General features: G+C 44.5%; 3 protein-coding genes across 4 annotated transcripts; 2 read left to right on the plus strand and 1 right to left on the minus strand.

Moving 5' to 3' along the window:
• Positions 1-11,614: 11,614 nt before the first annotated feature.
• Positions 11,615-49,067, plus strand: LOC127570394 (NEDD8 ultimate buster 1-like). The gene is made up of 15 exons (XM_052015938.1): positions 11,615-11,786; positions 20,063-20,195; positions 21,212-21,370; positions 24,256-24,323; positions 24,799-24,869; positions 26,205-26,387; positions 26,886-26,965; positions 27,766-27,872; positions 29,187-29,373; positions 29,541-29,648; positions 31,901-32,053; positions 33,659-33,808; positions 39,963-40,052; positions 44,256-44,427; positions 47,125-49,067. Exons 2-15 carry the CDS (start codon positions 20,067-20,069, stop codon positions 47,286-47,288), a joined length of 1,821 nt encoding a protein of 606 aa, XP_051871898.1. The 5' UTR covers positions 11,615-11,786; positions 20,063-20,066; the 3' UTR covers positions 47,289-49,067.
• A 1,813-nt stretch (positions 49,068-50,880) lies between these two features.
• On the plus strand, positions 50,881-77,161 carry LOC127570777 (NEDD8 ultimate buster 1-like). Of its 2 annotated transcripts, XM_052016596.1 has the most exons (13): positions 50,881-51,120; positions 52,011-52,109; positions 55,567-55,631; positions 55,822-55,895; positions 57,142-57,273; positions 60,361-60,434; positions 62,975-63,081; positions 68,132-68,318; positions 69,889-69,996; positions 70,857-71,009; positions 72,958-73,068; positions 75,352-75,508; positions 76,768-77,161. In XM_052016596.1, the coding sequence occupies exons 1-13, from the start codon at positions 51,100-51,102 to the stop codon at positions 76,932-76,934; spliced, it is 1,455 nt and encodes a 484-aa protein (XP_051872556.1). In that variant the 5' UTR covers positions 50,881-51,099; the 3' UTR covers positions 76,935-77,161. The 2 variants fall into 2 exon arrangements, with proteins under 2 accessions (XP_051872556.1, XP_051872557.1); XM_052016597.1 differs by lacking the exons at positions 50,881-51,120; positions 55,567-55,631 and having other exon boundaries at positions 52,009-52,109.
• A 12,916-nt stretch (positions 77,162-90,077) lies between these two features.
• Positions 90,078-112,402, minus strand: crygn2 (crystallin, gamma N2). Its single transcript, XM_052016154.1, has 5 exons — positions 112,293-112,402; positions 108,833-109,259; positions 98,701-98,949; positions 96,745-96,890; positions 90,078-90,243 (listed from the first exon to the last, which is right to left on the minus strand). Exons 1-5 carry the CDS (start codon positions 112,400-112,402, stop codon positions 90,108-90,110), a joined length of 1,068 nt encoding a protein of 355 aa, XP_051872114.1. The 3' UTR covers positions 90,078-90,107.
• Between the last annotated feature and the right edge of the window lie 11,286 nt (positions 112,403-123,688).

A 123,688-nucleotide genomic window follows, 5' to 3' on the forward strand; every position in this document is an offset into this window, starting at 1 on the left:
AAGAGTAATTCTATATCAAAGAATGCATGCATTGGATCCTGAGTTAGATCCAAATCAGATGGTATCAAGAGAAATTATCTATAAAGTGGTGGGGATAAGACCAATATTGCTTACATTGGATTTAACATTAGTGAGATTTGTACATATAACCTAAGGCAATGGGAATACACAGAGCAGGGAGCAGTATTTATAATACAGAATATTACTTTTTTAAAAGAGTGATATTGACATTTGTAAGGATCAGATTAATATTTATAACATAAATTTAGACAGAACAGACAATCCAAAGGAAGATCAAGCTACTACAGATGCTGGAAATGAAATAACAGCAGGAAAGAGATTACTCTGTATGTCAGGCAGCATCTATGGAGAGAGAAACGGAATTAATAGGTAGAAATTTGTCTATGGTCACATGTACTAAACACACAAAATAGTACTCCACATAAAATTCGCTTTCACTTGGTGTCATTTGGATGTTCTGGAAAGAAAGCTGGATTTATAATCCACAATAGGCTAAGATGGCCACTGATTTGTAACTTGAAATATTCTGGGATAGAACTAATGCTTGTAATCCAGGATCAACTGGTTCGTGGCCCAGAAAATACTGGGGTGAAACTAATTGTTCACAACTTATAATAAGAATTTCCAAATGGAAACACTCCTCTAAAATTTGAAGAGAAGGGAAGCTGGAAAATAAAAGACTTGCAAATAGACATATATTTAACAAAGTAATTTAAATATGTATGTGGAGGTAGTGCACTTTGGTTAGAAGATTATAGACGTCCCTATGGATAGAGCAGGGAAATGGAATTGAGATGTACAGACACAGTGACTGGGTGGGTAGTGCTGCTGCCTCACAGCTCCAGTGACTCTGGTGCTTCTATGTGGAGTCTGCACATTCTCCCTGAGACTGCGCGGGTTTCCCCCGAGTGTTCCAGTTTCCCCCAGTTCCCAAAGATGTACTGATTGGTAGTGGTTATTGGCTACCGTAACTCATACTAGTGTAGATGGTGGTAGGAGAATCCAAGGGAATTGATGGGCATGTGGGAGAGAACAGGTTACAGGGAGGTAAGTGGGGGAATGGGATTGATGGGATTGCTCTGAGAGCTGGCATAGACTTGATAGGCCGAATGACCTCCTTCTATGTCATAGGGAAATGATGGAAAAAAAACACACAAATCAGTGATAGTACTGCCATAGACTGGAATTGGAATTGGTTTATTATTGTCACATGTACTGAGATACAGTGAAAAACTTAGTTTTGCGAGCCATCCATACAGGCCATTTCAAAATATATTGAGATAGTAAGAGGGAAAAACAATAACAGAATGCAGAATATAGTGTTACGGTTACAGAGAAAGTGCAATGCAGGCAGACAAAAGGTGAAAGAGCCATGACGAAGTAGATTGTGAGGTCAAGAGTTATCTTTAATGTACAAGATTAACAAGGTCATAAGAAACCTTAGGCACTGGGATTCATTTTTGAGGGATGGAATTAAAAACAGTGAAATTATGTTAAACCTCTCTGACTGTGAAGGAAATCTGCCTTCGAGTGGAGAGTATAAAACTAAAAGTCAAAAATATAAATATTCAGACAAAATACTTCAGTTGCTTGAGATCTAAAAACAGAATCTGCTGAAAAGGTTAAATGAGCAGTCAAGAGTCTAGCAGATATAATGTGGAAAAAACAAGTTATCCAATTTAACATAAAGAATACAAAAAGAAAGAGAATGTATTTAAATGGAGACTGGCCTTTTTGCATCTAAAGCAAACCTTAGTTGCAGCACTGGCTTTGGGTTGGCCGGACACGAACAGACCCTTGCATCTTTTTTGTGACAACCAGTGGGAGTTTTATACTGCTGCTGTATGTCAAGAACATGGTGACAAGTTGTGGCCTGTAGCATATTTTTCTGTAGAACGGGACCCTGTAGCTGCAGGAATGTATCGGTGTATGCAAGCGGTAGACTGTGCGACTTGGGCTGTTGGAGCATCAGAACCTTTTACTCTGATAGGTCAGCTAGTCTTCCATACCACCAGGCTTGAGGACAGTTTCTATCCCATAGCGATAAGACTATTGAACGGTTCCCTTATATGATGAGATGGACTCTGACCTTACAATCTACCTTGCCCCTTATTGTCTACCTGCACTGCACTTTCTCTGTAGCTGTGACACTTTACTCTTTACTGTTATTGTTTTTACCTGTACTACCTCAATGCAGTCTGTACTGACTCAATGTATCTGCACTGTGTAATGAATTGACCTGTACGAACGGTATGAAAGACAAGTTTTTCACTGTACCTTGGTAGAAGTGACAATAATAAACCAATACCTCACTCTCCTGAGGACAGGGAAACTACAGGCAGCGTCCGACAGCAGGCGAGTGAAATGGGAAGAAGTATTGGTACCTGCTGACAAGGATGTACAGATAATAAAGGATAGTTTGGTTAACCCAGCCAGTTTGATAGGACAGGATGGATCCCCACATGGGCGCGTGCAGCCAATGCAAGGGCCTGAGGAATCGGTTACAAGAGAAATGCCCTTGGAGGGGAATGATGTGTTGACCTTGTTTGTAGACGGGTCTAGGAAGTACCATGACGGTTCTCCGTGAACGGGGTGGGCTGTTGTGGATAAACTCCCAGGCCACAGGTCAGCACAAGTGGCAGAACTGAAGACTTAAACAGAAGCCCTTAAATTAGGAAAGGGATGAAGGGTGAACATTTTCACAGACAGCAGGTACGCTTTTGGAGTACCTGACAGCCTGGGCAAGGAGAAGGTATGTGACCTCATCAGGAGGACATATACAACATGAAGAGACGGTGAAGGAAGCTGCTAAACTGCCCCAGGAAGCGGCAGTTATAAAGATTAAGGGCAGACACCCCCAACCAAAAGGGAAATGCATTTGCTGATCGGGCAGCTAAGGTGATTGTGGAGGAATCTGGTCCAATCCCAGTAGAGGTAGCGACAGTCAGGGAGGCAAAGGGGGAAGATTTAAAGGCGATACATGAGGGGACGTCATCAGAGGAAAAGAAGATTTGGGAACAGGCAGGAACAGTGCAAAAGGAAGATGGGATGTGGGAGAAGGTGAACGTATGGTAGCTCAGAGTGCATCAGACATACCTTTCTGAAAACCTACCATGGTTCAGCCACATAGGGCGGGATAAGGTGAGGACCCAGCTGGAAAGACGCTGGTGGTGGCCGGTGATGGGGAGAGATGTTGCTAACTTCTGCCAACAGTGTACAGAACAGAACTCTGCTTAGGCCGCATTTAGAGTATTGCGTGCAATTCTGGTCACCTCACTATAGGAAGAATGTCGAGGCTTTAGAGAGGGTGCAGAGGAGGTTTACTAGGATGCTGCCTGGATTAGAGGGCATGTGCTATCAGGAGAGGCTGGACAAACTTGGGCTCTCTTTTCTGGAGCAGCGGAGGCTGAGGGGTGATCTGTTGGAGGTGTATAAGATTATGAGGGGCATAGATAGGGTGGACAAGCAATATCTTTCTCCCATTATTGAGGAATCCAATACCAGAGGGCATGCATTTAAGGTGAGAGGGGGTATGTTCAGAACAGACGTGAGGGGCACGCTTTTTTACTGAGAAAGTGCTGGATGCCTGGAATGTGTTGCCTGATAGGGTGGTGGAGGCAAATTCATTGGGAGCTTTTAAGAGGGGCTTGGATGGGCACATGAATGAGAGGAAAATAGAGGGATATGGGCATTCTGTAGGCAGGGGAGAATAGCTATGTCAGCACAACATTGTGGGCTGAAGGGCCTGTTGTGTGCTGTGCTGTTCTATGTTCTATGTATTCAGCGTGCCCCAGGAAAAGCAGTTAAAGTCCGACTAAGGCACCAGGCACGGCCTGAAGGCTGATGGGAGCAACTTCAGATGGACGTCACCGGGCCATTACTTGGAGACCATTGATTGCTTGACTAGGTAGGAGGAAGCATTCCCGTGTTGGGATTGCTGTGCCGAGATGGCACACCATGTGCTGGCTGAGGAGGTAATACCCAGGTGGGGGAGTACCAACCAGCCCTGGTTCAGATCAAGGGACACACTTTACTGGGAAGGTGATCAAGAGGGCCTGCATGTTGTTAGGGGTCACATCCCATACTGACCACAGAGTTCTGGCACAGTTGAGAGAATGAATCGCACCCTAAAAGGGAGCCTAACAAAGGCCCTAACCCTGGCTGGGGAAAGTTGGTATGGGGTCTTACCAGCAGCGCTGATGAAACTACGAGCCAGCCCTGCTCATGGGACAGGAGCCACTCCTTCTGAATGGGTGAGAGGACGGGCTATGCAACGACAGGAGGATGCGATTACAGGAGGACTGGAGATCAGCAACAGGAAGGTCCAGATTACCCAGTTTGTACGGGAGTTGGCCAGTCGTCTGCATGGTGTAAAAGGAGAAGTCATTGATAGGGACAGAGTGCGAGACTGGGGGCGCGAGAATGCCCAGGTGAAGGGGAACATGCCAGAAGCAGGAGGTAAGGTAATGGTTAAGGTTGTACCAGATGGACGGGAATGTTTACGGTAACCTTGACTGGAGAAATGAGTGCCCTGGTGGAAACTAAGGAGGGGCCAAAGTCGAAACACTGGCCCCACCTGAAAAGATACCTTGGGCAGGAAGGATTTAACCAGGCAAACCATATCTCCATAGGAACAGTAAGCGTGGAACCTGACAAGCTACGCCCAGAAGGATTTGGATAATTGGATGCGTCACCCTTTTGAGCTCTCTCTCGATAGCAAATAAAATTAGGGCTGTAAATCAAGGGAATAACGAAGAACGACCAGCTGTGGGATTTTACAGCTGTGCGCGGTTTTACACGGGGGACGTGACAGCAGGCGGTGCTGTGAAATGGACATTTGAAAACTGCACGGCACTCGGGGGACATCTGGTGGGGAGTGGGCGTGCACGAGAAGGGGACCCCCATGTTAATGTTTGTCACAGTACCAACAAACTATTCACACTTAAGTGCAGCAACAAAACTTGTATGGTAACACAACAGGGATGCATTGTTTGGGGACCGACCACTGCGGGGTCCCCTGTTACCACAAGAGCACCTCAGTGTAGCGAGGGCCAGAGGTACACTGCGGGGATAGGGTTAGCAATGGAAGATACAGGTGAAAGGGTTACTCTGGTACCAGGCTACAGACACATGCAGGTAGTTTTTAACCTGACTGCTTTACAACTCCCTAGTTTTTGCAGGGACAGTACTGATTGTCTTTTCCAACATTTACTCTGTAGGCAAGTCACTCACAGTGAGTTTAGGACAGAAAAGCGGAGAAGGACAAGGGGCTTGACAGAGTTGTTAGGAGCAGGATATGCAGCGGGTGTGTCCACAGTTAATACTTTACATATAGCAGAAATATATTCGCAAATTAGTTCCCTTCAGCAGAAGTTGAAAGAGATCATAAGATGATTCAAAAGGGACAGGGGCGGAGGTAAAAGAGGTGGGGGAGTGGCTTTGCTGATCAGGGACAGTGTCACAGCTATAAAAAGGAAGGACGTCCTGGAGGGATCATCCACTGAGTTAGTGTGGGTGGAAGTCAGAAACAGGAAGGGAGCGATCACTCTATTGGGAGTATTCTACAGACCCCACAACAGCAGCAGAGACACTGAGGAGCAGATCGGGAAGCAGATTTTGGAGAGGTGCAAAAATAACAAGGTTGTTGTCATGGGTGATTTCAACTTCCCTAATCTTGATTGGCACCTCCTTAGTGTAAAGGGGATAGATGGGGTGGAGTTTGTCAGGTATGTTCAGGAAGGATTCCTGACACAGTATGTGGACAGGCCAACTACAGGAGAGGCCATACTGGACCAGGTACTGGGCAATGAGCCCGATCAGGTTTCAGATCTCTCAGTGGGAGAGTATTTTGGAGATAGTGACCATAACTCCTTGACCTTTACCATAGTCTTGGAGAGGGATAGGAGCAGACGATATGGGAAAGTATTTCACCTGGGGAGGGGGAATTATGATGCTATTAGGCAGGAACTTGGGAGCGTAAATTGGGAACAGATGTTCTGGGGAAGTGCACAATGGAAAATGTGGAGGTTGGTTAGGGAGTACTTGCATGGGTTTCTGGATGGGTTTGTCCTATTGAGGCAGGGTAAGGATGGTAGAGTTGGAAACTATCCAGTTACTGCAGCCATTAAAGAACATAACTAACGAGGTTATTGATAGAGTGAACAATGACACCCAACACAGTGATAAAAACATTCTACATTTAGAAGGCACAGAGTCCCGGATTGGATATCAGACAACCAGCTGAAGGAATGGGTGGGTGAAGGCGCCTCTGTGTGCCATATTTGGGATCTAACTGACGAATCATGTCCTGGGAGACTGCAAAAATGAGAGGAGTCCGCTGTACGTTGCAGCAGTCCTCCACCTTCCCCGACATGGTGACCATCAGACGTACCCCCTTATGAGAGTGCATAATGTCGGGGAACAGGGCACAGTAGTGTAGCGGTTAGCGTAATGCTATTACAGTGTCAGCGACCCAGGTTCAATTCCGGCCACTGTCTGTAAGGAGTTTATATGTTCTGCCTGTGTCTGCGTGGGTTTCCTCCGGGTGCTCCGGTTTCCTCCCACATTCCAAAGTTGTACGGGTTAGGAAGTTGTGGGCATGCTACGTTGGCACCAGAAGCGTGGTGACACTTGCGGGCTATCCAAAACACTCTACGCAAAAGATGTATTTCACTGTGTGTTTCGATGTACATGTGTGTAATAAAGATATCTTATCTTCAAGCAACCCACCGGCTTATGCATTCGAGTTACACGAGTCCGAGAGGGGTGAACTTGATGCAATGTCACCAGAGGGGGAAATCACTGGGGATGTCCAGGGGAGATTGTACGAAGAGGCCTGACTGAATGTGGTTTTGCTACATATAACTGTTCCCTGTCCACTTTGCCTATTAGTAACGAAACTTTCCTGAAGTATACCTTGGTGAACAGTATCAACTATATTGCAACATCAGCAAGAGCATACTACAAGGGCCAGTTGCAATGTAATCTGACTATAATGTGGCAATCAGTGACATCTCAACTGATTGCAGGGCAGAGCTTGTCTGAGCCAGCTGTAGAAGGGATGCTGGAGCTGGAGCTTACTGTTTATGGTAGTGACATAGACAAAGGATTACACAAGCACGTAACCACAGAACTACCGCCCATTCCACACTTTACTGCTGATTGGGAAAAGATCATCCGGGAGGATAAGGAAGTCATTAGTTAGCAATGGGATGTACTGTCGAAAAGGATAACAGATCATGACAGTGGGGCCAAAGTGGCTCTGGAAAACCCCTCCTCTTGGGACAGTATTTGGAATTGGGATTTAAATGTACAAATTCGTCCCTGGATTCAACTTATCTCTCATACTATCGTTGCTGTGCAGCTGATTGTTTTAACGACTGTTATTATGTTAGTGTGTGTACTGCAATGGCAGCTAAAGTGTTGGCATTAGAGGGACAGTTGTTTGGAAGGCCAAACAAAGGTACTGTTAGAGATCTAATCTTTAGGCCCTATTGGCCACCTTAGGCCAAGGGCCTAGAGAGGGGACTGTTGTAGGGGAAATAATAGTGAGGGCTATTAACTAGTAAGTAGGGATGTGGGTTGTGCTGATGTGGTAACAGGGAACCACCGACAAGGCCTAAGAGTAGAAACATGGAATACAGCTGTGACGACGCCCAAGCTTCAGGAACTTCATTAATTATGTTATAGAGTGCACCCTTTGTTGTAATACAAAATTGAATCTACTGTTAACTAAGTTAAACTTGTGGGTGATCATTTTATTCTATAATCAAGGCTTAGTTTGTTACTTAATCAAGTCTTTCTGTAACCACCATTCTGTTATCCAAACCTGGGGTTACTATTAATCAAGTTTCTGTGTGATCTTCTCAGCTGAGAATGTAAAAGCTGTACCAAATTTGCGCTCAGGTAGATCAGCTTTGACTGGTCTCCTGGTGCACACCAGTTTTAATAACTCATCCACTATTTCAAACACCAACTCCGCGTGGCCTTTTCGTTTGCTCCTACAGATATGTTCAAAATAGAGGTTAATAGATTTTTGAATTCTTAATGATTAAAGGGATATGGGAAAAGTGTGGATGGGATGACACGGTGCGAGATGAAAGTTGGTCATGGTCTTGATGCATGTTCAAAGGGCCAATGGGCTATTACTCTTCTTGAATCTAACAGGAGCAGGTCAATCAACCCCTTGAGTCCGTTCCACCATTCAATAACATCACAGCTGATCCAGTCTTGGCCTCGGCACCACGTTCCCGCACTCTCCCAATACCCCTCAACTCACTTATACTTTAAATATCTAACAATCTTCACCTTGAACATATTCAATGTGCGTGCTCCACAGCTATCTGGTGTTGAAAATTCAAAAGATTCACAGCTGACAGAAGAAACCTCCTCCATATCTCAATCTACAAAGGAAGACACCTTATTCTGAAACTATACCCCATCATTCTAGGTAACCTCAGGGCAAACATATTCACAGTATCCCCCCTATGAATTCCCCCTCAGTATCTTAGATCCTTCAATAAGTCCACATCTCAATCTTCTAAACTCCACTGAGTATAGTTCAACTTGCTCAACCTGTCTTCATTTGTCAGCCCCTTCAATCCAGGAATCAATCCAGTGAATCTTCTCTACACTGGCTCCAATGCAAGCACATCCCTCTTTAAATATGGAGACCAAAACTGGACGTAGTACTTCAGGGCAGTCTCACCAGTGTCCTGGAAGTTTGCATCAAAACTTACCTACTTCTATACTCCATAGCCCTTACAATAAAGGCCAGCATACAATTAGCGTTCATAATCACTTACTGTACCTTACATGACCTTTTGTATTTCATGCACTATGTCTCCCAGATCCCTCTGAACTGCAATATTTCATATTCACTATATTTAAATAATAATTTGCTTTTTCATTCTTCCTTCCAAAATGGTTAACCTCCCGTGTGTGTGTGTGTGTGTGTGTGTGTGTGTGTGTGTGTGTGTGTGTGTGTGTGTGTGTGTGTGTGTGTGTGTGTGTATATGTATGTGCTCCACAGTTATCTGGTGTTGAGAATTCAAAACCACACACTACACTCCATCTGCCAGCTTTTTGCCCACAAAATTAACCTATTCATATCCCTTTTCAGGTGCTAAACATCTTTCTCACAACTTATTAAACCACTGATGAATGCACCATCAGCAAATTTGTCCATTGTACAATTGGATCCTTCACTGAAATCATTAGTATAAATTGTAAATAGTTGAGGCTTTAGCACTGGTTCCTAGGATACCCTGATAGTTATTATGGTGATTCGCCAACCCAAAAACAACCCGTTTATCCCAACACTCTGTTTTCTGTTCGTCAATCCCCTATCCAAGCCAACATAAATAAAAACAGAAAATGCTAGAAACACTCAGCAGGTCAGACAACATCCGTGGAAAGAGAAACTGAGCTTCAATTTTGAATTGAAGACCTCTTGTAAGGTGCTGACAGATCTGCTAAGCATTTCCAGCATCTTCGATTTTTACTTCAGATTTTCAGCATCTGCAGCTTTTTTGAGTTTCATGAGCCTACCAGCACATCTTTGGGATGTGGGAGGGAAATGGAGCACCTCGAGGAAACACAGTGGTCACAAGCAAACTCCACACAGCCAGCACCTGAGGTCAGTTTCAAATCCAGGTCACTGGAGTTGTGAGGTAAGCAACACTAACTTTGCTTTAACTAGTGCAACACTAGTGCAGATGGATACTGCTTGACCCGCTGAGTTCTTCCAGTGTTGTTTTTGTTCCTGTACATTTGTCCCTTGTTCCTTTCTCTGAATTACCTGCTATCCTTTATTATTGGAGCAAGCCTGTTCTCCTTGCATTCTTAAGAAATGCACAGCAGCTCAGACAGCAGCTGAGGGTCCAATCACCTTGACACTACTTCCTCAGAAGGCTGAGGAAACTCGGCATGTCCCCAATGACTCCTACCAACTTTTATAGATGCACCATAGAAAGCATCTATCTATAACCATATGGCAACTGCTTGGTACGGAAACTGCTCTGCCCAAGACCGCAAGAAACTGCAGAGAGTTGTGAATGTAGCCCAGTCCATCAAACAAACCAGCCTCCCCGCCATTGACTCTGTCTCTCCCGCTGCCTTGGGAAAGCAGCCAACATAATCAAGGACCCCTCCCACCCTGATCATTTTCTCTTCTCCCCCCCTCAGGAAAGGATACAAGAGCTTTAAAGAATGCACCACTGGACTCAAGGACAGCTTCCATCTCATTGTTACCAAACTCTTGAACAGACCTCTCATACTCCAAAGATGAACTCTTGATCTTCCATTCTACCTCATCACAGCCATTGCACCTTATTTGTTTACCTGCATTGCACTTTCTCTGTAGCTGCAACACTATACTCTGCATTCTGCTTTCCCTTAACTACCTTAATGTACCTATGTATAGCAGGATCTGCCTGGATGGCATGCAAACAAAGTTTTTCACTGTACATGTGACAATAATAAACCAGTTCCAAGGAGAAATACATTTCACGGATCACATTGATGGCTTTGCAGCAGAGTTGGAAGCATAAAACGTTTTTAAGCACAGAGGCTTTGTTAGGTGGATGGGAGGAACATTGACCACAGGCCAATTCGAATGTTCTGCTGCAGTTCACTGAAACACAGGTCACTGAAACTGAGAGGCAGCAGCACTAACCACTCTGCCACCACACTGCCCAAATGAGTATAGAAAAGGATGGGTAGGATCAGGACTGGCTGAACGCGTGGTGCCAGAGTCCCAAGAATGGGTGGGGCCAGGATCAACAAAGGGGGCAGGGGTGGACACCTGAGAGTGAGCAGACTCAGGATCGGCAGAGGGAGCAGGGCCAGAAACCTGAGAATGGGTGTGATTCATATTGGTAAAAGAGCAAGACCAGGAACTCAGGAACAGGCGCGACACTGTGGTGCAACTGGTAGACCTGTTGCCTCACAGCACCAGGGACCGGGTTCAATGTTGACCTCTAGTGCCGTCTATGTAGAGTTTGCACATTCTCCCTGTGACCACATAGGTGTCCTCCAGGTGCTCTAGTTTCCCCCCACATCCCAAAGCTGTGCATGTTGGTAGGTTAATTTCCAACTGTAAATTGCCCCTCAGAATGATGGAATCCAGGACCACGAGGCAAACGCATGGGGAGGATAAAAATAGGATTAATGTAGGATTACTTCAGATAGGTGGTTGGTAGATGGTGTAACGGAGTGGGCTGAAGGACCTGTTTCCATGCTGTATCTCTCTATAACCCTGGAATCAGCAGAGGAGGGCAGGGCCAAGTACCTAGGAATGGGCGGGGCCAGGATCCTTGGAGTGGGCGGAGCCTGGAACCAGGGAATGGGCGGGGCCAGGATTGCAGTGGGCGGAGCCTGGAACCAGGGAATGGGCGGAGCCTGGAACCAGGGAATGGGCGGAGCCAGGTTTCTTGCAGTGGGCGGAGCCTGGTACCTGTGAGTGGGCGGGGCAAGCATCCTTGCAGTGGGCGGAGCCTGGAACCAGGGAATGGGCGGGGCCAGGATCGGCGTGCGGCGTTCACCGTTCAATCGGGCCAATGACGTTATGACGACACCGACCGACGCCGGTTCACCGACTGAACGTTCTGGACGTCCGCTCCAGCCGCGCGATTTTACGCAGGCGGCGTCGTGACGTCACGACACGTCTGGTGGCCTTCCGTATTTGGGTCACGTGGGTAGTCAAACCAACGGCGGCGCTGAGCTGAGGTGCTGTCTTGTGGCCTCTCGACCGCGGCGGTGCCCAGGTAATGCGGGTCGACGTCCTCCCCCCTCGCATGGGGAGTAACGGGGTGGTACCGGCTGCCGGGCCCAGTCTGAGGCACGGGGGGCAGCGGCACCGACCGGATCCCCGAGCCGGCTGGGGGAGGTGAGGGAGGTGGGGGGGAGGTGAGGGAGGTGGGGGGGAGGTGAGGGAGGGGGGGGGGAGGTGAGGGAGGTGGGGGGGAGGTGAGGGGAGGGAGGGAGGGAGGGAGGTGGGGGTGTGAGGGGAGGGAGGAGGAGGGAGGGGGAGGGAGGAGGGAGGGGGAGGGAGGTGGGGGGTGTGAGGGGAGGGAGGGGGGTGTGAGGGGAGGGAGGGGGGAGGGAGGTGGGGGGTGTGAGGGGAGGGAGGGGGGAGGGAGGTGGGGGGTGTGAGGGGAGGGAGGAGGGAGGGGGGAGGGAGGAGGGAGGGAGGTGGGGGGTGTGAGGGGAGGGAGGGGGGAGGGAGGTGGGGGGTGTGAGGGGAGGGAGGTGGGGGTGTGAGGGGAGGGAGGGGGGAGGGAGGTGGGGGTGTGAGGGGAGGGAGGGGGGAGGGAGGTGGGGGTGTGAGGGGAGGGAGGTGAGGGAGGTGGGGGGTGTGGGGGGAGGGATGGGGGAGGGAGGTGGGGGTTGTGGGGGGGGGAGGGAGGGGGGGAGGGAGGTGGGGGGTGTGGGGGGAGGGAGGGAGGTGGGGGTTGGGGGGGAGGGAGGGGGGAGGGAGGTGGGGGTTGGGGGGGAGGGAGGGGGGGAGGGAGGTGGGGTTGGGGGGGAGGGAGGTGGGAGGGAGGTGGGGGGTGTGGGGGGGGAGGGAGGTGGGGGTTGGGGGGGAGGGAGGGGGGAGGGAGGTGGGGGGTGTGGGGGGGGGAGGGGAGGTGGGGGTTGGGGGGGAGGGAGGGGGAGGGGAGGTGGGGGGTGTGGGGGGAGGGAGGGAGGTGGGGGGTGTGGGGGGAGGGAGGGAGGTGGGGGGTGGGAGGGGGGAGGAGGTGGGGAGTGTGGAGGGAGGTGGGGGTGTGAGGGGAGTGAGGGGAGGGAGGTGGGAGTGTGAGGGGAGGGGGGGTGTGAGGGAGGGGGGTGGGGGAGAGGAGGGGGCGGGGGGAGGAGGTGGGTGAGGGGAGAAGGGGGAGGTGGGAGGTGGGAGGTGATGGGAGGGGTGAGAAGGGGGTATACATTTGGGATAACCCTTTATCATGATATACCTGTTGAAGTGTGCTTGCTGTTAGACCACAAGACACCGGACTAGAATCAGGCCATTCTGAATCAGTCTGCTCTGCCAGTCGATCATGGCTGATTTATTTTTCCCTCTCAACCCCATTCTCCTGCCTTCTCCCTGTAATCTTTGATACCCTTACCAATCAAGAACCTATCAACCTCCACTTTAAATATACCCAATGACCTGGCCTCCACAGCTGTTGGTGGTAATGAATTCCACAGATTCACTGTCCTCTGGCTAAAGAAATTCCTCCTGTAGTGGGTGGATACCGCACCATGATGTTGTAGATGGATGTCATACCGCAGTGTTGTATTTGAGGGACTGATCAAAGTTCCCTGTATAACAGTTAACCTCTGTGGACAAAACAGTGTCTTCTTTGATTTTGCTCTCTGTTTTTGGATGTGATCCAAGTTTATCACGTCTGAGCAACTAATTTAATTGTCATTGTAGGCTAGGAACAGCAGATTCTAGGGAGTTTCCCAATAGAGTAAAATATTGTAACTGGAGTTCTGGTTAACTTAAGATGACACAGCCTGCCACTGCAGAATGGTCACGTAACATTGGGCACTTTGACCACCCTAAACAGACTGGAACTCACAATGTCTTGCCCCCTTCAGATAGGTAGTCAGAAGGGAATGGGAATGGTGAGGAGTACAATTTGCTATAAATGCACTTGCTGAGTGTCATGTTGAATGGATTATGTCATAAGACGTTTAGAGCATTGGTCAGATGAACATAGAGCTGAAGTCCACTTGGCTACCTTGTTTAATGGTACTGTTTTGTTGCTTAAGTACTGAGTTTCACTTGGAGTTTGCCCATCTGTAGCATTTACCTTGCATACTGAAGTATGAAATGGATTTTTCAAACATTTTATTGTCAAAGTCAAGTTTATTGTCATGTGCACAAGTACGTGTATGCAACGAAAAAGTTACTTGCAGCAGCATCGCAGGCACGCAGCATCATATAAGCAGCTTACACGAGAAAAACAAATTATACACACTTTTTACAAGAAGAACACAATTAGAACAAAAAAAAGTCCATTTTAGTACAAAGTGGTCATAGTGTTGCTAAACTGTAGTGATTAGGGTGTGCTGGTTGATTCAAGAACCGAATGGTTGAAGGGAAGTAGCTGTTCTTGAACCTGGTGGTGTGGGACTTCAGGCTTCTGTACCTCCTGCCCGATGGTAGCTGCGAGAAGATGACATAGCCTGGATAGTGGGGGATCTTTGTTGATAGATGTTGCCTTCTTGAGGCAGCGCCTCATTCCGTTTAGACATTGAATCATACACCACAGAAAACCCTTCCATTTCTGTTTCTGTAGTGTGTGATTCAGTGTCCAAATATGTCTAAATGTCTCAACACTTACATATTCCCCCCCGCATCACATTCCCATCAACTTTCTCTGCAACTTCCCCTCTTTCCTCCCCACCCCCATTCTTCTCTCCCCTGCACACCACCCCCCCCCCCCCCCCGTTCCATTTACCTGCATTTGGTCCACATACATATAAACCTTTCCTATCCATTTAACTGACCAAGTGCCCTTTAAATGCCATAATTGTACCCGCCTCTACTAATTCCTCTGACAGTTCGTTCCATATACTCACCAGCCTCTGTGGAAAATGTTGTCGCTTGGGTCCCTCTTAAATCTTTCCCTTCTCACTTTAAACCTTTGCCCTCTAGTTTTGGACTCCCCTACCTTGGGGAAAAGACCTTGGCTGCTCACCTTATCTCTGCCCCTCATGGTTCATTAAACCACTATAACGTCACCCCTCAGTCTCCTGCACTCCAAGGAAATAAGTAAATCCAGCCTCTCCTTATAACCCAAGTCCTCCAGTCCCAGTAACATCCTCATAAATCTTTTTTTTTGCATCTTCTCCAGTTTAATGACATCCTTCCTATAGCAGGGGAACCAGAACTGTACACAGTACTCCAAATGTGGCCTTATCAAAGTCTTTACAACTGTAACCTGACATCCCAACTCCTATACTCACTATTCGGACCAATGAAGGCAAGTGTGCCAAACACCTTCTTCATCCCTAAGTCTCTCTGTTCTACATCACTCCCTAAGGCCTTACCATTTACTGTGCAATTCCTGCCCTGGTTTGTCTTGCTAAAATTCAACACCTTGCATTTATCTGAATTAAGCTCCGTCTGCCACTCTTCTGCCCACTGGCCCTCTTCATTATCGCAGATGACTTCAACCAGGCCAACCTCGAGTGTGTTACCAAAGTACTACCAGCACATCTCCTGCTCCACTGGGGGCCCTAGCACCCTTGACCACTGCTATACAACTATCAAAGATGCCTTCCGAGCCACTCCCTGCCCTCGCTTTGGGAAATCAGACCACCAGGCTGTGCTCCTTCTCCCTGCATACAAACAGAAACTGAAATGGGAGGATCTGATACAAAGAGTCGTGCTGTCTGAGGAAACAGATGAGCTCCTACGTGATTGCTTTGAGACAGTGGACTGGTCCATGTTCAAAGACTCAGCTGCCAGCCTAGATGAGTATGCCACCACCATCACAGACTTTATCAGCAAGTGTGTTGAGGACTGTGTACCAAAGAGGACAATATGGGTGTTCCCAAACAGGAAATCATGGATGAACCAGGACATCCACTCCCTACTGAAGTCGAGGACTGCTGCACACAAATCTGGTGATCCTGACCTGTACAAGAAATCGGAATATGACCTTCGGAAAGCTATCAGGAATGCCAAGAGACAATACTGACTCAAAATAGAGTCCCAGACCAGCCGTCAGTTATGGTATGGCACGGCTTAGATGCCATTACAGGCTACAAGACGAAGACGGGCTGCATAGCTAACAACAGCGCATCCCTTCCGGATGAGCTTAACGCATTCTATGCGCAATTTGAACAGCAGGGGAGTGGATTGTCACCACCCACCCTGATAGCCTCCAATGCAACTGAACCTGTGGTCACCGTCAAAGATGAGTCTTCTGGAGAGTGAACGTGAGGAAAGCATCTGGCCCAGATGGTGTCCCTCACCACGTGCTCAGATATTGTGCTGATCAGCTGGCGGAAGTATTTGCAGACATATTTAACCTCTCCCGGCTTCAATCTGAGGTTCCCACCTGTGTTGAGAAGACCACTATCATTCCCGGTACCGAAAAAAAGCAAGGTAACATACCTTAATGACTACCAAACGGTGGCTCTGACATCCACCATCATGAAGTGCTTCAAGAGGTTGGTCATGGCACGCATCAACTCCAGCCTCCCAGACAATCTCAAACCACTGCAATTCACCTATTGCTGAAACAGGTCTACAGCGGATGCCATCTCCCTGGCCCTATACTCAGCTCTGAAGCATCTGGACAGTAAAGACACCTACGTTAGACTATTGTTTATTGACTACAGCTCTGCCTTCAATACTATAATTCCAAGCAAACTCATCACCAGACTCCGAGACCTGGGACTCAACACCTCCTGGATCCTTGACTTTCTGACCAACAGACCACAATCAGTGAGAATAGGCAGCAATACCTCTGGCACGATTATTCTCAACACTGGTGCCCCACAAGGTTGTGTCCTCAGCCCTCTACTCCCTATATACTCATGACTGTGTGGGCAGATTCTGCTCTAACTCCATCTACAAGTTTTCAGATGATACCACCGTAGTAGGCTGTATCTCCAACAGCAATGAGTCGGAGTACAGGAAGGAGATAGAGAGCTTAGTAGAATGGTGTCATGACAACAACCTTTCCCTCAATGTCAACAAAACAAAAGAGCTGGTCATTGACTTCAGGAAAGGGGGTGGTGTACATGCACCTGTCTACATCAATGGTGCTGAGGTCGAGAGGTTGAGAGCTTAAAGTTCCCAGGAGTGAACATCACCAACAGCCTGTCCTGGTCAATTCATGTAGATGCCACGGCCAAGAAACTCACCAGTGCCTCTACTTCCTCAGGAGGCTAAAGAAATTTGGTTTGTCCCCTTTGACTCTCACCAACTTTTACCGATGCACCACAGAAAGCATCCTATCTGGATGCATCACAGCTTGGTACGGCAACTACTCTGCCCAGGACCGCAAGAAACTGCAGAGAGTTGTGGATACAGCCCAGTGCATCACAGACACCAGTCTCTCATCCTTCGATTCTTTTTACCTCTCGCTGTCTTAGTGAAGCAGCCAGCAGAATCGAAGACCCCACCCACCTGGGACATTCTCTCTTCTCTCCTCTTCCATCAGGTAGAAGATACAGGAGCCTGAGGGCACATACCACCGGACTTAAGGACAGCTTCTACCCCACTGTGATAAGACTATTGAACGGTTCCCTTATACGATGAGATGGACTATGACCTCATGATCTACCTTATTGTGACCTTGCACCTTATTGCACTGCACTTTCTCTGTAGCTGTGACTCTTTACTCTGTACTGTTACTGTTTTTACCTGTACTACATCAATGCACTCTGTACTAACTCAATGTAACTGCACTGTGTAATGAATTGACCTGTACGATCGGTATGCAAGACAAGTTTTTTTCACTGTACCTCGGTACAAGTGACAATAATAAACCAATACCAATTAAAACGTTGAGGAAGCCCACATGGTCACTGGGAGAACATGCAAACTCCATACAGACAGCACAGGTAGTCAGGTTTGAACCTGGATTGTTAGAGCTGTGGGCAGTTGTAACTGTAATTATATGGGGTCTCTGAGTTACCACATCTGAAATATTGTGTGCAATGATAGAGGGGTTACAGGTAAGATTTACCAGATTGGTTCCTGGGATGTGGTGTTTTGGGAGTGGGTTATATAAGGAGAAATAAGCAGAATGATTCTATGATTCCTTGAGTTTAGAAAAATGAGAGGTGATCTCATTCAAATGTACAAAATTTATACAGGGCTTGATGACATAGATACAAGCCTGATGTTTCCCATGCCTGGGTGTCTGGAGCCAGCAGTCATGCTTTCAAAATAAGGTTCCTGCCATTTAGGATGCATGTGTAAAACTCCTTCACCTGGAAAGTAGTGGTTCTTTGCCTGAGAGAGAGGCTCAGTTGTAAGTGTATTAAAAAAGATAGATTTTTGGATATTAATGGAACTGAGAAGTATGGTGTTAGTGCAAGGAAGTACTGAGGTAAAAGATCAGGCCTTGTTAAAATGCAGGACAGGCATGAAGTCATCAGCAGTTTCTTTTTGTTTTATGCTCTTAACTTTATGAGTAGAGGCTGCACTGGCTAGGTTGTTTTTTCTGGAATTGAGAAATTAACTGGTGATTCTATTGATATTTAAGCAATTTAACAAAGAAACATCTCCACTACTGTGGGGGCAGGGCACAAGCCATGTTTATAATGAGCATTTTGGATTTACAGATAAGCTTTAGTTTTACTTTCACTTTAACTCTTGAGTGATTGGAAGAAGTTTAAGATTGTTTTAAAACCATAAATGAAAGATAGCCATAAATCAGTTAGTCATAGGAAGTGTGTAGCATGATAGATAATCCCTTAATAAAAAAACATTAACTGGGCTTTTTTTATTGTTTTAATTTTTGTTGGACTTTGCCTATTAATCAATTTGGTTGTCTTTCTTTTCTGATTAACTTTACAATAAGTATTAACAATAATACCCAAGATGGTAACTACCTTAAGTGTGGAAGTGTTCTGGAACTCGTGACTAGGGGAATTAGATAATGCTTTAAGCATTTGGAAAACCCCAGCTTTCTGTATTAAATATACAGTACACTTTATAAACTTGATCTCATCCAAAATACTGCTCTGTCCCCTTTGCCGCTCTACTCACTGTTCTACACTGGTTTGTGGTTAAGCAATACCTCAGTTTATTTTAAATTCTCCTTTCAGTTTTCATATTTCTCTACAGTTTCACCCCTCCCTCTCTGTGTGATCTCTGCATTTCTCCAGTTCTGGCCTCCTGCTCATTCCAGAATTTAATCTCTCCACCATTGGCAGCTATATCGGGCAGCCAAGGCTCTAAGCTGAGGAATATTCTGCGAAACTCACTTTGCCTCTGTATCTCTCTTTCCTCACCTGAAACATTTCTTAAAGCTTGTGTCTTTGGTCCAAACATTTGGTTAGTTGCTCTGATGTCTCCATGTGTAGCTCAGAGATCATTAAAGGCATTATATAAACAGAAGTATTGTGGTTGTATTTGAGGTGTTTTATGTGTTTGTTGTTGGTCACTATATAGGCAATGCATGTTTCTCAGGGGTCACTTAGGAATACTAGACCTGCCTCCCTAGTACTGCATTCACATAATAATTGATAAACTGGAACCCAGGTTCTGTCAATCTATTTTTAATCTAATTTTAACCATTCATAAAGGGTTTTCAATACATTTGATTAGTAAATTGGAAGGGGAAAGAACGTGAATTACCCATGGCTACTCAGAATAGCCAATGATGTGCATAAAGTCATTACATCATAACTTTGAGTAAAGTGAAGAGAAACCATTATTTTGAAATCTTCACACATGGTAAGCCTAAGGACATGATCCCTTTTAGCATTTTGTATTGATCAAGCTTTGATGTCATTTTAGCCACCTAATCTGCAATAGTATGTTAGTTCTAATCTACATTGTTAGATTTTCAGAGTGGAAAGGACTCGTCCTTGTATAGAAGGCTTATGCAATGATAAAAGATCATTATGTAGATGAACATTCCAACTCATTGCACACCAGAATAAATTAATTCGCTTAACATTTTTCATATGTTTAGATGCTATCTACACAGAAATGTTAGACCATTCCCTTCCTAAAAACTGATAAATCATTGGACAGTGTTTGCATCTTAATGGTTTTCTGTGCAGCTTAGTTTCAATAAGGTCAGCAAAAATCTTAATGTATGGCTACTGCATATTATAAAATTATAGTTAAATGTTATTTAGGTGTTTAGCCAGTTTAATTGCCAACCTTGTAAATTTGTTGATGCCAATTGCACTTAATTTGGAACAACATAATCTAGGATTGATTTTGGTAGGATATTCCACCACTTGTCCTCTTTTCTTCAATATTTATTTTGGGGCTAGTAAATATTCATTATCAAATTGCATTAGATTTTTCTTTAAGTTTGGGTTTTTATTTTGAACCTTCCTCATCCTCCAGGAGCATGATGACTGACGGCCCACCGGAGAACGTGGTCCAGGACCAAGTTAGGTCACTGCTGGAGAACGAAAAGATCAGACTCTGGGAGCCCCCTTATACAACTGAAAATAAAGATGCCACACCAGAACTGAAAGTACGGTACAAGATAAATTAATAGCCTTTGAGGGGATTGTCTTTTTTTTTAACATGTATCCAGGTCTGGGCTTCACTGGCAGCATTTATTCAGCATCCCCAGTTGCACTTGAAGGTGGTGGTGATTCACCTTCTGAAACCGCTTCAATCCTTCTGGTAGAGGTACTCCCGAAGTGCAGTTGGGTAGGGAGATACCGAATTTAGACTGAGCAATGATGCTGGAAAAAGAATGTATTTCCATATCAGGGAGGCTTGTGCCTTCAAAGGGAACCTACAGGTGGTGGTGTTCCCTCTTTGACAGTGAAGGTCGCAGGCTTGGGAGGTACTGTTGGACTAGCCTAGGTGAGTAACTGCAGTACATTCTGTAGTCACTGCAGTACCTCTGCAGCCACGCCACTGGTGTTGGAGGGAGTGCTTAGGGTGGTGCATGGAGAGCCAATCAAGCGTTTAGTCCTGGATAGTGTTGGACTTGCACCGTGCTCCTTACAAGTCTGTTGAGTACATTCTTGAGTTAAGAAATCGACTTAATTACTTAAGAAATAGGAAAGGTGGCCTCTTTCAGTCTGGTTTGCTGTTTAATATATCATGTCTGTGCTTGAGGTCCACTTTCTGCTTAACTCTACCTATCATCTGATGGACTGTAGTTTGTAACACTTTTAAAAACGTTTTAATAATAGTGTGTTTAAAATAGATGCTAATCTTTTATTGCAGTGAGTAAATATGATCTGGATTACAATACCTGAAAGTATAGTGCAAGTATCTTCAAGAATAACCTTCAAATGAAAATTAGCTAAATACTTGGCTGGAGAATGAGAAAAGGCAAGGTCACAGGGTTACTTAACTATTTCATCAGAAAAAGGCTGGACACAGCTGGCAGAAAAATATCCTTGTGTGCTGTGATTGGTCCAAGTTGACTTGGTTGTATATTTATTGTTAGGTATTGATGTGAACAATTGTCTTGTTGCAGAAAATAAGTGCTTTAAAACTGATCTCTACATTTTTCTTTTCCCAAATAAGGTTTTGGCTGAGAAATATGCATTGCAGTTGTGCACTGACGTAAGGAATGTGGAAAGTGTTCTTGAAGGTTTGAGATGTAATTCACTGCAAGGCCTCAGTGCAAAAAAGACATTTGAAGACACAGGACTTGCAACAATACGTATCAATTACACTAGTGATGTAAGTGGCTCACAATTTTTCCCTAATTGAACACTTCATTAATGAAAGTTGACCTGAAAAACATTATCTAGTTTGACTGTTAATTGTTCAGACCATGCACTAAAGTCTAAGCCAAAGATATATGCCAAATTAGTGCCCCTTATAAAATAACATTTTAGTATTTTAAAAAATGGCTATTACACTCCTCTGCTGTTTAATGGAATCTCAGGCAGTAAGACTCCATTAATATGGACAAATCTCAAATAAAATGCATCAGGGGTACATTACGAATCTGTGGCAATAGATCAAAATCACAATTTTAATAGCTGCTATTAATTTGCAAAATACTAAGAAATGTTACAAAACAGTGGTTGTCTAAATTAGGGGTGTACTGTTTTTTTTCTTTTTAAAAGGAGTTGAAAGTATACAAATTTGATTAAGTTGAGTATCTCACTCTTGATTTACAAGACTTGTGCTGGGGTGGTTGCTCTCGGAAATGCTTGAATTTTATTTGAGATATAGCTGAGGCCAGTACTTATTGGCCATCCGTAATTGTCCTCGAAAAGTTGACAGTGAATTGGTCTTAAACTGTGGCCAACTTTCTGATGAAGCTACTCCCACAGTGCTTTTGGGTGGAGAGTTACAGGATTTAGTTCCAGTGATGGTGAAGGAAAGCTGTATATTTCCAAGGCAAGATAGTGGGTATTTAGAGTGGGACATAATGCTGGCAGTGTTCCCACACACCTGCTGCCCTCATCCTTAGAGTCATAGAGCAATACAGGCCCTTCAGCTCAACCAGTCCATGCTGACCACGGTGCCCAACCAGCTAGTCCCAACTTCCTGCATTCAGCCCATATCCCTCTAAGCCCTGCCCCTCCATGTACCCATCCAAGTGCTGCTTAAATGATACTATTGTACCTGCCTCAACCACTTCCTTTGGCAGCTCATTCCATATACTCACCACCCTCTGTGCGGAAAGGTTGCCCCTCAGTTCCCTCTTAACCCTTTCTCCTCTCACCTTGAATCTATGCCCCCTAGTTTTGGACTCCCCACTCTGGGGGCAAAGACTGTTCCCGTCCACCTTATCTATCCCTCTCATAATGTTAAACACTTCTATAAGGTTGCCCCTCATTCTCCTACACTCCAAGAAATAAAGACCTAGCCTGACAATCGTCTCCCTATAATTCGGGTCCTCTAGTCCTGGCAACATTCTTGCAAATCTTTTCTGCACTCTTTCCAGTTTAACCACATCTTTCCTATGACAGGGTGACCAAAACTGTACACAGTGCTCCAGGTGCAGCCTCACCAACTGCAACATGATGTCCCAACTCCTATACTTGATGCCCTGACTGATGAAGGCCAGTGTGCTAAAGGCTTTTTCACCATCCTGCCTACCTGTGAAGCTATTTTCAATGAACCATGCACTTATACTCCTAGGTCACTGGCCTCCATTCCGAGAAACAACCTTCAACCACCACCCTCTGCTACCTACCTCCAAGCCAATTTTGAATCTACCTGACTAGCTCTCCCTGGATTCCATGGGACCTAACCTTCCAGGCCAGCCTACCATGTAGGACCTTGTCGAAGGACTTGCTGAAGTCCAAATAGGCAACATCCACTGCCCTACCTTCATCTACTTTTTTGGTTACCTCCTCAAAAAAACTCTCGAAGGTTTGTCAACCTTGCTGACTCCTCCTAATCAGAGTCTGTCTATCCAAATGCTGGTAGATCCTGTCTCTGAGCATTCTGTCCAGTAACTTGCCCACCACTAATGTCAGGCTGACCAACCTGTAGTTCCCTGGTTTGTTCTTGCTATCTGTAAACAATGGAACAACGTTAGCCACCTTCCAGTCTTCGAGACTTTCACGAGTGGCTAACAATGAAGGAAATATCTCCGCAAGGACCTCTGCAATTTCTTCTCTAGCCTCCCACAAACTCCAAGGGTGCACTCGCTCAGGATCTGAGGAATATTTCTCCTCAGTAAACACTGAGGAGAAATATTTGTTAAAAATCCCACCCATCTCCTGCGGTTTGAGATTGGGCAGCCCTGCTGATCTCTAAGGGGTCCTGCTCTCTCCCTAGCCACCCTTTTAATATAGCTAGAACCTGTTGGGATTTTCCTTAACCTTATCCTTGATAGTGGAGGCCATGGGTTTGCTAGATGCTGATTAAGTACCCTAGGCATGTAACTGCAGTGAATTTTGTAGATGGTACCCAATGTTTGGGAATGTTGTTATACTGCACAGAAGCAGGCTTTTCAGCCAATCAAATACACACCAACTACATCACTTTATTCTCCTCGTGGTTCCATCAACTCTTCCCAGATTCCATCACTCACGTACACACTAGGCAATTTACAGTCACGAACTAACCTACTATTTCTCATATGTCTGGAGAGGGAGATTGCAGTATTGCAGTAGCATGGGAGGAAAAGAACTTGGAATTGTCACTATTGTGCAGTTTGTAATTCTATGCAAGGCATAGCAAATGCAGAGGGTTCCTAAGTATTTAGATTGATAACACAAGACCTTCAAATATAATTGATTAAGCCATTGGGAGCCTTGGAGCAAATCAGCTGACCCTGGGGAATATCAAATGATGCTTAATTGAAAATAGTTTTGTGCCAGTGCAGACTTCTATTTCTTCATTGGTTGTAAATGTATTTGGGTGACCTTGTTCTTGGTGGACATTATATGTAATCCTTTTGCAGAAATATTTCATTTGTAATCCAGAGCAGGTGGGGGTGGTGGTGAGGAGGAGAAGAGATCATCAGCCAGTCTTGTAAACCTCTTTCAAAAATGTTTTAAGGTGCTGGCAGTTTCCTTCCAATTGGTCTGTTTCTTAGAGAATAGTGAGTGGTTGCAATATGCCTTTAATTAAAAAGTGGGTTATTTTTAATATTACAGGGAAAGAGAAAAGAAAAAACAAAGCTGACAACTAAACTGAACACTTCAGCTGGTGACCTAAGAGCTGAGTAAGTTTGCATTTGTGTGGAATTACATTGAGAATGTTCATTTCAATCTTTATCCTAACAATGTAATAAGCAAAATCATTCTCGTGGCCATTGCTAACAAGGTTAACATTTATTAGCTATTACTCATGCTCATGTTACACTTCACAGTTCAATAAATCAACTTTGATTTTAAACTGACATTGGAGGAAGTAGCTTTTTACTTTGAGAGTGGGGGAGAAAAAAATGCTCACCAGAATAGCATGTGGTTGGAGCTTTTGAAATTCTGAGGTTGGTAGTGCAACCCATTATCCAAAGGATACCAAAGTGACTCGGATGCTTTCATGTGCCTAGTCCGCACACTTCTGGTACCAGCCTGTAATTCTTCACCCTGGGATTTATAGGGAAGAACTGTCTTACATTTGAAAGGAGAATTGTGGTACTTGTAGAATGTTCATAAACAAAGTCTTCATGATTGTATTTTCTTCCCTTTGCACAGAATTGCAAAATTGACAGGAATGAATGAAGGACATGTAAAACTTATCATGAACTCTAAAGTTCTTAAAATGGGTGAGTAGATTATCATCATAATATTATTGTTCTCCTCCAGTAGGAACTCTAGGGAATGCATTGAGTCCTCGCAGCCAACAGATGATGACATAATACAGAAGTAAGGACAGGGCCACACTGTCATTGACAGCACATTCATTCTTAGGGTATGGGAATTTCTTGCAAAATCGGCATTTAACGTCTTTCCCCAGTTGCTTTTGAAGAGGTGGTCATGAGTTGCTTCCCTGAAATGTTGCATTCCAATTGGTAAAGTTGCTTCCACATTCTCGCTGCATTGGGAGCTCCAGTATTTGGACCCAGTAGCAAGACAGAATGGTACTATATTTCCAAGTTGGGATGATGTGTTTCTTAGAAGGATCTCTTCAGCTGGTGGTATTTCCATTCACCTACTGCTCTTCTTCCTTCAGATAATAGAGGTTGTGGATTTGGGAGATACCGACAAAAGTGTTGAAGAATTGCTGCAGTGCATTTTGTAGATGGTACCTGCTGCAGCCACTGCGTTCCACTGCCATAGGGTGTGAATGCTTAAAGTGGTGGAAAGACTTCCATGTGCTGGATTATATTGAATGTTGTTGGATGCATGCACAAGTGGGCATAAGGACCATGTTCCGTTTCCACATTGACTTGAGCTTTGTAGATGGTTTAAGAGCTCTGGGGAGTTGGGAATTAAGTCATGCTGTAGGAAATATTTAAATTTGTTTTCCATTTTTGCAAATGTTTTAATTTGCTGGGCCCAATGTGAATGGTAGCAAAATTTTCCTCGATGCATTCGGAACTGTAGCATACAATTAGCAATGTTTTGATACCCTAAATCAGAGTTCAATCTCAGGATAGTTTTTATTTATATAGCCTTGAACCGTTGAATGTGGTTGCACATAATTTAATGAAATATACCATCTCTGGCCAGCAGTTAAACTGGGATCAGTTGTTTGTTCATGGCATAACTGACATTTCTTGGCTATTTAATTATCACCTAGGCTGATTTAAAGGACAATTAATATCCTACCAGTTTGTCAGTCTGGAGTCACATAAAGCAGTAAAGATGGCAGATGAATAAACAATGTTTATGACAGCTCAATAGTTTCACATATACACTTTTTTTTGTTTCTGTTTTAATTACTTGAAATGAAATTCTCCAGCTGCCATGGCAGGATTCAGGCTCTTGCGTCCAGACTAGTAGTCCAAGCCTCTGGATAACAACACTGCTTTCTTATCTGGAAGTGAGGCTAGTAAATCCTGTTTCCCTTCCAGTCCGTGACACGGTGTGTTGAAACATAAATCCTAAGAGCAAGTCGCTTGTATTCCTTCAGGAAAACATCTGACTATATTTTTCAGATCGATCTCTCGCTGAACAGAATGTGAAAAATAATTCACTAATTATGGTTATGCAAATAACTGTCACTGAGGAAGAAGCAAAAGAGCAGGAGATGATTTTCCAAGAGGAGATGAAAGAACAGGATGAGCGGAAAGCCAAAATATCCAGGACCAGGAAGGGTGCTGAAATTTTGGCACAACACGGTGAGTTTACCTGAAAGGTATTGGAATAGCATTTTCTACCCTTCACTCTTTTGCTTGTGGATCTCTGAGAATATTAACCAGAAAAAGGAGTACTTCTCAAAATGTTCTGCATTCATTTGCCTTTTAACCTTACAAAGTTCTACCTGAATGGATTAGTTAGATAAATGCCAAATTCTTGACAGACTGGTGTTGGTGAGGAAGACATTGAGCTCTGTGCATCAGTTCAAGCAGTATTTTGAACGTTACAAAGAATTATTTTGCCATTCTGACCTCTGCTAGGGAAGCAGATAACATCTCAGTTCTTTGTGATGTAAGCCATAGATTTGGTATGTGATCCTGGTATCTAACCAGTAACTTCAACTGATCCATTTGGATTGAATTAGGTATGGTCACCTAGTAGATTCCTCAGTACTTGTTCTCCCAACATCTTACTGACTTCTATACTGCTGTGATTATTTGGGAATAAATTTGGCGCTAACATAATTTTTTCTCCACCAGGCGAGAACAGTAATGTTCCATATCTAGAAATTGCAGATCAGAAAGGACGGCCCATCCCTATTCCAGCTGTGGAGAAAAAGGTATATTGCTTGTACTGATGGATAAGTTTCTAACAATCATGTTAGAGCTTTCTAATCCTATGCCTTGTTTGTTAACGTCTATATTTGAATCTGGAATAAGTGATTCATTGTAGGTGGGTAATCTATAAATTATCTAAATCAGCAAGCATAGATAAGAGATTGATCTTGATTTCCACGTCCCCTGAGACAGTTAATAAATCTTTTAATATGATTATGCTGATTGATGCTCCCAGGATGTTTGGTACTCTATCCACAGTGCCTCCATGAAATAGCCACTTACTTTCCCAAATTAATGTGTTGAATAATGTGGGAGAAGAAATTGTGAATTCCACCCTTGTTAATGTTCTATATAGCAAGTTATGATAGTTTTGACTATAATAAAATACTTTTCTATGGAAGGAAAGGATTAGAGCAAACTGTTCCTATCTGTAGCTTTGATTTTCCCCCAGGGTTAGACTTCTAAAGAGCAGCTCAGTACTACCGGATAAGCTTCCTTTCTCCTCTTGTGGCAAAGCAAGGACATGGCGGGTTAGTTGCCAGTTATCTAATTCTGCTATTGCTCCACATACACTTGGTAGGGTCATACAAGGTTCATCCATATTAGTCAGGGGAGTGACTGCCCGTAGCTTTAACTTTACTTACTAAAGAAAATGCTTGCATTTTAGAGTATTTTTCACATTCTTGGGATTTAACGCTGCTAATGTCCTTTTTGAAATCGAATCACTGGCGTGATGTGGGAAGCAAAGGAACCAATCTTGCATTTAAACATTTGAATAAAACCATGTTTCATTTCTTGCTAGGCACTTTTGTTAGCCATGACATTACATGAAAAAGGCAGAGCCTTTATGAAGAAGAGAGATTATGCATCAGCACTGTTATATCTGTTGGATGCTGATGAAGAATTTGGGTGAATATTGTGTTTTTTTTTAAGTTCCTTTATTGCGATTGACATTAAAGAATATTGTGGACTCAGTAACCACGTCATACAGAGTTTTTGCCTGTACAGATGATTAGATTTTTTTCTTGTTACAGCTTATAATCCAGGGTCTGCCAGAATTTTTGAAGGTGCTTTCTTCAACTGCAGAAAATTCTGCAGCAGCATTTTATATAATCTTTAGTCTATAAAACATAGAACAGCACAGGACAGGCCCTTCGGCCCATGACGTTGTTCCAAATTAATCAACCCAATGACTCCTTATTAATCTAATCCTTCCTCCCTGCACATTGACCACATACCTCCCTTCTCTGTGTATTCATGTGCCTATCTGAGAGTCGCTTAAACACTCCCATGCTATCTATCTCTACCGCCACCCCTGCTAGTGCATTGCAGGCCTCCAGCACTCTCTGTGTTTCTTAAAAAAACTTGCCTCACGCATCTCCTTTGAACTTTCTGCCTCTCACCTTTAAATACATGTCCTCTAGTACTGGACATTTCATTGTAGTTAGACCTTTTTACCTGTGAGAAATTTTAAACTGGACAGAGAAACTCATGACTAAAATCAGAGTCAGCAAGCTGACTCTTCAGAAAATTAGTGTTTTATTTCAGAGCCAAACAATATTGGATACGTGGGATTCTTTTTCCTTGATCTCATTGTACTTCCCCATCCACAGTTAACTCTGCCCAAAAATAAAGGTGTTATTTTTTTTCTTGTCCATCTTTGTTTTAGGAGAAAGAGGAGAAAAAAGTTCTCCTTTTCCTTCTCCTTTCCAATTCAACCCACCACTGTTAAAGGGAAACAATTTTTCACATTGGGTTGTTCACTTACACAATTATTACAAGTTTAATTACCAGTAATTTTCACTAAGTTGAGAGTCTTACCACAAAATTACCTGCATCTTTTTGGATTTTCCCTTTTTCGATTAACTAATTTGCAAAACACATCTCCGTATAAATAAAATATTTTGATATTGGGAAGAAAGTTTGTAATTTCATGAACAAAAGCGAAGTAGATCAAATGAGAATTCAGTTTTGCTCTGCATCTGACCTATATCTAAAATGGTACTGGGCACCTGATGTGGGATGTGTTTCGTTTTTTATAGAAAGAATTTGTTTAGTACCTTTTATAATTTCAGAACATCCTAAAATACTTTCCTCTTGAAATGTTAAATAGCCATCCCATTGTAAGCACATAATTTACAACACAACTTTTAAACATCAAACTGCTATCCATCTGCAATTTTTTTTGTAATTTGAAGTATTGATTTAGAATTTGCATCTTAGAAAGTGTAGGTCTGAGCTCCTGAACACCGTAGATAACCATGCAGTTCTACAACTGGAAATCGTGTGGTGTTTTCTTCAGCTGGAACAGCTTGATTGTCTTCGTGATGCAGAGGAGAGACTAAGACGGGCCCAAACCTGCTTGAATAACTGCTATGGAGAGAATCTGGAGCGACTCTATAACCTGAAGGTTTATTCTGTTCATTTATTTTAAAAACTTGTTGAATGATCTTGCTCTGCTTTGGCAGAAGTCATCTAGTTACATCAGTGCCTGTCCTAATTTACTCCTTAAGCAATAAACATTGCCTGCGGAGACCTCCTCCAAGCTTGCTTACTTGCCCATTCTGCTTTCCATAGGGCAGCACTGCCAATGAGCAGGTGCTGTACTTGCGGCTGAAGCTTCTTCAGGGCGTGGTGTTGTATCACAAAGGAAAACTGCATCAAGCAAGGAATCATCTGAATGAGGTGCGGATTTTATCTGTCTTCATTTGTTTGTAATCAGTAACTTTCTGCTTAATTCCACAATGACGTTTGCTTTATTCAGCAGCAATGTACATTGGGGTAGAAATTCTCCCTTTGTTACTTGGGAGAAATGTGCATGTGTAGTAGTGGTTCTGTGTTGTACTCTGCTTCTGAAATTGGGTTCCATTGCCTTCATAGAAAGCTCACCCAGTTTCTGCCTAAATCAGTGTTACTGATGGGGAAAATATCTCTGAAAGATTTTTTAGGCTGGCCAGAAATATTACAATCGTTGTGTATTTAGCACGGACCAGTAACTTCTAACTTCTACCCCATTGTCTTCTATGTTTTCTTACAAAACAAGGCCCGATGGTATGTAAACTGGGAAAGGTAGTGCTAGGATTTGATAAATTGCTGTCTTTCCAAATTGGTATGGGTTTTCCAATGCTTCTGAATGAAGCATTCAAAATCTACTAAAAACACTAAGTATGAAACACTAAGTTCAAACACAAAGTTTGAAGTGCCAAGTATGTTACAGCAAACTCCATTTTCTTTTTAAAATAAAATGTTGCAACGTATTCTTACCTTTCTTCCTCAATTGTAGAACCTCCATTGAAATGAATAGTCTAGTAGATCAGGTCCATGCTCTGAGGGCAGGTATCCTGGCATTAGTGCTGGGGAATTCCAGCAAGTTCCTATTCTGTGTTAGAACAACGAGAGTCACACAAGACAGAAACGTGCACTTCAGCCCAACTGGTCCATGCCAACCAAGATGCCCATCCAAGCTAGTCCCGTCTGCCCCCATTTAGCCCATAACTTTCTAAACCTTTCCTATAAATGTACCTGTCTTTTAAAAGTTGTTATTGTACCTGCCTCAACTACTTCCTCTGGCAGCTCATTCCATACACATACCACCCTTTTTGTTTTTTTTAAAAAAAAAGTTACCCCTCATGTTCCTACTAAATGTCTCCCCTTTCATCTTAAACCGCTGCCCTCTATTTCTTGATTCTCCAACCCTGGAGGAAAAGACTGAGTGCATTTACCCAAATCATGAGGGGCCTATATAGGGTCAGTACACACAGTCTTTTTCCTGGGGTTGGGGAATCAAGAACTAGAGGGCATAGGTTTAAGGTGAGAGGGGAGAGATTTAATAGGAACCTAAGGGGTAGCTTTTTCACCCAGAGAGTGCTCCATATTTGGAATGAGCTGTCAGAGGAAGTGGTTGAGGCAGGTACATTAACAACATTTAAAAGGTACTTGGACAGGTAAATGATAAGAAAGGTTTAGAGGGATGTGGGCCAAACGCAGGCAAATGGGACTAGCTTAGATGGGAATCTTGCTTGGCATGGACCAGTTGGGCCAAAGGGCCCATTTCTGTGCTGTATACCCCTCATGATTTTATACTCCTCTATAAGATCACCTCTGTCTCCTACTGTCTAGCAACAAAGAGCAGCCAGACAATTGCTAGTGGAGCTCATTCACTAAGTTCCAGACTTCCATGTTTCTGTAGAATCCCAAACATGCTCTGTACCATTTAGAACTGTCTGCAAGTTCTATCAAAATACAAGCTGTTATATTTTTCTTTTGATATACAGATAAACTTCAATAATCTGTCTCATGTTGGACTAGCACATTTTGCAGACTACTGAATGTTATTGCCATTAATGTCCCAACAAAATTTTTAATTTTTTCTTAGATGTTGCAGTATTATAATAAATTTCACAGCGAACATGGTAAATTTAAAGGGAGCACAGGAAATGGGACCCCGGTCAGCTTAAAGAGAGCGAGGGAAACGGGGACCTAGTGAGTTGAATGGGAGCACAAGAACCAGGGCCCCAGTAAGGGAACGCAGAATCCTGGGCATCGGTGAAATGAAAGACAGTGCACTAAGTATTACCTGAACCATCAGGATTTCCAAAGAGTTGGATAGCAGATTATTGCTGTACTTGACTATATGGAATTAACCCTTTTAATATGAGATCTTTGTGAAGAAGTAGATTGTCTGTTCTCCAAATCCTACCTAGTATGCAGTGGAACAAAAACAAGGACCAGTTTAAATGAAAAAAGGGACCATGTAGCTATTCCTGCTGTGTGGCTAGTTATTAAAGATTACAAACAAATGCCAATGTTTTCATGGTTGATGTGGTAACTCGTAACTGATGCCATTTGAACTGTTGGTAAAATTGCTACCTAGGTATTAATCTCATGCTGATTTTAAAAAGTCATTCATAATTCTGCTCTTCATTTTGTTTCTTCAGGCAGAAGTATTATTGGCAAAGCTTTCTGTGGATGATAGAAAGGTAGTACAACTCATGAGTCTTGGATTCACACCTCAGGAGGCACGGTTAGGTTTACGAGCATGTGACGATGACATTAACTTGGCTGCGTCGCATATCTACCAGAGGAGAGAGGTAATTATATTAAGAGTCTCCAATAGTCTTTCTCAGTAACATGTTTTTATTTTTAAAAAAAAATTGGTGTGTCTTGAGTCGTCACGAGTTCAGAAGTTTAGATTACACTTCCCACTACCTCGGAAAGCAGCCAACGTAGGCAAAGACCCCACCCACCCCAGTCATTCTCTCTTCTCTCCCCCTTTCCATTGGGCAGAAGATACAAAAGCTTGAAAACATGCACCACCAGGCTCAAGGACAGCTTATGTCCCACTGTTATTAGACTCTTGAATGGACCTCTTGTCCGATAAAGGTGAACTCTTGACCTCACAACCTACCTCATCATGGCCCTTGCACCTTACCGTCTACCTGCACTGCACTTTCTCTGTAACTGTAACGCTATATTCTGCATTCTGTTATTGCTTTTCCCTTGTACTACCTCAATGTACTTTTGAAATGATCTGTATGGATGGCATGCAAAACAAAGTTGTATCTCAGTACATATGGTAATAATAATCCAATTAGATAAAGGGATTTAAAATTAAGAAGGGTACAGAAAAGTGCATGGAACAAAACTTTTCTCAGTTGTGGAGGGGTTAAGAACAGGAGGGCATTGGCTGACTGGCTAAAGCACCAAGAGTGACATGAGAAAACGTGTTTTCAGACAGTGAATGGTGAGGGTATGGAGTGCACTGCTAGAGGTAGTCCGTGGAGCAGATGCATTGTGCTGTGTAAAAGAGTACTTGATCGGTACTTGGAAAGGAGGAGAAATTACAAGGCAATGGACGTGAACTTAACAGACTGAGCATCTTTCTTTTCATGCTGTAACCATTTTGTGATGCTGTTCGCTGCTTGCAAACAGTACACACAACTTGTGTGTACGTAACTTCTAATGTAGTAGACATCCCTGTATGTCGTATGTTCCTTTGGCTACTTCTCTGCTATTCTCCAAGCTAGCTGCTCTTTTCACAATAATAAATAAAAGCAGAAAACTCTAGAATACTAATCAGACGGCATGTTCATGGAGTTAATTATTTGTTAATTAGTTTCTATTTAATTATTTGTTATACAGCAACAATGGGATTAAGACGATGGTGGTATTGCAGCTCAGAGAAAATGGGTAGAATAGAAGAGACATAGTAATGTCTTTGAGTGTGATAAGACCAAATAAGAATCATTGATTTTTAGTTGAGGACAGCAAGTGAAAATAGAGAACAACAGATACAATCCAGATTTGTTCTCAGCTATTTATTTGGCAAACCTATCCATTGACATTAACAATTTCAGTTAGTAGCTTTAAGTGAATTGTATGGGCAGTGGGCAAACACACTGATAGATTAAAAGCACTACTGCAGGGCACTGGAGAACATTTACTCTACATCCAACTGCGTCATATTAGATCTGTATCATTATATTCATGCTGAATACACCCCAGGGCAGAGCCAATTTTCTAACCATTGTATATTCTCGCCCTCCATAGGCACCTCTTCCTCTAATTTTCCCCATGTTTTTTTCATATTCATGCTTTATTTTCTCAAGCAGAACCACAATTTGATTTCAAGAACCATCGTTTCAGTTTAAAAGTATGTGGATGTTTGATAGATGAACATGTCGTGTATCTTGTAGGAGAAAGCTGAAATAAGGAGAAAAGAGAGAGCAGAAAGAAAAAGAAGAAAACAAGAAGCTATAAATTCCTTGGTGGCTATGGGCTATTCAGAAAAAGCTGCTGCCAAAGCATTTCGATCAGCCAGCAATAACTTGGAACGTGCAATGGAGGTCAGTCAATTCCACTGCTTAATGACCTGATATTTCAGTCCATACAATGGGAGAAAAAGATACCTTGCTCTTATCCCTAACTTGGGCCTAAAGCTTGGAGAAGTTTTGGATCCAACTTGCCCTGGACCTTATCAAGGGCATTGCTGAAGTCCACGTAAACTGCATCAACTACACTTTGTTACCTTTTCAAAAATTCTATCCGACCAATTTGAATGAATCTCCCCCTAACAAAGCCATGCTGTGACAATCATTTATTAATTCCTGTCTTTTCCGAGCACACATTAATCCTGTGCCTCACATCTGTGCAAAAGCTTTTTTGAATTCTGCACACAAGGATGTGATCTGGCTGTCGGAATGGCAGAACAAGAGGTGCACAGAAGCTCTACTTGGTTGTATTCTGATTGGGTTTGTGGACTGAATGTTGAGTTCCAACAGTTCTGGTTTCAGATTCAGTGAAGAAATAAGCAGGGTGGCTGCAGAGAGAACACTGATCCTGCTGGGTGAAGCATTGGCGCCATCCTTCAGCTGCTTCATTGTGCAACGTTATGGGCCAGATCATCCTAACATCTGGCCCAATGCCTGCACTTGCCACCCCCAGCACCACTTCTTCTGACTGAACTTGCCTTTTTGCAGCCCCGAGGGATTCATTGGTGTAGGGCACTAGATTCCACAGTGGTCCCATGAAGTGCACTGGGCTACACATAGTGAATAAGGCTCAGTTGGGGGATCATAAGATCAAGGTCTGATCGCCTTTTATCAGCTCTCTGTTTATATTTAACTGATATTATTTAATTTAAAAATGCTTAAGCTACCCCTGTGACCATTCCCCTCAATAACAAGTATATCGTTTTGGATACTGTTGGGGCGGACAGATCTCTGGCACTGATTCTGACTCTGTGGCACAGAAGGGAAGGGGGGAGAAGAGGACTGTGGTAGTGATCGGGGATTCATCGGTAGGGGAACAGATAAGAGATTCTGTGGACGAGAACGAGACTCCCGGATGGTATGTTGCCTCCCAGGTACCAGGGTCAGAGACATCTCGGATCGAGTCCACAGCATTCTTAAGGGGGAGGGAGAGCAGCCAGAAGTCATGGTACACATTAGTATCAACAACATGGATAGGAAAAGAGATGAGGTCCTGAGGGAATATAGGGAGTTAGGAAGGAAGCTGAAAAGCAGGACCTCAAGGTGGTAATCTCTGGATTGCTGCCTGTGCCACAGACCATTGAGGGTAAGAATAGGAAGATTCTTACCTATTAGCTGAAGCTGAAGAGTTTGTGGATTGGGCAGGGTTCCAGATTTGTGGATCACTTCTGGGGACGGTATAACCTTTATATAAAAAAAAGGGGACAGGTTACACCTGAACTCGAGAGGGACCAATGTCATTGTGGGCAGGTTTGCTATAGCTGTCGGGGAGGGTTTGAACTAGGTTGGCAGGGGGATGGGAACCAGAGTGTTAGGTCAGATGATGGAGCAGTTGATGTAAATGTTAATGCATTATGCGGAGAGACTGTGAAGAAGGATAGACAGAGGACAGGGCATAAGTGCAGTCAGTTGGATGGACTGAAATGTCTTGACTTTAATGCGAGAAGTATTAACAATAAGGGTGATGAACTCAGAGCATGGATCAGTACGTGGAATTACAATGTTGTGGCCATTACAGAGACTTGGCTGTCGCAAGGGCAGGATTGGCTGCTTGAAGTTCTGGGGTTTAAATGTTTCAAAAGGGATAGTGAAGGAGGTAAAAGAGGTGGGGGGGCGGGAAGTGGCATTGCTAATCGGGGATAGTGTCACAGCTGCAGAAAGGAGGATGTCATGGAGAGATCGTCTACTGAGTCAGTGTGGGTGGAAGTCAGAAACAGGAAGGGAGCGATCACTCTATTGGGAATATTCTATAGGCCCCCCAATAGCCACCAGGAAATACTGAGGAGCAGATAAATGGGCAGATTTTGGAAAGATGCAAAAATAACAGGATGGTTGTCATGGGAGAGTTCAAACTTCCCTAATATTGATTGGCACCTCCTTGGTGCAAAAGGTTTAGATCAGGCAGAATTTGTTAGGTGTGTCCAGGAAGGATTCGTGACACAGCATGTGAATAGGCCGACTAGAGGAGAGGCCATACTGGATCTAGTACTAGGCAATGAACCTGGTGAGGTGACAGACCAGTCAGTGGGCAAGCATTTCGGAGATAGTGACCACTACTCCCTGACCTTTAGCATAGCCATGGACAGGGATAGGAGCAATCAATATGGGAAAGTTGGGGAGGGCTAATTACAACAGTATTAGGCAGGATCTTGGGAGCGGAAATTGGGAACAGATGTTCTAAGGGAAATGCACAGAGAAATGTGGAGGCTGTTTAGGGAACACTTGCATGGGGTTCTGGATAGGTTTGTCCCACTGAGACAGGGAAGGGATGGTAGGGTAAAGTAACCATGGTTGACAAGAGGGGTGAAACATTTAGTCAAGAGGAAGAAGAAAGCATAGTTAAGCTTTAGGAAGCAAAAATCAGACAGGGCCCTTGAGATTTTAAGGTAGCTAGGAAGGAGCTTAAGGGGCTTAGGATAGCTAGAAGGGGATATGAGAAGGCCTTGGCAAGTAGAATTAAGGAAAAAAGGCGTTCTACACATACGTACGGAACAGGAGGATGACTAGACTGGGGGTAGGACTGCTCAGGAATAAGGGGCCTGGAGGTAGGGGAGGTCCTTTAATAAATACTTTGCTCCAGTTTTCACTAGGGAGAGAGACTTTGACGAATGTGAGGTCAGCGTAGAACAGGCTAATGTGCTGGAGCATGTTGAGGTTAAGAAAGAGGTAGTGTTGGAGCTTCTGAAAAACATTAGGACAGATAAGTCCCCAGGACCGGACGGGATACACCCCAGGTTACTACGGAAGACGAGGGGAGAGATTGCTGGGGCATTGACAATGATATTTGCATCCTCACTGGCCACAGGAGTGGTATCAGAGGATTGGAGGATGGCAATGTTGTTGCCTTGTTCAAGAAAGGTAATAGGGATATTCCTGGGAATTATAGACCAGTGAGTCTAACGAAAGTGTCGGGCAAGCTATTGGAGAGGATTCTTAGGGATAGGATTTACAAGCATTTGGAGAAGCATGGCCTTATTAGGGATAGTCAGCGTGGCTTTGTGAGGGGCAGGTCGTACCTCATGAGCCTAATTGAGTTTTTTGAGGAGGTGACAAAACAAATTGATGAAGGTAGAACAGTGGATGTGGTGTATATGGACTTTAGTAAGGCATTTGACAAGGTTCCTCATGGTAGGCTCATCCAGAAAGTCATGAGGTATGGGATCCATGGAGACTTGGCTGTATGGATGCAGAATTGGCTCACCCACAGAAGATAGAGGGTGGTAGTAGATGAGAGTATTCTGCCTGGAAGTCGGTGACAAGTGGTATTCTTCAGGGATCTGTTCTGGGATCTTTGCTCTTTGTGATTTTTATAAATGACTTGGATGAGGAAGTGGAGGAATGGGTTAGTAAGGTTGCAGATGACACAAAGGTTGGAGGGGTTGTGGATAGTGTAGAAGTTATCATAGGTTACAACAGGATATGACAGGATGCAGAGTTGGTTGGAAAAGCGGCAGATGGAGTTCAGTCCGGAAAAGTGTGAAGTGATACACTTTGGAAGAACGAACATGAAGGCAGAGTACGAGATTAATGGCAGGATTTTGAGCAGTGCGGAGGAAAAGAGGGATCTTGGGGTCCAGGTCCATAGATCCCTCAAAGTTGCCACGCATTGATAGGGTGGTTCAGAGAGCATATGGTGTGCTGGCCTTCATTAGTCGGGGGATTGAGTTCAAGAGCTGCAAGGTAATGTTGCAGCTCTATAAAACTCTGGTTGAACCACGCTTGGAGTATTGTGTTCAGTTCTGGTCACCTCATTATAGGAAGGACGTGGAAGCTTTAGAGAGGGTGCAGATGATATTTGCCAGGATGCTGCCTGGATTAGAGAACATGTCTAATGAGGAGAGGTTGAGCGAGCTGGGACTTTTCTCTTTGGAGCGACGCAGGATGAGAGGCGACTTGACAGAGGTGTATAAGATTGAGGGGCATAGATAAGAGTGGACAGCCAGCACCTTTTCCCCAGGGCGGCAGTAGCCAATAACAGAGGACATCCGTTTGAGGAAGAATATTCAGGAGAGATGACAGAGGTAGGTTCTTTACACAGAGAGTGGCGGCTGCCTGGAATGCACTGCCGGGGGTGGTGGTAGAGGCTGATACAACAGGGACATTTAAAGGACTCTTAGACAGGCACATGGAAGTAAGAAAAATGGAGAGATATGGGCTGTGCAGGGGGGAGGGGTTAGATTGAGGAGGTGTTTATATAGTTCAACACAACATCATGGGCCAAAGGGCCGTACTGTGCTGTACTGTTCCATGTTCTAAATTAATTAAAACAAAATAAACCACTTAACCTGAATTCACCTTTTAACCAAAATAACTTGGCTCTCACTCCCACCCATTCAAAAGAATAGAATTGACCTACTTGCACCAGCCAGAGCTGACGCAGAGCCAAGAGCCAGATGTGAAGTGCTTGCTGTCCTTCAGCTCAGGATGCTGACATCAGTGACAAACCCATTTGCAGAGTGGGAGGCCAGATGCCCTTGTGCCTGAACTCTTAAGTTTCTTATTTCAATACCCTATTTCAATGCACAGCTGTGATGGTTGGCAGTGAGCTGACCCACAAACTGCAACGAGCCAGGAGCTCTCCACTGACTGACCGACTAGAAATAAGTATGTTCTGGCCCAATAAAATGCATCATGAGCAGGATTTAAAACTGCCTGGAACAAGTGATCAAATTTCAATATATCTTGCTCTCTGTGGAAGGAGTTTGGTACCATCATTAAGTGATACAAAAGTTGCTCATGAGGCAATCAGGTAGGTGTCAACTGGTCCTATTCCCTTGCTTTTCTCCCTGTGGATTTTTCCTTTTTGTATTTATCCAATTCCCTTTTGAAATTTGTGAGAGTGGAAATGGCCTCTTTGGCCCATGTCCATACTGACCATTAAACACCCATTTACCTATAATAATTTTATTTTATTCTCCTCACATTCCATCGGCTCTAAGTACTACCACTTGCCTACACACTTGGGGCAATTTACAGTGGCCAGTTAACCATCTCGGTAATTCAATTTTCATGGATCATTCAATTGGTTCAACTCACCACCGAGCAGTCCAGAAGGCGAATCTCAACCCGAAATCTCAACGATCCATTTCCCTCCATAGATGCTGCCTGAACCACTGAGTTCCTCCAGTGTTTTGTGCATTGCTTCAGATTTCGGCATCTGCAGTCTCTTGCGTCTCAGCTCACCACCTACATGGAAAGCATGAAATATGGCAGTGGTTAAGTGCAATGGATCATGCAGGCTCTCCAACACAGTGCTTGAGATGATGATAAAGATGCCCAGAGGAGGAATGTCCTGGACTTGCAACAAGGAAGTGGTCTTCCTTGCCCTGTTCCTGATTCCCATCTGTTAGTGGTGTTCTGCTTAGCCTTGGGTTCCCAAATGGGAAGAGGACTCATGGCAAGGTGAAGATTACCAAGCATGCCCTTTCTCCTAATGACTCTAAAAAGATAAAGCAGCACTCACACCTTTTAGGGAAAGTCTCCAAAATTTCTAGAATGAATGTTGACGATATTGAAGTTTTGGCAAAGAGTGTTAGAAATTTCAAACTTCAGACACCAAAAAAAATCATTATGGATGCTATACCCACTACCAGTTAGCTGGCTACTGTTAGACAAGATCAGTAAATCATGTGAGTGGCAGCAGCTAATTTAAGTGGTAGTCAACCCTTTAACAATCCTTCGGATAAATATTCCAGACATAAACTTCAGCTACTTAGCCAATATAGTGTCTTGATAAAAATGGGCTGATCCAACGTTGCAACTTAAGGTACTACTTTGGTCATTTCAAATTTTCTTTGTGCCTCCAGTTTGGGCAACAATCATGCAAATAATTTGGTTTCAGTTTGTTCCTAATAACCCTATTTCTCAATTGTGAATTTGGTGATTTGCTACTTAGATGTGCGGACAGATTTATAATTAGTTGCATGCATTTTAAAAACTTTGCTCACTGCTAAGGCGGGCTGTGTTGTAAATTTAGACAGGGCCCTTACAAATTTCCCTTGTATTTTAGATACTTAAGTATAGCCCAGAGCCTGTCTACGAAGAGAATGAAGCTGGACCAAGTAATCGTGTCCAAATCTCTGATGAAACTATTAATCAGGTGTGTGTCTCTGTTCCCCAATCTTGTATAATTTGCACAAACAAGTTGAATTTCTGTTTTGTGAATCTGCATTGTGCCCTCACTGTTTTAACCACACCATATATCTTTAGTTGCGCTTCCTCCTCCAGTTTATTCTTCCCGTTCTGGGGTTCAGTTGCACGGCTGTAGCCATCTTCTTGTGACCTTTCTCGTGGAAGGTCTAAATATATTGGGCATCACATTCTAGTTTAATCTCATCATGCATGTATGCTTTTAAGATATTGCTAGAATAAGAGGAGAGAAGCTGCCGTGTGGTATTAGATTGATCTGTTTTTGCAGCTTACTGCATCTCTGCAACTATCGGCTGTGGTTGTGATGGTGGTCTGTGGGCAGTCAAATTGGTCGGAAGGCAACAATTGCCACACCCCTAGCCTGAGTATTGTGCTGCAGGGAGGCAAATTCACCATCGCAGAAGTCTAAAGAGGTGCTTGGCGGACGTTTCTTTGTGGCAGACCATGTTGACTTTATAGCATAGCATTCTGGCTAGTGGTTGGGTGTTGTATAGCAGCTGATGACATTCTGGTTGGTGACTTCATCACTGTGACTGGATGGTCCAGCAGGGCTGACAGCACTGTTGGAAGTGGTAAAAGACTGCAAGCTGTGTAAAATCTTCAGCATCCATGCATATGGAACACCACAGCTACACACCTGGTTGAGACCAGATGGCTACATCTGGTCCAGGATAGACTTCGTAATTGCGTTCCGAGCACTCGTCAGATCCACCAACATCACTGCAAAGGCTCTATGAGGAAAGACTGCAGTCTGGGGTCCTGCTACCACTGGACTCTGAGGCTCTCGGCCCCATTTTGCAGCCTCTCAAACATTGCATCAGTGAAATGTTTGAGGATAAAATATTGTAAATGAATGTATCAAATTACTTAATACAGTGAATAAAGATGTCCTGTGTATTTTATGAATTATATTTTTAAGAAATTCCTGCCCCCTCCCCCCCATTGCTAAAAATGAGTTAAATCTTTAAGGGTAGAGTTAGGAAAGTGTACAGTGACAGAATATATTAATGAAGTGGTTGGGTAAGAATGTTGTAAAGTCAACATGGTCTTAATGGAATTTTGGTTTCCATTGTAGATTTTGTTAGCATTTGAGATGTCAGTGTTTGCAAGATAGCTTCTGAATCTATATCTTATAACCCACAAAGGGGGCCAGGTCACATAGGCTTTGATAGTGAGTAATAAGCTGCTTTTGGTTAACAATCTAATCATGCTTGAACATTCCCCTAATAACAATCTTGGTCTGTTCCATACCTGTTTGTAAGGCTGTTAGAATTCCAGATTTGGGCAAGGCTACTTTTCACAGAATGAGAGGTAGTCCACAGTAAATAGGGAAAATCAGATAATTGCTGATATCTCATCCCAGCTTTTTGTAAAAGTGGTTCTGATTCTGAGCACTGAATTATATCCTTTAAAACATTTGATAAACCTTTGGAAGCCTTAATTGAATCTGTTATCACCACATTTTCAGGCAGTTTATTCTATATCCTAACGACGTGTTATTTGTCAAAGCTTCTTTGATTCTTGTCCATCTCCTTAAATCGATGCCCTCTGATTCTCCACCCTTTTCCAAATGGATATCATTTTTTGTTTATTCCAAGCGCTTCTTGATTTTGAAAACTTCCATTCTGATTTTCTCTTGGCCTTCTCTGCCATCAGGGGAATAAGCCCAGATTCTCCATCTTACCCAAGGAGTTGAAATCCACCATCCCTTAGACCATTCTCATTGATGTTTTCCCCACCCCTTCTCAAGCTTTTACATCCTTCCTATTGTAGGATGACCAGTCTTTGCATTGTGGATGCTTTTTTTTTTAAAAAAGAAAGGTTCCACATGATTTTGTGGTATGTAAATAAAGTCCAGAATTCATTTGCTTTCAACTATTTTCAGCCTCTCCTACCACCTTGATAGTGCATATAAACACTTTCTGTAGCTGTCAGAATTCAACCATTTAATTATATATCTAGAAATGACAGAAAATCATGGAGATATCAAAAATAATAGTTCAGGATCCATATGGACTGCATAAGGAGTAAATGCTCAGTTACTGGGGCAGGGAGGGGGGCAGAGTCTAAAGAAACAAGGTGCAGAATAAACCTAAAGTTTTTAAGCAAAAAGGAAACTGTCACAATTGTCAGACCCTGCACTAAGAATGGTAAAAGATGACAAAGCACTGTCATAACCAAGGAGATGAAAGGGATCTGTGAAGCATATCAAAATCAACACAGTATTTACAACAACAGAAGACCATTGTTGAGAGCAGTGTTGGCCACTTGGAAATAACAAATGAAAATAAAAAAACTGCAGGTGCTGGAAATCTGCAATAAAAACAGAGGTTCTAGCAGGTCTTCAACCTGAAACAGTAACTCTGTTTCTCCTTCCACACGTGTAGCCTGACCTGCTATGTGTTTCCAGCATTTTATTAACAAAAAACAAGTGATAATGCAAATGGCAATATCCATATTAAATAATTTTACATCAATATTTAAAGCAGAGGGAGAAGATGAGATGAATATTCCAAGGAAACTAATATTAGAATTGGGGTTGGTGGGACTCGAAAGTTAACATAAGCAAATTAAAGGTGATGAAGAAAATATTAGGATAGAAGTGTGGCAGATAACAAAGACCCATATAATTTCCATTCCAGTGTCCTGATGGCTATTTGGGGGCCTATAGAATACTCCCAATAGAGTGATCGCTCCCTTCCTGTTTCTGGCTTCAGCCCACATTGACTCGATAGGCAATGCCAGCCCCCCACCCCTTGTACCCCCTTCCCTATCCCTTTTAAAACATCTAAACCCTGGAACCTCAAGCAGCCACTCCTGCCCTTGTGACAGCCAAGTCTCTGTGATGGCCACAACATCGTAATTCCATTAAGTTCATCACCCTTATTCTTAACACTTCTCGCATCAAAGTAAACACATTTCAACCCATCTAACTTATTGCATTTATGCCCCATCCTCCCTGCCTATCCTTCCTCACCTTCTCTGCACACATCGCATCTACTTCTACTCCATCCTCTAATCTAACACTCCGGTTCCCATCCCCCTGTCAAGCTAGTTTAAACCCTCACCAACAGCTCCAGCAAACCTACCCGCAAGGATATTGGTCCCTCTCCTGTTCAGATGTAACCCATCCCTTTTGTACAGGTCATACCTACCCCCGAAGAGATCCCAATGATCCACAAATCTGAACCCCTGCCCCCTGCACCAACTCTTTATCCACTCATTAGTCTGCCATATCTTCCTATTCTTTCCCTCCCTGGCAAGTGGCACAGGCAGCAATCCAGAGATTACTACCCTTGAGGTCCTGCATTTTAACTTCCTTCCTCACTCCCAATACTCGTTCATCAGGACCTCATCCCCCTTACCTTACCTATGTCATTGGTGCCAACGTGCACCACGACTTCTCGCTCCTCCCCCTTAAGAATGCTGTGCACTCGATCTGAGACGTCCCTGACTCTGGCACCTGGGAGGCAACATCCAGAGTTCATCCAGCTGCAGCTCCAGTTCCCTAACACGGTCTGTAAGGAGCTGCAGCTGGACGCACTTCCTGCAGGTGAAGTCCTCAGGGACAGTGGAGGTCTCCCTGACTTCCCACATCCTACAGGAGGAGCATACTTCTGCCCCGACTGCCTTTCCCACTGTTCTATACAAAGAAAATTACAAATAATAGCGAAAGAAAGAGAACCTACCAGAAGCCTCTGCTCACCTACTCTGCCTCTTTAACCAAAGCCTCAGCTCCCCACTCTAACACTGTCCCCTCACACAATGGCCGCTCCACTTGACCCTAACTTCTTATTGGCTAATTAGCTAATCAACAGGCCTATCGACTCACCACAGCAATGGGCCTATCTTTTCAACCTGCTTTCCGTTCTCACTCTAGTTCTCGCAGTACTTACTATGCAACCTCATACTACTCAACACAACAGCCTTGCAGATGTGGTGTGCCAAAGTGCCCCCTTCAATGCTGTACTGTTCTCATTCTAATACAGTTTCACTACGGTGGTAACCATATACAGAAACACAAATGGAGGGGCAAAAAAGAATTGGAAGTAATTTTCATTCCTGATGCTGCTGAAATTAATGACTGTGGATAATTACAACTAATCCATTTGTTAATGTCTTCTGTTTCTGTTTTTAAAAACAATATATATAGGTGGCGTTCTTGGGTTTCGATCACTCTGCTGCGGAGATTGCCCTGAGGAGATTTAATGGCGATATTGAACGTGCTGTTCAGGCATTGATAGATCACGGTGGTTACCTTCCTTCAAGTCTGCTTAATTCACCCCCCTCGTCGTCATCATCACCAGAGGATATGGGGGTTGAAGGTGATTATGATACATCAGCTGACAAAGCTGAACCACGCTTGGCAGAGGGTGAACGTGTAAAAGTATTGAAGGAAAGATCGATGGGCATAATGATTTTTATGATTTCCAAAACCCTTCACAGACATTGAACTGCTTTTTCATTGTATCAGTCTTGTATTAGAGGAAACAGACAAACTATTTGCAACCTAAATGTCTATAGGTGAGCTGCAGACAAGGCTTCCATGTCGTCACTATTCCCAGTTCTAATATCGTGCCACTCCGTCTCACCTCAGCCCACCTGCTGTTGAAACCTTCATCCATGCGTACCACTTGGGTCTGACTACTCCAATGTCTCCATAAACTCACCTCAAGCTCTGTAGTGCGTGTCCCAGTGCACACCAGTTCCCTCGCATCAGCCCTCTGGTTGCTAACCTACAGAGTTATACAAAGCTAAGTTTTGTTTTCCAGCCTCCCCTCCATGGACTCTGTCTACATTTTTCACTTGCTCAGTAAAGTAGCAACATAATAGTCAAAGACCCCACCCACCCCGGACATTCTCTCTTCTCCACACCACCACCCCCCCCCACTCCCCAATCAGGCAAAAGATAGGAAAGTCTGAAAGCATGTATCACCAGGCTCAAGGACAGCTCCCATCCCGCTGTTATAAGACTATTGAATGTTCCCTAGTACAACAAGATGGACTCTATTGACCTCACAGTCTACCTCATCGTGGCTTTGCACCTTATTGTCTGACTGCACTTTCTCTGTAACTATATTCTGCATTCTGTTATCGCTTTTCCCTTGTACTACCTCAATGCACTGATGTGATGAAATGATCTGTATGGATGGCATACAAAACAGTTTTTCTCTGTACCTCGGTACATGTGGCAATAATAAACCAATTTACCAATTTAGATCCTTATTTTTCACTCCACCATGACCTCTCCTACAGCCCCTCTCTATTATCTGAAATCCTCCAGTTCTGTCCTTGTAATCACCCCCAAATTTAATCTCTTTACCATTGGCATTGTGGTAAAATACTGAGAAAACTATGGATTTTGATGGAAGGTCATCAACCTGAAACAGTAATTGTTTCTCACCCCACAAGTTACACCTGATCCCTGAGGATTTTCAGCAATTTTCTGTTTAAATTAAGATTTCCAGCATCTGCAGTTTTTGATTTGTAATGCCATAGTGTCCTGGAAAGATACAGCACAGAAATGGATCCTTCAGCCCAAGAAGTCCGTACCGACCATCAACCACCCATTTACACTAATCGTACACTCATCCCAGTTTTTCTACGTACTAAGCTACCAGTAATATGAAGAGAACTTCTACTAAATGCATGCAGTACTTGCATGGACTTCGGATGTGGGTGACCTAGAACACTCAGCATGCCCTGGGATTGTTTTTGAGTACAGAATACTTCTCAAGATTTAGAGGTTTGAATTTCTGTATTATAGAAAAGCTAGTTTAAACCCTCCTGAGTAGCTCTAGCAAATCTCCTCGCCAGGATATTGGTCTCCCTCCAGTTCAGGTGCAACAGGTCACCTCTGCCCCAGAAGAGATCCCAACAGTACAAGAACCCAAATCACTCTCTCCTGCAGCAGCTCCTCAGCCACACCTTCATCTGCTCTATCTTCTTATTCCTACCCTCAGTAGCGCTTTTCTATAATTCTGTGATACAGAAATTCAAATCTCGAGTCTTGAGAATTATTCTGTATTTAAAAACAATCTCAGGGCACGCTGAGTGGTTCTAGGTCACCTACATCTTGAGTCCATGCAAGTATCGCATGCATTTAGTAGAAATTCTTTTCTTACCACTGGAAGCTAAGTATGCAGGTTTGTGTTTATACATCATTGTTCACAAACTTGACATTTCCCACAAGTGCTTTACAGCCAAAGAAATGTTCTTGAAGTGTATATGATACTGCTTCGGGTTGAAAGCAAGAATTCTTTTGGTATAAACTCAGCTGCTATAATAACGTCATAGAGCCCTACAGCACAGAAACAGGTCCTCCGGCCCATCTAGTCCATGCCAGCCTGGTTTTCTGCCTAGTCCCGTCTACCTGCACCTGGACCATAGCCCTCCATTCCTCTTTCATCCATGCACCTATCCAAACTTCTCTTCAGTGTTACAATTGAACCCACATCCACCACTTCCGCTGGCAGCTCGTTCTACACTTGCACCACCCTAAAGTGAAGTAGTTCCCCCCCCCCCGATTCTCCTTAAATATTTCACCTTTCACCCTAAACCCATGATCCCTAGATCTAGTCTCACCCAACCTGAGGGGAAAACACCTGCATGCATTCACCCTATCTACACCCCTCATAATTTTGTATACTTCTGTACGATCTCCCCTCGTTCTCATGAACCACTTTAAAAATACTCGTACCACTTTGAATTTGTCCTTCATGGAACCATAAGGTTGCTGCTTGTGTGAACTTGGTCTGTTGGCAGATGAATTGGCTGTGGTCCATTCACACCAAGGAGCAATCATTTTAACCCATTATACGTGGAAATGTATCTGTGGCTGCTGGATAGCAATGAGGCAAAAATCCTGCTGAGGTGTGTGCAGCTGTAATATAATGTGGATTTTTTGTTTAACCTTGTGATTAAATTGAGATGATTTTAAGTTTCAGCCAAGGAATATCAAGGCACAGTTTCGATGCTCTGTTCCAAAGTGGTTTTTGCTTTTCATTTGCATTTTTTTTTAGAACCGTCAGAGGAAAAACGAAAAGAACGTGAGATTGTGGAGGAGGTTTTGGCAGATATCCCGGAACATGAAGAAGACTACCTTGATGTGACCCTGGAGGAGGAAAGGGAGGTCATTATCAAGTACAATACTTGGCTGCAAGGTTCACAGCAATCTACCTCGTAATTGGCGAGCATCAAAGCAACCAGTGCTGGACCTTGGTCCCTGAATTGTGCCTCATGCCTTTTACAAAAATCTGCCTTTTTGGGGTGATTCATCAACTTCAGTTTTTAACTTTGCCAATGATTGACAGCCAAAATGATTTTTGTACAAAATACTGAAGCCCTTTGGTGTCCTTTAATCAAATATGCTTTTTTGAAGAATTATTAGTGAAAATGACAATTTGCTCTTGTACCTTTTGCAGTAAGTGCAGACATTTGCTTTGGCAGCAATGATCCTTTCCAGATTTGGTGCTGATGTGCAAAACAGATGTTGGTTTGGCTACCATTTGTACTTTGGCAAACAAATTGCCATTCATTTGGCTTCTCTTGGCTTTTGGTTTAACGTATACTTAAATGTAAACTCGTCAAGATTAATGACATGGAGCAACTAACTAATGCTTTGTCCATTTGGATTTTTCCAGTCAAATGGTGAAATACCACCATAAAAGATGCTAAATTGCAACCAGATTGAGTTTTTTGACAGCACAGCATTAATTGCAACACAAGCGTAGAAAATAGATACGGATCAGTATTAAAAGTCATTTTCCTGGCATGTAATGCTCTGGTTTCATGCACCAGTCAGTGTTAAGTTTGACTCTGTATAGCAGCCTACAAATGGAGAATGGTGTTTTTCAAATTAAGTATTTGCAATAAATGCTATCCAAATCAGACATCATGCAGAAAACAGACCACATGTATATGCAAGGGTTATCCATGCCTTGTACTGAAGCTTTACCTGAGTTTACCTGCAAGACAAAGTAATCACTCCCAGACTGAGTAGGAGCACCTGTACTTGTTCAAGTAGAATTTTCCCATACACAACGAGGCTTACATGTATCACTTGCTCTCCACAGTAGGCCGATCACGATTGCTGTCCCAAAGGCTGTCATTGAAATTTTCTGGTATAGTCCCTGTCATGGCCTTCAGGGCTAAACTCAGTAATTTGCTCTGGAAAAGATGGTTGTGTCCTTGCATATTATAAAGAAAACCATGCTGCGGGCACTGATTTCTGGGGTTGTTTTGTATTCAGGTGGCAGAACCATAACAGTTGATTAAATATAATTGGGGTACAGATCTTGAAAGGTGCTGCTGCAAATTGATGGATGTTTAAAAACTTAAAGTAGAAATTTTCTTCAAATTCAGCAGAAGTATTTAAATAGAAATTGTATGCAATCTTATTTTTGAACAAAATGTATTTTGTATTACTGGAATGCAATTTGTGTACAATGTCAAATTTTCAGCAATAACTCCAAGATGATTTTATAGAGAAATGCTTTGTAGCACTTAACTGTTCTGGATTGAACTGTAAAACCCAGTTGATTTAACCTCTTTCACTACCCACGTTCTCAAGTGCTGCTTGTGAAATAATGACACAGGCAGGCATTTTGGGAGTTCTTGGCTGTGGTATCCCATCCATTCATCTGTAAAAAATCCATTACTGTTTGTTTCAAACTCTCTTCAAATGACCAGGTTTTGAATTTACCTGCCTCACTATATTTGTCACTCTTTCTTCATTGTTTATTTCCCCAAGTCCATTTCTGGTTGTACTTTTAACTGTCAGGTTTGATCCATCTCCTTTCTACTTTTCTGTTTTATTAACTTTTTGTTAGTGACAACAATCTTGTTTTTCTTAAATTAAATATTAATCTTTTGCCTTTATTCTTAAAAATCCAATTTCTTGTTCATTAGCTTTTTGAGTTTAAAATAAATAAAATATGCTGAGAAGTGAATGTTTGGATTGTTTGTGCATAATTTAGAGTTAATGGCTGTCTGGGGAAGAAAATTGTAATTTGTTGATGCTTTGAGGATTCAAGTCCAAAGACATGGGTCCCTAAAATTTACAGACCCCCTCCCAAGTTTACCAGCTGCCCAGGGAATCCTACCAGATGTGTTTTATATTTTAACCTCATAGTGGCAATGTGCCCGTAACCATGCTGAATTCATTGTTGGGGTGGGGGGGAAGCCCTGGCTTTACAGATCCACCATTACATAATTTCTCTCACATACCCTTGCGCCTACTTCCCACAAGATATTTTGTCCATGGCAGTGCTATGTACAGGTGATTCCACTAGACAAGGGGTTTTGCATTCCCAGAAAATCATCTGTATCGCGATTTTCCATAACATGAAGCCACATAATTGTGCATGTCCAAAAATCTAAGTTGAAAAGAATAAAAATTGACACAAATTCCATGAGAGCGAATCTTTTGCTAGTGATTTGTGAATTCCACTGTTACACAAGTTGTCTGTATACCACAGCGTGGAAACCTCTAATCCTGCATTAATCCCCTTGTTTTATTATTTAGAGGTTTGCTGAGGTGGGATCACCATAACCAAATGGTGAAATAGTCCTGGGGTGAGTATTGAAGTTGGTGGGTCAAGTGGAGATGATAACAGAGGGAGCAGTATCGTGGAAGATGTTGAACTGTGTGGAGGACAGTAATGTGCCGAGTTAGCTTTGGATCGATGTAAGAGGCCACGATGAGGCTGGAGTGGGAGTTGGGCAGACATCCAAAGTGAGAGGCAACCAGCAACTTAGGGCTGCGCTTGCAGACTTCGGAGATGTGCAAGGTGGTTACCCAATCACTAACTGGAAAGTGTTTGGAGCCCTGCAAAGGAGGTGGTAAAATGACAGATGATCCATCTCTGGTTGCGTGGTAAGGCCACCGGAGGTTGAGGAGAGTCACAGACTAGATTTGTCCCATGCTGAAATGGGTGGAGGGGGAAAGGAATGGATGTTTGTTGTGGCTTCACCCAGGAGATGCCAGAAATGGAGACTTGAAGGTGAGGATGAGAGGAGTCTTGAAAGCTGGTGCAAAGAAAGATTGGTGAATCTCCCTGCCAGATGTTTAAGTTTGCCCCAGCAATAAACCACTTCCAAATTCCAATTGGAAGATGTCTGTGAGTGGGTAACTCATTGACAAATATTCATTCATTGGTTTATTATTGTCACATGTACTGAGGTACAGTGAAAAACTTTGTTTTGCATGCCATACATACAGATCATTTCATTACAACAGTGCATTGAGGTAGTACAAGGAAAAGCAATAACAGAATGCAGAATAAAGTGTTACAGTTACAGGGAAAGTGCAGTGCAGGTAGACAATAAGGTGCAAGGCCATACCAGGGTAGATTGTGAAGTCAAGAGTCCATCTTATCGTACTAGGGGACTGTTCAATAGTCTTATAACAGCGGGATAGAAGCTGTCCATGAGTCTGGTGGTATGTACTGTCAGGCTTTTGTATCTTCTGCCCAATGGGAGGGGGAGAGAAGAGAGAATGTCTGGGGTGGGAGGGGTCTTTGATTATGTTGACTGCTTTACCGAAGCAGTGAGAAGTGTAGACAGCATTCGTCGAGGGGAGGCTCGTTTCTGTGATTGTGCTGAGCTGTGTGCACAATTCTCTGTAGTTACTTGTCATCTCCGGCAGAGCAATTACCATACCAAGCCATGATGCACCCGGACAGGATGCTTTCTGTAGTGCATCCATAAAAATTGGTGAGGGTCAAAGGGGACATGCCAAATTTCTTCAGCCTCCTGAGGAAGTAGAGGCACTGGTGAGCTTTCTTGTTACCACACAGGTTTGTAAAGGGAAAAGAACAATTCATGAAACCTTGGATTCTTAAGCTGATCAGTTTGAAACCTGCTTTGCACATTATTTCAAATAGTTGTTCATTCCAAAACAGAAAGCAAGCGGGTTAAAAACGTTGCAAGTTACTTTCAGTTTCACTTACTTGTAAAGAAGTGCCTTTCGACGGAGCAAATCTAGCTGAGAAGCCATGGCAGAAGGGAGTCAGAAGGTATGCCATAATGTGATATAAATTGCTGGGGATCTCGACACTTAAGTAAGAAAGGGTCCATAAGGTGTAGGTGTTCTTATGTAATTAAGTATCAGGTCATTTCAAGATCAGAGAGTGGATCCTTAAGTAATGTTGAATTTTTTTAAAATCATTGGGTTCTTAAATAGCTTTTTTAAACAGCAAGTGGTTGTCAGGGTAGGGGTTTGATTCATCCAGAGGTGGAGAGAAACATGACTAAGGGGGAATTCCACCTCCCTTTAGAAAGAGGCAAATGTTCCCATCAATGTTCAAAGCTTCTTGATTAATCTACACTTTGTAGTCTTGAAGCTGTAAGTTGGGTAAACGAGGTCAGCTAAAACTTCTACAAAGAGAGAATCTGTATGTGGATCTTAATGTCTGAGTTTGTCGTGCTATGTATTTGTTTCTGTACATCTTCCCCTCCCTCCCTCCCCCCACACTTCCCCTCTCTCCTTCCTGTGTTATGTGACCTTGTTTGCTGGGGCTTTCTACTCATAATTCCCCTTGCAATGCTGGTGAAAGTGAAAGTTGGTGTCGATCTGAAGTTTCTGTGAACTATTGCACTTTGCTGTGGGTGGACAGTGATGCTGCAGATAGTGCAATCGCCTCCCAGTCCCAGTGACCTGGGTTCAATCCTGACCTCTGGCAGAGTTTGCACGTTCTCCCTGTGACTGCATGGGCTTCCCTTGGGTTCGCTGGATTAGTCTAGGATTAGTTTAAATGGATGCTGGGTGGTTGGTGCAGACTCAGTGGGCCTGACTCTATGCTCTATGTCTCTGTAATCCACAAGTAAAATCAATACTGAAGGAGTGAATATTCTCAAGAAAATTGATGCAATGATAGTAACGATCGTTTATGTTCTTCCATCACAGCAGGAGATGGAAGCTGATAATATGATAGATCGTGCAGAGACTGTGGACACCAGCTCCGGAGATCTACTGCTTAGCATTCAATTACCACGGCAACTTCAGGTAAGATTGGTCCTCAACATAAAGCTCTTAGCCTCTCCCCCAGGATTGCTCCATGCCAGAGGAACAGGAACAAGCCATTTGGTTCACAGCCACATAAACACATGCACAAGAAAATAGGAGCAGGAGTAGGTACCAAGAACCTACTCCCCTCAGAGTCTGAGGGGACACCTGATAGAATTATATAAAATGACAAGAGACATAGATAGGGTAGACAGTCAAAATCTTTGTCCCAGGGTAGAAATGTCAAATACTAGAGGGCATAGGTTTGTGAGTCGGGAGAGGCAAGATATATGAGGCAAGTTTTTTACACAGAGATGGGTAGGTGCCTGGAATATGCTGCCAGGGGAAATGGTGGAAGCCGATACAATAGTCAGGTTTGAGACATTTAGACAGACACATGAACAGGCAGAGAATAGAGGGATATGGATCATCATGGGCCGAGGGCCCTATTTCTTTCTGCAAAATTCTATGTTCTAACACATATCTAACTTTTTAAACCATTGATGATAGGACAACCCTCTCATCCCAAGGATAAGCTTAGTGAATCTCTTCTGGACCGTGCTGGTACACTCATTCTTAACATCAACTTGGCCAATCGCTCACAATACAGTATCAGATACATGTTGTACTCCATTTCCAAAATTTGGTTCCTTTCGTCAGTGGAGCTGCATTTCAGAAATGATTGGATGCTACAACATTGGACATAAAGTGTCCATGGGTGAACTTCCACCCTGAAAAGCACAAAGGCCAGCAAATTGGATTAAACCTTAATCAATCCAAATTTCTGGCTCAGCTGGGCATGGGGTTTCAGAGCAAGTACAGAAGAGCTTTACAAGAGTGGATCCTAGAATGTGGAATTGTGGAATGGCTGGAGAAGTTAACATTGTTCAAGTAAATGCCCCAAAAAATTAAATGATCGTAGTGTTAAAATGATCAGGGTTTTGAGTAAGTAAATAGAAGATGGAGACACAAGAGACTGCAGGTGCCAGAATCTCGAGCAACAAACAATCTGCTGGAGGAACAGCGGGTTGAGCAGCAGCTGTGGGACGGAAAGGAATTGACAACGTTTCAGGTCGAAACCCTGCATCAGAACAGGTCATGCTGACTGTGATGCCAAAACTGCACCTCTGCCTGCACACAGTCTAAATCCCTCCATTCCCTGACTGTTCACGTGTCTGTCTAAGTGCCTCTTAAATGTTACTATTGTTTCTGATTCCACCATTTCCCCAGCAGCTCATCCCAGACACCTATCACTCTCTGTGTAAAAAAAAACTTGCCTTGTAAAAGTCCTTTAAACATTCCCCCTCTCACCTTAAATCATGCCCTCTAGTGCTTGACATTTCTACCCTGGGAAAAAGATCCTAACTCTTTACCCTCTTTACCCATCACCCCTCAGCCTTTGACATTTCAGAGAAAACAATCCAAGTTTGTCCAGCCTCTCCTTATAGCTCGTACTCTCTATTCCAGGCAACGTCCTGGTGAACCTCTTCTGCACGCTCTCCAAAGCCTCCACATCCTTCCTGTAATACAGCAACCAGAACTGCACACGATACTCTGAATGTGGCCCAACCAAAGTTTTATACAGCTGCAACATGACCTCCCGACTTTTATACCCAACGCCCCAACCAATGAAGGAAAATATGTCATACGCCTTCTTTACTACCCTGACTACTTGTGTTGCCACTTTCAGGGAGCTATGGGCTTGCACTGCAAGATCAATGCCCCTAAGGGTCCTCCCATTTACTGTACACTTTCCTCTGACATTTGACCTCCCAAAGTGCAACACCTCACACTTGTTCAAATTAAGTTCCATCTGTCATTTCTTTGCTCATATTTCCATCTGATCCTGCTGACAACCTTCCTTACTCCCCACAACTTTGCCAATTTTTATGTCGTCTGCAAACTTACTAATCACCCCACCTACATTTTCATCCAGCTCGTTTACATATATGTCACAAACAATAGAGGCCCCAGCACTGATCCCTGCAGAACGCCACTGGTCACAGACCTCCAGTCAGAATAACACCCCTCCACCACTACACTTTCTATGGCCAAGCCAATTTTCAATCCAATCTACCAAGTCTCCGTGGATCCCACCTTCTGGATCAGCCTACCATGAGGGACCTTGTTGAAAGCTTTACTAACGTCCACGTGGACAACGTCCACTGCCTCCCCTCATCAATCATCTTCATCTCCTCCTCAAAAAAACTCAAATTCCCCCTCACAAAGCAATGTTGAATATCCATAATGTCCATGCTTGTCCAGATGTGAGTAGATCTGATCCCTAAGAACCTTCTCCAATAATTTCCCTACCACTGAGGTAAGGCTCACCAGCCTATCATTTCCTGGTGTGTCCCGATTGCCCTTCTCAAAGAGAACAACATTGGCTATTCTCCAGCCCTCTGGAACCTCGCATGTGACTAAAGAGGATATAAAGATCTCTGTTAAGAGTCATTGAGTTGTATAACATGGAAACAGACCCTTTAGCCCAACTCATCCATGCCGACTGTGTTGCCCAGCAAGCTAGTCCTATCTGCCTGCGTTTGGCCCCATAGCCCTTTAAACCTCTCTTATCCATGTACTTATTGAGACGGCTTTTAAATGTTGCTAATGTGCCCACCTCAACCACTATTTCTGGCAGCTCATTCCAAATACGCACCACCCTTTGCGTGAAGAAGCTACCCCTGATGTCCCTTTTAAATCTCTAATCTTAAACCTATGCCCTCTTGTTTTTAGCAGCCCCTCCCTGAGAAAAAGACTATGTGCTTTCACCCTGTCTATGCCCCTCATGATCTTATCTACCTCTCTCAGGTCACCCCATCAATCTCCTACATTCCAGGGAATAACATCCTAGTCTACGCAACCTCTCCTTGTAACTCAGGCCCCCAAGTCCAGGCAACATCCTGGTAAATTTTTTCTGCACTCTTTCTAGTTTAATAACATCTTTCCTATAACAGGATGACCAAAACTATACACAATACTCCAAGTTCCGGCCTCACCAACATCTTATATAACTGCAACATAGCTTCCCAACTCCCATACTCAACACCCTGATTGATGAAGGCCAACACCACCTATTTTAGTATTATCCACAGACTTACTAACCATGCTTTGTACATTCACATCCAAATCATTTATATAAGGCCTCAGCAATCTCCCCTCTTGCTTCTCTCAATAACCTGGGATAGATCCCACCAGGTCATGGCGACATCCACCTTAATGGTCTTCAAAAGGCCCAACACCTCCTCCTCCTTGGTATCAACATGCCCTAGAACATCAGCACACTCCTCCCTGATCTCACTTCCCTCCTTCTCCTTGGTGAACACCGATGCAAAATACCTCTCCTTCTCTGGTTCAGATTGGCATCACGGTCAGCGCAGACATGGTGGGCCAAAGGTCACGTTCCTGCGTTGCACTGTTCTGTGTTCTATGAGCTAAAATCAGATTTACCTTCCAGGGGAAAGAAAAGAAAATGAAGATCAGGATCTCTCAAGATGCCTTAGGTTCACGTCTGTGTGAGGAGTAAGTAATGAGTCATCTCCAGTAACTAAGTGGGCAAAGTGCTCGCATTCCTCTCTGCTAAGTGAAGGTGGATCTCTGTAACATAAAGACATAAAAGTAGTGGTCCCCCACAGTTGTTCTGTGTCGATTACTAATGCCCTGTGATTTATTATATTGATTCATCTGTAACTAGCTGAATTACATTTTACAGAATTGCAAACCGTTTACCGAATATCAAAGCGGAGAATATGCAATTGACATATAAAGGGAAGAAGTTGTGTTTGAGTAAGTACAAATTCTAGTTGCCTTATTATAAATCTTTGCCCATTATAGCATCACACTGCAGTCACTGTGCAAATCTTTGTAGAATCCCAATGATAGATATTTCCAAGCCATATAAGTTCACGATTGGAGTGATAATAGTGTTGGGATACAGTTGAAGAGTAAACCAACGTGTGGCATGCAGAAAGTGTAGTGTGCTTGGGCAGAACGGGTGACCTTGAACCCTTGGTTCCCAAGTCTGTCCCTTGACACATCACTTGTGCCACTTCTGGATCTGTTGAGGAAAAATAAGAACAAGAAATCAAAGCGGAAGCAGGCACCACATTGGCAAGACCAGATGCAGGCTGGGCGACTGCTTCACCAAGCACCTGCGTTCCATCGCCATGGCCACCTGGATCTCCCCATTGCCAGCCATTTTAATTCCTCTCCCCATCCCCACTCTGACGTGTCCACCCTCGGCCTCCTCCACTGCCAGGGTGAGGCTGAACACAAACTAGAGGAACAGGTACTCATATTCCACCAGGGTAGTTCTACAACCCAATGGCATGAACACTGAATTCTCCAACTTCTGGTAAGTGCTCCCTCTCTGTCCCTTTTCTCTCTCCTCCTACCCAGCCCCCAATCACCCCGTCTCTTTCCCCTCCTCCACCCTCTGCATTTGCCCAACACCCACATGCTCCTCCCCAAGAAGGCAACGTCCATCATCAACGATCCCCACCGTCCGGGCCGTGCCATCTTCTCGCAGCTACCATCGGGCAGGAGGTACAGAAGCCTGAAGTCCCACACCACCAGGTTCAGGAACAGCTACTTCCCTTCAGCCATTTGGTTCTTGAACAAACCGGCAAAACCTTAATCACTACAGTTTAGCAACACTATGACCACTTTGACCAGTTTGCACTACAATGGATATTGTTTTTTTTTGTTCTAATTGTGTTCCTTCTCATATAACTTTTGTATAATTTATGTTTAATTTATGTTTTTCTTGTGAGTGGTGCTTTTACGATGCTATGTGCCTGTGATGCTACTGCAAGTAAGTTTTTCATTACACCTGTGCATACATGTACTTGTGGAGATGACAATAAACTTGACTTCGACTTTAAGAATGGAGGTGCGTACGACCAGTGACATTGAGTGCGCAGGTATGGATACAACTGTTGACTGGCACCAGGTACACCTCACTGACGGTGACCAATGGCCTATTTCCTTCCCATTGTAGCCGTTTAACAATATCTCCATTGTTCCTCTCCAGAAAAGACCCTTGGTGAACAAGATGTGAAGAACAAGGGGGTTTTTCAGTTCACTCAGATTAATGAGGATGAAAGAAAGCACACGGCCTTTATCTCCAGAATTATGAAAGGTGCAGAACTGTTGGCGAAGCGAGGTCAGTATTACAGAATCAAGAATCCATTCACGTTATTGTCGTGCATAGTTCATGAATCATGTTAATAACCTTTCACTATTTGCAAGATAGAAGTACCTCAGTATCTCTCCACAAGGCTTGTAAAGGAAAAATACAGCATCTTCCTCAGACACAGTGTCTCAAAGCCCATTTTTTCCCTTTTCCAAAGATAAAATAAGACTTCTTTATTAGTCACATGTACATCGAAACACACAGTGAAATGCACCTTTTTGCGTAGAGTGTTCTGGGGGCAGCCCGCAAGTGTCGCCACGCTTCCAGCGCCAATATAGCACGCCCACAACTTCCTAACCTGTACGTCTTTGGAATGTGGGAGGAAACCGGAGCACCCGGAGGAAACCCAGACAGTCATGGGGAGAACATACAAACTTCTTACGGACAGCAGCGGGAATTGAACCCGGGTCACTGGTGCTGTAATAGCATCACGCTAACTGCTACACTACCGTGCCTGCCCAAAGGAGGTTTATTCAACATTCACAGCACGGCATCATTACAACACTACAGTATTCCACAATTCACACTATTTACAGTCAATAGTTTCATATTATAACACAGATATTTCTATCCAAAGCGCACTCGAACCCCTGTGACAGTCCTGGAAATCGCATCTCAAAGCCCTTTATAGCCAATTACTTACTTCTGAATGCAGGAAATGTGCCACTCATTTTGCGTATAGCAAGCTCCCACAAGCAGCAATGTGATAACATGCAGTTAATCTACTTTCCTGCCGTGTTGAATGAGGAATAAGAACATAGAACACTATAGCACAGTACAGGCCCTTCGGCCCACAATGTTGTGCCAACATTTTATCCTGCTCTAAGATCTATCTAACCCTTGCCTCCCACATAGCCCTCCATTTCTCTATCATTCATGTGTCTATCTAAGAGTCTCTTAAATGTCCCTAATGTATCTGCCCCCACAACCTCTGCCGGCAGTGCGTTCCACACACCCACCACTCTCTGTGTAAAAAATTTACCTCTGACATCCCCCCATACCTTCCTCCAGTCGCCTTAAAATTATGCCCCCTCATGTTAGCCATTGTCACCCTGGGAAGAAGTCTCTGACTGTCCACTCGACTTATGCCTCTTATCATCTTGTACACCTCTATAAAGTCACCTCTCCTCCTCCTCCTCTCCAAAGAGAAAATCTCCAGCTCGCTCAACCTTTCCTCATAAGACATGCTCTCCAATCCAGGCAACATCCTGGTAAATCTCCTCTGCACCGTCTCTAAAGCTTCCACATCCTTCCTATAATGAGGCGACCAGAACTGAACACAATACTCCAAGTGTGGTCTAACCAGAGTTCTATAGAGCTGCAACATTACCTCACAGCTCTTGAACTCAATCCCCCAAATAATGAAGGCCAGCACACCATACGCCTTCTTAACAACCCTATCAACCTGCATGGCAACCTAGAGGGATCTATGGATGTGGACCCCAAGATCCCTCTGTTCCTCCACACTGCTAAGAGTCCTGCCATTAACCTTGTATTCTGTCTTCAAATTCTGCCTTCAAATAGCCCAGACACTAGAGGATAATCCTTCGAAACAGAGCCACAGCGTCCTTTCTATCACCTGAGACTGGAGTCAGGGCCTCGGCTTAACGTACAGATGAAGGGTCTCAACCCAAAAAGTTGACTGTCCATTTCCCTCCACGGATGCTGCCTGACCCACTGAGTTCCTCCAGCAGCTCATGTTTTGCTCGTCAGCTCACCTTAAGGCAACACATCTCACCTTAAAGACAACACTGCTGACCACTGCTGGAGGGTCAGCCAGATATCCTTCCCATGTCTATGGATAGATGGTGGTTGGCAAGTTGACTTTAACTCTTAGACACCAGGCAGGGCATTGAGTACAGGAGTTGGGACATCATGTTACAGTTGTACAAGACATTGGTAAGGCCACATTTGAAGTACTGTGTACAGTTCCGATGGCCCTGCTATGGGAAGGATGTCAAAAAGCAGAAGAGGTACAAAAAAGATTTACAAGGATGTTACCGGGTGTGGAGGGCTTGGGTTATAAGAAGAGGGTGGATAGGCTAGGAGATTTTTCCCTGAAGTGTAGGAGGCTTACAGAGGTTTATAAAATCATGAGGGACATAGACAAAGGCAAATAGCCACAGTCTTTTCCCCAGGGTAGGGGAGTCCAAAACTAGAGGGAATAGGTTTAAAGTGAGAGTGGAAAGATTTAAAAGGGGCCTGAGGGGCAACTTTTTCGCCCGTATATGGGTATATGGAACAAGCTGCAAGAGGAAGTGGTAGAGGCGGGTACAAACATGAGATTTAGAAGGCATTTGGACAGGTACATGGATAGGAAAGGATTAGAGGGTTATGGGCCAAATGCAGGCAAATGGGACTAGCTCAGGTAGGCAACTTGGATGAGTTGGGCCGAAGGGCCTGGTTTCCTTGCTGTACAATGCTATGACCTCCAGCAGATGCACTCCTGGAGTCAAACAGGTTTTAAAGATTCGGTTATAAGTACGGAGAGAAACTTTCACATGAACATCATGCACTTAATCAAGCAGTCTGCACACTGGGGAAAGGTTTCACTGACACTTGGCAAACGAGATGGAAAACATTCAGAAGCAGAACATAAAACCTGGAGAGAGGAATGGTTAAAAAGAAGGAAATGCGAGGAAAAGAATGTTTGGGAGGGACACTGAGCAGATATTAAGCATAGATAATGGGAACGGGGATTAAGGAGCAGACTGGGGTCCTCATTGCTGAGAATGCAAGCCAGATACATTCATGACATAAGTTTCACATTTACATAGAACATAGAACAGTACAGCACAGAACAGGCCCTTCGGCCCACAATGTTGTGCCGACATAGCTAATCCCTCTATTTTCCTCTCCTTCATGTGCCCATCCTAGCCCCTCTTAAAAGCCCCCAATGAATTTGCCTCCACCACCCTATCAGGCAACACAGTCCAGGCATCCACCACTCTCTCAGTAAAAAATGTACCCCTCACATCTGTTCTGAACCTCTCTCCTTAAATGCATTTATGATGTGATTACTCAGAGACCCTTTTTTGATCTTTTTTTCGGATGAAGATTTTGAAGAGAAATACTTAAACGCAACAGACCACAGAGTAGAAGCTATTGATCTCCCTGAAGATGAAAAAGCAGTGAGTATCTCTGTAAACACATATTAAATCCTCTCAGAGCTCCTTATACAATAAGATGGACTCTGACCTCACGATCTACCTTGTTGTGACCTTGCACCTTATTGCACTGCACTTTCTCTGTAGCTCTGGCACTTTACTCTGTACTGTTACTGTTTTTAACTGTACTACATCAATGCACTCTGTACAAACTCAATGTAACTACACTGTGTAATAAATTGACCTGTACGATCGGTTTGTAAGACAAGCTTTTTATTGTACCTCGGTACAAGTGACAATAACAAACCAATACCAATACCAATACCAATACCAATTACTTGGAAATAAAGAACTACTTGGTTTAAGTGCAATTCATGAGTTTTCTTTGCAGTGTTCACAGGTATGCTGTGATGAAGATGTAGCTAAGCGGGAAGCAGTCTCCAGAGACTTGAACCCTTAACCCTTTTACCAGTCAAGAACCTATCAATTTCTGCCTTAAATACACCCAATGACTTGGCCTCCACCGCCCTCTGTGGCAATGAGTTCCACAGATTTACCATCATCCGGCTGAAGAAATTCTTCCTGATCTCAGTTTTAAAGGGATATCCCTTTGTTCTGAGGCTATGTCTTTGGATCCTAGACTCTCCTGCTAATGGAAACATCCTCTCCATGACCACTCTAGCCAGACCTTCCAGTATTCAGTAGATTTCAATGAGATTCCCCCCTCATCCTTCCGAACTCGATGGAGCACAGGCCCAGAGCCATGAAAGGCTCCTCATACGTGGTCTCTCACTCCCAGGATCATTCTTGTAAACCCCCTCTGGACCCTCCCTCTCTAGGACTAGCACATCCTTCCTTAGATACGGGGCCCAAAACTGCTCACAATATTCAAAATGAGGTCCGACCAACGCCTTATACAGCCTCAGCAGTACATTCTTGCTTTTATATTCCAGTCCAGGCAGATAATTCAATGCTCTACTGAGAGAGTGTGGTAATGAAGGAACCACCACCTCTCCTGGCAGTGCATTCCAGGCACCTACCACCCTCCATGTAAAACAACTAGCCTCCTAAAACTCCTTTAAACTTTCCCCCTCTCACCTTAAGGCTATGCCCTCTAATATTTGACATCTCAGAGCTCAGGACCTTATATGCATCTCACAGCTCTGTAACCTCCCATCATTTAGATTATATGCTTTTTTTCCCCTGTCAAATGGACAATCTCACATTTTCCCACTTTATAGAAGTGCACCTTCAGCCCAACTGGTCCATGCCGACCAAGATTCTCATCTAAGCTCGTCTCATTTGCTGATGTTTAGCCCATATCCCTCTAAACCTTTCCTATCTATGTACGTGTCCAAGCAATGTTGTTAATGTACCTGCCTCAACCACTTCCTCTGACAGCTTACACCATATACTGACCACCACCTGGGTGAAAAAGTTGCCTCTCAGGTTCCTATTAAATCTCTCCCCTCTCACCTTAAACCTATGCCCTCTAGTTCTTGATTCCCCGACCTTGGGGGGAAAAGACTGCGCATTCACCCTATCTATGCCCCCAATAATTTTACACACCTCTATAAGATCAGCCCTCATTCTCCTACGCTCCAATAAAAAGAGTCCCAGCCCGCTCAACCTCTCTCCATAACTCAGTTCCTTGAGTCCCAGCAACATGCTCATAAACCTCCTCTGCACTCTTTCCAGCTTAATGGCATCTTTCCTATCGCAGGGTGACCAAAACTGAACACAATATTCCAAATGCAGCCTCACCAACATCTTGCACAACTGCAACATAACATCCCAACCTCTATACTCAACGCCCTGACTTATGAAGGCCAGCATACCAAAAACCTTCTTCACCACCATGTCCACCTGTTACTCCATTTTCAGGAAACCATGTACTTGCACTCCTAGGTCCCTCTGGTTATAATCCAAATTGATGCTGCTGTAACATATAAAGTCCATTAGAATTCATCAGCAAGGGCTTGTATGAGCTGAGCTTGAGCAATCCCACGAGGACACTGCTATATCTGGCAAGGCTCTCTGAGGAAACAGTAATGGGAGACACTAGTTTTCAGCACCAAATGAGCTTCTGTTCAAATGTGAAACTAACTGGAGTCATGCAGTCAGCTCTTATCAATGCCATTGACAATTTAATGGAACCTTTCTTAAAGGCCAAAAGGAAAGGTAGCACCTTGTGTCTTTGGAACCATCAGAAGGGTCCAGACCCAAGACATTGACAGTCTGTTTTTCTCTATGGATGCTGCCTGTCCTGCTGAGTTCCGCTAGCATCTTGTTGTTTTTTCAACAGGATCTTGATACCTGTTCCGTCCACCTGAGGGATCTATTGAGGTCTTGGTTTAATTTCTCATCCAAAGAGTGGTATATTTGACTGTGCAGTACCCCCCTCCATACTTGAGTGGAACATCAGCTTAGATCTTCTGCTTTGATCTCTGGAGTGGGACTTTGACCCCACAACCCTCTGACTCTGACATGAGAGAATGGCTGATGCTTATGCAGATAGATTTTCCATTTTTGCTAACTTGACCTCTGCATTTATTTGGTGCTAGGTTTTTCTGGCGGCCTTGATTCTGCAAGAGCTTGGTCGATGGAATATGAAGAGAAAGGATTATGACAAAGCACTGTTATTTCTAGAAAATGCGGAAACTGAATTCAGGTGATCAAGTTTGTATCTTAATGTTTTTTATGACTCTTATGTACCAAAATGGTGAATTATAAAGGTGAAAGGTTCTAATTTAAGTTAACCATCTTTGGCCTTCACAGTATCTAACATGCCTACACTGGGACGAGGAGTAAGCTATACAGTTTTCAACCAAATCAAAGAAAAGTTGTTAAAATTAAAAGTTTTGTATTTGAATGCACAAAGCATCTGTAACAAGGTAGATCAACTAATTGTTCAAATAGCAATAAATTTGTTTGATCTCATTGAAATATATAAAATTCTTATAGGGCTTGACAGATGTGGAGTCAAGGTTGAGCTCAAGAATATGCCCAATGCAGGGGCGAGCGCTGATGTACTGAGGTTGTTCACAGTCTATATCAGTGATTTGGATTAGGGGTCAAGTGTAATCCAAGGACAAAGAAGGGGAGGACTTTCTGCAAATGTGTTCATGAGAAGATTCCTGATCAGTATGTAAAATGGTAACTTGGTGTGTTATTGTCACATGTACTGAGGTACAGTGAAAAACTTCATTTTGTATGCCATCCATACAGATCATTTTGTCACATCAGTACATTGAGGTAGTACAAGGGCGATGTACTAGACAAGGTTGCCCTTTAAGCCCTTTATTATTTGATATTGCTTTAGAACCCTTGGCTATTGCACTCGGGGACTCTTCAAATATATGTGGCATTACTCGCAGACAGAAGATTCATAAGATATCTCTTTACGCAGATGACCTGTTACTTTATATTTCTAATCCAGAGGAATCTATCCCTGCAGTACTATCACTACTAGATCAGTTTATTGTTTTTTCTGGCTATAGATTAAATTTTAATAAGAGCAAACTTTTTCCATTAAATATGCAAACCCCAATTTCCAGGCAATTACCTTTTAGATTGGTAACTGACTATTTTATGTATTTAGGTGTTAAAATTACCAAGAAACATAAGGACTTATTTAAAGCTAATCTATTGCCTTTAATTGACCGTGTTAAACAATTATTTACTAAATGGTCCCCATTGCCTTTGCCATTGGTAGGCCGAATTAATGCAGTAAAGATGAATATTTTACCAAAATTTTTATATTTATTTCAAGCAATTCCAACTTTTGTCCTGAAATATTTTTTTGACACTATTGATTCTAAAATTCTTTCATATATTTGGCAGAATAAAAACCCTAGGTTAAGTAAGAAATATTTGCAAAAACTAAAAAAGGATGGTGGTATGGCCTTGCCTAACTTTAGATCATATTATTGGGCAATTAATATCAGATATTTAATTTCTTGGATACAAGATTCAGACGTAATTCAACATCCCGAATGGTTACACCTTGAGCACCAATCAGTACTTGGATTTTCATTAGTTTCTATTTTAGGAGCTTCACTCCCTTTTGCGCTTACCAAATTAACTAAATATATGACTAACCCAATTGTTAAACATAAAATACGAATATGGTTTCAATTTTGTAAATTTTTTGGATTGAATAAATTTAACTTGTCAAGTCCCATTCAATCTAATTTTTTCTTTCATCCATCCAGAGTTGACTCAGATTTTTCTATATAGAAAAGGAAGGGAATAGTATGTTTTCATGATTTATTCATTGATAATTGTTTTTCACCTTTTGAACAACTGTCTAACAAATACAATTTGTCTAGATCACACTTTTTTCGATATTTGCAGATTAGAATTTTTTTAAAAGCTCTTTTCCGACACCTTACAAAACAAATTACAGAAAACATTTTAGGTCTTAATCCTTAACAGAAGGGCTTGATAGCAATAATCTATGATTTAATTATGATGAAAATACGTCCAGAATCACTGGACAAAATTAAGGATGAATGGGAAAGTGAACTCCAGACATCTTTACCTACAGAGACATGGAAAAAATTCTTCATTTAGTTAATACATCTTCAATGTGTGCCAGACACTCGTTGATACAGTTTAAGGTAGTTCACAGGACCCATATGTCCAAAGATAAGCTAGCTCGTTTTTATAACCATATAAATCCTATATGTGACAGATGTAAATCGAATGTGGCTTCTTTGATACATATGTTTTGGTCCTGTCCTCTTTTGGAAAAATATTGGACTGACATTTTTAACATTATCTCAAATGTATTGAAGATTGACTTACAACCTCACCCTATCACTGCAATTTTTGGATTACCAAGGATAGAGTCTGGCCATTTATCAGCTTCCACTTACCGTATGATTGCCTTTGTTACATTAATGGCTAAATGATCCATTTTGCTTAACTGGAAGGATCCAATACCCCCTACTACTTTTCAATGGTTCTCTCAAACTATATCATGTTTAAACTTGGGAAAAATTAGGAGTGGCACTGTTGATCCTTCGCTTAAATTTGAAGATATTTGGAGTCCATTTATTCAATATTTTCACATGATGTAGATCCCCTTTCAATAACTTTCCAATTTAGAGGAACGGAGTTGATGACATAATATTGCCCTGTTTCTACTGAGAAATTTCAGTCCAGTCTTTTTTTTTTCCTTTTTCTTGTTTTTTTTGAAATTTTTCTGTTTGGTCTGATATATTGTTTATAATTTTTTTATTGATTTGGGGATTTTTTTTCTTTCTTTTCTTTTATATACACAATAAATCTTTTTCTTTCCTTTCTTTTATATTATATTCACTTACTACGAGATCATGGGATCTACAGATTTTTTTTAACATATTTTATTGTTCTTTATGATTATCTATGCCATGATTGTTCTCCTGATCTCTTTGTATTACATGTATAAGCATTGATGCTATATATTAATCTGTATTAATTTGAAAATTAATAAAAAGATTGATAAAGAAAGAGGTAGTACAAGGGAAAACAATAACAGAATGCAGAATAAAGTGTCACAGCTACAGACACAGTGCATTGCAGGCAGACAATAAGGTGCAAGGTCATAATGAGGTAGTTTGTGAGGTCAAGAGTCCATCTTATCGTACTAGGGGAATGTTCAATAGTCTGATATCAGCAGGATAGAAGCTGTCCTTGAGACCTTTGAATGTCCTTGAGACTACATTTCTAACCCAAGGTGGCATTACTGGGTCTCCTGCTGGGAATGAGCCGAGCTGAGCCGGGTGAATCAAATGTTCATGGGTGAAGTTTAATTATGTTGGCTGCTTTACCGAGGAAGCATAGACAATGGAGGGGAGGCTGGTTCCGTGATGCGCTGGGCTGTGACCACAACTCTCTGCTGTTTCTTGCGGTCTCAGGCAGAGCAGTTGCCGTACCAAGCCGTGATGCATCCGGGTAGGATGCTTTCTATGGTGCATCTGTAAAATTTGGTGAGGGTCAATGGAGACATGCTGAATTTCTTTAGCCTCCTGAGGAAGAGGAGGCACTGGTGAGCTTTCTTGGCCATGGCGTCTACATGGTTGGACCAGGACAGGCTATTGGTGATGTTCACTCCTCGGAACTTGAAGCTCTCAACCCTCTCAACCTCAGCACCATTCATGTAGACAGGTGCATGTACACTGCCCCCTTTCCTGAAGTCAATGACCAGCTCTTTTGTTTTGCTGACATTGAGGGAAAGGTTGTTGTCATGACACATGTCTCTAGGCTCTCCATCTCCTCAGATCCCCTTAAAAAGTCCTTCTTCTCACCTTAATGCTAAGTCCTCTTGTTTTTGATACACCTACCATGGAAAAATGATTTTGACCATCTATCCTGTCTATGCCTCTTATAATTCTATATAACTATCAGATCAGCCCTCAGCCGCCTCCTTTCCAGGGAAAACAAGCCCACCCTATGCAATCTCTCCACATAACTAAAATCCTCCAATCCAGGCAACATCCTGGTGGATCTGCTCTGCATCTTGTGGGTGGAAGTGGGACATTCAGCCCCTCAATTCTGTATCACCATTCACTGAGGTCATAACTGATCTATGACCTATCTCCATATACCTGTCTCCTCCCAACACCCAAACCTCTCAATCGTATGTTTAAGAGACACATTAATAACCATTTGCAGAAGAAAGTTCCAAACTTCTACTACCTTCTTCACATAGATGTGTTTCAAAAATTCATCCCTGTATTACCTGGCTCCTATAGAGTCACAGTGTCAGATCATACAGCACAGAAACAGGCCCTTCAGCCCAACTCTTTCATGCCGACCAAGACATCCATCTAATCTAGTCCCATTTGCTTGCATTTGGCCAATATCCCTCTATACCTTTCCCATCTGTGGACCTGTCTTTTAAATGTTGCTAATGCACCACTTCCTCTGGCAGCTCATTCCAAATACAGACAAACCTCCACATTGGAAAAAGTTGCCCCTCGGGTTCTTATTAAATTTCTCCCCTCTCACCTTAACCCCATGCCCTCTAGTTCCTGATTCCCAACCCTAGGAAAAGGACTGTGCTCATTCACCCTGTCTATGCCCCTTATTTCTTCTGTTAGGTACTGGTCTTTTGCATGAATCCAACTGTTTTCATTCTAAAGTTGTCTAACCTATAATCTCCAACGTCCACCAATGGAAATAGTTTATTTCCTTTCACTTAATGATTTCTCTTTAATAAGATCATGAGAATAAACCATTCAGCTCCTTGAGTTTGCTCGCGGGACAAATGTGAAGCAAACATAGCCTCATGTTTGATCCAACATTCCTCATCCACTTTCCTGCCCTTGATTCCCTTACTGATTAGAAATCTACAAAAACAACGGTAACAACCTTGTAAAATGTCACAATGCACTTCGCAGTCACTGAACCATGTCAGGAGAGCTGACCAAATGCTTGTTCCAAGATGGAGGAGCATCTTAAAGAGAGGTGTCGAGGAGGATTAAGGAGAGAACGCAAAAGCAAGGCCAAGGCGACCGAAGAGATAGCTGTCGACATTGGGGTGGCAACAGTTGGATTGATGTGAGAGACTATTACCCGGCAGAAAAAATCAGCCTTCCTTTAAATGAAAATTGTGGTTAATTTCAACTTAAACTAACCTTCCATGTGTGCCAGGAGACGAGCTGGTCCTGAGATGCTGGAGTGGTTAGAGTGACCCTTCTTGCATTGATTTAATGTGCTTGTCCATTTTACAGGCAATGTAGAGAGGAGCTGATCAACAGCATTGACAATTATGGAGTGCTGAATCTGGACATAACCTGGTGTTATCTTCAGCTGCACAACAGTCAGTATCATGCAAAGGCCAGAGAAAGGCTAGAAAATGCTGAGAAGTGTTTCAAAATGGCCTTCGGAGAAAATCAGGAACGTCTTAAAGAACTGAAGGTTGGTTGTTCTGATTCTTGCTAGAACAGTTACAGTTTTTATTTATTCATTCATGGGACCTTAACCTCTGGTAAGGCAAGCATTTATTGCCCATCCCCAATTGCTCTTGAGTAGGTGGTGGTGAACCAAGGTGGTCCCTCTGGTGGAGGTACTCCCACTGTGCCATTGGGTCAGGAATTCCAGGATATAAACCTAATATACTTCTGTTATGACCTGGAGTCTCCCATGCACCTGCTGCACCTGTCCTTGGGGATACAAAAACGTGGGTTTGGGAGGTGCTGGAGGTAATATTGTAGCTCTGGTACACTAACAGTGGAGGAATTGAGTTGTAAGTCAAGTGGGCTAGTTTGTTCTGGATGGCCTCAAGGTTTCTCAGTATTATAGGAGCTGCACTCATTCAAGCAAGTGAAGACTATTCCATCACACTGTGTATCTTGTAGAGAAGTGCAAAGATTCTGGGATGCAAGAAAGACACCAAGACCCTAACCTACTTTTATAGCCAAGTTATTTATGTGACTGATCCTATTTAGTTTCTAGTCAAAGGTTCTCCCCTCTCCCATCAGGCAGAAGATACAAAAGCCTGAAAGCACGTACTACCGGGCTCAAGGACAGCTTCTATCCCACTGTTATAAGACTTTTCCTTTGTACGATAAGGCGGACTCTTGACCTCACAATCTACCTTGTTATGGCCTTGTGCCTTATTGTCTGCCTGCGCTGCACTTTTTCTGTAACAGTTACACCATATTCTGCATTCTGTTATTGTTTTTTCCTTTGTACTGCCTCGATGTACTGACGTGATGAACGATCTGTATGGATGGCATGCCAAGTTTTTCACTGTACCTTGGTACATGTTACAATAATAAACCAATTTTAATTTACCAATGTTTTGTTGACGGGGACTCGGTAATGTAATGCTGTTGATGAGAGCTTAGACTTTAACTGACTAGAAATAGTGATGTCTGGCACACATTACTTGCCACATTTTAGACCTTGCCTGAGCTTTTTTGACCTGCTCCATTTCCTGAAGAACTGTAAATTGTATTGAACATGGTTTAACCTCGGTGAACATGCCCACTTTTCACCTTAGTTTGCATCCCAGGTGAAGGAGCTGAAGATGGTGGGGTCAAAGGATTGAGATAAATGATCTCCAACAAACTTCAAAGTCAAAGTCGACTTTATGGTCATAAAGTCAAAGTCAACTTCCCTCCTTTGTGAGGTATGAAACTAGTGGAGAGTTTTGTCCTTGAAGTCATATTCGGTCAAATAGAACCTTGATATTAAGGGTGCATCACTCTCTCCTCACCTCTGTAATTCAGCTCATTGGTCCATGCTTGGATGAAGTCTACAGCCAAACGGTGCTGGTGAAACCCAAACTGAACCGCATCATAGCTCTGTTGACTTTGCTTCTGATTCAGAGACGACTGATTGTCCAATAATTGACCAGGTTGAATTTTTTGAACTAGGTGTAACAGAAATATTTCACATAATCAGTTAAAGTTCCTGTGATGTAGCTTCTAAAAAATTGGATTCAAAAATATCCTCTCAGGAATATTTTGCTTTCTTTCTCCAGGACAAGAGTGGAAGACATAGGATACTGTCCCTACGGCTTCTGGTGCTTTGGGGTGTGTGGTTCTTTCATAGCCAAAATTTGAAGCAATCCTGGAATGACTTTTGCAAGGTAAAGTATTTAGTATCAGTTTAACATGTCTAGCTCCAGGACTTCTCTTCAGTCACCTCCACTCCTGAACCCAGGGGCACTTTCTAGAAAAGGGATGGCTGGGGAGTTCAGTGCTTGAGGGGGTTTGTGTCGTTTGGGTTAGGTTAAGGGGTGAAGAAGGTTAGAGTTAGGTGAGGGTGGATTCTGCGTGTCCAATGGCCATTCTCCCTTAGTAATATAATTTATCCAGCCTCTTTATTATTAAAAAAGGTTCCTCAGTTTATAAGGAGTGCTAACAATCAAAATTCGACCAAATCACACAAAAGGATATTCAGATGGGAAAAGGTCTTAAAAAGCAAAAAAACTGCAGATGCAGGAAATCTGAAATAAAATGCTCAGCAGGTCAGACAGCACCTATGCAGAGAGAAACAAGAGTCAATGTTTCAATCTTTGGTCAGAATTTTTCCGGCTCTAAATGTTTTCAACTGACTTGAAATGTCAACTTCGTCTTTCTCGCTGTGGATGCTGCCTGACCTATTGAGTGCTTCCTGCATTTTGTGCGAGGTTTAGGGAATGTCTGAAAGGAGCAGAGGGAGGTAGAGGGAGAGTCCCAGAGCTGACATGGCTGCCAGTGTTGAGGCCACAGGATCTTGGCAGGAAGAGTTGACAGTGATGCAGAGCGGTTAGATCATGGCTGGGTGTAAAAACACAGCTGAGAATTTTAATATCAAGATGTCAGTGGGTGAGTGACAAAAAGAAACTGGACCCTCTTCATGCAATCATTCTATGTTCTTCCTGGTGCTGAGCCCAGCTGAGACTCAATGTTTTACTAATATTGGTGAACCATCTGAAGAACTTGTTCTGTACCCTTCCACATTTAGGCAGAAGAGCAGTTGGATCAGCTGTCGGTGGATGATCTTTCAGTGTCCATTCTTGTGAATGAAGGATACGAGACCAGGGAAGCCCGTCTTGCATTGCGAGCCACTGACGGTAACATTGAGGAGGCCAAGTCATACATTGCAGAAAAGAGGCAGGTCAGTGTGTCTACCAGGAGTAATCTACATGGAAACATAGAACACTACAGCGCAGTACAGGCCCTTCAGCCCACAATGTTGTACCGATATTTTATCCTACTCTAAGATCTATCTAACCCTTCCCTCCCACATAGCCCGCTATTTTTCTATCATTTATGTGTCTATCTAAGAGTCTCTTAAATGTCCCTAATGTGTCTACCCCCACAATCTGTTTTATGCTAGGGGAAAGATTCTTAGATGTGACTTCTGAAGCCCATCCTATCTGAAACTATAGATAGTCTGCAGGCACGGTAGTGTACGGTTAGCATAACGCTATTACAGCGCCAGCGACCCGGGTTCAATTCCGGCCACTGTCTGTAACGAGTTTGTACGTTCTCCCCGTTTCCTCCAGGTGCTCCGGTTTCCTCCCACGTTCCAAGGACGTACGGGTTAGGAGTGGTGGGCATGCTCTGTTGGCGCCGGAAGTGTGGTGACACTTGCGGGCTGCCCCCAGAACACTCTGCGCAAAAGATGCATTTCACTGTGTGTTTCGATGTACATGTGACTAATAAAGAAACCTTATCAATCCTTGCAGTTTTTGCCGTTAATGGGAAAGCCATCGTGGAGAGTCTCCCACAGTGTTGACCCATTAATCCCACCAATTTATTAGCTGAAACAATTATTCATTGACCCCCTACACTCCTTATCCTGTCCCATTCCTTGGCTCTTTCCACTAATTCATTTGCATCTATCTTTTTCCACTTCTTTCTTGAAAGATATTCCAGATTCCTGTTTGTGGTTCAGTATACCATATCTCAACAATCTTTGCATAAAATTAAACTAGTCCTCTTAAATAAAACTGAACCTGCTGGAAATATACAACAGGTCAGGCAGCATCTGTGGAGGAAGAAACAGATAATGTTTCAGGTCAGAATCCCACTCACCATTCCCACACCAACATGTCTGTCCTCGGCCTCCTCCATGCCAGGGTGAGGCTAAATGCAAACCAGAAGAACGGCACCACGGATGCTGCTCGACCCGCTCAGTTCCTCCAGCAGATTGTTTGTTGCTCCAGATTCCTGCATCTGCCGTCTCCTGTCTCTCCGTCTTTCATGAAACCATGTGCTCAAACTTGGAAATTAGTATAACTTCCTTTTTGCACAAACTCAATTATTCCAGACAAAACAGTCCCATAGTTTGATGGTCTGAGAAGGGTGACTGTTCCTGACCGCCACTCAGATCAGTTACAATGCAACTGCAGAGAGTCGTGGACACAACCCAGTACGTCACGGAAACCAGCCTCCCCTCCATGGACTCTGTCTATACCTCTCGCTGCCTCGGTAAAGCAGCCACCATAATCAAAGACCCTACCCACTCTGGACGACCTTGCCCCTTATTGTCTACCTGCACTGCACTTCCTCTGTAGCTGTGACACTTTACTCTGTATTCTGTTATTGTTTTTATCCTGTACTACCTCAATGCACTGTGTAATGAATTGATCTGTACAAACGGTTTGCAAGACAAGTTTTCCACTGTACCTCGGTACAAGTGACGATAATAAACCAATACCAATACCAATACATTCTTTCTTCTCCCCTCTCCCATTGGACAGAAGATACAAAAGTCTGAAAGCACATACCACCAGGCTCAAGGACAGCTTCTATCCCGCTGTTATAAGACTATTGAACGGTTCCCTAGTACGATAAAATGGACTCTTGATCTCACAATCTACCTCATTATGACCTTGCACCTTATTGTCTGCCTGCACTGCACTTTCTCTGTAACTGCTACACTTTATTCTGCTTTCTGTATTGTTTTAACCTTTTATTACCTCAATGCTCTGTTGTAATGAATTGATCTGTATGAACGGAATGCAAGACAAGTTTTTCACTGTACCTCAGTACAAGTGACAATAATTAACCAATTTACCATGTCAAACAAATAATTCTCACTTCCTGATTTTAAACAGGAAAAGATAGCAGCAGAAAGAAGAAGAGAAAGACTCCGCGGGCTGGTTGACAGGGACCATTCAGAACAAGCTTCGCCTGAGAGGAATGGGACATCTGATCAGATAAACCAGGTGAAATAAAAACACCAGAGGAGATAGAGTAAAGGCTCGGATATCTGTCACACACCAGAGACGACAGGTGCCAGCTAATCTATTATGCACGTTCACTGAAGTCAGCCCAGTGGCTCCTCCAGAACAGCCCCATGTTGGACTGGGGTCTCCCTCTGTATTATCGCTATTGTAGCAGGTGTCTCCCTCTGTGCTGCCCTAGGGCCAGCCCAGGGGCTCCCACAGTACTGGTAATTGGTAGTTGGTTTATTATTGCCACAGTGTGATGAAAAAGGCATTTAGCATGCTGGCCTTCATCAGTCAGAGCATTGAGTATAGGAGTTGGGACATCATGTTGCAGTCATTTCAGTCGTTGGCGAGGCCGCACTTGGAGTACTGTGTACAGTTTTGGTCACCCTGTTATAGGAAGGACATGGTTAAACTGGAAAGAGTACAGAAAAGATTTACAAGGATGTTGCCGGGACTAGAGGGCCTGAGATATAGGGAGAGGTTGGCCAGGCTAGGTCTTTATTCCTTGGAACATAGGAGAATGAGGGGCAGCCTTGTAGAAGTGTTTAAAATTATGAGAGGGATGGATTAGGTGGACGGTAAGTCTTTTCCCCAGGGTAGGGAGTCCAAAACTAAGGGGCATAGATTTAGGGTGAGAGGGGAAATATTTAAGTTGAACCGGAGGGGCAACTTTTTCACGCAGAGGGTGGTGAGTATATGGAACAAGCTGCCAGAGAAAGTGGTTGAGGCAGGTACAATGATATCATTTAAGAAGCACTTGGATAGGTACATGGAGGGGTGAGGCTTAGAGAGATATGGACCGAATGCAGGAAATTGAGACTAGCTGGGTGGGCACTGTGGTTGGTGTGAACTTATTGGGCCGAATGGCCTGTATCCATGCTGTATTGCTCTATGACCCTATGACTCTATGTACCGAGATACAGTGAAAAACTTTGTTTTGCACGCCATGCAGACAGATCATTTCAAAACATAAGTATACTGAGGTAGTACAGAGGTAAAAACAATAACAGAATGCAGAATAAAGTGTTACAGTTACAGAGACAGTGCAGTGCAGGTAGACAATAAGGTGCAAGGCCATGATGAGGTCAATTGTGAAGTCAAGAGTTCATCTTTATCATACAAAAGATCCATTCAATAGTCTTATAACAGCAGGATAGAAGCTGTCCTTGAGCCTGGTGGTACGTGCTTTCAGGCTTTTTTATCTTCTGCCTGATGGGAGGGGGAGAAGAGAGAATGTCCGGTGAGGTCTTTGATAATGCTGGCTGCTTTACCAAGGCAGCGGGAAGTGTAGACAGAGTCCATGGAGGGGAGGCTGGTTTTCGTGATGGCCTGAGCTGTGTCCACAACTCTCTGCAGTTTCTTGCAGTCTTGGGCAGAGTAGTTGTCAAACTAAGCTGTGACACATCTGGATAGGATGCTTTCTATGGTGCATCTGTAAAAATTATCCAAATCCTCCTTAAAGTACATGCCCTCTAATCCAGGCAGCATCCTGGTAAATCTTTTCTGCACCCTCTCCAAAGGCTCCACACTATAATGGGGCGACCAGAATTGAATGCAGTACCTCAGAAGCAGCCTAACCAGAGTTTATAAAGCTGCAAGATAACTTCCAGGGTTTTGAACATAATGCCTCGACTGATAAAGGCAAGCATGCCATATGCCTTCTTCACCACCATATCGACTTCTGCAGCCACTTTCAGGGAGCTATGGACTTGGACCCCAAGATCTCTCTGTACGGTACTCTGTACTGAACCCTCTGTACTTGGACCCCAAGATTCCTCTGTAAATACTTCCACATGAACAGAGAGGCCTTATTATAATGCAGATTCCTGGGGCTCAGACACCACGCTCTGGCACCGGCTGAATCCAGCCTCACCAGCACATTAGCAAAGAAAATTTCCTCTTATGAGAAACCAGTTGGCCTAGAAATTGGATTATCCCTAAATCCAATGGTCAAGGTGAAGAATTACATCAAAATGATTTGTTGTGTGGACAAGTCCTACATTCTCAAATTCAGTCTTTATAGAAGAAGATAGATACAATGAACGTCCCATTGATGCTGGGGACGAATTAAGTAGCATCACTGTGGAATTAGTATTAGACAGGTGATTGGTCCAGCTGATGTAATCACACGTGCAGTCAAAGGTGACAGACGCAGTATACACAGGAGCAAGCTTCAGCCTCCCCTCTAATGGGCAGCACCTCTTGATGAATAGATTAAAATGAAAAGTAACATTGACGTGCATTAATATAAACACACTGTTTTGTGACGGTGTTCAGGAGCCACCTGTCAATACCAATCCCACACCAGTTGTTGGATCAAGCCTTCCGCCTCCTGCTGGTGAAACCTCGTCGCTTCCTGCTGCTGAAACCTCATCATCTCCTGCTGGTGAAACCTCATCGTCAATCACAACACCAGCTGCCTCTGCACCAACAGGTAAGGAAACCAAGTAAACATCCGAGATGATTTAGAGTCATACTGTCACACAGTATAGAAACAAGCCCTTTGGCCCATGCCCAACCTTCTTGACCATCTACACTAATCCCAGTTGCCCACATTAAGACCATATCCTTCTATGCCTTGCCTATTCAAGCGTCTGTCTAAATGCTCTTAAGTATAGTAATTGTATCTGATACCACAAACTCCTCTGGCAGCAAGTTCCAGGAATCAAACACTCTGTGTGTGGAAAAAATGCACCCCTCAGATCCCCTTTGAAACTCCTTCCTCTCACCTTAAACCAATACCCTTCATCGTCAATATAACTGGGGGCCACAGAAAAATACTTAACCTATTTAGATTGCCATCCTTAGAGTCATAAGTGTCATATGGCACGGAAACAGGCCGTTCGGCCCAACTGGTCCACGCCAACCAAGATTCACATCTAAGCTAGTCCCATTTGAAAGCGTTTGGTCCATATCCCTCTAAATCTTTCCTATCCATGGACTTGTCCAAGTACCTTTTAAACGTTGTTAACGTACCTGCCTCCACCACTTCCTCTGGCAGCTCACTCCATATACTGACCACCCTCTAGGTGAAAAAGTTGTCCCTCAGGTTCCTATTAAGTCTCTCCCCTTTCACTTTAAACCTATGCCCTCTAGTTCTACATTCCCCAACCCTGGGGAAAAAAGACCGTGCACATTCACCCTATCTATGCCCCTCATGATTTTATACACATCTATAAAGTTCATTCTCCTATGCTCCAATGAAGAAACTCCCAACCTGCTCAACCTCTCTCCATAGCTCAGTCCCTTGAGTCCCAGCAACATCCTTGTAAATCTCCTCTGCTCTCTTTCCAGCTTAATAGCATCTTTTCTTCAGCAGGGCGATCAAAACTGAGTGCAATGTTTCAAATGCTGCCTCACCAACATCTTGTTGGTGAGTAACTTCTTTACTCAGTGCCCTGACTAATGAAGCCCAGTATGCCAGTAGCCGCCTTCACCACCCTGTCTACCTGCGACACCACTTTCAGGGAAATATGTTTACTCCTAGGTCTCTCTGTAAAGGTCCTAGGTCCTTCTTAAAGTATTTTTAGTAATGCATATGGAAAGAATAAGCAATAAGTGGTCGCATACCAAGGGATTAGAGTCCCTTTGGAGCGTGTCCTGTGGGTTACGGAACAACTAGATAAGGTAGTCTCATCAGACCATAGGGATTTATCATCTTGGCTTTTAATGCATTTACTTCCCAATTATTAGGTGCCCAAAGTAATGCTGAGGAAGATAAGTTATTGGGAGAAATCCTGACATACCTGCCAAACGATATTGATGACTACATCGATCTGTCCCTGGAGGACGAGGAAGCCATTGTCCGTGAATACAAGGCCAAGTTGAATGCCTGTCTCAGAGAACGACACACCAGCTAAAAGTTCATCAGATGCTGATGGAAGTCACAGCGAGTGACCCCACGTGTATCATGAGATGTGACAGCCAACAAAAATCTACAGATTCCGACATCCCCTCATACAGTCAAGCACCACCCCACCAAAAGAGACAAAGATGGCCATCAGGGAGATGAGAAGGTGCTTCATGGGCCAATCAATCCAATAGATGTGATTGGGAGACAATAGAAAATATAAATAATATAAATGAAAACAGAAAATGCTGGAAACACTCAGCAGGTCAGGCAGCATCTGTGGAAGAGAACAGACTTAACATGTAACTCTTCATTTGAAACCTTAACTCTATTTTTCTTCTCACAGATGCTGCCTGACCTGCTGAGTGTTTCCAGCATTTCCTGTTTTCATTTATATTCATATTTTCTATCATCTCCTAGTCACATCTATTGGATCTTTATGTTAGATCTCTATCATTATCTGCAATATTTTGATTTTGGAAAATGTAAATAACTCGCATACAACAGTAGCATAGTGGTTATGTTGCTCAGCTGGTAATTCAAGAGTCTAGACTAGTGATCCATGGATAAGGATTCACCACAAGTGATGGGGAATTTAAATTCAGCTAATTAAAATATTTTGCATGATAAAGATGTTACCATATGTAAACCATGTAACTGTGAGATTATCATAAAGACCCATTTAGTTTCCTGATGCCCTTAAAGTGAAGAAAATCTCCATCTTTACCCAAATGTTATATGTGACTCCAGACCTCTCCCACCAATATATTTGACTCTTTACTTCCTTCTTAATTACCAACAGGCCGCTTATTTCAAAAGGTAGTTCAGATTGTGCAATAAATTCTTTGTCTGTCATCCCTAAACAACAAAATAAACAAGATCCCTTTGGATCTTGGGTGAGATTAGCATTCGGCTCAAATGCTAACTCACCCTTTTGACGATTACGTATTCTATGAGCCGGCTGATATTTGTCCAAGAGGAATGGGAGGTTGTAGAGCTCACTCCAGTTCAAATCTGGCACCTGTTTGCCATTCCTGTATTTCTTGTAATATTTCACCAACTAATCTCAATGATCCGTCTCAAAAACTTCTTCAGTAGTTCATTTAGTCACATTATAAATTGCATCACTGTATTCACTAAGCAGAAGGAACAGTGTAGCTGGAAAATTTAAAGAGGGAGACTGTGAAACTCCAGAACAAATTCCCATTAAAAAGGAGGTCACAACCTGCTCAACCTCTTGCCATAGCTCAGTCCCTCAAGTCCTGGCAACATCCTCGTAAATCTGCTCTGCTCTCTTTCCAGTTTAATGGCATCTTTCCTATAGCAGGGTGACCAAAACTGAACACAATGTGCCAAGAGCAGCCTCACCAATGTCTTGTATAACTGCAACATAACATCCCAGCTTTTGTACTCAGTGCCCTGACTGATGAAGGCCAGTGTGTCAAAAGTCTTCTTCACCACACTGTCTAGGTTTGTAGATGACACAAAGATGGGTGGTATTGTTGATAGTGAGGTTGTTAATCTACAGCTGGTTAGGTGGGCAGAACTATGTTAGATGGAATTTCATAGAACTATGGAATCACAGACCTCGTGGTTCTATGCGTGGGCCAGGACTCTCCGTGAAAAGCTGGAGGTGTGGTCATATCTGAGAGAAGAGGCAACATCAAGGAAGGTCCATCAGGGCTCAGATACACATTGGGACAGAGGGGATGAGATGGGTGTTGGACTGGGTTCTAGCGTTGGATGGAATTACAGGGGTTGGATGTCTGAAATGTGACTGAGGGCTTGAAACAAACACCGAGCAAGGGACATAAGGGATATAAAAGCCACTGCGGACAGGGACAATCAGTCAACAATGGTTGGTTGCCAGTCAATGAGCAGAACCTCTGGTCACACCTACACTCAGGTATCCTTCATGCATGAATATATTGCTTGTGTTCATTTAAGTTTTGCAGGTGAGTTCATTAGTCATAGGATTCATAGCTTCTCAGTGTCAAAGACAATTTTTGTAACAACTGCAAACATCTTTACATGCATCTAAGTCATTAAAAATCGTTACAAGCAAGGTGCCAAGTACCGAGTTCTGTCCAACTTGTCCATGAACTCCCTCTGCTTGCTGCCAGTTCTGGATCCAATTTGTCACTGTTCCTTGGATCTCATGGGCTTTTGATCATCTTGCCATGTGGGACCTTGTTAAAAGCTTTGCTGGAATCTACAGAGACTACATCTAATGCACTAACCTCACAGAACCTCCTCCAAAGGTCAAATTGTTAGTTGGGCACATCCTTCCCTTAACACACCCATGCTGACTGTCCCTGAATAATTTGTGTCTCTCAAAATGAAAGTTTATACTGTTCCTTGGGATAGATTCTAATAACTTGCCTGCCTCTAAAGTTAAACTAACTGCCCCATAATTACTTGAATTTTTTTTAATCAGTGGTACAACATCAGCAGTACTCCACTCCTCTGGCTCCTCTCCTGGAGTCAGAGAGTAATAAAGCTCATTCCATTTAATGACCACCCCCGGGTGAAAAAGTTTCCCCTCAGGTCCCTATTAAATCTCTCCCCTCTCATCTTCAACCTATGCCCTCCAGTACTTGGTGCCCCAACCAGAGGGAAAAGACTGCGCGCATTCACCCTTTCTAAGCCCCTCATGATTTTATGCACCTCTATAAGATCACCCCTCGGTCTCCTCACTCCAATGAATAAAGTCTCAACCTGCTCATCTTCTCTTGGGAGGATCAATAAGTTGTAGTCAGAGACTCCACAATTCTCTCCCTTTCTTCCTTGTAATTTCCTGGGCTGTACATTGTCTGGTCCTGGTGACTTAACCACCTTCAAAGCTAAACTCATTGGTTCTTCATCTTTACGATGAATTGCTCCAGTGCATGGGCTGCAGCAGTTCATCCAGAATGAAAATTCAGGATGCTTGGCCAACCTAGTTACAGCCAGATCCTTGAATAAACACCTTCCTTTGAAACATACCTCAACAACCAAAGATGTGTTTCTTGCTCAATCAGCTTAACAGATTTCATCACTTCAAACTACATGCCTTCCCCTGCAAGTACAAACCTTCAGAGAACATTGACCATGGAGCAGTGAAGCACTTTAATTAGCTGCTGTGCGTTGCCTCTTGGTGCGTGGGTAAGTGGTAGGATCCTCTCAAAACAAGAGGACATGGCTTTAAGGTAATGGGTGGGAAGTTCAAGGGTGATGTCAGAGGGAGGTTTTTCACCCAAAGAGTGGTTGGTGCATGGAATGCGCTGCCTGGGGTGGTGATGGAGGCTGATACATTGGACAAGTTCAAAAGATTGTTAGATAAGCATATGGAGAAATTTAAGATAGAGGGATATGTGGGAGGAAGGGGTTAGATAGTCACAGGTGTGGTTTGAAGGGCGGCACAACATGGTGGGCCGAAGGGCCTGTATTGTGCCGTATTGTTCTATCGTTCTATGGTTCTGAGGTGTCGGGGTTAGGAGTTAGTTGATGGGGAATGTGTAGAGAATAAACAAAAAAAATCAGATGAATGTAACTGGATTGTGTTGGTTGGCACAAAAGGCCAAAGGGCCTGTTTCTGTGTTACATGACTATAATTTATTGTCAGTTTTTCTCAGAATCTTATATGATTCAATGTAAAGTGAAAAAAGACCCTTAGAATTACACAGCACAGAAACAGGCCCTTCAGCCCAACTCGTCCATGCCAACCAAGGTGCCTGAGCTAGTCCCATCTGCCTGTTTGACACATATCCCTCTCACTTTTTTCCTATCCACATACCTGTCCAAATGTCTTCTAAACAGTGTATCGTACCACCTCTACCACTTCCTCTGGCAGTTCATTCCATGCACCCACCACCCTCTGTATGTAAATGTTGCCCCTCAGATCCATTTTAAATTTTTCCACTCTCATCTTAAATCTATGGTCTCTAGTTTTAGCTCCATATCCTAGGAAAAAGATTGTGTGCATTCACCTTATCTATGTCTCTCATGATTTTATATACCTCAATAAGATCAACCCTCAACCACCTACACTTCAGGGAAATAAATCCCAGCCTATTCAGCCTCTCAAGACTCAAGTCCTCTGGTAACATCTTCATGAATCCTTTCTGCACACTATCCAGCTTATTGACATCCATCCTATAACTGGTCAACTAAAACTTCACACAATACTCCAAGTGCAGTCTCACCATCGACTTGTACCTTTGTAACATGATGTCTCAGCTCATGCTCTGACCGATGAAGGCAAGCATGCCAAATGTCTTCTCCACCACCCTGTCTATCTTTGTTGCCACTTTCATGGAACTACTGTATGTAGCTGTAGAGTCATAGAGACGTAGATCATGGAAACAGGCCCTTCAGCACAACTGGTCCATGCTGACCAAGATGCCCATCTAAGCTAGTCCCATTTGCCTGCGTTTGGCCCATATTCCCTAAACTTTTCCCATCCATGTACCCGTCCAAATGCCTTTTAAATGTTGTTAATGTACCTGCCTCAACCACTTCCTCTGGCAGCTCGTTTCATATACTGATTACCCGCTGGGTGAAAAAGTTGCCCCTCAGGTTCCCATTAAATCTCCCCCCTCTCACCTTTAATCTATGACCTCTAATTCTTGATTCCCCAACCCTGGGAAAAAGACTGTGCACGTTCACCTTATCTGTGCCCCTTGTGATTTTGTACAACTCTGTAAGGTCACGCCTCATTCTCCAACGCTCCAATGAGTAAAATCCCAACCTGCTCAACCTCTCTCCATAACTCAGTCCCCTGAGTCCCAACAACATCCTCCTCTGTACCCCTAGGTCTCTCTGTTCTACTATACACCTGCCCTAGTTTAACTGACCAAAATGCAAAGAGGGAGGTGATCGTTATAAGAGAGTATGGCACCAGCTGTCAATGTGGGCAGAAATTATCTGTGAGCAATTATAACGATGTGACACTGGCTGCTAATCTTTTTTCCAGCAGATGAAAGCCTTTCATATCATCTTCTCTTCATGACTGTAATGACAAGTGATGGCTTTGCTCATCTGAATTTCCAACAAAAATGGTATTGTCCCTTCAATAAGTGAGTGACTATCATTCCGGGTGTTAATGAATTGATCAGTATGCAAGACACTCTTAGCAGTGTGGAGGAACAAAGGGATCTTGGGGTCCACGTCCATAGATCCCTCAAGGTTGCCATGCAGGTCGATAGGGTTGTTAAGAAGGCGTATGGAGCGTTGGCCTTCATTAGTCAGGGTATTGAGTTCAAGAGCCATGAAGTGATGTTGCAGCTCTATAGAACCACAGTTGGAGTATTGTGTTCAGTTCTGGTCACCTCATTACAGGAAGGATGTAGAAGCTTTAGAGAGGGTGCAGAGGAGATTTACCAGGATGTTGCCTGGATTGGAGAGCATGTCTTATGAGGATAGGTTGAGGGAGCTAGGGCTTTTCTCTTTGCTGAGAAGGAGGATGAGAGGTGACTTGACAGAGGTGTACAAGATGATAAGAGGCATAGATTGAGTGGACAGTCAGAGACTTTTTCCAGGGCGACAATGGCTAACACAAGGGGGCATAATTTTAAGGTGATTGGAGGAAGGTATAAGGGGGATGTCAGGAGTAAGTATTTTACACAGAGAATGGTGGGTGCGTGGAACGCACTGCCTGCAGAGGTTGTGGGGGCAGATACATTAGGGACATTTAAGAGACTCTTTGATAGCCACGTGAATGCTAGAAAAAATAGGGGGCTATGTGGGAGGGAAGGGCTAGATAGATCTTAGAGCAGGATGAAATGTCGGCACAACATTGTGGGATAAACGTCCTGTATTGTGCTGTAGTGTTCTATGTTCTATGTACGTTTTTCACTGCACCTCGGTACAAGTGACAATAATAAACGAACACCAATACTGAGGTGCCGCTCCTGCCAACAAAGATCATGAAGCCCTTGTTGTGTATTCCAGCCATGCTCAGTACGTTAGAGTCTGCCTCTTTAGGGGTGAAGTCCCTGGTTGGCTAGTTCCCACAAACCTCTGAATGAAAGCGAGGTCACGGCTTCCCACAGTGTATTGGTTTTCACTCAGGAGTTTGAAAGCTGACAGGAGGAGGTAAGAATAGATTGACTAAAGGCTCTGTTCTTTGTGTTTATTTTAAGACCATGACACATTTGGCTGCTTTATTGGTGAACGCTCTATGTGCCACCCTGTTTGGGGAGAACCACAGAATGAAACAAGCCCCATCTTGTCTTCCAAGACCCCACTTGCCCTGTCACGAGCCACAGGCTTTGGTTCCCATGAGACATCACCATGCTGCTCTATCCAGCTCTGGTTACCATGCTGAATACAGGCCAAGACTGTGGGGTCAGCTGTTGGATGGATATATCCCAATGCCTGGCAACACTCCCTCAGCACCAGGGCAAAGCCAGGAATCCATCTCTGGGGATCAAGCATCATGATTTGAAACAGTCCAAGTCCTCAGCATCAGATCAGTGGGAGGTTGTGTGCCTGGAATTCCTCATGTGTCCAACCTTTCAGGTGGATGTAACGGATCCCAAGGGACAAATCCAAGTCATTCTCAGTAACACAAGCAGAAAATGCTGCAAATACTCAGCAGATCAGGCAGCTCTTCTGGAGAGACAAACAGTGTTAGTGCTTCAGGTTGATAGCCTTTCATTTGAAAGGTCATTGAGCTGAAACTTTAACTCTTTCATTTTCCACTCCACAGATGCTGACTGACCTGCTGAGTATTTGTGACATTTTCTTGTATTTTGTTTAAATTTCAAGTTTGCAGCATCTGCACGTTTTTTGCTTTTCAGGTTAACCCCAGTGCTCTGACCAAATTTTTCCCACCGTCCACCTCACTTTTCAACCAGGCGGGTTACTATCACATTGCAGCCTGTGGGAGCTTGCTGTGCACAGATTAGCTACCTGGTCTCCTGTATTACAACCAGGGCCACAGGACAAAAATGTTTCATTGGCTGGCTGGGAGGCACTTTGGGACATCCTGAGGCTGAAAGACTTGCTCGGTTGAGTATCCTCCTTAAAAACTGGTAAATTGGTTTAATATTGTCACACGTACCGAGGTACAGTGGAAAAACTTGTCTTGCATACCGTTCGTACAGATCAAAAACACAGTGATGCTGGAGGAAAAAGGGAAGCCCGATATATAGGAGGGAAAAGCAGAGCAGTGATAGGTGGACAAACAGGGGAGGCGGGCTGGGCACAGGGTGGTGACAGGTAGATGCAGGTGAGAGGTAGTGATGGGCAGGCGCGGGGGAGGAGGAGGGGAGGGCAGATCCACCGGGGGATGGGTCAAAGGTGAGGAGAGAGAGGGGAAAAAAGGGGTAGGAAAAAGAGAGAGATGCTAGTAAAGGGAAGGAGAGAAGAAGCATGGTGGAGGGAGGTGTTGGGGAAGGGGTGTGGCTATTACTTAAAATGGGAGGCATGAACATTGAATTCTCCCACCTTAAGTAACCTCCACACCCTTTCCCTATACCCCCCTCCACCATGCTTCTTCCCTTTCCTAGCCTCTCTCTCTTTTTTTCTACCCCACTTTTTTCCTCCATGCCTTTGACCCACCCCCCGGTGATCTGCTCTCCCCTCCTTCCCCCCCCCCCCCCCGCACCTGCCCATCACTATCTCTCACCTGCATTTAGCTATCACCACCCTGTGCCCACCCCGCCTCCCCTCTTTTGTCCACCTCTCACTGCTCTGCTTTTCCCTCCTATATACTGGGCTTCCCCCTTTTCCTATCTTCAGTCCTGAAGAAGGGTCCTGACCCGAAACGTTGACCGCCTGCTTTTCTCCACGGATGCTGCCTGGCCTGCTGAGTTCCTCCAGCATCGTCGTGTTTTTCATCTAGATTCCAGCATCTGCAGTGCTTTGTTTCTCTGGTTCATACAGATCAATTCATTACACAGTGCTTTGAGGTAGTACAAGGTAAAACAATATAGAATTCAGAATAAAATGTTATAGTCACAGAGAAAGTACAGTGCAGGTAGACAAGGGCATAAAGAGGTAGGTTGTGAGGTCAAGAGTCCATCTTATTGTACTAGGGAACTGTTCAATAGTCTTATAACAGCAGGATAGAAGCTGTCCTTGAGCCTGGTGGTACGTGCTTTCAGGCTTTTGTATCTTCTGCCCGATGGGAGGAGGGAGAAGAGAGAATGTCTGGGGTGGGTGGGCTCTTTGATTTTGTTGGCTGCTTTACTGAGGCAGCGAGAAGTCATAAGGAAATATGACTTCTCGCTGCCTCCTGGGTCATAAGGAAATTGAGCTGAAGGGCCTGTTCCTATGCTGTTTAACTCTATGAGTATGGCTCTTCAGACTGCTGTAGATCCCAGCTGCCTGACCCAACGCTGACAAAACAATCAATACATCAGGAGTTCAGATGAGGTCAGACCAGACAGGCACAGTGCTGGATAAATAAAGTCCTCTCCACCTCCCCAAGTGGTTGAATAACCCATCTTTCCATCTCTAATACTGATTACCCACATTCGAACAGGTAAATGGATAGGAAAGTTTTAGAGGGATATGGGTCAAATGTAGGCAAATGGGATTAGCTCAGGAAGACACTTTGCCCAGCATAGATATATTGGGCTGTATAGCTCTATGACTCGTATAACACGGTGGTGTAGCAGTTAGCATAACGCTATTACAGTTCCAGTGACCCGGGTTCAATTCTGGCCGCTGTCTGTAAGGAGTCTGCACATTCTGCCCATGTCTGCATGGGTTTCCTCCGGGTGCTCTGGTTTCCTCCCACATTCCAAAGACGTACGGGTTAGGAAGTTGTGGGCATGCTATGTTGGCACTGGAAGTGTGGCAACACATGCAGGCTGCCCCCAGAACACTCGACACAAAAGATGCATTTCACTGTGTGTTTTGATGTACATGTGACTAATAAAGATATCTTATCTATCTTATCTTATAAATGTTCAAAGGTAATGAAAGCCACTGTCAATCACATGTTTGGGATTGTGTATTTAACACCATTGGTTAGTTTGGATCAGGTCAGACCTTGTGTGAGAAAATTCGTCAGGATAAATATTCAGCAGCTTAGGCAGTATCCTTTAAGAAGCATCTGGACGGGCACTTGAATGGCTAAGGCACAGTACAATATGGATCAAGTGCTGGTAAATGGGGTTAGTGTAGATGGGGACAGTGTTTAGCATGTACAGCCTACAACCCCAACTGCACACATCTTGTCACCAGAAAGGTCATCGACCCAAAGGGCCTTTTTCTATGCTGTACAACTATAACTAACTGTGGAGATAGAGACATGCTTCAGTACTCCAGCTGCAGCCAAGCCAATAGAACATAGAACATAGAACACTTAGCACAGTACAGGCCCTTCGGTCCACAATGTCGTGCTGACATTTTATCCTGCTCTAAGATCTATCTAACCCTTCCCTCCCATATGGCCCCCCATCTCTCTATCATTCACGTTTTATAAAGTTGTAACATAATCTTTCTGCTTATATTCTATGCCCCGGCTAATGGTTCCTGGGTTAGGGAATTTGTCCTTTGAGGAGAACTTAAGCAGACTGGGCCCATCTTCTCTGGAATTTAGAAAAATGACAGGTGATTTCATTGAACTTTCTATCAGGTTTGACAAGGTAGATGCACGGATGATGTTATCTTTGGCTGTGAGTCTAGGACCAGACATCACAGCCTCAATATAAGAGGTTGGTCACTCAGGAGATGGGATTTCTTCACCCAGAGTGTAGTGAATCTTTGAAATTCTCTGCTCAAGTGACCGGTACAGATTTGATCACTGAGCATGTATGAGAATATTGATCGGTACAAGAAAATACTTCATAGATCTTTGGATAATAAGGGACTCAAAAGGTGTGGACAATGCAAGAAAGTGGTGGTGAGGTAAAAGATCCGCCCAGATCTCATTGAATGGTGGAGCAGACACAAGGGGACAAGTGGCCTACCCCAGCTGCTATTGAGAGTCACAGTCATACAGTAGGGAAATAGGCCCTTCCCCAACCGGTCCACGGCAACCAAGGTGCCCATCTAAGCTAGCCACATTTGGCCCATATCCCTCTAAACCTTTCCTATGCATGTACCTGTCCAACTGTCTTTTTAAAGTTGTTGTTGTACCTGCCTCAACCACTTCCTCTGGCAGCTCGTTCCATATACTCACCACCCTCTGTGCAAAGCAGTTGCCCCTCAGGTCCCTTTTGAAACTTTCATCTCTCACATTAAACCTATGTCCTCTAGTTTTTGTTTCCCCAATCTTGTGCGCATTCACCCTATCTATGCCCCTCATGATTTTATACACCTCAAAGTCTCCTATGCTCCAAGGAATAAAATCCTAGCCTGCCCAACCTCTCCCGATAACTCAGGCCCTTGAGTGCTGGTTACATTCTCATAAATCTTCTCTGCACTCTTTCCAGCTTAATGATGTCTTTCCTATAACAGAGTAACCAAAACTGTACACAGTATTCCAAGTGCAGTCTCACCAACGTCTTGTACAGTTGCAGCATGTCCCAACTTCTATGCTCGATGCTTTCTATTTCTTATGTTTTCCTGCCAACAGGCTCCGTCCAAGACCACAAGAAACTTCAGAAAGTAGTGAACACAACCCAGTCCATCACGAAAACCAGCCTCCCCTCCATTGACTCCGTCTACACCTCCAGCTACCTCGGGAAAGTAGCCAATATAATCAAAGACCCCTCCCACGCTAGGCATTCTCTGTTCTCCCCCCCCCCACCCCCCGCTGCCGCCCTTATCAGGCAGAAGATACAAAGTCTAGAAAACACATACCACCAGGCTCAAGGACAGCTTCTATTCCACTGTTATAGGACTCGAACGGACCTCTGGTACTTTCTCTGTAACTGCTATTGCTTTTCCCTTATGCTACCACAATGTACTGATGTTCAGAATGATCTGTATAGATGGCATGCAAAACAAAGTTTTTCACTGCACCTTAGTACATGTGACAATAATAAACCAATTAATAATTGATTAATAAACCAACGGGCTTCACATGGACCTGCAGCATTTAAGAGGCTCTCAATGTGAGTTCAACAACCACTTACGTCTGTGAGGAGAAACCTTCTGACCTAGCAGTGAGTGTTAATGAATTCGGCATGCAGTGTCTGCCGGTGCCAGTGATGTAGGATGGTCGGTGCTTGACCAATTGGATGGATGGGTGGTGTGGGACGGAAAGCCATTATTGGTGTTCGCTCCTTCTCACACTTCAGACTACAGGCTACAGGCTTCAACTTGAACACAGAACATAGAACAGTACAACAAAGGAACAGGCCCTTCAGCCCACGATGTTGAGCTGAACTAATTAAACTAGTAATTAAACGCCTAACTAAACGGATCCCTTCTGTCTACACAATGTCTATATCCTTTCATTCTCTGTACTCACCCCCATATTCCCCCATGCATGTGGTTTAGCACCACAGCCACTGTGCCCTGTGGTTGCACCACCTCTCTGATGCATTGCGGTTGCTCATCCAGGACAGTCCGACAGTATTTCTCAAACTTGCGACTTCTACCACCGAGACAGGCAAGAGCAGCAGGAACATGGGAACATGCACAGCGGTGCAGCTGGTAGGGCCACTGCCTCACAGCGCCAGAGACCTGGGTTCAATCCCGACCTCAGATGCTGTCTGTGTAGAGGTTGCATGCTCCCCCTGTGACCGCTTGGGTTTCCTCCAGTTGCTCTGGTTCCCTCCCACATCCCAAAGACGTGTGGGTTGGGAGGTTAATTGCCCATTGTAAATTATCCCTGGGGTATAGGTGAGTGGTAGAAACTGGGGGAAGTTGATAGAATGTGGGGAGAATGGGATTAATGTCGGATTAGTGGTTGATGGTCACAGCAAGGATCCTGCTTCCAAGCTGCATCTCCCTAATACCACCCCCTGCAGGTTTCCTTTCTGGTTATGCACCATCTTGATTTGGAAATATTGGTATTGGTATTGGTTTATTATTGTCACTTGTACCGAGGTACAGTGAAAAACTTGTCTTGCAAACCGTTTGTACAGATCAATTCATTTCACAGTGTATTGAGGTAGTACAGGTAAAAACAATAACAGAATACAGAGTAAAATGTCACAGCTACAGGGAAGTGCAGTGCAGGTAGACAATAAGGTGCAAGGTCATAACAAGGTAGATTGTGAGGTCAGAGTCCATCTCATTGTATAAGGAAACCATTCAATAGTCTTGTAACAGTGGGATAACAGCTGTCCTTGAGCCTGGTGGTACGTGCCCTCAGCTTCCTGTATCTTCTGCCTGCTGGGAGAGGAGAGAAGAGAGAATGACCTGGGTAGGTGGGGTCTTTGATTATGCTGGCTGCTTCACCAAGGCAGCGAGAGGTATAGACAGGGTCCATGGAGGGGAGACTGGTTTCCGTGATGTGCTGGGCTGTATCCACAACTCTCTACTGTTTCCTGCGGCCCCGGGCAGAGCAGTTGCCATACCAAGCCATGATGCATCCAGATAGGATGCTTTCTATGGTGCATTGATAAAAGTTGGTGAGTGTCAAAGGGGACATGCCAAATTTCTTTAGCCTCCTGAGGAAGAGGAGGCACTGGTGAGCTTTCTTGGCCATGGCGTCTACATGGTTGGACCAGGACAGGCTATTGGTGATGTTCACTCCTTGGAACTTGAAGCTCTCAACCCTCTCGACCTCAGTACCATTGACGTAGACAGGTGCATGTACACCGCCCCCTTTCAGGAAGTCAATGACCAGCTCTTTTGTTTTGCTGACACTGAGGGAAAGGTTGTTGTCATGACACCACATCACTAAGCTCTCTATCTCCTTCCTGTATTCCGACATTGTTATTTGAGATACGGCCTACAACGGTGGTATCATCTGCAAACTTGTAGATGGAGTTAGAGCAGAATCTGGCCACGCAGTCATGTGTGTATAGGGAGTAGAGTAGAATGCTGAAATACATCACCTTTCCTTCATCATTGCTGGATCTAAACCCTGGAACTCCCTCCCCAACGGTCCTGTGGGAGCACCTTCACCAGTGGTTCAAGAAGGCAGCTCACCACCACCTTCTAATGGGCAATGTACTGGAACCCCCCCAGACTGCAGAAGAAAAAACATGAAGCCAAGCTATGGACCAATCATTGGAATGGGAAAGAATATACATGGCCACAAAGGATTATTTTCAGGATGTAATTTATTTCTCAGTCTTCCTTATAGACGATTCAAACTTATTATTGATGGAAGAAAGAACGTGCCTCACTAAAAGTAGTTGACCACTCTTCTCATGGACTGGACGTTGCCATTCTGTGCTTGCCACTCTGTGTGGGAATGGTAGTACCCTCGTTCCACGATATACATCCTTCCCCGGTAGTTGGGCTCCTCATATAAAACCCAGCTGAGCATTGCAGAGGAGAAATGGTAAATAATTAAACAGCGGCAAAACACCAAAAGAGTCAGGCTATGGGGGTGGGTTGCATTAACCACTCTATCTTTCTTCCCTTTAGAATATCAGCCAATCCCATTCTGACAGACACAGATTTTCTTAAGCAACAAACAATCTGCTGGAGGAAATCAGCGAGTCGAGCAGCATCTATGGGGGGAAGGGATTGTCAATGTTTCAGGTCAACAATTCCCTTCCTCCCACAGATGCTGCTTGACCCGCTGAGTTCCTCCAGCAGATTGTGTTTTGCTCCAGATTCCAGCATCTGCAGTCTCTTGTGTCTCCACCGATTTTCTTAAACAACTCTTGTGTTGTCAAAAGCTCGAGCCCCTTGAATACTGGAGATTCTGGTCATTTAACCAAGCAATTGATTGGGTAGAGGGGAAGGAATTTCCTCCTTGGTGGCAGGAAGTCCAGAAGAATGGGGGAGGCTGTGGCGGTGGGGGGAATGGGGCTGGTGAACAGGAGACGAAAAAACTGGGTGATGCTCAAAAGCTCTTCTGTACACAGTGAAAATCTGAAACTTCATCCCCTGTGCCCTGCAAGAAGCTGCTAACGTTTCTGACTGCGACAGAAGTTAGTCAGTTGAAAATTGAGAGGTCTTGTTGGATTTGAATTTTTTTAGGGCCAGATAACTAAAGCAAGGTGGATAGGAGAAGTTAACCAGCAGATTAACTATGATCTATACAAACGATAGAATGGCTTTGATTGGCTGAAAGGCCTCTTCCTTTTATAATGTCTCAGCTGTATGTGAAAATTGCTGTAAGGTAGTTGATTTGAATCAGCAACTAAATCATGATCTGCTCTTGAGATGATTGGCAAAACACTAAACAAAAGGAATTAAAAGTTATTGGCTGAGAATAGCAAAGATGGATCATATGCAGGCAGGTGGGATTAGTTTAATTTGGCATCATGGTCGGCACAGACATTGTGGGCCGAAGGTCCTGTTCCTGTGCTGCACTGTTCTATGTTCTATGTTACTATGGAGTAAAGACAAGAAAATGGCAGCAAGGTACAGATCAGCCATGCTCTAACTGAACTGCAGGTAGGACCAGTTTGAGCGGTGGAATGGCTGTCTCCTGTTCCTGTATCCCAGGAGGTCTTTATTGGCTCATCATCTCCATTCTGGCCAAAACAGGATCTTACCTTCATCTTACTACCTAAGGCTCTTCAAGTACTGCCTAAATAGTTTCTTCCTTCATTACTCTTTCAGTGAGTTCCAAAGCCCTACCACTTGTTGAACGAAATAACTTTTCTCTCAGATCCTCTCTAATCCTTCTACTGATTTACAAATCTCTGCCCCCTGGTTACTGACCTCTCTGCTGAGGTCTGTTTATTCCCTCTAGCCTTCTCATAATGTTATGCACTACATTTAAATCTCTCCTTGGTCTCCTTTGTTCCAAAGAAAACAAAACACATAGAGTCTCCCCTCATTGTTATAATCCCCTGGTCCTGGCAGTACCTATGTAAATCTCCTCAGCACCCTCTTTATTGCCAACGCATGCCTCTCATAGTGTGGCGACCACAACCGTACACTCTACGCAAATGTTTTAGAGTAGTACAGCAAGGAAACAGGCCCTTCAGCCCAACTGGTCCATGCCGACCAAGATTCTCATCTAAGCTTGTCCCATTTGTTCATGTTTGGCCCATTTCCCTCCAAACTTTCCCTATCCATGTACCTGTCCAAATGTCCATTAAATGTTGTTAATGTACCTGCCTCAACCACTTCCTCTGGCAGCTCGTTCCATATACTGACCACTCTCTGGATGAAACAGTTGCCCCTTGGGTTCCTATTAAATCTCCCCCCCTCACCCTAAACCTGTAGTTCTTGATTCTCCAACCCTGAGAAAAAGACAATGCGCATTCACCCTATGTATGCCCCCTCATGATTTTATACACAATGATTTTATATGGTTTTGTCTCTCTGCTCTTCAATTCTGTGTCTCAACGAATAAAAGCAAGTACTGTACATTCATTCTTACCTTACCTACCCTTCCTGCTGTCATTTGGAACTGTGCACACATACACCATTGCACAGTGCATTGTCTACTCATTAATGTGCGGGCTTAGAACATAGAACATAGGACACTACAGCACAGTACAGGCCCTTTGGCCCACAATGTTGTGCCGACATTTTATCCTGCTCTAAGATCTATCTAACCCTTCCCTCCCACATAGCCCCCTAGCACATTCTCAGTAACGCAAAAGGATGTATTTCACTGTGAGTTTTGATGTACATGTGACTAATAAATAAATATCTTATCTATCTTATCTATTTTTCTATCATTTATGTGTCTATCTAAGAGTCTCTTAAATGTCCCTAATGTATCTGCCCCCACAACCTCTGCCGGCAGTGCGGTCCACACACCCACCACTCTCTGTAAAAAAACTTACCCCTGACATCCCCCTTCTACCTTCCTCCTATCACCTTAAAATTATGTCCCCTCGTGTTAGTCATTGTCGCCCTGAGGAAAATCCCCACAGATACATCCTGGGCAATTTTTGTTTCTGGGCCTTCAAATTCTGTCCATTGGGCACCACCCCTGCTGAAGGCCACAGGAGGAAAATGGACGTGGATTTAAGAGAGCTCCCAGGAAGCCTTCGTGTTAATGTCCATGCAGTGCAAAGTGTAATGGTATACACAACCCTCAAAGGCAGCAGGACAGGTTGGTAAGGTGGTTAAGAATGCAGATGGGATACTTGTCAGGGCACAGAAGCCAAGAGCAGGGAAATAAAGCTGGGACAGTACAAAATCAAAGCATCTGTAATCTGTTTGCAATCTAAAACCAGAACAAAAAATGCTGGAAACACTCAGCAGATCAGGCTGCATCTGAGGGAATAGGAACAGTTAACATTTCAGGTCAGGGACCCTTCATTAGAACTGAAAAGGAAACAAAAGATAAGGCAAAAAGGGGTGTTCCTGCTCTGCAGTTCACAACTGCCACATTCTTTTGGAGACACAAGATTAAATCTCCAGCTTCTGGTAACCCCTCCCCCCCCCCCCTTTCCCTTTATTCTCTCTCCTCCTCATCCATCTGGACCCTCTCGTCCCATCTTATTTCCCTTCCCCACCATCTGCCACACACCCTTCTCACTGGGTCCCCTCCCCACCTCCCTCCCTCGATTCCACGCCCCACCTTCCTCTCCTATCAGATTCCATCTTCTTCAGCCCTTTGTCACTCCCGCCTATCGCCTCCCAGCTTCCGACATCATTCCCACTCCCCCTTCCCCTTGCTCACCTTCCTATCACCACCCCCCTCACTCATCCACCTGCCAGATCTTGCACCACCCTTTCCCCCCCCCCCTACCTTTTTATACTGACCATCTCCCCTCTTCCTTTCCAGTCCAGATGAAGGGTCTCGACCTGAAACGTCGACTGTCCACTTCCCTCCACAGATGCTGCCTGACCCGCTGAGTTCCTCCAGCACTTTGTGCGTTGCTCCAGATTCTTCTGTCTGTGTTCTTTTGTCTGTATTATCACTCTCTAACTGCTCCTATTCACTCATTGACCAGACAGCTTATCCCCATGGTCATTCTGGCTTTACCCTAACAGAAACATTCCGCCCCTCCACTCTCCCTGCAGTTTTACAGGTTTCTTTTGTCTCCTTTTCAGTTCTGATGAAGGGTCTTTGACCTGAAACGTTGGCTTTTGTTTCTCTTCCAACATATCTGGCCTGACCTGCTGGGTATTTCCAGTATTTTCTGTGGGGGGGGGGGGGGTTCTGTGACTGTACTAAACATTAGCTGGGCCATGGTTACAGAGTGTACAGTGTACAAGTGAAAGCTGCTTACAAGAAGATTTTATTTTGCAAGAATCAAAGTGGCTTGATTACAATCAAAGAGTCAGACAGAGGGTCTGGTAAGATTCAGAAAGGTCATTACTTTCCTACACATCTTTGGTCTGCTAAGAGTCTCGGGAGCCCACTCACTTGTGTCAGTTCGAGTCTCTGAGGTTCACCAGCTCACCAGGGCTCTTATAACTAAAGCAAGTGCCCTCCATGAATAGTTAAACAAGCACCTTCCCTGGGATGAGTGTTGGAATCACTGGACAGCCACATCCCCACTTATATAAACTTTGAAGGAATTTATGGGAGCAGGAAGTTGTCTTTGAAGGCCAGAAATCGATGAAACCTGGATTGGAGAGCATGTCTTCTGAGGATAGGTTGAGTGAGCTCGGGCTTTTCTCTTTGGGGAGAAGGAGGATGAGAGGTGACTTGATAGAGGTGCACAAGATGATAAGAGGCAGAGATCGAGTGGACAGTCAGAGACCTTTTCCCAGGGCGACGATGGCTAACACGAGGGTGCATAATTTTAAGGTGATTGGAGGAAGATATAAGGGGGATGTCAGGGGTAAGTTTTTTACACAGAGAGTGGTGGGTGCGTGGAACGCACTGCCAGCAGAGGTTGTGGAGGCAGATACATTAGGGACATTTAAGAGCCTCTTTGATGGGCACATGAATGATAGAGAAATGGAAGGCTATGTGGGAGGGAAGGGTTAGATAGATCTTAGAGCAGGATAAAATGTCAGCACAACACTGTGGGCCGAAGGGCCTGTACTGTGCTGTACTGTTCTATGTTCTATGAAACCATTACGAAATGTTAAGGTATTCCTGGCACCCTATTTAGAGTCAAAGAGTTTTTAAAGTATAAGTATTTAAAGTATTTAAAATAAAGCTGCACAATGCCAGAGACCCAGGTTCAATCCTGACCACGGGTGCTGCCTGTGTGGAGTTTGCATGTTCTTCCTGTGACTGCTTAGGTTTCCTCTGGGTGCTCCGGTTTCCTCCCACGTCCCAAAAACATGCAGGTTGGGAGGTTAATCAGCCACTGTAAGTTAACCCTTGTGTGTAGGTGAGCAGTAGAAATGGGGAGGGAGGGGAGTTGATGAGAATCTGGGGAGACTCTGTGGTTAAGAAGACATATGGTGTATTGTCCTTCATCAAGCAGGGTATTGAATTTAGGAGCCGAGAGGTAATGTTGCAGCTATATAGAACCCCGGTCAGACCCCACTTTGAGTACTGTGCTCAGTTCTGGTCGCCTCACTACAGGAAGGAAGTGGAAGCCATAGAGAGGGTGCAGAGATTTACAAGGATGCTGCCTGGATTGGGGAGCATGCCTTATGAAAACAGATTGAGTGAATTCAGCCTTTTCTCCTTGGAGAGACCGATGATGAGAGGTGACCTGATAGAGGTGTATGAGATCATAAGAGGCATTGATCGTGTGGATAGTCAGAGGCTTTTTCCCAGGGCTTAAATGGTTGCCACAAGAGGACACAGGTTTAAGGTGCTGGGGAATAGGTATAGAGGTGATGTCAGGGGTAAGTTTTTTACTCTGGTGAGTGCATGGAATGGGCTGCCGGCAACGGTGGTGGAGGCGGATATGATAGGGTATGTTAAGAGACTTTTGGATAGGTACATGGAGCTTAGAAAAATAGAGGGCTATGGGTAAGCCTAGTAATTTCTAAGGTAGGGACATGTTTGGCACAGCTTTGTGGGCCGAAGGGCCTGAATTGTGCTGCAGGTTTTCTATGTTCTATGTTCTAATAAAGAATGGGATTAATGTGTGATTCGTGTAAGTGGGTGATTGGTGCGGGGCTCAGTGGGCTGAAGGGCCTGTTTCCATTCTGTACATTTCCATCAGAAGTTTAAAGGGAGATTTAACTGAGGTGCTCACAGGTAAGAGGTAATGTTCAAATAAATGGGGCGGAAGTGTTCCCAATGGTAGAGAAGTGAGTAATCAGAGGTGGAGACACAAGAGACTGCAGATGCTGGAATAAGGAGCAAAGTTTTTGCTCGAGTAACCAGAGGTCAGGGTTTAAGAAACTTGGTGAAAAGGCCAGAGGAGGGTAGATCAGTTGGGGAGAAAGTGAGCAGACTTTCTTTTTTCTCAGTGAGCTCTCATGACACAAAATGCACTGCCTGAGAGGGTAAGTGAAGAGGATTTAGTAGAGATTTTCAAATAAGAATTGGATATATACTTAATAGTGGCAGGGCAGTGAGGAAGGAATAATTAGATACAAAAAAAATGTTGCTGAAAATGCTCCACAGCACTTGTGGATAAGAACCAAGGTTATTGTTTCATCAGAGCAGGGAAAAAATTGGAAGGCAGAGAGAGGAGAAAAAGGAATTATGACAAGGGTAGACTCCAGAAGAGATTAGACAGGGAAAGGGGATTAATTATACGGCTCTTTCAGCGAGCTGGACAGCAAGAATGGCTGGAAGGCTTCCTGTGCCTAATGATTCCATGAAGTGGCAGTGTTGTTCTGTTAGTCTTTCCTCTCTTTGGCTGGACTTTGGTCAGCCACTGTTGTCATCAGGGTCACAAGCAAGTGGAAGATTTACCTGACTGGCTTTAACCAAATTATGCTGTCTTTTTCAAAGCAATTTATAAACATCTTGAGTTGATTATAACAGAACACACTCTCAGCTGCAAAGTGGAACAACAAAGTCTACTCACGCTCCATCACCATAGACCTTGATTGAGTTGACACAAGTTTTGTTCCAGCCTTGTCCTTGCAGGAATGGACAATCATTGCAGAACTCCATGCACTGGCCATTAAAATTGCAGTTTTCAAACAGCTCTATCCTGTAATGTTCACCGTGCTAAAGGAACAGAAGAAGGAAAGGGTGAGAAGGAGTTACTCCTGGGAGATTCTCAGTCCATGTGTCTCCTGGGGACCTGATGTGACAAAGAGCAAGAATCAATCCTTTGGCCTGTCATGTTAAGCTCGGTCACCTTGTCATGTCATGTCACCTTGGCCAACTTACCCCATTCTTTGTGTTAGCTTTGTTTGCAACAGCAGGCATTGATATAGCACCTCTCACCTAGAGGAGGTGAGCTCAAGATGTCTGCAGAGAAAACTGACAACTTTATGTCCAGATAAAGGAGGGAGATAAATCTTGGTCAGAGGATGACGTTAAGAAGCACCTTAAAGAGGACAGAAAGAGAGTGCACTGGGGGGAACTAGGGAGAGAATTTCCAAGTGGATGGAGATGGGAGGGAGATGTCCCACCTCTATCCATTCAAGACTATGGATTCAGAGTGGGCCAAAGTTTTGGAAGGGTTTTGGGCTGGAGGAGATCGCTGAGGGGAAAACAAAATGACAAATTAAATCTTAACTACTCTGAACATGATTGAGAACATTGAAGGGTTTGAGTGGGTAACAAATCTGAGTACTGTTTGCAAAAGAGATAAGAGATCTTCATTAGTCACATGTACACCGAAACACATGGTGTATTGCATCTTTTGTGTAGAGTGTTCTGGGGGGCAGCCCACAAGTGTCGCCACACTTCCGGCGCCAACATATTATGCCCACAACTTCTTAACCCGTACGTCTTTGGAATGTGGGAGGAAACCAGAGCACCCGGAGGAAACCCATGCAGACACGGGGAAAACGTACAAACTCCTTACAGACAGCGGCCGGAATTGAACCCGGGTCGCTGGCACTGTAATAGTGTTACGCTAACTGCGACACTACCATGCCTGCCCTCTCATGCTTCACAGTAATAATTATTCACAAGGCAAGTATATGGATAAGTACAGGGATAAGAAAGGTTTAGAGGGATACAGGTCAAACACCAGCAAATGGAACTAGCTTAGGTGGGCACCTTGGTCGGCATGGACGAGTTGGGCTGAGGGGCCTGTTTCCATGCTGTATTAGCCTATGACTATGGCAAGCGAAGGAACACCCATGTGGAACATTAACAAGGGGGGTGGGGGAGTAAGATGGAGGGGGGTGGAATGGGTTATACCTTTGTTCTGCATGACTAGAGCTCTCACCTTTCAGACGACGGGAGAATCTTCCTCCCTCAAGGTTGAGGGGGTTGAGGTCACACAGTGTATGAAGGAAATAGGAAATATGGGTCCACCTTCACCTTCAGGATGAGAGATTAATGCTGTCCTTGCCAGTGTCACCTGCCACTCCCACCCCCTGCCCCCCAGACCCCCAGGTAGGGAAAATTTCTCAAAACTTAACTGCTCCAGCACCAGACTGGTGCAGTTAGTGGAAATGCTGCCTCACGGCTCCAGAGACCCGGGTTGAATCCTGACCTCAGGTGCTGTCTGCGTGGAGTTTGCACGCTCGCCCTGTGATTGCGTGAGTTCCCTCCGGGTGCTCCGGTTTCCTCCCACGTCCCAAACACGTGCAGGTTGGTAGGTTAATTGGCCACTGTAAGTTGCCCCCAGTATGTAGGTGAGTGGTAGAATCAGAGCTGATGAGAATGCGGGAAGATCAAAATGGGATTGGTGTGGAATTAGCATAAATGGGTGCTTGATGATCAGCATGCATTTGTCAGGCCAAAGGGCCTGTTTCTGTGCTGTACGACCCAATGAATTCTAAGTTCTCTAGAGCAGGCTGGTCAGGATTAGACTCAGCTGCTGCTTCTCCTGAGTGGTGGATGAGGTCGAACATACCATCTTAACAGGCCGGCAGGAACCCATGTGGTCGTTGTGGGCGTTCCATCGGTGAAAGTCGGGGTACTCCCCTCGCTCCAGGATATATTGATGCCCTTTGCAGTCAGGGTGATCATAGCAGATCCAGGCACTGCTCTCCACCCGGATAGAGTTCACTCTGTTCATGAAGCCCCGGTCCTGGAAGTTATCGCAGTCTCCGAACACCTCCAGCTTTCTGCCAGTGAAACATTTGCCCTCGTAGAAAATGATCTGATGAAATGAAGACCACAGGCATGTTAAATGGGAGCAGTGGGAGACCATTCAGCCCCTCATACCTACTACATCTTTCATTAAGACCGTGGCTGGTTGTTTACCTCAGTACCACTTCCCTGCATTCTTAATATTTTTGAGTTCCTTAATATCCCTTAAGCTGCAGAGAACGGTTGGCACATCACGGGCACATCCCTCCCCACCATCGGTAATGTCAACATGAGGCACTGCCTCAGGATGGCAGCATCTTTCATCAAAGATCCCCACCATCCAGGCCATGCCATCTTCTCGCAGCTACCATCCGGCAGGAGGTACAGAAGCCTGAAGTCCCACACCGCCAGGTTCAAGAACAGCTACTTCTCTTCAACCATTCAGTTCTTGAACCAACCTGCATAATCCTAATCACTACCTCAGTATAGCAACACTATCACCACTTTGCACTAGAATGGACTTTTTTTTTGCACTAATTGTGTTCTTTCTTGCATAGTTTTGTATAATATGTTTTTCTTGCAAATGTTGTGTCTCAAATGCTATGTGCCTGTAATGTTGCTGCAAGTTTTTCATTGCACCTGTGCATACATGTACTTGTGCATATGACAAGAAACTCTTTGACTTTGACTTTTGAATTTGGTATCCAAAAATCTATCGAGCTTTGTTATGACCTGATCTGACCTTGTCCTCAGCTCCTGCCTGCTCCCCAAAAAGAAAAAGGAAGCATACGTAAGGTTTAGGGAAGTGAAATCGGAGAGTGCCTTTGAGGAATATTAAGCAAGCAGGAGACAACTTAAGCAGGGAATCAGGAGGGTTAAGGGGGACCATGAAATGTCCTTGGCGAGTAGGGTTAAGGAAAATCCCAAGGCATTTTATACATGTATTAAAAACAAGAGGGTAGCTAAGGAGAGGGTGGTACCACTCAAGGACAAAGGAGGGAATTTATGCCTGGAGCCCGAAGAAGTGGGCAAGGTACTAAATAAATACTTCACCGTATTCACCAGGGAGGACATGGGGGATAGTGAGATCAGTGTGGGGTATCAGTGTGGATCCTCAACTTGCTTATCAGGAGACCACAGTCAGTGAGGATTGGTAGTAACATCTCCTCCTCACTGACTATCAACACAGGAGCACCTCAAGGATGTGTTCTTAGCTCACTGCTCTACTCTCTCTACACTCATGACAGTGTGGCAAGACACAGCTCAAACATCATCTATAAATTCGCTGATGACACCACTGTTGTTGGCAGGATCTCAGGTGGCGATGACGCGGCGTACAGGAGTGAGATAGATCAGTTGGTTGAGTGGTGTCACAAAAAGGATCTCACACTCTACGTCAGAAAGACCAAGGAATTGATTGTGGACTTCAGGAAGGGGGAGTCAGGAGAACACACACCAGTCCTCATTGAGGGGTCAGCGGTGGAAAGGGTGAGCAGCTTCAAGTTCCTGGGCGTCAACATCTCAGGGGATCTATCTTGGGCCCAATACAATGTCCAATCACGAAGAAAGCACGCCAGCATCTCTACAGCTGTACGGTGGAGAGCATTTTCATTGGTTGCATCATCACCTGGTATGGAGGCTCCAATGTGCAGAATTGAAAGAGGCTGCAGAGGGTTGTAGGCTCAGCCAGCTCCATCACGGGCACAACCCTCCCCTCCATCCAGGACATCTTCAAGAGGCGGTGCCTCAAGAAGGCAGCATCCATCTGTATGGACCCTCACCATCCGGGACATGCCCTCTTCACATTACTACCATTAGGGAGGAGGTACAGGAGCCTGAAGACCCACACTCAATGTTTCAGGAACAGCTTCTTCCCCTCCGCCATCAGATTTCTGAACGGTCCATGAACCCATGAACACTACCTCATTATTTCTCTTTTGCACTATTGATTTATTTTTGTAACTTACAGTAATTCTTATGTCTTGCACTGTACTGCTGCCTCAAAACAACAAATGTCATGACATATGTCAGTGATAATAAACCTAATTCTGATTCTGGCGTTCCAGGACATGTCGATATTAAGAAGGAGGAGGAGTTGGGTCTCTTAAAGAACATTAAGGTAGCTAAATCACCAGGGCCGGACGGGATCTATCCCAGGTTATTGAGGGAGGCAAGAGAGAAGATTGCTGGAGCCTTGACAGAGATCTTTGTGTCCTCTTTAGCCACAGGCGAGGTCCCAGAGAACCGGGAATAAGAAGGGCAATTGGGACAAACCAAGAAATTATAGGCCGGTGCGCCTTAATCAGAGCTTGGGAAATTATTGGAGAAGATTCTTAGCAATAGGATTTATTCACATCTGAAAAAGCATGGACTTATTGGGGATAGTCAGCATGGCTTTCTACGGGGGAGGTCATGTTTCACAAGTCTGATTGAGTCCTTTTTTAGGAGGTGCCGAAGATGATTGAGGATAGGGCAGTGGATGTTGTCTATGTGGACTATCATAAAGCACTCAACAAGGTCCTTTGAGGTAGGCTGATCCAGAAGATTAAGGCACATGAGACTTGGTAGATTGGATTCAAAACTGGCTTGGTCATAGGGTAATGGTAGAGAATGTTTCTGTCTGGAGGTCTGTGAATAGTGGCGTTCTGCGGGGATCAGTACTGGGACCTCTGTTGTTTGTGATATATAAAATGATTTGGATGAAAATATAGTGGGCTGATTAGTAAGCTTCCAGTTGGTGAAGTTGTGGATAGTGAGAAAGGTCGTCACAAGTTACAGCAGGAAATGGATCAGTTGGAAATATGGGAAGAGAAATGGCAGATAGAGTTTAATCCGGACAAATGTGAGGTGTTGCACTTTAGGAAGTCAAATGCAAGGGCAAAGTATATAGTAGACGGCAGAATCCTTAGGAGTATTGATGTACAGAGAAGATCATGGGATGCAAGTCCATAGCTCACTGAAAGTGGCAACACAAGGAGATAGGGTGGTGAAGAAGGCATATGGCATGCTTACCTTTATCGATTGGGATATTGACTATAAAGGTTGGGAAGTCATGTTGCAGCTGTATAAAACTTTGGTCAGGCCACACTTGGACTATTGCGTGCAGTTCTGATCACCACATTACAGGAAGGATATGGAGGTTTTGGGAAGGGTGCAAAAGAGGTTCACCAGGATGTTGCCTGGATTGGAGAGTATTAGCTATATGGAGAAGTTGGACAGACTTGGATTGTTTTTTCTCAGGAGTGTCAGAGGCTGAGGGACAACCTGATAGAAGTATATAAAACTACGAGAGGCATACACGGGGTAGATAAAGTCTTTTCCACAAGGTAGAAAGCCAAATACTAGAGGGCTTAGCTTTAAGTTGAGAGGGGGAAAGCTTAAAGGACAAATGCAAGGCAACTTTTTTACACAGCGAGTAGTAAGTGCCTGGAAGGGGAGGTGGCAGGAGCAGATGTGATAGCAATGTTTAAGAAATACTTAGACACATGAACAGGCAGGGAATGGAAGGACATGGACCATGTGCAGGCAAATAGGATTAGTTTAAGTTGGCATCGTGAACGGCACAGATATCGTGGGCTGAACGGCCTGCTCCTGTGCTGTACTGTCTTCTATGTTCTTTGCCCTTCGGCCCATCGAGTTCGTATTGACCCTCACCTCCCATTTATACTAATCCTAACCTACCGCATTTTTAATTCTCCTCACATTTCCACCGATCCCCCCAGATTCAATCACTCACCTACACAGAAGCGGAAACTTACAGTGGCCAATTAACCTTCTCACACCTTTGGGGTGTGGAAGGAAGCTGGAGCACCCAGAGGAAATGCACATGGGGGATGACCTGCAGGGGCCTAGCTGCAGTTACCAAGTCTCTGGCACTGGGACTGGTACTGCTGCTCAGAAGGGAAGGGTGGGAAAGAGACATGCGGTAGTGATAGGGGACTCGATAGTCAGGGAAACAGACAGGAGGTTCTGTGGCAGTGAGCATGAATCCCGGATGGTATGTTGCCTCCCAGGTGCCAGGGTCCGGGATGTCACTGATCGGGTCCACAGAATTCTTGAGTGGGAGGGAGAGCAGCCAGAAGTTGTGGTCCATATTGGCACCAACGACATAGGTAGGAAGGGGGATGAGGTCCTGAAGAGCGAGTTCAGGGAGCTAGGCAGAAAATTGAGGAACAGGACCTCAAGGGTAGCGATCTCGGGATTGCTGCCAGTGCCACGTGATAGTGAAGGCAGGAATAGGAGGAGGTGGCAGATAAATGCGTGGCTGAGAAGCTGGTGCAGGAGGGAGGGTTTTAGATTTCTGGATCATTGGGATCTCTTCTCAGGAAGGTGGGACCTGTACAGAGAGGACGGGTTACACCCGAACCCGAAGGGGGCCAATGTCCTTGCGGTGAGATTTGCTAGGGTGGTTCAGGAGGGTTTAAACTAGTTTGTGAGGGGGAAGGGAACTGGAGGAGTAGGTCAGAGGAAGAAGGGAATGGGGAAAAGTTAGATCAAACAGGTAGAGAGGCTTTGGGGAAGGAGAAGCAGAATATAGGCTATAAAAGTAGTAAGGTAGATGGACTGAAGTGTGTTTACTTAAATGCAAGAAGTGTCAGGAATAAGGGGGATGAACTGAGGGCTTGGATAAGTGTGGGGGACTATGATATCGTGGCTATTACTGAGACGTGGCTGACGTCAGGAGAGGAGTGGATATTGAATATTCCTGGTTTTCAGTGTTTTAAGAGGGATAGGGAAGGGGGGACAAGAGGAGGAGGGGTGGCGATACTGGTCAGGGATACTGTTATGGCTGTGGAAAAGATGGATGTTGTAGAAGGATCATCTCTAGAGTCCGTATGGGTGGAATTAAGGAACAAGAAAGGAGCAGTTACTCTACTAGGAGTATTCTATAGGCCCCCCGGTAGCAGATTGGCAGGCAGTGTTTGGAGAGAAGCAGAAATAACAGGGTTGTTATAATGGGAGACTTCAACTTCCCAAATATAGACTGGAACCTGCTTAGTGCCAAAGGTTTAGATGGGACGGAATTTGTTAAATGTGTCCAGGAGGGATTCCTGACGCAGTATGTTGACAGGCCGACTAGAGGGAATGCCATGTTAGATCTAGTTTTAGGAAATGAACCGGGACAGGTGAAGGATCTATTGGTGGGTGAGCATTTGGGGGACAGTGACCATTGCTCCATAACCTTTAAAATTGTCATGGACAGGGACAGGTGCAGAGAGGACAAGAGGTTTTTCTATTGGGGAAGGGCTAACTACGAGGCTATAAGGAGAGAACTTGGGAGTGTAAATTGGGATGTCCTTTTTGAAGGAAAATGTACCATGGAGATGTGGTCGATGTTCAGGGATCTTATGCAGGATGTTAGGGATAAATATGTCCCGGTGAGGCAGAGAAGGAATGGCAGGGTGAAGGAACCGTGGGTGACGAGAGAGGTGGAACGACTTGTTAGGGAGAAGAAGGTAGCATACGTGAGGTATAAGCAGCAAGGTTCAGACAGGGCCCGTGAGGAATATAGGGTAGCGAGGAAGGAACTTAAGAAAGGGCTGAGGAGAGCTAGAAGGGGACATGAAAAGGCTTTGGCTAGTAGGGTTAAGGAAAATCCCAAGGCCTTTTTCAAGTACGTGAAGGGTAGGAGGATGGCTAGGGTGAAGGTAGGTCCGATTAAGGACAAAGGTGGGAGAATTTGCCTGGAGGTGGCGGAAGTGGGAGAAGTTCTCAATGAGTACTTCTCTTCAGTATTCACCAGGGAGAGGGATCTTGATGATGCGGAAGGGAGTGCTGGTAGGGGTAATGTTCTCGAGGGTGTAGATATCAAGAGAGAGGATGTGTTGAAGTTGTTAAATAATATTAAGACAGATAAATCTCCGGGGCCTGACGGGATTTTCCCCAGGCTGCTTCGAGAGGCTAGGGAGGAGATTGCTGAACCACTGGTAAGGATCTTTGAGTCCTCGTTGTCTACGGGGGTGGTGCCAGAGGATTGGAGGATTGCGAATATGGTCCCCTTGTTCAAAAAAGGTAATAGGGATAGGCCAGGGAATTATAGACCGGTGAGTCTCACGTCTGTGGTGGGTAAGCTGTTAGAAAGGATTCTAAGGGATAGGATTTATGAACACCTTGAGAATCATGGACTGATTAGGGACAGCCAGCATGGCTTTGTGAAGGGAAGATCTTGCCTCACAAGCCTGATAGAGTTCTTTGAGGAGGTGACCAGGAAGATTGATGAGGGCAGTGTGGTGGATGTGGTTTACATGGATTTTAGTAAGGCATTTGATAAGGTTCCTCATGGTAGGCTTCTTCAGAAAGTCACAGGCCAAGGGATCCAAGGAAGCTTGGCTGTGTGGATTAGGAATTGGCTTGCATGTAGAAAGCAGAGGGTTGTGGTGGAAGGAGTGCCCTTGGATTGGAAGGCAGTGACTAGTGGTGTCCCACAGGGATCGGTTCTGGGACCTCTACTTTTTGTGATATTTATAGATGACTTAGATGAGGGGGTGGAGGGCTGGGTTAGTAAGTTTGCGGACAACACTAAGATAGGCGGTGTTGTGGATAGTGTGGAGGGCTGTCGGAGCTTACAGAGGGATATTGATAGGATGCAGAGCTGGGCTGACAAGTGGCAGATGGAGTTCAATCCGGAGAAGTGTGAGGTGGTACACTTTGGAAGGACAAACTCCAGGGCAGAGTACTGGGTGAATGGCAAGGTACTTGGCAGTGTGGAGGAGCAGAGGGATCTGGGGGTTCATATTCACAGTTCGTTGAAAGTTGCCTCACAGGTGGAAAGAGCAGTTAAGAAGGCCAATGGGATGTTGGCTTTCATAAGTCGCGGGATTGAGTTTAAGAGCCGCGAGGTGATGATGCAGCTTTACAAAACTCTAGTTAGGCCACACTTAGAGTACTGTGTTCAGTTCTGGTCGCCTCATTAGAGGAAGGATGTGGAGGCATTGGAGAGGGTGAAGAGGAGATTTACCAGGATGCTGCCTGGATTGGAGAGTATTGAATATGAGGAGAGGCTTAAGGTGCTAGGGCTTTATTCACTGGAAAGGAGGAGGATGAGAGGAGACATGATAGAGGTATATAAAATACTGAGAGGAATAGATAGAGTAGACAGTCAGCACCTCCTTCCCAGGGCACCAATGCTCAAGACGAGAGGGCATGGCTTTAAGGTTATGGGTGGGAGGTTCAGGGGAGATGTCAGAGAGTGGTTGGTGCATGGAATGCACTGCCTGGGGTGGTGGTGGAGACAGATACATTGAACAGGTTCAAGAGCTTGTTGGATAGGCATATGGAGGAGTGTGGGATGGGGGGATATGCGGGAGGAAGGGGTTAGGTAGTGTGAGGGTGGTCTGTGGACGGCACAACATGGTGGGCTGAAGGGCCTGTTTTGTGCTGTATGGTTCTATGGTTCTATGGTTCTATGGTCACAGGGATAAAGTACAAACTCCAGACAGACAGCACTAGAGGTTGGTGTTGAACCTGGGTCTCTGGAGCTGTGAAGCAGCAGAATCACCACTGTGCTGGAGGTTGAATCAGAGTGAAGTGTTTCGTGGGCTCAGGTTGACCCCCAGAGGTTTGCACTACAGGAGGCTGTTTCTCCAACGTGGTTACCGTGGTTAAGTTATTGGACTAGTTACTGAGCTCTAGGTTACCGATCCAGAGCCATGAGTTCAAAACTCCCAATGGCAGCCCATAATCCAAGTAACTAAATAAACCTGGAAAAAAGTTTAATCAGTATGGGTCACAATGAAAACATTGGGTTGTTATAAAAGCCCATCTGGTTCACCAACATCCTTCAGGAAGGAAGCATGCTGTCTTTACCCAGTGTGGCTATATGTGGCTCCAGACCGACCAATGTGGTTGACTTTCTGAAATGGCCTTGCTACCTATTCAGTACAATTAAGGATGGACAATGAATTCCAACAGCATCCACACCTCATGGATGAATGCCAATAAAGTCCTATTGCGATCACTCTTACTTCCCAATCCTTGGTCCTTGGCCTTTCAGGTTATGGCACATCAGGAACTCATCCTGATGCTTTTTAAATGTGACGAGTGTCCCGTCTTCCAATTCCCTCTTGGGCAGAGATCTCCAGTCCCCCCCAACTCTTTGGGTGAAAAGGCGTTACCTCAACTCCCCTCTAATCTAAAATTAAGCGCAAACTGGACAAAGAATAACGAGGGAGGAGCAGGGTCAAAGTTAAGGCCAATGAGGTGGTGGGGATTGGAGGGAGCGAGGGAAGGAAGAGACTACGAGGATGTTCTCCAATCCCACACTGCGGCTCAAGTCAGTCAACAATGGAGAACTTTGGAAGTTTAATGGAGACAATTATTTTCCCTCAGTTCAGACAGACAAAAATGCCTGACTTCGAAGTGATGGTTGCTCAGAAACGAGAAGGGGTCATGACCTCTACGGTCCTTCATCCCTTCTCCCCTGTGGCTCTTGATCTGGAGTGGAGTAAGCTAAAGAAAACCTCAAGAAACAAGAGAATTCAAGCACATAAGGCATTTTTTAAAACATGTTGCTTGCGTAAAATTATTGCTGGAAGTGACCATCCAACACAGCAGAAATCTTAACCCTCTTCATTATCCTTGGATCAAAGAGCCTACAGTCCGACACTGACATTCCTTCCCCAGCATTGAAGCATGTGCTCACGACGAAGAAAAAGTGCAAGTTTCCTCCAGGAGTGGTATCCATCACAATGCATGCTTGAGCAATACCTCTGTTATCTTCTTGTTCCCAGAGCTCTGTTTCTTAATTACTTTTAAAGACTCAAAGTAATGGATTACATCAGGTTTCTCTTCAGACTGCAGGTCATGTGCTGCCAAGAGATACAACCTGTGACTTCCACACAGAATTTGGAGCACTAGAGAGTGATGTGGTACAATATATACAAACAATGTATTTGTGCTATAATAGCATAGATTCCTATAGGGGTGATCTTATTGAAGCATATACAATGCTTAGGAGATATGATAAGGTAGATGTTGAGATGTTTCTACTAATGGGAGAATCACAAACAAGAGGACACGGTTACATGATAAGAGAGCAATCATTTAAAACTGAGGTGCGCAGAAATTTCTTCTTGCAGAGAGTGGTTAATCTCTAGAATTCTCTGCCTCAGAGAGGTGGGGAGGCTGGATTACTGGAGGCATCAGTAGCTGGTTTATTATCGTCACATGTAGCGAGATACAGTGGAAGGCTTTTGTCTGCGTGCCGTCCAGACAGATCATTCCATACATAAGTACATCAAGGTAGTACGAAAGGAAACCAGTAACAGAATGCAGAATATAGTGTTACAGCAACAGAGAAAGTGCAGTGCAGGCAGACAATAAGGTGCAAGGGCCACGACGAGGTAGATTGAGAGATCTTTACAGAGGAGCTAGTATAGTTTTAAAAGATCGGGGGATCGAGAGCTGTGGGGAACTGGCACAGAAGAGGAGTTGAGGCCTGGGGCAGATCAGCTATGAACATATTGAATGGCAGGGCAGGTTCAAGGGGCTGCAGATGAAATGCTGAAGGAACCCAGCAGGTCAGGCAGCACCTGTGGAGGGAAATGAAAAGTCAACGTTTTAGGTTGAGATGCTTCATCTGGACTAAAATATAGAGGGGAGATGGCCAGTATAAAAAAGGTGGAGGGAAGGGGTTGGGCAAGAGCTGGCAGGTGATAGGTGGATCCAGGTTGCGGTGGGGGGGGTGGGGTGGATAGGCAGATGGGGAAGGGGACAGTGGGAATGGCACCAGCAGATGGGAGGCGATAGGTGGAGGTGACAAAAGGGCTGAAGATGATGGAATCTGACAGGAGAGCAAGGTGGAGCATGGAATCAAGGGAGGGAGGAGGGGCGGGCAGAGGGAGGTAGTGGGGGCGGGGAACCAGTGGGAGGATTGTGTGGGTAATGGGCAGATGGGATTCGTCGCCACCACCCAGAGGAGGTTGACGGACTTCTTCTGGGGCGGCCGGAGGCACTGGGTCTCCGCGGCGGTCCTGAGTCTGCCGTCGGTGGAGGGGGGTCAGTCGCTGGTGTGCGTGCGCACCCAGCTGGCGGCCCTCCGCCTCCCGGCGCTGCAGAGGTACCTGTACGCGGAGAATCCCCCGCGGTGGCACGCGCTGGCCACCTACTTCCTCCGCCGGGGACGCTGCCTCCGGGAGGGGGCGCGTCTCCCGGCGGCGGGCGGCGGCCGAGCCACCCCGCGGGAACTGCCCGGGTTCTACCGGGATCTGATGTGGGTGTGGGGCGCGGTGTCGCGCGGCGAACACGCGGCCGCTCCCCCTCCGGTCGCGGCGGGCGCCGGGGGGGGTCCCGGCCGCGCCGGCGCCGGCCCCGCCGGAGTTGCTGGTCGGGCCCAGGGCCCGGCGTCTCTCGCAGGAGGCGGCGCGGCACAACCTGAGCCGCCTGGCAGACACACCGACGGTGCCGTTCCGCGAGGCACCGAGGCGGTTCTTGTACAGGCTGCTCCTGCACACCTTTCACTTCTTCGCCCTGGTCTGCCGGCCGGACACGCCGTGGCGGTCCGTCTTGCCGGCAGGCGGCAAGGGTGGTCCCCGGTGGGGGTCTCTCTATGCGGGAGTCTTCCTGCTGTACATCGGGGACCTGGGATGGACGGTGTTGCACCAGGCCGTGCCGTGCAACCGATTCTTGAGCCGGTTCACCGACACCCCGGCCGCCTGTCACCTCTGCGGCCGGGAGGAGACGGTGTACCACACTAACGCGGAGTGCGAGAGGTTGCAGCCTCTCTTCGAGTATCTGCGGGGGCTGCTGCTGAAGTTCTGGTTGCACTTCAGCCCGGCGCTGTTGGTCTACGGGCACCCAGTGCGGCGCGGGGAGGGGCGCGCGGCGGATCTCCTGGTGGGTCTCCTGCTGGGCCTGGCCAAGCTGGCCATCCACGGGACGCGTCGGCGGGCAGCCGAGGGTCCCGGCAGGTCGGCCTGCCTGCCCGTCTTCCGCGCTTACGTGCACGCGCGGGTGCGTCTAGAGAGGGAGCACACGGTTTCCGCGGGCACCCTAGCCGAGTTCCGTGCTCGGTGGGCCCCTCAGGGGATCGCGTGTGTCGTGGACGGTATGGACGCGATTCTTATTTGAAGTGTTGCGTTGGCGGGTGTAGAGTCGCGTGTGTGTTTCGGTAGTATTAGTTTGCATTCTCTACCGTAGTATGTCGTTGCGTAGTTTCTTCTTTTCTGTATTAGATGTCGTGTATTGACACTGGTTGTCTTTTGTAGTGCTTTTAGTGAATAAACGTTTATTATTAAAAAAAATGGGCAGATGGGAACTCCTAATTCCATTTTTCTTATATTCTAATGCTCTGTTCACTTATGCAATAACATACTAACATACTAACTAACACAATAACATACTAGGGAGCACACTAGCATGAGTCACTGTTAGGGAGTCTGTCACTGAATATCACTGTGTACTTCACTTAGTGGTTCAGTTACTGGATACTTGCGGAGCCAACTAGGGAACATGATATCTTGGATCTGGTAATGGGTAATGAGGTAGGTTTAATAAATGACCTCAGCATATAAGAATTCCCCAAGAAATAGTGATCACAGTACGATAGTAGTTTGTGCTCTAGGTGACAGTGATAATTCATGACACTCCACAAAAATGTATCCCACTAAGGAGCTAAGGTTCTAAGGGAGGGATGAACCATGGCTAACCAAGAAAGTTAAAGAGGATACCAAGATGAAAGAGAAAACATGTAGAAGTTAACAGTAGACCTGAAGACTGAGATAACTGGATAATCAAGAAAGGGAGAACAAAAAAAAAGGGAAAATAAACTATGAAGGCAAAGGAGTGTAAAGATGAACAATACCAGCTTCTTTAAGTATATAAAAAGGAAGGGGATGATTTCTGAGTGATTATTGGCCTCCTAGGAATGAGGCAGGGAAGTAACTATGGGAACCAAAGAAATAGCAAAGAAATGAGGACTTAAACAGATATTTTGCATCAGTCAATGGCAGAAGATATTTCAATCATCCCATTAATAGTGTGTAACGCTGGTGTGGAATTAAATACTACTATCACCACAAGAGAATTGGTATTAGACAAACTAACGAGGCTAAAGTCTGATGAGTCACCTGGCCTGGGTAGATCCTAAAAGTAGTGGGAATGGAGATAATGGATGCATCAGGGTTAGTTATAATCTTCCAAAAAATCATAGAAGGAGACATTGCAAGATAAGAGCTCAAGGTGTTGGAGGTAACATATTGGCATAGAACATAAAACAGAACAGTACAGCACAGGAACAGGCCCTTTGGCCCATCATGTCTGTGCCAAGCATAATGCTAAATTAAACTAAATCTCTTCTGCCTGCACATGATCCACATCCTTCCACTCCCTGAAATATTCATGTGTCTATCTAACAGCCTCTTAAACACCACTATCGTATCTGCTGGCACTACCACCCCTGGCAGCCCGTTCCAGGCACCCACCACTCTCTGTGTAAAACAAAATAGCCCTGCACATCTCCCTTAAACTTCCACCCCCTCCCTCACCTTAAATGCATGGACTCTAGCATTTGAAATTCCTACCCTGGGAGACAGATTCTGACTGTCAACCCTATCAATCCCTCTCATAATTTTATGAACTTCTATCAGGTCTTCCTTTAACCTCCAACATTCCAGAGAAAACAACCCAAGTTTGTCCAGCCTCTCCTTATAGCTCTTCCCTCTAATCCAGGCAGTGCCCTGGTAAACCTCTTCTGTACCCTTTCCAAAGCCTCCACATCCTCTTTGTAACAGGGCAACCAGAATCGCACATAAAGCTTCTGCTAATCGCTGCCATGCTCTCAACCCCGGGTGTACAAAGGAGGCCTGACCCTTCCCCAGATCATAAGAGAGAATTGAATCACAATCCACACTTGAAAAGAAAGGTATTTTTATCGACTGTTGCTAAAGAACTTTAACAGCTTCAGCACATCCCGAAACACTTTACGGTCTTGAATTACCAGGGAAGTGCAGTCACTGTTGTAATAAGCTCCCACTACCTACAATATGATAATAAACTAAGGTTTAATGAGGATGATTTAGAGGTATAAAACAGGCAGGTACCCTGTTCTTTCTCAATGGGAGCTTGAGTAAACACACTTTACACACGTCTGAATGAAGCCACCTCAGACAGTGCAGCACCCTCTCTTGGAGTGCCAGCCTGGATTTTGTGCTCACTGGGAGTAAACTGTACTCAGAATTGACACTCATTCCCTCAGACAGGAGAAGTCAAATACTTGGCCACTCACCTTGCCAGAATACTGTGACATGCTGCTGCTGGATCCTTTCCAACCAAACCAAGTGCCAGAATCCTTTGGACAGTGGGGAAAAGTTGGACACCCCAATATATATTTTGGAGGGGGAGAGGGGTCCATCTCTCGCGAGGTTTCCACGTCAATAGAACTGCAAAGCAGGGCTGAAAAGATTCTGCTTTTCTTACAAAACCATTTCAAGAAGATCTTGCTGACTCAGGGCCTTTGTGGCTGCTATGGGCTTCCCAACAAAAGGTTTGCTCAAGAGCCGGGATTTTCCGGGATTAGTGCCCTCCATTCAATGCCTTCAATCTGCTGGCGAGGGCTGGTGTCAGACTGATTCAGGAGGGGGGTTGGGACATGCTAAAATTTGACAGGGTGAGAGCAATTCTCTGTGTTAAAAGGTTAAGGTAGGAGGATAATGTTCACAAGGTAGTGTTTGTGTGTCAGGAGCCAGTTTCTCAAAATACCTTGAGATCAGGGGAATTGACAGAGGTATTGGTATTGGTTTATTGTTGTCACATTTGTTGAGATACAGTGAAAAGCTTTAGTTTACTTGCCATCCAGACAGATCATTCCATACATTAGTACATTGAAATTGTAAAAAGAAAACAGAATGCAGAATATAGTGTTGTAGCTACAGAGAACGTGCAGTGCAAGTAACCAAATAAAGTGCAAAGACCACAACAAGGTAGATTGGGAGAACAAGGATTCACCTTTAGCGTATGAGAGTCTGATAACTTTTGGGTAATAGGTTGGGGCAAGTGACTGGGGTAACAGTGGGGGAGCACTTTGGGGCCAGTGACCATAGTTCTTTTAGTTTTAAAATACTACTGGAAAGGGACAGAACTGGTCCACAGGTTCAAGTTCTAAATTGGGGCAAGACAAATTTTGAAGCTTACAAACATTGATTGGAGTACGTTGTTTGCAGGCAAAGGGATCACAGGCAAATGGGAGGCTTCTAAAGGTGAGATAGTGGGGCCGCAAGGTCTGCATGTTCCTGTTAAGAGTGAAAGGCAAGGCTGGTAGGAGTAGGGAACCCTGGATGATGAGAGATATTGAGACCCTTGCCAGCAAAAAGGAGGCATGGGTCAGGTGCAGGAAGCTGGGATCAAGTGAATCCCTGGAGGAGAAAAGGGGATGCAGGAGTATACTCGAGAAGGAAATCAGGAGGGCATAAAAGGGGGCATGAACTAACTTTGGAGGAGATTAAGGAGAATCCAAAGAGATTTTATGTATATTAAAGGAAAAAGACTAACTAGAGAGAGAATAGGGCCCCTCAAAGACCAAAGTGGACATTTTTGTGTGGAGCTACAGGAGGTGGGCAAGGTCCTTAATGAATACTTCTCCTCTGTTTTTACCATGGAGAAAGACATGAAGACCTTCGAAACATGAAAAGTAAATGGGGAGGTCTTGGGGATAGTTTGCATTACAGTAGAGGAAGTGCTGGACTGAAGGTATGAAGGTAGACAAATCTTCAGGTTCTGAGCATGTATATCTAAGAACACTGTGGGAGGTTAGAGAAGAAATTGTGGGAGCCCTGGCTGAGATATTTGCATTATCGTTAGCCAAGGGTGAGTTGCCGGTTAACTGGAGGGTAGCGAATGTTGTTCCTTTATTTAAGAAAGGCAGCAAAGAAAAACCTGGGAACTATAGAAACTACAGACCAGAAAATCTAACATCTGTGGTAGGTAAATTACTGGCGAGGATTCTGAGGGATAAGATATATGTACGTCTGGAAAGTCCGGGGTTGATTTGGGGTAGACAGCATGGCTTTGTGTGTGGGAGATCACATCTTATGAACTTGATTGAGTTTTTTGATGATGTGACCAAGAAGGTCGATGAGGGCAGGGAGGTAGATGTGGTTTATATGGACCAGTAAGGCCTTTGATAAGGTTCCACATGGTAGGCTGCTCTGGAAGGTTGGATCTCATGGGATCCAGGGAGAGCTGGCTAATTGGATAAACAATTAGCTTGATGGTAGGAAGTGGAGGGTGATGGTGGAAGGTTGTTTCTCGGACTGGAGGCCCATGACAATTGGTGTGCTTCCGGGGTCGGTGCTGGGACCATCTCAGCATCTGCCTCAAGAAGGTGGCATCCATCATCAAGGATCCTCACCATCCAGGTCATGCCCTCTTCTCGCTGCTACCATCAGGCAGGAGGTTCTTAAGCCCGAAGTCCAACACCACCAGGTTCAGGAACAGTTACTTTCCTACAACCATCAGGTTCTTGAACGAACCTGCACAACCCTAATCCTACCTCAGCAATGGAACACTAAGGACCATCTCTTGCACTACCGTGCACTTGTCTCTAATTGTGTCTTTTGTTTTTCCAGCCCTTTTATATCTCTCTCTTCACTGTCTTGTAAAATTTATGTCTAATTTATATACTGTGTGTTGTCTGTACCTACGTGCCTGTGATGCTGCTGCAAGCAAGTTTTTCACTGTACCTGTACCTCACCATACTTGTGCACAAGACAATAAACTCAACTTGACTCAACAAGAAACATAACTACAGTGAGTCATTGCTCATCCGCAATTGCCCTTAACAAGGTGGAACATACGATGTGAGGGGTGAGCTCTGTGAATGGACTGGGCAGGAAGAAATCAAGAGGTGACCACAGCAAAGCCAGGGAGATGTTTGTTCCATCTTCTCGATCCATGTTTCTTAATAACACTTTAAGTGTCAGATCTGTTTATTTTCAGACTATGGTCCATGAACTGCAGTGTGTGATTTGTGCATAGAATATAGTGAGTGACATGGCACAATGATTATTAACAGTTAAGGCACCTATAACAATATAGATCCCTATTCATTCCTGCAGTAATGTAACAGTGTTTAATATGGGATGGTGGTCCCAGACCGCCAGAGTGATGCTAAGCAAGTTCACTGGTGTAATTCTGGCTTGTCAGGACCATTGCATGCAGCCTAGTTTGTCCTTCCTTATACTCTCTTTCAGTAAATTTTTCCCTGTGCTCTAATGGGCTTTAAGGCCAAATTCCATCTGCACTTCCCGCTGCCTTGGGAAAGCAGCCAACGTAATCAAAGACCCTTCCCACCCTGGTCATTCTCTCTTCTCCCGTCTCCCATCAGGCAGAAGATATGAAAGCTTGAAAGCACATACACCAGGCTCAAGGACAGTCTGTTATCAGACTCTTGAATGGACTTCTCATATGCTAAAGATGAAGTCTTATCTCCCCAATCTGTTTCATGGTGGACCTTGCACTTATCTGTAGCTGCAACGCTATATTCTGCACTGTTTTTCTTTCTACTACCTCGATGAACTTATGTATGGAATAATCTGACTGGATGGGATGCAAAGTTTTTCACTGTATCTCAGTACATGTGACAATAATAAACCAGTATCAGTACCTTTGGTCCTTCGGCTTGAGCTATCTTCACCTTGGTGACCCAGTGGACATATCTTTGGATTTTCACACAGGTTTCCCAGCGATGTTCCCCATGTTGTGAAAAGGAAAATCAGAATCTGAGTCAGCTATGTGTCCTGTCCCTGGTCAGGTGGTAGTTAGGGTAGCTGCAGGACTTGGTCCCTATCTCTGCAATCTCTTCCAGCCCCACCAACATCTCTGCCTTCCAGTTCTGGCCTCTTGCACACTACCACTTTTAATCTCCCCAGCCAGATCGCAAACCCTGGAATTCCCTCCCTGTCCTTCTAAGATGCTTCTTCAAACCCACCTCTTCGACTAACATTTTGGGTCACTTATGCTAATGTAGGTTTCAGGAAAATAAGTGGGGTGAATGGGATTGATGGGATTTCTATAAGAGCTGGCATAGACTCGATGGGATGAGTGGCTTCCTTCAATGTCATAAGGAAATACAAATAAATAACGTCACTACATGGCTTAGTGACAAATTAACCTGATACGCCTGTAGAACTGTTAAAGCTGCTGTATAAACGCAGCTATTGTTCAGATGAACATCACAGGTCTGACAATATAATGAGGAGGAAGGAATGCTTATAATGGTTGTGATAGGTTACTTCTCACACTGGAGGGATGTGCATATAGAGTCATAGAATCTTACAGTTGGTTTTGCCCATCTACTCTAATTCTATTTGCCCACATTAGGACTGTATCCTACTACGCCTTGCCTATTTAAGTGCTTCCCTAAATGCCTCTGAAAACATAGTAATTGTATCTGATTCCATCACCTCCTCTGGCAGCAAGTTCCAGATATCATCCACTCTGTGTGTAGAAAAACTTACCCCTCAGATCCCCTTTAAAACTCCGTGCTCCCACCTCCCTCTTTGATACCACCCTCTGTGCAGTGGTGTTCTCCAAAGATCAGTAAAAGGACCGCTGTTCTTCTCAATATGTATTAATGACTTGGTTCCAACTTTGCAGATGACACAAAAATTTGGAGGCACATGAAGAGGCTAAAATTGTCCTCAGCAATAAAGACTGGTGGGCTGCATGGATATAACTGAAATGTGACGTGAAGAGCATTGAATATAGAAGTTGGGAGGTTATGTTGTGACTCTATATGTGCATATAGAGTCATAGATTGTACACAATTTTAAGGTTAGACGGGAATGGTTTAATAAGAACCTGAGGGGCAACTTTTTTATACAGCGGGTGGTAGATATATGGAACCAGCTGCCAGGGGAAGTGGTTGAGGCAGGTACATCAGATACATTTAAGAACTATGTGGACAGGTATATGGATAACAAGAGTTTAAAGGGATATGGGCCAAGTCCTGAGAGATGGGATTAGCTTGAATGTACATCTTGGTCAACATGGACAAGTATGGGCCGAAGGGCCTTTTTCCATGCTGTATGACTCTATAAGAATGGGAAGAGGCAATATAAAAGGAGTATCAGAACAGAGATTTAGAGGATTATATGTATAACTCATGGAAGTGATACAGGTGGTTGAGAAAGTGGTTAAGACAGTATACAGCATCCTAGGCTTTATTAATAGAGACATAGAGTACCAGAAGCCATGATAAACCTTTGTAAAACACTTGTTTGATCCCAGCTGGAATTCTCTGTCCAATACTGGCTGCCATTTTTAGGAAGCCATTAGAGAGGGTGCAGATATTTACCAGAATGACTCCAGGGATTCCTTGGATAAACTGGGTTGTTCTCCTTGGAACAGAAGGGGTTGTGAGGAAATTGGATAGAGATATTTAAAGGCATGAAGGGTATAGACAACGAAGATAGAGAGACACTGCTCCCATTGGCAGAAGCGTCAAGAACCAAGGGACATTCATTGAAGGTATTGGCAAAAGAACCAAAAGTGACACAAGGAATGTTTTTTAACATAATGAGGTGGTTACAGTCTGGATTGCACTGACAGGAGGTGGAGTGAAGCAGATTCAGTTGGGATTTGGATTCAAATGGGATTCTGGATAAGTATCGAAGGAAGTCTGCTGGATATGTGGAAAGGGTGCAAGATAATGTCTTCCATAGAGCTGATACAAAGCCTCCTTATGATTGTATCAATTCTTCCAGTCTCTTTGGCAAGACCTCATCTCAGACCACAATAGACATCAATATGTAATAATGACTTGGTTCTACAGAGTGTGATTTCCAATTTTGCAGATAACACAAAAATTTGGAGACATATTTGAAGAGGCTAAACCGCATCAGAACATTCACCTCAAAACTGCAAAGCAACAGCTGGCTCTTGCCTTTGCCTATGCAACAAGCCTTTGCTTCTCAAAGTAATTTAGTGGCTCTGAAGCAGTTCAAGATAATTGCATAAATGCAGTAAGATAATGTGTAAAGGCCCTTGTTAGCAGAAGACCAGGCTTTTTGTAACAGTAAAGTTATTCTACAAAAATGAGCTACTCTTAACACCAACATGTTAAAGACACTTTTAAGTAAGAAATTTTTCAGATATCTTCAACACAATTATCATTGTCTTGCAATTCATTCATAGGATGTGGGTCTGCCATTGGCAAAACCAGCAACCTTTCTGTCCCTAACGGGGGGCCTTGACCCCTCAATCAATATGGGGACAGTTTCTTTTTATCTGCTCTTGTCTTTACCCTTTCATGATTTGAAATAGATAAATGCAGTGCACAGTTGTGGATCTGGAATCATGTCACCCAGGTTATGTAGAGTGGCACAGTTCCTTTCTAATGGGTGTTAGTGAACCAGAACCCAATGTAGTTCCCATTCTCACCTCTGTTACTTATCAGATTCCAGCCGTTTGTGTTTTCTGCTTAGCTCCCTCTAAGATCAAGACAAGACAAGACAAGACAAAAGACAAGACAAGACAAAAGACAAGACAAGACAAGACAAGATATCTTTAGTCACATGTACATCGAAACACGCAGTGAAATGCATCTTTTTGCGTAGACGTGTTCTGGGGGGCAGCCCGCAAGTGTCGCCACGCTTCTGGCGCCAACATAGCACGCCCACAACTTCCTAACCTGTACACCTTTGGAATGTGGGAGGAAACCCATGCAGACACGGGGAGAACGTACAAACTCCTTACAGACAGTGACTGGAATTGAACCCGGGTCTCTGGCGCTGTAATAGCGTTACGCTAACCGCTACGCTACCAAGCCTGCCCTTAGGAATAGTAAAGGAAAAAAGAACTGGTGGGAGTTGTCTATAGGCCACTAAATAATAACATTACAGTGGCACAGGCAATAAACCAAGAAATAGATGTAGCAGAGGATGCGGAGAGTCTACAGAGAGATGTAGATAGGTTAAGTGAGTGGGCAAGGGTCTGGCAGATGGAGTACAATGTTGGTAAATGTGAGGTCATCCACTTTGGAAGGAAAAATAGAAGATCAGATTATTAGTTAAATGGTGAAAGTAGAGGGAGGGGAATGTGAAGGTTGGAGACAGCTAATGGACCAATCTTTTGCGATCCATGCACAAGCACTCTCGAGTCCCTTTGCAGCATACTATTGTGCAGAGGGACTCGAGAGTGCTTGTGCATGGATCGCAAAAGATTGGTCCAGCAGCTGTCTCCAGCCTTCACATTCCCCTCCCTCTACCTCGCTCCAACTGCCTCTCATTTTATTCTCTCTTTGTCTGCCTTCATCTATCACCCACCTGCTGCTGTCCCCCAACTCCATCCCACACCCCTCCCATACCTGGAGCAACCTGCTGGTCATCTTACACCCCCCCCCCCCGCAGTCCACCAATCACCTGTCTCACCCCTCCCCTTCTCCTCTTTATACCGGCCATCTCACCTCTCCATTCTCAGTCCTGGTGCGGGGTTTCGACCTGAAACATCAACAATTCCCTTCCTCCCACAGATGCCGCTCGAACCTCCTGAGTTCCTCCAGCAGATTGTGTGTTGCTCCAGATTCCAGCATCTGCAGTCTCCTGTGTCTCCATGAGCTCATGGTAAGCTGACTTGATGTGTCAACTATGGGCTGAGTTCAGTGTATGTTAACACAGAACAGTACAGCACAGGAACAGGCCCTTCGGCCCACAATGTTGTGCCGATCTAATTACATTAGTAATAAAATGTCCAACTGAACGAATCCCTTCTGCCTACACAATGTCTGTATCCTAGCATTTCCCTCACATTCACGTGCCTATCTAAGAGCTTCTTGAATGCCCCTATCGTATTTGCCTCCACCACCACCCCAGGCATTCCAGGCACCCACCACTCTCTGTGTAAAAAATGTCCTGCACATCTCCTTTGAACTTACCCCCTCTCACCTTATATGCATGCCCCCTGGTATTAGACATTTCAACCCTGGGGAAAAGATACTGGCTGTCTACTCTATCTATGCCTCTCATAATCTTATAAACCTCTATCAGATCTGCCCTCAGCCTCCATCACTCCAGAGAGAACAACCCAAGTTTGTCCAACCTATCCTCATAGCACCTGCCCTCTAATCCAGGCAGCATCTTGGTAAACCTCTTCTGCACCCTCTCCAAAGCCTCCACATCCTTCCTATAATGGGGCGACCAGAACTGAATGCAATATCCAGATGCAGCCTAACTGAAGTTTTATAAAGCTGCAGCATAACTTCTTGACTCTTGAACTCAGTGCCTCGACTAATGCAGGGCAAGCATGCCATATGCCTTCTTTACTGCCCTATCAACCTGTGTAGCCACTTTCAGGGAGCTATGAACTTGGACCCCAAGATCCCTCTGCTCATCAACACTGTTAAGGGTCTTGCCATTGACAGTGTACTGTCTCTTTACATTCGATCGCCCAAGGTGCAACACTTCACATTTGGCTGGGTTAAACTCCATCTGCCATTTCTCCGCCCATATCTGCAACTGATCTATATCTCACTGTATCCTTCTACACTATCCACAGCACCACCAATCTTCGTATCATCTGCAAACTTACGAAACCCACCCATGTACATTTTCATCCAGGCCACTTATATGATGATATGTTCTGATATGATGTTCAGCTTCAGGTCTACTCAGGCTTTGCCTGCACTGCTCCGTACCTTATCCAGCTCAGGATGACTTGTTTAGTATTACTGTCCACGTCCTCTGTTGTCACCAAGTTCTATGTATGTGGAACAGGGTAAGACTTTATTTGAAATTTCACTGTAAACGTTTCCAGGGCGGATCAAGTATGGAAATATTTTAAGTGCTTGGGTTCAGATTGGGTTTTGTCGTGTTTGAATTTTACACCCCAGCAGAATACAAATGCAATATTACAACAGGTTGAGGTTTGGTCTGTTTGCCCCTGGAGTGGAGGAGGTTAACAGGAGACGTGATTGAGGTAGATGAAATTATGAGGGGTATTGATAGGGGCAGACTGCAGGAAACTTTTCCCCTTATCAGAGGTAGATAAAACTAAACAACATCGATTAGGGTCAGGAGGGAAGAGATTTAGCGGGGATCTGAGGGGGACCTTTTTCACCCAGAGAGTAGTGAGTACCTGGAATACCCTGCCTGACAGAGGGGTGGAAGCAGAGTCACTGACAGCATTTAAGAGGTGTGGGACATGAACACTTGAACCACCCAGGCATGGAAGGCTGCAGGCCAAGTGTTGGAAGATGGGATTGATATGGATGGGTGCTGTCTGCTCAGTGTGGATGTAGAGGGCTAAATGGCCTGTTTCTGTGCTGTTATGACTCTGTGGCAATCCAGTAGTTTCAAGGTCACTATCATCACAAGGAAGATGAAGGGAAAGTTGCTGCAATCTGAATTTACATGTTTAATGCTCTGCATTGCTGGTCTGGTAATAACAATGACTTTGCTAAGAATGGCATCCCATATAAAAGCAGGAAAACTGAACCCAAAGCAGAAAATGTCGGGAAAAATCTCAGCAGTTTATTATTCCAGATTTATGTAATTAACAGAACTGAGATAGCCCAGCAAACTCCTAGACACAATCCCCTTACTTTTTTCCTGGTCACCCCTCTCCTAGCTCATTTGCAGCTCATTCCCAAATATGCAAAGGGTTGTGCGTATTTGGAATGAGCTGCCAGAAACAGTGGTTGGGGCGGGGCACATTAGTAGCGTTTAAAAAGCCATCTAGATAAGTACGCGGATAGGAGAGGTTTAGAGGGCAGATGGGCCTGGTTCATTGGGCAACAGGAGTCAGTATGGATGAGTTGGGCCAAAGAGCCTGTTTCCATGCTGTAAGACTCTATGACTCCTCTGTACATTCTTTCCTTCCACTTTTCCATTATCTCTTCACTCTCATGGGGAAGATGAGAAATAAGGTAGAAACACAAGAGACTGCAGATTCTGGAATCTGGAGCAATAAACTATCTGCTGGAGGAATTCAACGGGTTGAGCTGCATCTGTGTGAGGAAAGGAATTCAGGTGAGGTAAGGTGTTACAATCTGAAATTACATCTTATGCCTACGGCTTTGGACGTGCTGATCTAGTAAAATAAACTCCCATGGTAAGAGGGTACAGAGATTTCCCAAGATGCTACCTGGATTGGAGAGCACGCCTTATGAGGATAGGTTGGGCAAGCTAGAGTTTTTCTCTTTGGAGAGAAGGAGGATGAGAGGTGACCTGATAGAGGTGTACAAGATGATAAGGGGCATAGATCGAGTGGACAGTCAGAGACTTTTCCTAGGGTGACAATGGCTGACACGAGGGGACATAATCTTAAGGTGATTGGAGGAAGATATAAGGGGGATGTCAGAGATAACTTTTTTACACAGAGAGTGGTGGGTGTGTGAAACGCACTGCTGTCAGAGGTTGTGGGGGCAGATACATTAGGGACATTCAAGAGACTCTTAGATAGGCACATGAATGATAGGGAAATTGGAGGGCTATGTGGGAGTGAAGGGTTAGATAGATCTTAGAGCAGGATAAAATGGTTGGCACAACATCATGGGCCAAAGGGTCTGCACTGTGCTGTAATGTTCTATGTTCTATGTACTGCATCCTACACAAATGCTTAGAGTGGGGATATTGGAAAACAGGAAAATTCAGCAGGTCAGGCAGCAAAAAAGGAGACAGAATCAGTTAGTGGTTTCATATCCTTCATCAGAACTGAATACCACTTAATCTTTAAGTAGATGCTGCACCAGTCTTATATTGAACAAATTACCAGGAAGGTTACAGTAAAAAATAAAATCACGTGTAGACCTGGGAGATAAAACCTGATAGAAAGTTAATTGCAAATGGAAAGGGTCCATGTGGAAAGGGTCCATGTAAATGCATCTTTCACTGACAATTCAGTGGTTCTAGAAGGGTAAATCCAGCCCATTAACTATTCATGTATCTCTGAATTGCCATGAAATGAGATCAGTTGCAATAGCTGTGGTCAGCATCAAATGTTGATCCATAAGAACACTGTCAGCTTTTAATCCATGACACGAAAGAATGCCAACTCAGATATTCTGTTGTTGTGACAGACTTCACGTTGTTTGTTCCCTACACTGAAATAAGGCAGTAACTTGATTGCTCTGGCACATTATCACTGCTGTCTAAAATACACAAATCATTTCTGTCTGGCCTTATAAACAGATCTGCCTGAAAGGTCAGTGAGGTCAAACCAGGAGCTGTTAAGTGTACTGTGGCACTGAGGCTCCCTCACCACCCAATTATCCAGCTACGGTGCGGAGAAAAAGAGAAGGCAGGTTACGGTACAACTTTTACAAAACGTTGGTAAGGCCGCAGCTGGAGTAGTGGACACTATTAGGAGCAGGAGCGGGTGCAGAGGAGATTCACCAGGATGTTGGCAGGGGTGGAATGTTTCAGTCACGAGACTGGATAGGCTGGTTTGTTTTCTTTGGAGCAGAGGAGGCTTGAGGGGGGAGCTGGTAGAAGTTCACAAGATTATGTAGGGCATAGATAGGGGAGATAGTAGGAAACTCATCCCCATTACAGACATATCTAAAACTGAAGGGGCATAACGTTAAGGGATCGGGTGTTAGTTTCAGGAATAAGGCTTGTTGGTACCTGTGCAACTCTGTGAAAAGAGTTTCCAATTAGTCCCACTCTCCTCTTCCCCAACAGGCCTGTAACATCACTTTCTAATGCCAAAGAACCTCGTGAAGATATTCATAGAAATCTGATTCTCCACCAGCAGTGGATGGTAGACGGTAATAACGTTTCTCCTCTTCCCCCATGGGAATGACAGGAATAATGGAAGAGTGGGAGGAAAGAGATCGGAGAACAATTTTTTCACCCGGAAGGTGATTGGAATCTGGAACG

This window comes from Pristis pectinata, chromosome 5 (genome assembly GCF_009764475.1).
Source record: "Pristis pectinata isolate sPriPec2 chromosome 5, sPriPec2.1.pri, whole genome shotgun sequence".
NCBI classification, from domain to species: Eukaryota; Metazoa; Chordata; class Chondrichthyes; order Rhinopristiformes; family Pristidae; genus Pristis; species Pristis pectinata.

Bases quoted from the DNA above. Each gene is read 5' to 3' on its own strand.
- LOC127570394 (XM_052015938.1), top strand. From the start codon at position 20,067: ATGATGACTGACGGCCCACCGGAGAACGTGGTCCAGGACCAAGTTAGG. The intron at 26,966-27,765 runs GTATATTGCTTG...ATTTCTTGCTAG, and splicing joins TTCCAGCTGTGGAGAAAAAG to GCACTTTTGTTAGCCATGAC. The intron at 29,649-31,900 runs GTGCGGATTTTA...TTGTTTCTTCAG, and splicing joins CAAGGAATCATCTGAATGAG to GCAGAAGTATTATTGGCAAA.
- LOC127570777 (XM_052016596.1), top strand. From the start codon at position 51,100: ATGGCAGAAGGGAGTCAGAAG. The intron at 57,274-60,360 runs GTCAGTATTACA...TTTCGGATGAAG, and splicing joins AGAACTGTTGGCGAAGCGAG to ATTTTGAAGAGAAATACTTA. The intron at 60,435-62,974 runs GTGAGTATCTCT...ATTTGGTGCTAG, and splicing joins TCCCTGAAGATGAAAAAGCA to GTTTTTCTGGCGGCCTTGAT.
- crygn2 (XM_052016154.1), bottom strand. From the start codon at position 112,402: ATGGAGGGCACTAATCCCGGAAAATCCCGGCTCTTGAGCAAACCTTTT. The intron at 98,950-108,832 runs GTGCCTCCGGCC...TCATTTCATCAG, and splicing joins AGGACCGCCGCGGAGACCCA to ATCATTTTCTACGAGGGCAA. The intron at 90,244-96,744 runs GTGAGTAGACTT...TGCAATGCTCAG, and splicing joins AAGGTCTATGGTGATGGAGC to CTGGGTTTTATATGAGGAGC.